The following is a 144179-nucleotide window of genomic DNA, read 5'->3' as shown; positions in this document are numbered from 1 at the left end:
AACTAATAAGCAGCTAAGCTGACCTGATAGGAAACTGAAGCATGTATGTGCCTGTGTGATTGCAGGGCTGTGATTGGTTGTCCCCCTCCTACAGTGCATCTGGCAGGGACTGTTAGGACATGCCCACCTCTCATTAGAAACACAGACAAGGACCTGTCAACATCTACAGGGAGCTCCAGTAAAGGGTCCATTTTTAAAGACAATTTTACCCAAAAGTAAAACCAGCATCATATAGTATACAACATTGCCTACATAATTCGGGGTTTTTTTATTCATCCTATGGGGCCTATTTACTTAGCTCAAGTGAAGGAATACAGGAAAAATAGTTCGAATTTCGAATGATTTTTTTGGCTACTTCGACCATCGAATGAGCTACTTCGACCTTCGACTACGACCTTCGAATCAAACGAATCGAACTAAAAATCGTTCGACTATTCGATAGTTGAAGTACTGTCTCTTTAAAAAATTCTTCGACCCCTAGTTCGCCACCTAAAACCTACCGAGGCCAATGTTAGCCTATGGGGAAGGTCCCCATAGGCTTCCTAACAATTTTCTGATTGAAGGAATATCCTTCGATCGAACGATTAAAATCCTTCGAATCGTTCGATTCAGAGGATTTAATCGCTCGATCGAACGATTATTCCTTCGATCGTTCGATCGTAGGAATAGCGGTAAATCCTTAGACTTCGATATTGGAAGTCGAAGGATTTTACTTCGACGGTCAAATATCGAGGGTTAATTAACCCTCGATATTCGACCCTAGGTAAATGTGCCCCTATATATCTCCTATAAGGCTGTGTAAAAATGATTTGCCCTCAACTCCATTTTTATGCAGCTTGTTTCATACCTGACCTCTTTTACACCATGTTGTTATGCTCTGCTACCCATCAGCATAAAATCAACTTTATAAATGTGATTTCTACACAGTGCTAAAGTGACAATATTTGGTATATTTAGAGGAGTAACTACAGGGGAAGCAGACCCTGAGATTGGGGGGGGGAGAAAGTGTAGAGAAACCACTAAGGCTACATGAGCAATTTTAACATATCTTGGTGAAAAAGGTCACCTAACAAATGTTACCAATGTTGGGGGAGCCTAAATCGAATTTAATATGAGACCTAGTCAAATCTAAGTTATACCACTGGTTATATTTAAATACTTATATTCATAAATAAGCCACTTTGGGTGAAACAGCTGGAATACACTGACCTCAGCATGTGGCAATAACTACATTATTTATTACTGTAGTTCGTCTGGATTCCACCCAAACAATTTAATACATTTTATTACCCACAACATTATTATTAACTGATCTTATCACAATGAGTTGATGTTTGTAAACCCCCCTCCAAAAACTTCAAATCATGCAATGCATTTCCAGTGTTTAAATGTTTTTTTTTTACAGAATTTATCCTACTGTTACTTGTTACTTACATCCTGTGAATAAAGCTGTATTCATGACAAATACTGGTTCAATTACATGTGTTGTGTCAGTCTCTAGAACATTCTTAGAAGGCAAAGCATACATGTTCATGTATTCAAAAATGTGAAGTCATGTGTATGTCAGAATGTGCAATAAGCTAAAAGGTCACTGGTGTGGAGGTGGGGGTAGCTCCAGGGTTCCCCTGCCTCAATAGGAGCCAGTACCTTTAAAGGCATTTTTCACGTTTGAGTTAACTTTTAGTATGATGTAGAGAGTGAAATTCTAAGACAATGTATAATTGGTTTTCAATTTTTATTATTTGTGCTAGGGTGACTTCAGAAAACAAAGCGCTCCAAGTGCCATCCCGCTGGTGATTTAGATTCTAGCCAGCGGGCAGGGCCGTTTTAAACCCTTGGTGGGCCCTGGGCAAAGAGCCAATCAGTGGGCACCATACCACTTGCTTGCACATCTCGTCAATTTTTTTGTGAAACCATGCCCATTTTTGGCCACACCCCAAGTGCCACACCCATTTAACAAAACATTATTCAGTCATGCCAGTATTAAATGGATAATCAGAATATTAAACACAGATTTGACAGTATACTACATTTACAACAAAAAATGGATAATTAGCATAAAACCCTAGCTGTTCCAGTATAATCACTGTAGAAATGGTCACTGAGCACTGCATTGATCCCAGACAAGCAAGTAAGACAACTAAAACATGGCCAATGAACAGAAAGTCTCTGCGACATTGTCTGTACTTGTGGCAGATTGGCAAGCAACTCTGAGAAAACATGAAGTTAATTAAGTACCGTAGTGAAACTGTGGAAGTGGAGCTCCCTGTTCATTAAAGGGTTGTTCACCTTTAATATAACTGTTAGTATGATGTAGAGGGAGATATTCTGAGTCAATTTGCAATTGGTTTTCATTTTTTATTATTTTTAGCTTTTAATTTTATAGCTTTTTATTCAGCAGCTCTCCAGTTTGAAATTTTAACAGCTCTCTGGTTGCTAGGGTCCAAAGATCCTACCAACCAGGTAGTGGTTTCAGTGAGAAACTGGAGTATGAATAGGAGATACCTAAATAGAAGATTAGTAATAAATACCAATAACAACAAACTTTAGTCTCTAAGAAATACAGCCCATAGCACAATAGTTTATGGGCTGCCTGGGGACTACACTGTGACCCCCATTTGAAAGCCAGGTCAGAAGAAAAAGGCAAATAAATGAAAAACTATAAAAACTGAAGGATGAACACAGTAGCAATTCCATGTATAAATACCCCCCAGAATTCACAGTAGGATGACACTGGGGCAATTCCATATATAATACCCCCAGAATTCACAATAGGATGGCGCAGGGGCAAATCCATGTATAATACCCCAGAATTCATGGGATCTTTCCATTCATTAAGTGTACTTAAAATTATATTAAACATAAAGGGCATGTAAAGTCTAAAAAAGAATAAGGCTAGAAATGCTGTATGTTGTATACTAAATATAAACATGAACTTACTGCACCACAAGCCTAATCAAACAAATAATTTATGCTTTCAAAGCTGGCCACAGGGGGTCACCATCTTGTAACTTTGTTAAACATCTTTGCAAGACTAAGACTGTGCACATGCTCAGTGTGGTTGGGCTGCTTAGGGATCGTCATAAACAAAGCTGCTTGAGTTCTGCATGGCTGGGAAGTAAGGCAGGCCCCCCCCCCTGCTGTTCATAAGTATGATTGTTTCCCTGCTCAGCAGTTAGGGACCATCTGGCAATTCCTATCCACAGCAGTAAATGAAGGGAGAATTTCACTACATACAGTCAGGTTTCTTATAAAAACAGTACACATTTTTTAATTAAAGTATATTGGAGATAGGTTTGTTTTTCATTAAAGAAAGTAAAAATGGGATTTTATTTTTTTGCCTCTAATAAGGATTAATTATATCTTAGTTCAAGTATCAAGTACAAGGTACTGTTTCTTTGTTACAGAGAAAACTTTTTAAAATTCTGATTTATTTGAATTATTTTGGGGTTCCCGGGAAAACATATCGCATACCTGTCATGATCTAATATAATAAGTAATTTAAAATTTCCTTAACATGGTTTATAGTAAAAAAAAAAAAAAAAGCTGGCGAAAAATATGAAAGAATATATGTGCCTCTATGATTTACTGTGTATTCATTTGTATCTAAAGTTTCTGTAAGTTGGCTATTTTGTTCCTAGAGTTCTACTTTATACAGAATATACAATTGGAGAATGTTCCTTAGATATTAAGACACACATAACCCTTTTTTTTTTAAAGAAAAGTAAAAACATTGTACTTAGGGAGCGAACTATTGGCTGGGACTTACTTTAATTTATTTTGATTTATTGTACAAGTCAAATAAAGAAGCTGAAATTGTGTAGTTGTCGCTGGGCCCTGGACTTTTTCCTATGCGGCTACCTCATTTGTTTCTTATAAAGGCATCAAATCACAAAGGATATAATCAGCAACTATTATTTACTTAGAACATTGATTATAGCAATACTTCAAAAAAAAAAAAAAAGAAAGAAAGAAATCTGCTCCATTGCCCCTAGGACTGTAGATCAAAATAAAATTAATAGAATTTAAAAAGTACAGAGGCTTAAGATATGTTTTAAAACTTGAAAATAAAATACTCCTCAAGCTATAAATTTAGAAGGTGGCATAATTTCAATGCAAAATAATTAATCAAAGTCTATTTACTATGTATTTCAATCCCCAGTGAGATCCCTGCAGTAGAAATTTACCAGTATGTGAAAAGCAAAAACTTTAAATATACTGTAGTTCTTGCAGTGAGTTCACTGAAAATGTATAAGTATCACGGGACTTACAAAGCATATGGACACTTAGGGGCCAATTTATATAGATGTGTTAAAGAAAGGCATTTAAATACATTTTATATAGTCATTTGAACACCAAATATTGTCACCAAGAATCCAGTATATAGACCGTCACTAACCCAAACATTTGTACTCATAGGAGTATTACTATTAAACGTAAGGTCTTTAGAGTTCTGCCTCTACTCTGCCTAAGAGGCAGTAAACCTTGTCTGAGCACCCAAGTTAATGATGGTGGGAATCTACTATTCAATATAGCCAATGTGTGGATAATAGTGACCCCTAGTGGAAAAGCATAGGTAACCATAACCCTTGTAAATCTGGAGTACCAGCTTTGCATTCCATGCAGCATTCCTAAAAAAATGTATCTTCATATGAGAAAACATGAAGCTCCTTAAATTACACACCCTTAAGCTAGTGACACACGCTAAGATTCGGGGAGATTTAGTCGCCCAGTGACAAATCGCCTTTTCTTCGGGCGACTAATCTCCTCGAAAAGCCTTTCCGCCAGCTAGAATCAGAAACGTCAACACGATGGCACTCAGAGTATTTCGTTTTCCGAAGTCACCTGAAGTTGCTTAATGAGGAAACTTCGGATGAAGAAGTGATTTGTCGAGGCGTGATTAAATTTCTCCGAATCTTAGGGGCAGATTTATCAAAGGTCGAAGTGAAGGTTCGAAGTTAAAAACGTAGAATTTCGAAGTAATTTTTGGGTACTTCGAACATTGAATAGTCCAACTTCGATTCTAAGTTGAAAAGAACTTCGAAATTCAAATATCGAAATTTATCATGTACTGTCTCTTTAAAACTTTGACTTCGACCATTCGCCACCTAAAAGCTGCCGAAGTGCTGTTTTAGCCTATGGGGGACCTCCTAGAACCTGTATGGAGGCAATTGGGGGAGTTTGGGAGATCAAAGGTAGCACTACTTCGAATTGTATGAACTTCGAACTTCAACCTTTGGTAAATCTGCCCCGTAGCGTGTGTTATTAGCCTTAGTTCATAAGTGATCAGTTTAATGCACCCCGCAATTAGTGAATGGGCATGGGCATCAGGTGCCCCATTCTGGTGCAAAAACAAGATTTTGGCATGCAGCAAAGTTTGTCTTAATAACATTTCTCAAAAAATGCTTGCTGTGATTGTGAATTCCAAGACTAAAAGAAACATGATTTAAATAATTTATATAGTGTAATTAAAGTTTATTTTGCTGGACTAATACCATAAAATTGGATTAGGAATTGATTCTTAGGGTGACAGGTCCCCTTTAACTGAAAGCATAATAGGAATGTGTTCTAACATTGGGGCTCAGTTAATAACTCTAGACAAATTTGCATCTGGGCTTACCTGTGATTAGTTGAATTTTTTTAGCCAGCAGCCAGTAAAATGATAAAAATATAAACTGATTGGTTGCCATGAATTAAAGAGATACTAACACCAGAAATTAAATCTTTTTTTTCTTCTATCATAATATTGTCTTTACATGCGATCTATAATTTTGCCATAAAAGTATTTACAGATGCTTTTACAATACACATCTGATCCCCCATGTTGCTCTATGAGGGGGCGGCCATATTTGAGGTTCAGCAGTCTGTTAGCATTAGAAACTAACCGAGATGGTTAGGGTCAGGTTTAGGAACTTACAAAAGCAGCCCTATGAGTGAAAAACGATCAACATGAGCTATAGGTAAGTTTTGATGTACATTAATATTTTGAATAATATTTGTTTAGTGTCAGTATCCCTTTAAATTTGCCCAGTGTTGATACATGAGCCCCAATTTCTTAATCTGAATAGAACACCCTTGTATGTGGCTATATGGCAGTAGTCGCTGTTTCTTATGACAAAGGGGCAATTTTCTTCTGCACAAAATGATCCAAATTTTCTTAAGAGTTTTTTAAAGTAAAAAATTGCATTTCAATTGCTTGTGTGCAAATGAGGGACAGAAATGAATGAAAAAAGTGCTGGAAGAGTAACTTCACTTTGTTTTCATTTCACCTACAGGAAAGGAATCGTTAGTAGTACTAGAGAGAAGATTATATACATTGTCATCTATAGGACAAGCTATTGCTTACTGGTGAGAATAAAAATATATATCCTAGTGGTGAAACAATGGTTTTGGAGGCAAAGCACTGGCACATTTCTGCAAAGCTAATTGCTCATGTGTCGTCACCCTCCTGTGCTCGAGTCACTAGAGGTTATTGGTAAACTGAAACCCTAGACAAAAGCTTGATTCCTCAACCTCATAATCAATCAGCCTCTAGAATAGGCAATATATTGCCCACCATTTGATCTGCAGAAAAAAGCAGAAATAATTTCAAAGCATTTTTTATTCATTATCTTTATAGAGTAGTAAAACTCAACTCTTCTCTCATTACCTCCTCACATGCTCGCATTCAAGACTTTGGAAGGGCTGCACCCCTCCTCTGGAACGCTCTCCCACGATCTGTCCGACTTTCTCTCAACCTTTCTGCTTTCAAAAAATCTCTGAAAACGCACTTCTTTCGAGAAGCCTACCCTCACTCTGCTTAACTACCAAACGCAACACCACATACAACACCACATTTCTCACCCACTTACTTCGATCTTGCCCACTCCCACACCTTGTGTATTACTCCCTTCCCTTTAGACTGTATGCCTATGCATAGGACCTTCCTCACCTCTTTGTACCTGTATTGATTGTGATGTTTGTTACTCCATATATTCTATGTATGTAATTCATGTGATGTAGTTGTATAATTACAGTTACTTTACAGTGCTACGCAATATGTTGGCGCTATATAAATACATGTTAATAATAATAATAATAATAATTAGCTTATGGGGTTATTTACTGAAACTTTTTTATGAAAACGAAGTCGACTGAACTCCCATCTACAAGTTGAACTCATTTATCAATAATAATTCACAAAAAAAGTCAGAAGGAAAAAGCATAGCAACAAAAAACTTGACTTTTTTGATTATCGTACAACCCCCACACACACACACTTTATTGGATTATTGTTGTTAAAAAACATCTTCAGGGACATCTGCCATTGACTTCTACATGGCCTCTACAAAAAATTTGAGTTTTCCCATTTAAAATCTTGACCAAATAAATACTAGGTTTAATAAATGAGCTCCTTAATGTAACATAAACAGAAAGCCCTACATATGTTGGTTTTCAGCCCTATAGATGTTAGGTTTCAGCCTCCATAGTTAGTTTAGATGCCAGAAGTCAGATACTGACGTTAAAATGTAAATAAATAAATATATACAGTTTAATTTCACAGCTGCCATCTAATTATTTGGTTTATTTAAATTAATCTGTGTCATTGGCTGGTTACAAAGAATACTTCTGGTCCAATGCTTAGTTCCATTATGAATGAGCTAAAGTTGATTTGATTTGGACGTGGCTGTTGCACTGTGTACGGATTTAGCTGCTTGTCAATAAACGTTACACAGTGACAGGAATTCACATCAGATCTCTGCAAAGCACAAAAAAGGCTTTCTTGTTGTTGGTCACTAACTAGAGCAGCTTGTCAGAATGAAAGCCCCAATGTTGGCTTGAATTATCTGTAGTCTGGGTGACACAAAAACTTACTATAGTGAAGTTATTGGAGCTCTGAATTATAGGAAGTCCATCTCCCATAGACTCCATTTTAAGCAAAAATTCCCTTTTCTCTGTATTAATAACACAGTGCATTGTACTTGATGGTAACTAAGCTGCATGGATCCATATTGGCGGCAAAGCAATGCTAATTTTAAAATCCCATGTCTGGAAAACCCCAGGACCCAAGCATTCCAGATAATAGATTCTATACCTGTATATGTGTGTTTAGCTTACACCTGTCTTCCAGCCAAAAACAATTAAATTTTTTTATACAAATTATTGTAGTTTTAACTAACTCAAGCTATTCTTACCAAACTTAAGCTGGCCATACATTAAAAAATCTGCTCGTTTGTCAAGGTCGCCAAATGAGTGGATCTTTTTCTGATATGCCTTTTTCTGATATGTTGCATTATAATTGTACTTAGCTGCCAGACTCCTGGTCTTTCTCCAGTATGGTGGGTACACCAGGTTACATGCATGGGTCTGTCAAACTACACCACCTCCCAGAGATCCTTTGTTCTTAGAGAGGAACTTACCACAAACCAATTTTTTCACCTGTTTTGGAAAATACTCTCTTTAGAGACAATATCATCTGATGTAATGATGCCGAGGTTAGAGCTCCCTGCTTGTGATTTTCAGTGCTAAGGTCCAGGGTTCAATTAATAAAAAATACAAGCAGCAGTCATGTTCCAATTGCTTTGAGGTTATTGGTCAGGGCCCCTACAAGTAAAAAAAAAAACAAAGGATTGGTGGCCAGGGCCCCAAATTTTAAAAAATACTTTGGTGGCCAGGGACCCCATAAAAGTTTTAAAAAAATTGATGGCCAGGGAACCCCCATAAAAATCTTTTTTAAAATAAACAATGGTGGCCAGGGGCCCCTCATAAAAGTTTAAAAAAAACATTGGTGGCCAGGGACCCCCATAAAAGTTAAAAAAACCCAAAGTTTAAAAAAAGAAATTGGTGGCATGGGGATTCAGTGGAACTTATGTTTCAAGTTTTTTTACCTTCTTGGCTCCCTTCAGCAGATTAGGCTCCTTTGTGGTTTTTGCTTCCTACTGCTGCAATGCAAGGGGAGTCCTGCTAATCCAGGAAGCATAGCATAGCCCCTTTAACACTGAAAAGCAACCAGGACTGGTCAGCTATGTTATTGGTGGTCAGTGAGAGTGTTCTTACTAAATGATCTTCCCACAAGCTCCATATCTCTGATCATCGCACCTTAAAGAATAAGCAGATAGAAAAATGTATGCTGTACCTTAGAGAGTGCTTCAAATCTTACATCTTGAGTGGTGTGTGGGGCTGGAGGAACAGGAGGGAGCCTGTGGGAAGATCATTAGAAATTCTCCCAAACCACCAATATTCTAAAGGCATTGGAAAACGACTGCAAAGTAACTTTCTTAAATTAGATATGGGTAACCACACATGGTCTGTGTGTTTATTGATTTTTAAGATGTTTTTTAGAAGAGCAGAATTTTTCAGGGCCTCTCTATATTTGGCCAACTTACTCTTCTTTTACTCAGTCTGAGTGCTGATTATTTCTTACAAAACTACTGATGTCTTTACCTTTTATTTCTGCTTCTTCTGCTTCTTTTTCCTAGCAGAAAAATAACTGATACAATATTTTTGTAGTTATATATCTAGTGTACTGTTGTATGGAATGGAACAAATAAGTAGTTGCACTTGCACTCGCACTTTGCAGTAAATTGGACACAATAGCACTGAAAGTTTTCCAGTCCTGCTGATGTGATTTATGGTGTTCATCAATAGAGAGGGACATGTGGCTGATTGTTTAGATACAAGGGTGTTGCTCCTTTTGATGCACCACAATGAGGAAACCCTGGAGCTACTGCTTGATCCAGAGGGGGATGTAGTTCCAGGGTTCCCCTGCGTCAGTAGGTGCAACTGCACTTGATTCGGAACAGGAGGGAGAAAGGAATAAGTAGTGCCAAGGACAACTATACAAAAGTGCAAAAAGTGCATTTAGATGCCTTTAATGAATGGGATTTTATGTGCAACTGATTGCAGGAACTGATTCATGAATCTGTGCTAGAAAAATTTATTTTGTCTCACCAGAAAAAAACAACACATTTTTAGCATGGATAAAGAACAGGAGAAAATAAGTCCATTGACTCCAACGTATTTGCAATGAGAAAACACTCAGAGAATAATTGACCATTTGCTCCAATGCATTTGCCCCAAAAAAAAAAAGGCATGAGTAAAAAAAAAACCGCCAACCACCGCATGAAAAACCGCCACCCGTCTTCAATGTGTTTTGGTGAAATGTTGTCATTTTGCAAATGTTTCCACAGATTGCAATTTTTTTGCTGAAGCCAAATGGGGCAATTTTCGAGTCATCAGTTAAATGTAGTTACTTAGTAGCATTAAGGTATGGAGATTCAAATTATGAACGGCATTCCTGAATATTTACCCTAAATATATATTAAAACAATATACAGAATTATCACCTTTGGGTTGTGACCTGTGCAAATGATACAATGTTCTGTCAAGCAACAGTGGAAAGAACAGACGTCTTTGGGAAAAAAAGGCATGTTGATGAGAGACTTTATTCCAGAAGGGCTGGTTTTTGGATATCTGAATTGCTACTGTCTGTGTCTTTGGAAAATGCCTGAGTCAGCTCCAAGCTCATATTGCATCTTTCATCTAATATGTCACTGCATCCTTGTCACTAGTATCCGGTAATGGATGTTCTTCATATAGCATCTTGCCAGGGTTGAGCTGATTGATGGATCTAAAATCATACACTGTGTATGTTACAATAAATATAATAATCTTGTGTCAGGCTTGGTAATGGGAGTTTTCTCTGTCTGCTATATTTTCTGCTGCTCTGAGGATCCTGCGGTGTTTTTGAATTTGTATTTTTCTGAATGCTGGCTTTATGAATAGCAGTAATTAAAGAACTGTGTGTCCTAGTTTGCCTGTGAAAGTATACAGAACTGCATAAATCTGATAGAGAGAGGCACTCTTGTATAGAACAACACACTTCGTAATAAAGAATGTAGAATAAATTAGTTAAGGATAAATATAAACTGCAGAAGGTGGAAGCAATCCATTTTAGTACCTGGATCTAAAGAACTAGAAGAAAAGGGCATTTATTTTAATATACATGATAAACACACATATAGCTAGATAGATCTCTTTGCCACAGTCATTGCATCGCACTTCTATATAATTGCACCCAGTGCCCATGTCTTTGTCTTGCCTCCTATTCCTAAAGAATAAGGACATCAATCCCACTCAAGCGCAGGTGCAAGTGTACAAAGTTGGATGTGTTTCCCCTCATAGATGCAATGATGCTGGAATTATGGGGAAAATGGTGCATTGTAGGTAAAAAAAAAAAAAAGAAATATGGTGATTGCATTAAAAATTGGACACTGCACTTGCGGTAAGTAAATGACCCCTTATACAGTATGCGTGCATGTGTATACAGTATGTTGTGGTTTGTGTAATACAATATGGAAAGAAAAATTTTCAAAAAGCATCAGTTATTAGTGATGCTCCAGCATAATTCTGCACTCAAATCTGTTTTTCAAAAGAGCAAACAGGTTTTTTTTTATATTTCATTTTGAAATCTGACATAGAGCTAGAAATGCTGTTGGTTTCCCAGATGCCCTCTTTCATGTGACTTGTGCTCTGATAAACTTCAGTCACTTTTAACTGCTGCATTGCAAGTTGGAGTGATGTCACCAACCTCCCTGCCCCCCCCCAGCAGCCCACCAGAAGAAACATGGGAAGGTAACAAAATAACAGCTCCTTGGTACATACAGTATGAGAATAGCAAATCACACTGCAACTCCTTCAGTTACACTGAGTAGGAGAAACAATAACTAAAGTCCATTATGAAGTGCTGGCTCTTTCTGAAAGCACAGGATTAGACAGGCAAAATGACCTGAGGTGGCTGCCTGCACACAGGGCTGGATTTCTGTCTGCACCTCCCCGAGACCGTGCAGTCCTAGCGCCCGCCTTCCATGAGCATACGCACATGCACCATAGCGCTAGGGAACTCTGTGTTCCCAATGCGGCTTGGCGGCATGCCGTCCCTAAAATTTTGCCACCCTAGGCCCTGGCCTTTGTGGCCTCACCAGAAATCCAGGCCTGCCTACACACCAATATTACAACTAAAAAAATATACTTGTTGGTTCAGGAATAAAATTATATATGGCAGAGTGAATTATTTGCAGTGAAATATAGTGCTGGGCGAATTTGCGCCGTTTCGCTTAGCCGAAAAATGTTCGAATTTTGTTTTTTGGCGAAAATGCGCCGGCGTCCATTTTTTTTTGACTCGTCCGAATTTGCGCATGCGAATAAATTCGACCCATCACTAGTGTAATATTGAAATAAGAACTACACCATAAAAATCATGACAGAATCCCAAACTCATTTTTATTAAAATCCCTTTCCCCCCTACTCTACGTAGACTCCCCTCCCTGCTCCCCCCCAACCAAGGTGTTACCTTGGGTAAATGCCCCTAACTCTTTACTTACCCCTCATTGCAGATTCAGGGCATCAGAGTTCATGGGCGCCATCTTCTCCTCTTCGGTAATCTTCGCGCAGTTGGTGCAATCTGCCAGTGCAGAACAACTATGCATGCGCCGAAAGCCACGGAAATTGCTGAATCGCTGGAAGAAGAACCGAAGATTACAGAAGAGAAGAAGATGGCGCCTGTGAACTCCGATGCCCTGTATCTGCATCGAGGGGTAAGTAAAGAGGGAGGGGCATTTACCAAGGGTAACACCTAGGCTGGGGGAGAGCAGGGGAGGGGTCTAGGTAGGGTAAGGGGGTAGGGGATTTTAATAAAAAGGAGTTGGTTCTCCTTTAAGGCGTAGTGCGAATTTGTGTGTAAATTGCATTCATTAAATGCTGTTGACAAATATACTTGCAACTTGCATTAAAACACCAGGTGCATCCAAAGTCTAATGCAGTTTCCAATGCCACATGCATTACTGCATCAGAAATGGTGCAATACACACCCACATTTACACAATCAAAAAGTGACTGCAACTTATACAGTATGTGATTTACCTATGCAGATGCAAATTTGTGTTCACTTCAGAAAAATTGTGCACAAGCTGGGGCTCAGGTTATGTTGCTGGTACCAGCTAGAACATAATGTTGCATTGTGGGTTAAAACATGATGGACTGCAAGTGAATTTTATACATTGCAATTGCTTTGTAAATAAGCTCCTATACCTGTCACCTGTCTAGTTATTTGTTAGATTTGATACCTTTGTGATTCACATGTGAAACTAGATCATTAAAATACATTTATTTTTATCTTGCAACAATATATATATATACAACATACACATGTTTAAATATGACTCTATTTTATACAACAGCTACAAAAAAAGGTACAAACTCGTGTTATCAAAACCTTGTCTTACATGTTGTAAACAACGGAGGCATTTGTAATTATGTGAGTTGAGCAGCCCTCTGGCTCTGCTGTTTGAAGCCTTTTTACTCTCTGAAGCTCAAGCAGTAGGAGGCAGGACTCCATTGAACAATTCACTAGAGGCAATAGAATGGTGCTCAAAGCCCTCCACATCTGGCAAGTTCCCACATATATCAGTGCATCATTCAAGGAGTCTAGAAAACAGAAGAATAATTTGGAAAGTAATACAATGCTTGCAGAGATGCTGTTGCAATAAAACTGCCAAACTTTACTACTTAAAACCCTCTATAGCTGATTTGAGAAGGCTGCTCCTCTACTCTCTGACAGACAATGTGTTATATGGACCCTCTGAATGCTGATTACTGATGGGCGTATTTGTTAGCTAGTCGCAAATTTGCGGCAAATTTCCACGATTCGCCTGCGGCGATTACATTCGCAAAACTGCAGTGAAAATTTGCCTGCAAGAATTAACCACATTTTTTTTAAACAATTTCCTTTTTGCGAATTTTTCTGCGATTTGTGAATTTCGCACATTTTTCAGCAAAGTGAAACGGGACAAATTGGCCCATCACTAATGCTGATACAACGTGAGGACCAGTGGTTCGGCCATGTTCTTCACACTGGAATTCACTTAGTAAACCACACATTTGGCTCCTTAATTATAAAGTAATATTAAAGTAATTCATGGGTCTAATTTGAATTCTAATGTCTGTATTAAGAGCGATAGCAACAACCATCCTACAGCTTCCAATTTTTTAATACTCATTTAATTTTTATGGTATTCTAATTGGTATATTATTAATGATATTAATTAACGGTGATGGCCCATTTTAAAATATATCCAGTTTAATAAAATGAACTATTTAAATTTTTTTTCTTTCCTTTCTAAGATATTAATGCTCATAATTCTACACTTATTTTAACAATGGGTTTTGTATAAAAACTCAGATAACTGTGGTCAGACTGCTCTGTTCCAGAGATAGCTTGTCTCTTAAACATAAAGCATGACACAGTTATTTCTTTGAAGAGAGAAAAGGAGGCTTGTTAAGGACTATCCATTACTATATAAAGGCAGAATTTTTTTTAAAGGAGGGGGGTTATGTTCAGAAGAAGGCATGAAAACTTGAATGACTTGGAAAATGGGCATAGAGTTAATTTTAACACAATCCAATGTTATGGGTGATTTTTGAATGTGTTATATTTCATTTCTCACATGTGAAGGAGTCCGAAAAATAAAATAAATGTATAAAACTAAACTAACAGCATGGAAACCACTATTACTGATTGTTAAAAATACTAAGTCCTAAATCTGCCACAAGCTTTTTTTTTAAGGGGCAGATTTATCAAGGGTCGAAGTGAATTCGAGGGAATTTTCGAAGTAAAAAAATTCGAAATTCGAAGTAATTTTTTGGATAGTTTGACCAAAGAATAGGATACTACGACTTCAAATTTGATACGAAGTAAAATAGAATAGAATATTCAACCATTCGATGATCGAAGTACTGTCTCTTTAAAAAAACTTCGAATACAATACTTTGCCAAATTAAACCTGTGCTATGTTAGCCTATGGGGACCTTCTAGAGCAGTTTTCGAAATTTTGTGATGTTGAAGAAAAATCGTTCGTTTGATCGATCGCTGAAATCCTTTGAATCGTTAGATTCGAAGGATTTAATCGTTCCATCGAACGATTTTTCTTCGACCGCAAATGGCCAAATTTGATGGAAAAAAATTTTGACTTCGATATTCGAAGTCAAAGTAATTCAATTGGATGGTCGAATTTCGAAGTATTTTCAACTTCGAAATTCGACCCTTGATAAATCTGCCCCTAAGTGTTCTTTAATGAGGCACTTGATGCAAATGTAAAAATAATAATCAGAATAAATTAAACTACTTTTAAATAGATAAAATTGAATAACATGCTAGCTTTTTTCCCAAAATTTTCGAATTTTCTTTTTTTAATTTTTAGCATTCTACTTAGGTGTTCTTTGAAAAAAAATGTCCGTAAAAATCTTACTTTTCTGTTTATTAAATTGAACAATAAGTCAGCTTTAATTTGATATGAGCATTTGCACTGTTGGAAATGTTAAAGAAGAAAATGAAGTCAATTCATACCCAGGGAGAAAACAGAACTTTCAATAATTACTTAGGCTACCCCACTCATTATAGATGTCTGCTCTAGTTTCCCAGCGGTTCAATGTCCTACAGATAATAATGAATCTTCCCACCTTCAATGACAGTTGCTTATATTTAACTGAATTTGAAATGCTAATTAAATACCGATAAATGGAGGGAGAGGAGTAAATCAAAACTACAGCATTCTGTAAGATAGTTTATCCAATGAAGGCCTAATGTATCTGGTAATACGGAACGTTCTTTTAGTAAAACTCCGTATGGAATCCGTTATCCAGAAAGCTCACAATTACTGGAAAAACATCTCCCTTAAAGTCCATTTTTATCAAATAATTACATTTTTTTTAAAATGATTTCCCTTTGATAAAAAGACAGCACCTTGAATATGACACAGAATAAGATATAATTAACACTTAGGGGCAGATTAACTAAGGAATTGAGAGTCATTTTTTGAATACTTTGACCATTGAATAGGATACTACGACTTCGAATTTACTTCAAATTCGATTCGAAGTAAAAATTGTTAGAATATTCGACCATTCGATAATCGTACTGTCTCTTAGTACTGTCTCTTAAAAAAAACTTTGACTTCAATACTTCGCCAAAGTAAACTTGCCGAGGTGCTATGTTATCCTATGGGGACCTTCTACAACCATTTCAACAAGTCTTTGTACATCGAAGGAAAATCCTTCGCTCGTATGCTAAAATCGTTAGAATCGTTAGATTTTCCTTCGATCATTCGAATGCTAAATTTGGTGAAAAATCCTTTGACTTTGATATTCGAAAAATTACCAATCAAAATAGGCTAGGAGAATAGGATCGACCCGCAAACTCGAATCAAATTTGAATCAAATTCGATCAGTTTTTTTAAAAAAAATAAATTTGATTTTCAAAAGTCCACCAAACGACTCTAAATTGATTGTAGGATGTTCCCCATAGGCTAAAACACCAATTCGGAAGGTTATAGATAGCGAATAGTCGAATTCTAATTCTTAAATGGACAGTACATTTCAAAATTCAAATTTCAATTTTCAAATCTTGAATTTTTAGAGCTTTTTTAAAACAATGAAAAATCCACACATTTTTTGAGATTCATGGAAAAAAATGTAATTTGATTGTTAGTAAATGGGCCCCTAATTGGAAGCAATCCTATTGGGTTAATTTATTTATTAATTAATTTCAGAAAGACCCCTTATTCGGAAAAACTCAAATCCCCAGTATTCTGGGTAACAGGCCCCATACCTATAATGTCTTATTTAGAAAGGAGGCAATCAGTCAGGGAGAGTGTGAGAGTTTTAGAATAAACCTGGATAGAAAGTATTAAGTACAACATTGCAAAGCAATGAAATAATTGAATACTTAGGAGCGGAGATTAATGAATTAACATAACATAATTTAACATAATGTGGTCAAATCTAACGAATGTCCCTTTAGAGCATTGCTCAAAGCCATATTAACCACTCATGCAGCACTTTCTATATAACAGAGAGAAAGTTGTATTGAGCTAGAATTCACAAATATCTAGGGCTTTAGAGAATAAAATGAGAATACTATGATTATCCTGAGGCATTTCATTATATACGTCTCTGAAAAACTGACTCCTGGGGCAGTTTTTTTGTTATATGCAGAATCATAATTTATTTTTTTCAATATGGTGGCTTAAATTTAGTTCAGATATGCAAAGTAAGGTTGAGCAAATAAATTGAAATGATTAGTAATAATAAGAAATTAATATCTAGCCCATTTACCCCTTTCTTATAATACAGTCCTCATTAGCTATTATAGGCCCAAGGGGGGGGGGGGGGTCAAAGTGTTTTCAGTTAAAAGGGAAATTTCCAGTCTTTAATGAATTCATTTTCTTAAGTTGATTTAGAAAATATTATATGAGCACAATCATCAAAATACTGGGTGTAAAAGTAGAAGGGTATTGCAGTTAGCAATACATATAATAAGAATGCAAAATGGCATTGCAGTTAAGGCATTTTAGCTCAGCAATGACATATACATTGTCCTACCTTATTTGAAAAGCTTCTTTCAACTATGCAACAGCTGTTCTTCATAGAAAAAGGCTCCCATGTTGCCAGTTTCTTCCAATCACGGCACATGGACAGCTCCATATAAGGGAGGGCTGGGAAAGGATCTCTTCCAATTGATTGATGTAAAATGCCAAAGGAGCATAATTACAATGTTGGGTTTTTTTCTGTTTTTTTTTTCTGATGCAAAAGGGTGCATTGTAAAATTCTAATGTGGATTTGCTAAAATGTTTGCAGCTGATGAAATTTATCTTTGCAAAACTGCACCAGGTGAAGCAGTTTGCTCATACCTAATCATATACTCTACTTTACTTTACTAACAGTAAATTGCCCATCACTGCATCACAGGTGACACTTATCCCCTTACTCTCCTTGTTGCCTAGAGAAAGGGCCAATGGATCCTTAGTTCTTTACTGGATGTAAAAGCTGCTATAGTGCTTCTGAACTCACAAATGCTGCATTGAGTCTATGATTAGTGATGGGTGAATAAATTTGCCAGACGCAAATTTACAGTGAAATCATCCACCTTACAAAAATTTTTGGCGTGCCTCCGAATAGTTGTGCGTCAAAATTATTCAGACGCCCATTGCATTTGGACAAAATAGGCACGCGTACAAAAATTTTGCAGGTATGGAAATTGACGCGTGTCAAAATTATTTTGACACCCAATGACTTCAATGCGTTTCACGCATTTTTTGCCGTTTCGAGAATTTTGCGGTACATTCACAAATTCGCCCATCACTATTCATGATCTTAGTCACTAAAAGGGTTAATATGTGAGTTTAATGCATTCGGACAAAATAGGCGCACATATAAAATTTGTTGCGGGCATGGAAATGGACGCGTTTCAAAATTATTTTGACGCCCTATGACTTTATCTGCGGCTGAAAATAAGCTAACCACTAATTGGTTGCTATGGATTATTGGCCACAAGCAAATGTGTCCAGTGTTACAGACCTGTATTACAATTGGACGAAAACACACAGCTGGTTGCAGGAAAGCTCTGCCAATCAGCATTTGTTTATAAACACTGATAAAAAAAAACTTGCTATAGAGCTCTTCTCTATACAGAACAGGTATGGGATCTCATAATATATCCAGCCAGTGATGTATATTTTATTTAAAAGGGAGAATTTAGAAGTAACATGGGTTGATTTGCTTACCCTGTTCCTTGTTAAAACTAAGGGGCACATTTACTTAGCTCGAGTGAAGGATTAGAATGAAAAATACTTTGAATTTCAAAGTATTTTTTTGGCTACTTCGACCATCGAATTGGCTACTTCGACCTTCGACTACGACTTTGAATCGAACGATTCGAACTTAAAATCGTTCGACTATTAGACCATTCGATAGTCGAAGTACTGTCTCTTTAAAAAAAACTTCGACTACCTACCTCGCCACCTAAAACCTACCGAGCACCAATGTTAGCCTATGGGGAAGGTCCCGTAGGCTTTCCTAGCAATTTCTGACCGAAGAAAAATCATTCGATCGATGGATTAAAATCCTTCGAATCGTTCGTTTTGAAGGATTTAATTGTTCGATCAAACGTTTTTTCCTTCGATCGTTCGATCGAACGAATTGCGGTAAATCCTTCGACCTCGATATTCGAAGTTGAAGGCTTTAACTTCGATGGTCGAATATCAAGGGTTAATTAACCCTCGATATTCAACCCATAGTAAATGTGCCCCTAAATGTTCCTCACATTTTTATGCAATCTTTTTGTTCAGCCCACTGAATCAAAGCTGAAAGTCTGCAGTTCAACTGCATCTGAGTTGTTTTATTTAAAATTCATTGTGTTAATGTACAGAACCAAAATTAGAAAAAAAGTGGTCTCTGTCCAAAGATTTATGTGCCTAACTGTATTTTTCACCATAAAAATAAAATTGCTCTACTTGAATTTATTGTTTTTGTAAAACAGAAAATGTTCGGTTTCTCTACAGAATGATTTAAAATAAATTATTATATTTACTGGTTTTATGTTCTTGTTTTTCTTTTAGCTCCCAGGGCAACCTTCCTTTACAAACCATTACATTTCACACTGTGAGAAGGCTTTCTCCGTTCTTTATTTATTATGAGCAGTTTCTATCTAGTGTAATCTAAAGATTTGGTAGGATAAGTATGAAATACATGTAGGTCATCCCTCTTGAAATATCAATCTAAATGCTACCCATAGGGACTGTGTTAAACAACTAAATAGGAGAGTGCATAAATAACATTTTAAAATATATTTCCTGCTCTTTGTCTTTCGAAATGGATCATATGAGCACAATGACCTTGTCTCGCATGGCAGGAGACAACAGATTAGCAGAAAACCCATACTGCAAGTAGACAAAACCAAGACAAGAAGATAATAAACACTAGAAGGCTTTTTACAAGCCATCAGCATTCATTGTTGGATTGTGTTGTACTCAAACTCAATCAACAGAAGATAACCAATAATAATTGTTTTTGTTTGTAATCAAAATATGCAAGAATATTGAGTTTATTTTATCACTTTTTACCTCTGAGTGATTTTTTTATGCCACAAACTACAAACAGATTTCAGGAAAAAAAAAAAAACAGATTGGAATTATTATTGGTCTTGCCATCTATTGTGTCTTGAAATTGATTTTTCATTTTGAACTCAGTAAGATGCCACTGAATCGTTTCAAACAATAACACAATATAAAGCACATTTTTACATGCAATGTTTGACCATCACATTTTATCAAGGTCAGAGAGGAGTGAAGTGGCTAAAGAATATACTTCTAGAACTACCAGTAGCGGTATTTGTGCACATTTTTCTTCAAGTTTTTTTTGCAAATTGCAACAAATGCTGCTTTGATCAATGCGATGACCTAATGCAGGGTGTTTCAGAATGAAAAAAATCCACATATGAATGCCTGGCTGCAGGATAGAGCATTATTTGTGGCTGTTCTATTGATACCCTCTGCTACTCCATCTCACTTCCCATTCCTGTGTCCACAACCTTTCTCAGAACTCCACCCAGTGCTAAGCAGATAATGCATATTAAAGTGAACGTGTAACAAATTGACAGGATTGAATGGAATGACATTACAATGACAACAAACTATAATTGTCTAAACTGATTGTGTCGACACATTTTTGGCTTGTCTGGGACGTCATTTCTAAACCAGTAGACCGAATAACATTTATTCATTTTTGAATTCAAGCTCTTTTTTTCAAATGTATTTTTAAATCAATTCCTAGCAGAATACTTCATTGCAACAAACAACATATTGTTCCATACATTTTTAGGAATTTGACTGTTTAAAAAATAAATAAAAAAAATAGCTTGAATTTTGAAAATACACCTCCCATTGTCAATCTTTACATTTTTTCAAATTTTTCATTTCAGTTTGAGGATTTTTTTAATATAGATTTTGAAGTCTTTTTTTTTTAAATTTTTTATTTTCTTGAATCATGGAAACATGATCTCAAATTTTAAATACATATATTTCCATATGATTTAAGCATTTTTTTTTTATAGATTTTGAAGTCTTTTTTTTTTCATTTTTTATTTTCTTGAATCATGGAAACATGATCTCAAATTTTAAATAAATATATTTCCATATGATTTAAAGTTTAAATTACACAGTTGTTGAATGCTCAAACTATATCTTTATTCTATTAAAGGAGAACTAAACCCTAAAAATTAATATGGCTAAAAATGCCATATTTTATACTTTAAACTTATTGCACCCGCCTAAAGTTTCAGCATCTCAATAGCAGCAATAATCCAGGATTTCAAACTTGTCACAGGGGGTCACCATCTTGGAAAGTGTCTGTGATATTCACATGCTCAGTGGGCTCTGAGCAGCTCTTGAAAAGCTAAGTTTAGGGGTTGTCACAACTTATCAAGTAGAAAATGAGGTTGTAATGTAATATAAGCTGATACTAAAGGGCTGATTATTAAATTCTGATGTTAATTGCACTGGTTTCTGTGCTGCCATTTAGTAATTATCTGTATTAATTACTAATCAGCCTTATACTGTAACATTTATATGCTATGTGTACTGTATATTGTGAGTGGGTCCCTAAGCTCAGTAAGTTACAGCAACACAGAGCATGTGCAGTGAATCAGCAGAAAAGAAGATGGGGAGCTACTGGGGCATCTTTGGAGACACAGATCTCTACTGCTAAAGGGCTGTGGTTGCCGTAGGCTGGTACAGAAGTCCAAAACATAATGTACAACATTTCTGGCCTACTTCTTTTAATTCTCCTTTAAGATATTCTGGTATTATGGTAAACATTGGAGGGGTTTGAAACCAATTTGCTAACACAATAGAAAACTTTTATTTGGTAGAAATGAATATCAAGGTATCAAAAAAAAGGAAAGATTCACAAGTAACAGTGTGCTGCATTACTCTAGTATAGGTGTAAAATGGATGTAGAGAGGCAATGTTTCAGATTTGTTGAAGACAGACATGACAGAAGGCTGTGGCAAGCTACCCCCAAAAAAAGCCTTTTTCACATGAAAGCAGATTAATTTACATTAAGAAGCTTGGAAGAGACTCCTGCTCCTCAACTCTTGCATTGTCTACTAGATTTTCAACAAACACTTGCCTGCTTCTTGCCACCAGTTTCTTCATTACTTCTTACCTGCCTTTTATCATTGTACCTGCCTATTTCTGAGTGTCACCCACAGTCCTGTTTGTATAATGCTTTGTGTTTTTTATCGTGAATAGCTAACATTTTTTACTATTTTGTCCTGATGCTAATTAAACCACAATTATTCCATTCTTCCATGCAGGTACCAGAAAGAAGGAGTGCAACATGATAAGCTCTTTCTACTGCATCTACTGCTCAGATATGATGTATCTGTGTACACATTATACAGTACAGCATGACTCTGCTTGTTGGAAGAACACTGCAATAACTTTTATACTACCCACAGGCATTCCACCCACAGGTATTGAATTGACTCCACAGAAAGAGCTTTTGGGAATTATGGGAATGGTCTTTGAAGGCAGAGCTGTTCTCCAAGAACAGTTACAGGATCACAATTTTGGCCTAAAGCAAACTTTATTTAATCCGGCCATCAGACAGCATTCAATAATAAAGCTATTTACTCTGACTGCAATATAAACAGACATAAAAGCATGCTTAAAATATGGTACCATATGCAAATTCTCACTTATAGTCTTGTTAAATGTGTTTATGTTTTCTGTTGGGAAAGAGCAGAAAGGATCATAAGGTATTTTACAGCTTTTTATCAATTTCTCTTGCCCATTAATTTTAATTTGGTGATTTTAATTGTTTTCACAAAGAAAGCATTTACCAATAACTGCATATAAATTCTAATAAATCATCTTATAAAACACATTCTGAAACACCTGGCATTTTATTTTGATGTTTTCAGGGTTGCAATGAAACAAACGAATGCCCTATTGTTTCTACCTGTAGTAGTAAAATACTCCAAAAAAATCTCACCTGCTTAAAATGAAGTGTAATAGGATATGAAGCTTTTAATCATAAAAGCCTGATATTGAAATGTGATTGAATGACCAACACTACTGCTTTTTTTAAAACTTAATTACTGCTGGTGTGGTTTTGGCCAAATGAACTCAGCAATTAGTGATGGGAGAATAAATTAGGCAGGCACGAATTTGTGGCGAAAAATCTGCAACGTCAAAAAAAAAAAAATTGTCGCGTGCATAAAATTGACATGCATCAAAATATTTTTGACCCCCCCATTGACTTCAATGTGTTTTGCAAATTTTTCACCATTTTGTGAATTTTGCGGTAAATTCGCAAACTTTTCAGCGAAGCAAAATGCCACAGATTCGCCCATCATTATCAGCAATGGAAAAACTGTATGCTAGCAACTCTTCCTTCCAAATGAAGGTCCTAATTGTACTATTTGCTCAAGAAGAAAACCCCACAATTGTTTATATAAGTAGAATCTCATCAGTACAAATGTTGGGTTTGGGGGCCAAGCCTCAAAACATTAGCAAAAGGGAGCAGAACACCATCGTAGCATACAGGCTTGCACCCAATAAAGTTTGTATGCCGAGAACTTCCCACACCAGTCAGTTGAACTGAAGAAGCTGCTCGGATGAGTAGTGAAACGTCTTCATTGATTACTCAGCAAGTCCAGTTGTTTTAAAATTTGCCTATACTAGATACACCCAATAAAGTCTACAACAATCAGGTCAAAAGTATAAAAGTCTTTATTTAAATAAAATGTAAACAGTCTTACGCGTTTCATGCCCCTCTGGCACTTAGTCATAGGCTTTACATGTTATTTAAATAAATACTTTTCTACTTTTGTCCTGTATTTTGGAGTCTTTGTTGAGTGCAAGCATATATGCTACTGTGGCATTACTAATTCTATCATATCTATCTATATATACCTTTATATAGCAATCGCTGATTCTGCCCAGAATTCTTGGCCCTAGTACTTTATAGTAGTAGTAGGTCAATCCAGCAAATCTCTGAGTAAAGCTGGCCATAGACGCAAAGATCTGATCGTACGAATCGAGGATTTGTGCGATTTTCAAACCGTGTGTGGAGAGTCCCGACATTTTTCGTCCGGCGGAGATCGGTCGTTTGGTCGATAGGACAGGTTAGAAAATTTCTGTCGGTTGCCGATAATATCTCTGCGTGTATTGCCGATCGTACAATTTTCAGTGGGAGACTGTCACCAGCTTTGGTTGGACATAGATATCGTACGATTGCTGTCAGGGGCAGAACATTGCTGATCTGTTCTTTAACTAATCTGACTGGTAAGACTTTGATCTGACTGGTAAGTGGCGGGTCGGGAGATGGGAAAGTCCGATCGTACGATGATTCGTACGATCGGATCTTTGCATCTATGGCCAGCTTAAGACTAAAGCTGGCCATAGATGTTGAGATTTTTAAGATCTGATTATCTCGGAACTAATTGTCCATCAAACTAAAAAGACCAATTTGCCAGGAAAACAAATGGGAGCTGCCTGCTTGGCCCTGCAGACATAGATAGATTACACTGGGGCTGACAAAGATTTTTTAACCTGGCCGATCAATTTCCTGACAGATGTCGGCCGAAAAATCATAAGATGTTCGATCGTTCGAATCCCACTAACCGCATGATAATTTCGAAGGATTGGTCAGACTTTGCTAAAATCGGTCGTTCGGAAAGAGAAATCTTTGCGTCTATGGGGACCTTTACAGTATGAGCTTTGTTGGATTGGCCTCTCCTATATCCTGCTATCTTCTCTTTCTGTGAGTGTCATCTGTGCCATATACCACCAAACGTTTGTAACTTCACTGTCTTAAATTTTGCTAGTTGTGAGCACTACATTGGCTATTTATAAATGTTTCCTGAAATGTCTCTTGAAATCTTCTAATACATGCGCACTGACAAGCATCACTAATCCACTAATTCATACCAGGTGATATTTCACCAGAATTTTGCCAAGTACATTGGAGTCATTGGGTGTTTTTTCTTGTGTTTTTTTTCTCTCACTGATATGCATTGATGTCATAGGGCATTTTCTTGTGTTCTTTCTAGCACCTTTAAGAAAAAAAAAATCCTTATAGTGGAGGAATACTTAAACAGGGGGTCTTAATACTGGGAATATATTATGTAAAACATACTTTATTTATTGCAAATTTTAAATATACATACGTATTAAAAAAAACTGGACATAGCATCAATGTGTTAGGTGTGGCTTCAATCCATTTGTTTCACTAAAGGTAAAGATAATAATGCATCTAATTGAGTTCTGTTAGGGATTTAAAAAATATTCCTATACAAATAATTCCCTTTGAAAAAGCTATGGGCGAAATGCACATCAGGGTGGACTCGCAGCAATGTTAAGGTGAGGACTAAAAGATTGTGCAGTGCCAGGTGGTTTCCTACATTGGCTTTATTGTAGGCTCTCAATTTTGTGAAATGATTTATTTTTGCGTATGCCGGAAGGCAATAAATTCCTGATTGAACAATACTTATCACCTACTAGCATTATTTGTATGGGAATCTTTTTTGAATCCCAAACAGTACCCGGGTACTCAATTAGATGCATTATTATCTTTACCTTTAGTGAAACAAATGGAATGATGCCACACCTAACACATTGCGGCTATGTCCAGTTTTTTTTAATATGTATGGTGTATTTTAAATTTGGAATAAATAAAGTTTGTTTTACCTAATACATTCCCAGTAATAAGATCCCCTGTTTAAGTATTCTGCTGCTATATGGATTCTTTTCTTCTTAAAAGTATTTTAACCTTACTTTGGGGGGAAGCTCCGAATGTACTTTCCCTTACAAATACTGGGTAGTAACTATATAAATGTTGCACCTCTAGCTGCAGCTTTGGGATACTTTTTTCTTATGTTCTTTCTAGCACCAAATACATTTGAGTCAGTTGACATATGTGTGTTCTTGAACCAAATGAATTGGAGCTAATGGGCATGTCAAAACAAAGTGCATGGTGAAATTCTAGTGCGGATTTGTAAAAACTTGCAAAAACGTGTATTTTGCCACAAATCTGTATCAGGTGAAAAAAATCGCTCATCCATATTATTCACTTGTCTGGCCTACAAAAGGCCACTTTTACAGTCACTAGATTATAATAACAACTTTACTGAATTACTGTTGGTCTGAGCCAGTGGTCCATTGCAGAAGTCATGAAAACATAAGGGATAATTTACAAATGCTAGTGCAATATCCCTTGCACACTTTTCCCTGCTGTGAATTGCGTGTTAAACCACATTTATTAAATTTACTTCCTACCTTCCATACCCAGTCAAGAGCTGCTTCGCCTATTGACCTGAGGGAATTCTGGAGCTACTGAGCCACGGAGCCACTGAGCTCCAGATGTTGTTTGCAGTCCTGACACCAGAAATTGTTTCCTCAATTGCATTTTTTTTGCCACAACTTTTATTTTTAAAAAAACCTAGGTGTTTTATTTGCTCAAATACCGGTAAAAAAAATCTAAATTGAATTTTATATCAGCCCCTATCTGAATCTCAGCTGAGATTCTTTTTTTATTTTTTTTTTATTTATTCTTTTTTTATATTGGGACATTTTTATGGGCTCTAAAGCTTTGTACTGTATGTAAGATTTATGGGTTCTTTCTTTCCATAAATTCATCACAGATGTTTTTTCTTTTAGAAACAATATCACATACATAGTACATCTTCATATGTCCGTGTCCCTTGTCTTTACGCTTCAGAAGTTAATGCCACACTGTGTTCCATATAACAAGGGAAAATGTAGTGCCTTGATCTTATTTTGCTGTTGTTTTTTTCACAAAATGCAACCTTTCAAATTGCATGGTTGTTTTGAATAATTAACCTTTAAATTGTATCCTGAGAAGACAGTAATTAAATTTTAAATTAGAAGAGAAAAACAATTAAATAGTTTGTTATAAAGTACAGTTGAGCAAATGTTTTCTAAATCATCTCACTTGTTCTGTACACTAAGTACATTTGGACCCAAAGATTCAATATTGTTTTATGCTCTGAAACAAATGGTAGAAAAGTACAGTACATCTTCTGTTTTAAATTACATTTCTGTAATTATTATCTCCTATTGTATTGTGTTCCTTTCTAGCTTCATATAAACGATAGACGATACATAATTGCCTATTCTTGCAGGAACATATTCAATGAGTCCCTTGGCTGGAGGCATTAAACCAGTAATGGTGTTGCCTACGGTACATATAGTCGATCATATTCGGAGAGTTTTGTACTGTTAGTTGTGCAAAGACAGGCCAGCAGGTTACATTCAAAGATGGAAGGGGGGATCTAGTTATTTGATAAAGTTAGAGCATTGCTGTGTTCACAAAGGTCTTCTTTGAAAAAGATAGACTTATGTATTCATTTATTTAGCGATATCTATTTATAAATTATTGATTTGTATAATAAAGAGCCATGCAAACCCATCTACTAATTTGGTCTCTTTCATTGATTGATTTTTTTTTTTTTTTTTTATTGCCATGGCTTTTACAGGGTTCTTGATCATTAACTTGGTTCATGTCATATTTGGTCTTTATTTGGTCTTTATGCCCTTTTTATGGCAAATTGGCTGGGGCCCCTAAAATAATTGTTTAAATGACTTTAAAGTAGTTTGTCCTAAGAATCCTAAATGCATTTAATTAGATCATAAAATCTGGTGACGGGTGCACAACAAGGGAGTTTATTGAGGATGTAGTGAAGAAACAATAACGCTTGCTTTATTTTCCTATAATAAACATATTAAAAGCCTACGGCAAAGTATAGACTTGTCCACACTGCTGTATTTTTAAGCAGTAACCTGTATATATAACCTTGGTGGGGGTGGAGCAGGGGACATGTTCTTGGGGGAACAGGACATGGTCTGGATGGAATAGGGGCGTGACCAAAATCACCCAGATTAGGGGAATGTAAAGATAGATAATTAGGTTAAAGGGCACATACAATGATTTCCCTTTGAAGGGAAGGTATTAGTGACTTTTGCCACTGTATATTAACTTGTTTGTTTATATCCTTCCTTATAACCTTCCAAAAGCCCTCCTGTTATGCTATAGTCCCATAACAACATGCCAGAAGTTGGTATGGTTTAGAAGCCCAGGGGTATGTTCTGATACCAGTTCCATCCAACTAATCAGTGCTGCAAATTGAACTCTCCACACAAAGCATAACCACAGCTATGGAGAGAAACTTGAAAGTACATTTCCACTTCAATAAATGTATTCTGCAGTCATGCAAGGTGCAATGTGCTATTTTTTATGCAATTTTCCTCCTATTCCTCAGGTTGCACCCCTAGCTGCAGGTCTTTGCACCTCTTTTGTGAATACAGCACTGACATTCAGACCCATATTCTAGGTAGTGCCAATGGGCACAAAATGCAGGATAGCCCTGTACTTTCTGCCTACTGACCTGGAGTCAGATTCAGTAAGGGGGCAAAATTGAGCCTGCACCAATATTCCATGGATGAAAGTGCTTTGAGGATGGGTCCTAAAGCTGGCCATAGACACACAGATCCTATCGTACAAATCGAGGATTCGTACGATTTTCGGATCGTGTGTGGAGATTGCCAACAGCTTTTGTCCCCCCGAAATAGCCATGCTCGTTAATGGCAAATCGAGGAAAGATCCGTGGCCAAACGAATGGATCTTTGCGTCTATGGCCACCTTAAGGGGTGACATTTTTCGCCCATCAGGGCTCCAGATTTGTTAATCAGGCATTAACATTTGTTAATTTGTTAATCAAGACCTGTTATCCAGAATGCTCGGGAACTGGGGTTTTCCTGATAAGGGGTCTTTCTCTAATTCTACCTCCATATATTAAGTCTACTAAAAAATCATTTAAACATTAAATAAAGCCAATATTATATCTTAGTTGGGATCAAGTACAAGCTACTGTTTTACTATGACCGAGAATAAGAAAAAAAAGTTAAAAAATGGGATTAATGTGATTAATTGGGAGATGGCCTTTCTGTAATTCGGAGCTTCCTGGATAATGGGTTTCCGCATAACTGATCCGATACCTGTAGTATTATTTGATGGCCATTTAGACATGAAATTAACAATAACTCTTTAGCCTGAAGGTCACATAACTTGGGCCAATAAGGAAAATAAAGAAAAAACAAAATTGATGGGCAGAATGTTCCATAAAATGCAAGCAATTCATTTGAGAAATAAAATGTCAGCAACTTTCTGTCTCTCTCGGACTTAATATAGTCACTAGTACCCTATGTTTTCAAACAAAGCAAATTGTCTGTGAAGGAGACAAGACAGTTTTCATCTAAATCTCCATACTGATTGCTCTTGTTACTGGGCACTGCCACTCTTCTCTAGGCCTATATCATTTAATAGCAAAGCAATTTTATATTTTAAACACTTGTGAAGAGATACTAATTCTGGGTTATGTATAGAAGGAAGCAAAACAATAGGCTTTTGTGCTAAAATGAAAAAGGTGTGAGTTGGAATCAGAGATGAAGGAAGTTTGGAGCACCAAACTAAAATGGAACAATTTATTTAAATCAGGGATTTCTCACTTATGGGCAAATTTACTTACCTTCAAAGTTGCACCAGCGTTAGCTTCGACGCACTTCGCCAGGCAACGTTTCGCCAGGGCGCTGCTAATTCACTAAAATCCGAAGTTGCGCTCAGGGAGGCGATAGGTAGCAAAGTTGCGCTACCGTTAATTCGTCAAGCAAAGCGAAGTTGCGCTAGCGATTTCTAATTTGCATATGGCGCCAAGTTAAAGTTGAATGGACGCATATGCAGCAGCAAATACATCACACTACACAAGTCTGGGAAAGCTTCATAAAATAAAATAGAGTTTTTATTTTACCCTATACATGTGCCCACTGTATAGTTTAGGTGTAATATGTTAGGAAATGTAGGGGAGAAGGAGGGTACCCCCAAAAAAATTTACGATTTTTTTCAGCCTATCACCCTTAAAAAAGTAAAAGACGCCAGCGTTTTTTGGGACTTGAAGCTAGTAAGTGAATTAGCGTAGTCACGTCCCTTCGCCATAGCGCAACTTCGCCTGGTGTAAGGGTGCGAAGTAGCGATAGAGTAGGTCCACTTCGCTAGCGAATTTACGCTAGCGCCCGTTAGTAAATCGGCAAAGTAACGAAATGACGACACACTGTCGAATTTTCACTAGCGTTAGCCACTTTGCCCTTTAGTAAATGTGCCCCTTAGAGTTGCCGTAACAGGTAAAGGGCATGCTGGATGCACATAGATCAGTCATTGCACAATGTGGGGTTCATATAAAAAATGGTGTAAAGTTTGCACCAGATCTAGTAACTCAAGTACTAGTTATCTAATCTCATATATTCCATTTGTAAAGAGACCCTCTGGTTCTGGAAACCCAAACCAATTCCTGTTCTACTCTAGAACCATTCCAAGAACCATGCAAAGGTGATTCCAGGAAATGTAACATTTAAATGTTTGGTTTTTTTGTCTGCAATATTACATTGTTACTTCTTTTTAAAAGGCATCAGTATTTTTCCTACGCAGTAAAACAAAGGGAGGGATGGGAGGAAATAAACAGTTTTACTATTAGTTTAGAGTAGAGCAATATCCTCCTGGATAACTGCTGGGGTATTAGAAAAGTTGGCTATAGGCAAAATTGGACCTCTATATGTTCTCTGGTTTAAGGCATAGTATAACTATGGGATAAATGATGAGAATAAAAATGACATAAAGCAGAGCACAAATCCAGAGCACTAGTTTGGATACAATGTTGTTTACACTATAACATGCCCATGCGGTTTGATATATGTTGGTAAAATGCAGAATACCCTACGGGAGAGGATGGGTCTTCTATCAAAAGTGCCTTTGAAACTGGTAAATCTGATTTACCCTTACCCCAACATTTTTTAAAAATGGGACACAATCTTCCGACATTCAGATTTATGGGCATAGATTTAGTGGCAGAACCCTCCAGGGGGGGGGGGGATTGGGATCGCATGTTGTTACAGAAGGAGGTATACTGGATTAGACTCCCCGAGGGCTCAACGAGTATTGTTCATTTACCCCATTTTTATAAATAATTTAGCACTTTATAAATATCAATTCTTGTATGGACTCTAAGGAATGTGTGTCTGTTTAAACTGCTATTGTCTTATATATATTTATTATATGTTTGATTGTTTTTTAAAGTATTTTAGGCTATTTTTAACACATCTCCACTAAAATGAGAAAAAATTATTTTTCACTGTATTTATCTACTTTTTATATATTTATACAGTATTTGATTGTTCATTTTAACATATATGGTTATAAGGCACTATGCACTTTGTTTTTCAGGCCAAACTGAAATCATTTATGTCTGCTGGATATATGGTCAACCTAGAGTTAAATTGTTCACTTGAATTGTGGGCATGATTTGGTGATGGTTCACTGGTGGGTCTATAAAGTTTTTTGCATTTGTACATTTTGTTTATCTTGATAAAGGTCCCTGTGAGGACCTAAACGTCGATCCAATAAAACGAGTTTTAATTTGATAAATTCCAGTGTGCTTCAGCATTCTTCATGTATATATAGTGAATAAAGTACCTACTCTTGTAAAATATAAGGATATTATGTTACTGAGGAGTTTCATGACCATATAAAAGCACGAGGAAGAGTGTTTTTATACAGGTCATGGAACTCCGACGTAACTTCTAATATCCTCATATTTTACAACTGGGGGTACTTTATTTATTATAATACACAAGTTTCAGTGAGTCATGTGACAGAAATGACATCAGAACTCACCGTTTATAAGGATATAATTTACAAGATTTTTATGGTTTTTTTGTATTATATACAGGGCCGCCATTAGAAATCACGGGGCCCCGTACAACAAAATTTTTGGGGCCCCCTGGGCCCCGCCCACACTGACGACCAAGCTCCGCCCCATATCCCGCCCACATCGCAGTTAAAAGACCACACAGACATCAGCGCTAAAAAATTAACCCCCCCCCCACACAAGTTGTAAAAAGCTATTGATGGTCAGGGCCCCCTTATAAAAAAAATTGGGGCCCCAAAAAAAAAAAATTAAAAATTTTTTTTTTTAAAAACATTGGTGGCAGGGGCCCCCTGTTAAAAAAAACTTGGGGCCCCAACAAAAAAAATGTAAAAAAAACTAAAAAATAAACAAACATTGGTGGCAGGGGCCCCCTTCTAAGTTAAAAACAAATTGGGGCCCCAAAAAAAAATTTGAAAAAAAATTAATTTTTTTTTGAAAAAAAAAAAAAAAACATTGGCGGCAGGGGCCCCCTTATAAGTTAAAAACAAATTGGGGCCCCAAAAAAAAATTTGAAAAAAAATAAATTTTTTTTTGAAAAAAAAAAAAAAACATTGGCGGCAGGGGCCCCCTTATAAGTTAAAAACAAATTGGGGCCCCAAAAAAAAATTTGGAGAAAAAAAATTTTTTTGAAAAAAAAAAAAAAATGGTGGCAGGGGCCCCCTTACAAGTTAAAAACAAATTGGGGCCCCAAAAAAAATTTAAAAAAAAAATTTTTTTTTGAAAAAAAAAAAAAAACTGGTGGCAGGGGCCCCCTTACAAGTTAAAAAAATTTGGGGCCACCAAAAAGAAAATTAATTTTTTTTTTTAAAAAAAAAAAAAAAAAACAATGGTGGCAAGGGGCCCCTTACGAGTTAAAAAAAAATTGGGGCCCCAAAAACAAAAGTTTTAAAAAAAAGATTGGTGGCAGGGGCCTATAGAATATTAAAATAATACATTGGTGGCCAGGGGATTAAAAAAAAAAAACACAAACTGGTGTTCAGTAGAATTGAACTCATGGCTTCAGTACTTCAACTTCGCCTCCTTTCGTGACTTCGGGTCTTTTCACCGCTTCGGCTGTTTTCGTGACTTCGGGTCTTTGCGCTGCTTCAGGACTTCGGCTTCGGCTGTTTTCGTGACTTCGGGTCTTTTCGGCGCTTCGTGACTTCGGGACTTCGGCTTTTTCCGTGACTTCGGGTCTTTTCGTCGCATCGGCTTCGGCTTTTCGGCACTTCCGCATTCGGCACTGAAGAGGCAAGACGTACGGCTCGGGCGCTCGTAAGGGGGGCCCGGATCTTCAAAAAAATGCAGCGCTGCCGGGCCCCCCTTCATGCCCGGGCCCGGTACGCTTGTCCCCCCTGTCCCCCCCTGATGGCGGCCCTGATTATATATACTGTATATACGTGATCCATACATGCTCCTTGTATGTTAATTGAAATTGTAATTTGCATCCAAAAATTGCACTTAGCAATCCATGATACTGAGACAATTTGCAGTTGGTCTTCATTTTTAATTTTTGTTTTGTGGTGTTTGAATTTAGCCTTTGTTTAGCAGCTCTCTAGTTCAAAATTTTGAAAGCTGTCTTTTAATAAATGCATATTGAAAAATTGCTTGGAATTAGTTAATCTTTCATTAGGCATATTTTTATGTTGGGGTTGACTTGCCCTTTAAATTCTTTATCAACTATACATTGTAACATGACAGTTCCAGGCATGCATTCATATACATTTTAAAAATAAATCATTGCACAATTGCACCAAAATTTTCCCATTTCATTTCCAGCACAGCAAACCCTGAAGAAATCCCATAGGGGGCGTTTATTAAAACGGATGTTTTTATGCCGCCGTTTAAACAAAGGTTTCATATTTGTCTGTAGTTGTTCATAGCGTAAGAATCACCTGAAACTTTAATGGTTTATACGCTAAATAAAAATGATTAACTCTTTGGACAGTTTATAACTTAATCCAGCACTAAGGCTTTGTGTGTAATGGAGTATGTTAAAATCAACATATTGATCATATTCTCAGTACAGTACTAAAATAAGGATTTATTATCTAGGCGCAGAGTAATTAACTAATAACGCTGTGTTTTGCTTCATTAAAAGGCAATGCATCTCCGCTGGTTATAGACGTTGAGAGCATATTGAGCATCAGTTAAATTTTCCTTATAATTGAATAGCCTGTAAAAAATAAAATTTCCTACCAATGGCTATAAAGGGGATTTCAGTGAGTTTGTTTTCAGTGTATTGACCCATCTTGATGTGTGAAATTACCAGCACAAAACACAGGGGGAAGATTTCTCAGCCATAAGATAACTCCCATTTTCTTGACATTTCTATTATCCCCACTAGCAGATTATTTATATTATTTTCCCCTGCTTAAATTTTCTGTCAGCTCTTATCTCTGGTACAATTGTCCCTGACCTTGCAAGATGCTAAGTGGTAAAAAATGAAGCAAATACAAGAGATATAGGAAGGAAGGAAAGCCAGAAAAAATGCAGATCAATAAAACTATTGGCAAAACTGGAGTGACACAGTATATAAAGGGCCAGGAAGATCAGCAGCCATCCTTCGATTCGAAGTCATAGTCGAAGGTCGAAGTAGCCCATTCGATGGTCGAAGTAGCCCAAAAAACACTTTGAAATTCAACGTTTTTTAACTTCGAATCCTTCACTCGAAGTTAGTGAATCGGCCCCTAAGATACATTTGTAACTATTTAAGATAAGCAAATATGTAATTGTAACAATTTAAGATGAGCAGGTCTCTTGGGAGAACTGAGACTTGCAGCTTAAAGAGCAAGTCACCTTTATTAACAAAATTAAAAAAACCCACAAAACACGACCCTAAAACCCCCAGAAATGTGTTCCATAACCTGCCAAATGTTGTAAAATAAACATGGTATTTAGGGGTGTGGCCACAAAATGGGCATGGTCAAAAATTTACCACAATATGCAGAACTTTTTGTCCCTCTTTCCAATTTTTAAATTGTTGGAGGTGATTCCTACTTTGTGGCAAGCCCCATTCATGTTTCAGCATTATAATGCCCCCATGCAGAAAGCTATTTCCTTAGAGAATGGATTTGCAGAGATGAAAGCAGAAGAACTTGACTCACCAGCACAGACCCCTGACCTCAATCCAAGTAAAGACCTATAGGGGTGCTCTGGGGCGGCTGATATATCCTAGGCCTTTTCATTCAACAAATGCTAATTTCGCTGAAATATAAGCAATCCCACCAACATCTGGTTTGTTTCCACTAGCGGTATCAGTAATAGGGAGGACCATCTTTATAGAAAACCCTTTTGTTTCTGAATGATACGTTGAACAGACAGGTGACAGGATACTTTTGGACATATAAAAGCTTATTTACCAACTGTTGCACAGTGGTTTTCTATAATTGGTTTCATAATGATTTCCAATATGTACATCTGCTTTGATATATGAATCAAATCTTAGGTTCAGGTATGAGCAGCAGATTTTCGGACAGCTATTGCCCAATGTTCAAGGGACAATGGGCCAGATTCAATTCAGTGAGAAAAAGGTTTATCACGTGAAAAGCCATGAACCAGATTCAATTTGAGATGCAATTCAATTCAGAAAAACTTGGATGGGTTATCACTTGAAAACTCTATTGAAGTCTATGGGGGAAAACTGGAAATTATCTGGACAACTTATTTGAGTAACAAATAAGGCCTGTTACAAAATTAATACTTTAGAAGTTTGTGTTTATGACAGCACTGGGTTGAGGGTTTTCTAAGAACAAAGGGAGACTTATTTATTTATTTTTTATAGTTTTATAGTTATTAGTCTTTTCTTCTGATTATCTGCAGCTTTCAAACGGGCGTCCCCGTCTCCTTCTAAAAAAACAAATGCTCTGTAAAGATACAAATTTATCGTTATTGCTACTTTTTATTACTGATCCTTCTATTTAGACTCTCTCCTATTCGTATTCGAGTCTCTTATTCAAATCAATGCATGGTTGCTAAGGTAATTTGGGCCCTAGTTACCAGATTGCTTAAAATGCTAATTGAAGAGCTGTTGAATAAAAAGCTAAATAATTCAAAAACCTTCAATAATAAAAAATTAAAACCAATTGCAAATTATCTCAGAATATCATTCTCTACATTATACTAAAAGTTATCTGAAAGGTGAACAACCCCTTTAAATCAGCATAGTCCAATTGGAGATTTATATTATTGTACTCCAAATTATTTGCACTTTGAATGATATCTCACAGTCACACAGCAGACCCTTATTTATTGTTTGGTTTTAAGGTTGACATTTAGGGCAGTCTACTCAGTGGTTGTGTGAAGGTTTCTGGGTGCATTTTTTCCATGTCCTTTAGTAAGTTAAGCCTACTTCTTTTTGCATTAAACTCCTTTTCAACAAAAGAAATGATGTGTGCAGTGCTATTTTAGATCCTTCAAATACAAACTTTCCAAAATAAACATATTTTAAATGCCCTGTCAAAGCTGTAATATTTCATTTTTCATTCATATCTTATCCTCCCTAGCAGACATTGTTGATGATTTTTATCACAGTACAGTTTAACATTTCCATAATTTTCTAACTTCTTTCAGCGTCAGTCTCTCCCAGAGTAATCAAACAAACAGAGTTATCGGATGTTTTGAAAAACAGACTTACAAGGTTATGCTTATGCCTACAGAAGGGGAGAACCAATGTACCGGATCTGCACAATGTTTACATATATATATATATATATATATATATATATATATATATATATATATATATATATATATATATATATATATATATATATATATATATAAAGAATCCGACCTGGTGCACTCCACAATAAAGTGGTTAAATGCCTTGGTGCTGGTAAAAATTTACATATATTAAGTGGGTGGACTTTTTTCACTAAATATATATATATATATATATATATATTTCAGCTATGAAAAATATAAACAGCTTTTATGTCTTGCTCTCGTTTCACATATAGGGCCAGATTCATGGATGAGATTCAACTTGGGGATAAAAAACTTTTCTCTAAATTCAGTTCCAGTTTTTCCCCATAGATTTCACATGATAAAAAGTGAGATACGTTTTTCTCAATTGAATTGAATCTCGTCCAGGAGTTTTCAGGTGATAAACCTTTTTCTCACTGAATTGAATCTGGCCCATTGTTATTAAGTTCATATCATGTCATAAGCCTATTCAAATGTTAAGGATATAGAAAAATATGTAAAGTAAACAACTTGTATTTAGCTAAGTTTTTTCTTGCAGGTCATTTGTCAGACTGGGTTGAATGCTGGATCTTTGGTTCTATTGTTGCTCACTATAGCTATTAAGGAGACACTTAGCATTCCAAAATTTCATTACAGCTACAAGAATCTCTCAGGTTCAGAAGGAAAGATTTCATTGGGATCCAGCAGCTGCACAATGTTGGTTCAAAATGTTCTAATATTTCTTAACATGAGCCAAAAAAAAGTTATGCGGTTGCTCTCACAGAAAATTAAGTTATCTTGAGTAAGGAATAAACTTACCCTTGAGTTATTTTCATGAAGAACTGTTAATCTCCAGAAGCTCCATATAGTCCAAAGACTTCCAAAACATCTAAATATGTGCAAGTGAAGTCAGGTTCTCCAAGGGAATCTTAGATTACCGTTGCCCACTATAGCCCATAATGAGCCACATAGTATTCCAAAATGTCATTAATAAGGAATCTCTCAGGTTCAGAAGGAACACGCTCTCCTTGGGATCTACTGAAGCAAACAAAGAAGGTTTACATTAACTGAAAGATGTTGGTTCAGAATGTTCTAATATTGCTTTGTAAGAGCCAAAGAAGTTTTGTGGTTGCTCTCACAGAAAATAAAGTTATCTTGAGTAAGGTATAAACTTACCCTTGAGATAATTTCATGAAGAACTGTCAATCTCCAGATATACCATATAATACATAGACTTCAAAAACATCTAAACAATGTGCAAGTAAACTCAGGTTCTCCAAGGGAATCTTAGATAAGCAGGATTCCTAATCAATCTGGAAGTATCAAATGATAGCAGGATCTTGAACTTTCCGATCCATACAGTGTTGTTTTGATGCATGTATTTCAGCATACCAAATGCGCAGTGCATGCCCAGAAATAATATTCAGTTCTTAAGCAGTACTCAAATTAAAACCATTGGGTTTGTAGGGACATGTTTGCTCTAGTTCAGTATCATATGTATTGTACAGGTTTGGAATCCATTTTCCTGAAACTCGTTATCCAGAAACGTGCATAAAAATATTTCGAAATGAAACAACAAACATAAAAACAGATTATAAACCTAGAAATAAGTCAATGAAAAAAAAAATCTCACAGTTAAGTAAGAAAATTTGACACATTTTTACAAAGTATAAAAATAATGTGATATTTGTTTTTTTCTGCAACTGCAACATGATTGAGAAAAGTTTAGAGTAGGGAGTAGAGTAGTTTAGAGTAGGGACAGCTTGAGCACTGTACATACAGTACACTGTCTGTGTATCTTGTATGACAGGGGGCCATGGAGGATTTGGTGAGACACACTCTGCTTGTGTGTGAGAGAGCTGCCCAGAGAGAGAGAAGCTGCATTTCTACCAGTGTTGTGTTCTAATAATCCTTTGATGGCAACCAGAGCCCAGGTCTTAAGTCTGTCACCCTGCAAGCAATTATTCTGTTTGGGTTCAAGCATTCATGTGAACATGTCTACTTGTTGCAGTGAAGGCCCTACATATGCCTTAAATCACAGTGACTGTCTGCCAGCCACAGGTGGTCACTTTACATATGGGAGGTAGGGATATAAGGGCAGAAAGAGTCAGAACAAGAACTAGGGGTGCAACTTGTTCCTTCTCCTTCATGTTTCTGCACAGAGCAATAGGAAAAAGTGGTACTAGTGGGATTGGCAACGGCAGTGGAAAAGGACCCACGAGGAAGAAAGGGTTTGTGTCTGGCAGCAGTGGGTGACATTGGGGCAGGAATTTTTTTAATGGTGGCCTTGGACCCCCAAATCTCTCCGTTGGGCTCTGAAAAGAGAAAACATTAATACACATTTATAGTTGGCATCAATTTGTATCTTTTTTAAAAAAAAAAATGTGTCTATTTCTGGTCTAAAATGTAATGGCATAAAATATGGACAAGGACAGATATTCCCCTACAAGTGTTTAAAAAATAATAACTGAATAATGAGAGTTTTTTGTTAGGTCTAAATAACATTTTCAGACTATGAGAGTAAAATCCAGAAGCACACTATTAATTCCTAAGTTATTTTCAGCAATTGCTTTACCTATTTCTGAGGGCTTTTTATGCAATGTCAATGTCAGAAATGGAATGCTTGTTTAACAAGGTAAAGTTGTCTTATACTCAATACTTTTTGCTAAACATTATTACCTGTGACAGGAATTCCTCTTCCTAAATGGAAAATAGCTGAAATGGTTATTCTCAGGGGTATTATTAAAACAATAAGTTTGAAACCTGCCAGAAAAGGAGGTCAACGGGAGGCTGTAAAATGCTCCATACTAGCTGCTAGCAGGCACATATATGTAACATTTCTGATCTACAGTAAAGCAATAAAGCTGTAGCTGGTGAGAATGATAAAAGTTCTGCGCTGCCCTTTATTTTATTCATCTTAATGTGCTGTTTCAGTGGGAATTTTGACTGTATTGGACAGAATCTCTAGGAAACAGTAGTTCTGCTTATGTAGGCACAACAGGTCCAGCAATACATGCTAAAGTGCTCCATAGTCTATCTCCAGGTTCCATAAAAGGTTCATAGTTCTCCCAAACTGATGTTAGTAGTGTGGATATGTTGTTTATCTATATTATCTAATATAAGGTCTGATTTAAGTTACAAAGAATGAATTTGGAAATCCCAATCAAATATGTTACTGTCCATATACTGTATTAATAATTTCACATGCCAAGAGTACAGTTTATGGTGCCTATAAATGTACTGGTTTAGGAGTAGAGGCAACTGGTAATGGAGAAGAGGCAACAGGTAAAAACTCTGGTGTGAGCCAGTCAATGGTTGGAACCTTTAAAGGAGAATTTAAAGGAGACGGAAAGTCTTCTTCCACTTGGGGGTGCCAAATGTTAGGCACCCCTAAGTGATTGTATTTACTTACGATCGAAGGAATAATCGTTCGATCGAATGATTAAATCCTTCGAATTGAACGATTAGAAGGATTTTAATCAACCGATCAAAGGATTTTCCTTCGATCAGAAAATGCTTAAGAAGCCTATGGGGACCTTCCCCAAAGGCTAACATTGGCCTCAGTAGATTTTAGGTGGCGAACTAGGGGGTCGAAGTATTTTTTAAAGAGACAGTACTTCGACTATCGAATGGTCGAATGGTCGAATGGTCGAATAGTCGAACGATTTTTAGTTCAAATCGTTCGATTCAAAGTCGAAGTCGTAGTCGAAGGTCGAAGCAGCCCATTCGATGGTAGAAGTAGCCATATTCGACCATTCGAAATTCGAAGTATTTTTTCTTCTATTCCTTCACTTAAGCTAAGTAAATGGGCCCCTATGAGTATAGGAACCCCTGGTGTATGGACAAATAGGTCATCTGGTAGCCATTCTGTGGCAGCATCTAAGTCTACAGTCTTAGAAACCCAGGCTGGTAAATAATGTGAACCTGTACAGGTGAAAAGAAGTCTTTATAGGAAAATACTGCTAATCAGTTCTTTGTGATTTACCATTAAATAGATTCCTTACATTCTGATCCTTTTTGACCTAGAGGAAATGATAGAATGTGACATTAAAACAGGTAGGGTTCCAAAGAGAGGAACAAGGGATAGAGAAAGGGGACAGGGATGCTTTTCCTACTCTTGCATCTTCAAGTCTGTCTGTAATACAAGAAACCAGCTTTTTTAATTGTTGCATGGCTAAAAGTATGCTCTGGATGAATTATTCATTCAGAATTTTTTCATTTGATATGAACATGCATTCAAGAATAAATAGATAGATAGATAGAAAGATAGATAGATAGATAGATAGATAGATAGATAGATAGATAGATGATAGATAGATGTAGGGAGGTATAGATGATAGATGATAGATAGATAGATAGATAGATAGATAGATAGATAGATAGATAGATAGATAGATAGATAGATAGATAATAGATAGATAGATAGATAGATAGATAGATAGATAGATAGATAGATAGATAGATAATAGATAGATAGATAGATAGATAGATAGATAGATAGATAGATAGATGATAGATAGATAGATAGATAGATAGATAGATAGATAGATAGATAGATAGATAGATGATGGATGGAGGGAGGGAGGGAGGGATAGATAGATGATAGATAGATAGATAGATAGATAGATAGATAGATAGATAGATAGATAGAGATAGATAGATAGATAGATAGATAGATAGAGATAGATGATAGATAGATAGATAGATAGATAGATAGATAGATAGATAGATAGATAGATAGATAGATAGATAGATAGATGATAGATAGATGATGGATGGAGGGAGGGAGGGATAGATGATAGATGATAGATAGATAGATGATAGATAGATAGATAGATAGATAGATAGATAGATAGATAGATAGATAATAGATAGATAGATAGATAGATAGATAGATAGATAGATAGATAGATAGATAGATAGATAGATAGATAGATGATAGATGATAGATGATAGATGATAGATGATGGAGGGAGGGAGGGAGGGAGGGAGGGAGGGAGGGATAGATGATAGATAGATAGATAGATAGATAGATAGATAGATAGAGAGAGAGATAGATGATAGATAGATAGATGATAGATAGATGATAGATAGATAGATAGATAGATAGATAGATAGATAGATAGATAGATAGATAATAGATAGATAGATAGATAGATAGATAGATAGATAGATAGATAGATAGATAATAGATAGATAGATAGATAGATAGATAATAGATAGATAGATAGATAGATAGATAGATAGATAGATAGATAGATGATAGATAGATAGATAGATAGATAGATAGATAGATATAGATAGATAGATAGATAGATAGATAGATAGATAGATAGATAGATAGATAGATAGATAGATAGATGAGATAGATAGATAGATAGATAGATAGATAGATAGATGATAGATAGATAGATAGATAGATAGATAGATAGATAGATAGATAGATAGATAGATAGATAGATAGATAGATAGATAGATAGATGAGACAGACAGACAGACAGCCTTTTTCTTCTGGCTGCAGCTTTCAAATGGGCATCACTAACTCTCTGCTAAAAAACAAATGCTGTGTAAAGCTACAAATGTATTGTTATTGTTACTTTTAAGTACTGGTCCTTCTATTCAGGCCTTTCCTATTCATATTCCAGTCTCTAATTCAAATCAATGCATGGTTGCTAGGTTAATTTGGACACTAGTTACCAGATTGGTTAAGATGCAAATTGAAGAGCTGCTGAATAAAAATCTAAATAACTCAAAAACTACAAATGAAAACCAATTGCAAATTGTCTTAGAATATCACTCTCTACATCATACTAAAAGTTATCTCAACGGTGAACAACCCCTTTAACCCCTATAAGAAAAACTTCAGTTCACCAGAATCGTTTTGCAGAATCGTCTTCGCAGATTCCGAATAATTTCCTCTGATGTATTGCATGCCCATAACCAAATCTCGTGTTGCCGGCACTACCCTTTAGGCAAATGATCCAATGAAACTGCTGAACCAAATAAAGCACATGTAAAACACTGTGTGGATGAATCCATATAAATGTCATATATATATAAATATATATATATATATATATATATATATATATATATATATATATATATATATATATATATATATATATATATCAGTCCAAAGAGGACAGGGAACTTCATGAAGTTGAATAACAATATAGCAATATATTTGGTTTGTGCAGCTCTTATTATTATTGTCTGCATGTGTATTAGAATGATATGTATTTTAATAAGTTACATAAATAAAAAAAACTATTTTATATAAATCTTTATATGGCTGAAGCATAATCCTGTGTAAAGTGACTTTTACTATTAAGGAGGACCTCTAGTGGATGAATCTCAGTATGCATGACACACACACAGGTACATGGGTCATTTCAATGGAATAATATACACCTGAAAAGAGTTTTTTGCAAGTACAAAAAATGTATCATTGTAAGGATTCCGCGCGCATGAACGCGCGCATCAAGATGGGCGCCAATGTGGACACATGTGCGTTATCACGCACCGCATGCCGAAACTGACGCGGGCGTCTAAACGTCCGCTAATATGAACGTGCACGGCGTCATGATGCAGGACGCAGGCCCCCCTCCTTAAAAGAAGCTCAGGGAAGGTTCTGTGCTTGGTGATAAACTTTGCTCCTGTATACTTGTATCCTGAATTTTTGATTGCTGTTTGACTTCTGCTTTGAATCTCTGACTACACTTGATCTCTGCCCAGTGTCGGACTGGGACACCAGGGGCCCACCAAAAACCCTTAGACCAGGGGCCCACCCAAACACCTTTAGAACCTCTATTCTCCTATTCTCTTTTCTTTCCATACTATAACATATTATTCCATGCATTTAGCCTCTTTATTCTCATAGAAATAGGGAATGGCCATGAAATAAGCCAAATGTTTAGCAGCATGAGGGCCCACTGACACCTGGGCCCACCGGGAGTTTTCCTGGTATCCCGGTGGGCCAGTCCGACACTATCTTCGCCTGCATCTAACCCCAGCCTGTTTACCCGATTACGCTTGATCTCCGCCTGCATCGACTTTAGACTGTTAAACGACTTCTCTTCTGCTTAACCCCCACTACAACTACTCCACGTGAACTGTTTGTGACTCTCCAGTTTGGCCACGTCTCCTCAAATCTTGGTTGTGAAGCCTGACAATAATGGAATAACTGTTTTAGAGGGAATTATTAGCTGATGATTAATGAGGAGCTACAGGTCATATGAGGATGTGTACCCACTTTTGGCTTAAAGGGGTTGTTCACCTTTGAGTTAACTTTTAGTATGATGTAGAGAGTGATATTGTGAGAGAATTTTCAATTTGTTTCCATTTTTTATCATCTGTAATTTTTTAGTTATTTAGCCGTCATTTAGCTTGCAGTTTCAGCAATGTGGTTGCTCGGGTCCAAATTATCCTAGCAACCATCTATTGTCGATTATCGATTTGAATAAGAGACTGAAATATGAATAGGAGAAGGCCTGAAAAGTAATAAAAATGACCAATATTAATAAATGTGTAGCCTTACAGAGCATTTGGTTTTAGATGTGGTCAGTGACCCCTATTTGAAAGCTGGAAAGAGTCAGAAGAAAAAAGACAAATAATAAAAAAAATTATTAAAAATAAATAGTGAAGACCAACTGAAATGTTGCGTAGAAGTGGTCTTTCTGTGACATACTAAAAGTTAGCTTAAAGGTGAACCACCCTTAAATAAGATAGAATGCACATTGCTCCATCATTGCGTTGTGTGTCCTACTGGAGGGTAAGGAAAAACATATAATGACCCTAAAACTGATTAATATAAGAAAATGTTTTAATTGGGACTATTTGCACATCTGCAGCTGGTCTTTATTTTATTCTTTGGAGTCTAATAATCATTTATTTTCTTTTTTGTTTTATAGCTCTGCTGTTTTCAGTTATCATACTAAACATTATTTTAAGGTGAATTATCTCTTCTGCTTATCTATCCTGTTCGTGTTTTAACATTCAGTCTGTATTCTGTATTAGCATGTCTCTGCCCATTTACATAATGCCTTGTTAGGTTGTAGATTCTGAACCTTGTCAGGTAAGTGGCTCAGAGCAGAGTTAACTGTCTGTATTTTAAATGTCCTTCCCAGCCTGGTTCTAAGAGTCAGTGAAGGTGTTTTACCTTAACAATTCAGCATGTGCCAGAGCTCCTCATTCCCCAATGCACAGAACTGTCATGGAGTCCACTGTCAGAGATGTCAGTATGGGCCAAGGAGCAACACCTTAACATTCAGAGCAAACTGCAACTCTCCCACGCACAGCAAATGACACAATTTTATTCCTGTTGGAATAAAGAGCATAAATACTTTTCCTTTCAGAAAAGTCATTGTCAGATGTCTGATGAAATTAACACGATACCCTTTGTGTCAGTATTTTGTTGCATAGCACCAATGAAGGGGCTCATTACATCTCATACAGTAAGTGATAAAAGGAAAACCAAGTAAAAGAATATTTAATTAAAGATCAGGGACTTTGAAGTTGTCGAAGGATCTCCCCATCTTGGATTTTGTAAGGAGTATCTTTCTTTTCTTTTTTTTTTTTTATTATTTTTATTGAGATTACAATAACAAAATTGACACCAACTTGACAATCATTCAAATATATCTTATGTAAATCTATGCAAATGTTGTTCAAAAATTCTCATAAGAACAATAAACAATAAATAAGAAAATGTAAAAACAATTAGACCCGTTCTTTTCTTTAAATTAAAAGCTTGTCAAAATAGGTTTAAGAATTAAATAAAAATTAGTTAACTGGTATAAGACAGCAATTATGTGAATGATTTAGCCTCTATATCATGTAACAAACTTTTCAGACAACTTTCCCGATTAGTTTATGGATGAAATTATTTTTGTTATCCTCCAGCATTGCAATATAAACAGACCATCTATGTCTAACTTTATCTCTTTGAGACAAATTATCAATTAGGAGTGTCAGTGACACTGCACATGCTCAGTGTGCTCTGAGCAGATGTTGAAAAGCTCAGCTTAGGGGTTGTCACAAATCATCAAACAGAAAATGAGGTTTGCTTGCCATAGAAGCTGATGCTACAGAGATTCTTACATTCTGATGTACATTGCACTGGTTTCTGAGCTGCCATGGAACGACAATCTAAATTATTAACCAATTAGACTTGTATTGTGACTTTTTTTATACTATATATATATATATATATATATATATATATATATATATATATATATATATATATATATATATATATATATATATATATATATATATATATATATATATTCCCAAATCCAAGGTGCACACCATTGACTATGTTATTGCCCGGGTGCCAGCATAAATGATATATAGAATATGAATCAGGATGTGGCACTCATAGGGACTTGATGCAAAAACTAAAAATCTTTATTGGACTCGAGTCCAAGAAAGATTTTTTGTTTTTGCATCAAGTCCCTGTGAGTATCACATCCTGCTTCATGTTATATATTGTAAGATATGGGTGCCTAAAATTGTGTGTATTTCACCAGCATTAAGCTGGTGAAATCAAAACTCCAGGGAAAAGTGTGGTGCTGCAGCAAGTAAAGCTGTGGAAATTCTGAACCGGCTTGGTAAAAGCTGGATTAAGGGTCCCTGGAGTGGATGGAAGAGAGCAGGGTGGGCTTCCATCCCTTGCTCCATGTAAGGGTTTTGCAGCTGCCAAGCTAAAGGCAGTTAGTTAATTAAGGTTAGTTAAAAGGAGGTGTGGAGCAACACCTCAGGGCTGCTGCTGCTTCCTAAGACCTCCTGGAGTGAAGGAGGGTGAGGGGCCACATGTGCTTGTGAGCACCAGGGAACACTAGTGATTCCCCTGAGCTGGAGAGAGGACCAGAGAAACCACTCCCAGGAGACAAGAGTGTCTCAAGTGTGCCCAGAGAGTCGGACCCTAAGCTCAGTAAGTGACAGCAGCACAGAGCACGTGCAGTGAATCAGCAGAAAAGAAGATGGGGAGCTACTGGGGCATTTTCAGAGGAACAGTATTGAGGGAGCCTAAGGCTTGTAAAAAATCACAAAACATAATATACAACATTTCAACCCTATGCCTTTGCTAATCTTTAGATCTCTTTTAAAAAATGACTAAAAAGTAGAAATAAGAAACAAATACATGTAAAATTGTTCACCCTTTTAAGCACTGAATTAAGCAATTTACATAAAGCTGTGTTTTTGCAAGTATTTAAAGTATTTGTAGTTTTTAAATGGCCAGTTTAAAGAATTTGAAGCAAGATCGCCACCTACTGGTCATCTCAATCAACTGGATACAGCCAGCTGAAAATGAATTTCCTGAGGAAAGAAACCTCTTGTAATGCCGTTGTTGATTTTACATTCATTTTTTTTGAGGGTTTTCATTTCCTTTAAGAGCTCTAATAACCAAAACATAATATATATAACCATACATATGAACGCTTAAATACCAAAAACAGGACAATTTGAAAATAATACCGCTGATCTGCCTAGGTCTCTGTCCTGTAAGCCTAACCCCTTTTTGGAGTTGTAAATGGTATCTGTCCATTGGGAGATATTCATTAGATTGCTAACTTCTCCCTTTATAAAGGATAACTGAGCTAAAATCTATTTCCTGGGCCCATTTGAGTTATCCTGTCACAAGGATACCACACATGGTAAGTAGAATGTAGATTGAAACACTTTAACTTTTTCTATTTATATTGTGGGGTGAATTGCTTGTGATAATGGAGAGCATATCTATCTAAGTGGGAAAAACTTCTAAAATGAATAGATAATGTCTTCTTTTTTTGGATGAAATGCTCCTTTGTTCATCATACAAAATACTATTAAGCACCAGGGACACACTGTTCTGAGTCACCATATACAGTAGTTTCTAATTAAGGTGGAATGGGCATAAAACCAACCTCAAAGATAAAACTAATCTCTATTCTGCAAGTCACAAATGTCACTGTTACGGAAATGTCCTCCTGAGCATTAGATGAGGCTTTTGTTCTGAAAGTTCACTTTATACATAATCATTACAGTGCTCGCTTTTAATGTCACTAATATATGGCTATTAGATACAAATGGAAAAAAATGACAATATATATTCCTACAAGTTTTTTTTTGTAAAGGAAAACTATACCCCCTGAACAATGTAGGTCTCTATAAAAAGATATTGCATAAAACAGCTCATATGTAAAACCCTGCTTTATGTAAATAAACCATTTTCATAATAATATACTTTTTTAGTATCTTTATTTGGCATTGGGTAATCATAAATAGAAATTATTAATTATTATTTTAAAAAACAAGGGCCACCCCCTGGGATCCTAGGATTCACGGTGCACACAAACAAACCATACATGTTAGGTCACATGAGCCAATTAACAGAGTTCTGTCTGTGTAATCTTCCTGTCTGTTACAGTTAGAGCTGCAGGATTTCTGGTCAGGGGATCTCTGAGGCAGTACAGAGACCATCACAAAATGAAGGTTCAAGGCAAGAGATGTAAAAGGACAATATTTACTTAAATATTTAAGCCAATTTTTAAGATTCATTAATATGCCACTTAATATGATATAAACTGTTGCTTAAATAATCATTTTGGGGGTTAGGTTTTCCTTTAAGTAAGCCTCGATCATTGCTTTCTGCTGATTGGTTGCTATGGGTTTCTAGGCAGTTTTGTTATGTTAACCTTGTGAGGATTTATCCCTAAGTGTGATGGGACATATCCGTTGCCTCATTCTGCCTTCTGCTGGTGGTTTCCTTGCATCATACATATTTTTATAACTATGACCTCGGAATTCTGCTTTCTTTCCTCGCTTTGTGGGTTTTATTGATTATTAGGAACATATTTATGGAAAATGCCACACAAAATGAAAAAAAGTCAAATCCATCTAGCACCAAAATAGCTTTATCAACATGTGTTCTCCTCTAGATACATAAGTTCCTTTGTGCCTACAAGGCAAATAAACTCCAATAAAGCTTCAGTACAGAATATAATATAAGCTGAAAACACCCAACAGTATCACCAAAAAATTAAAGTGTTTTAAAGAAATGACAATATAGTTACATAGTTACATAGTTAAATTGGGTTGAAAAAAGACAAAGTCCATCAAGTTCAACCCCTCCAAATGAAAACCCAGCATCCATACACACACCCCTCTCTACTTTTAATTAAATTCTATATACCCATATCTATACTAACTATAGAGTTTAGTATCACAATAGCCTTTGATATTATGTCTGTCCAAAAAATCATCCAAGCCATTCTTAAAGGCATTAACTGAATCAGCATCACAACATCACCCGGCAGTGCATTCCACAACCTCACTGTCCTGACTGTGAAGAACCCCCTACGTTGCTTCAAATGAAAGTTCTTTTCTTCTAGTCTAAAGAGGTGGCCTCTGGTACGGTGATCCACTTTATGGGTAAAAAGGTCCCTTGCTATATGTCTATAATGTTCTCTAATGTACTTGTAAAGTGTAATCACGTCCCCTCGCAAGCGCCTTTTTTCCAGAGAAAACAACCCCAACCTTGACAGTCTACCCTCATAATTTAAGTCCTCCATCCCCCTAACCAGTTTAGTTGCACGTCTCTTAACTCTCTCCAGCTCATTTAGATCCCTCTTAAAGGGATACTGTCATGGGAAAAAAATTTTTTTTCAAAATGAATCAGTTAATAGTGCTGCTCCAGCAGAATTCTGCACTGAAATCCATTTCTCAAAAGAGCAAACAGATTTTTTTATATTCAATTTTGAAATCTGACATGGGGCTAGACATTTTGTCAATTTCCCAGCTGCCCATAGTCATGTGACTTGTGCCTGCACTTCAGGAGAGAAATGCTTTCTGGCAGGCTGCTGTTTTTCCTTCTCAATGTAACTGAATGTGTCTCAGTGGGACATGGGTTTTTACTATTGAGTGTTGTTCTTAGATCTACCAGGCAGCTGTTATCTTGTGTTAGGGAGCTGTTATCTGGTTACTTTCCCATTGTTCTTTTGTTTGGCTGCTGCTGATGAAAGGGAGGAGGGTGATATCACTCCAACTTGCAGTACAGCAGTAAAGAGTGACTGAAGTTTATCAGAGCACAAGTCACATGACTTGGGGCAGCTGGGAAATTGACAAAATGTCTAGCCCCATGTCAGATTTCAAAATTGAATATAAAAAAATCTGTTTGCTCTTTTGAGAAATAGATTTCAGTGCAGAATTCTGCTGGAATAGCACTATTAACTGATTCATTTTGAAAAAATTTTTTTTCCCATGACAGTATCCCTTTAAGGACTGGAGTCCAAAACTGCACTGCATACTCCAGATGAGGCCTCACCAGGGACCTATAAAGAGGCATAATTATGTTTTTATCCCTTGAGTTATTGCCCTTTTTTATGCAAGACAGAACTTTATTTGCTTTAGTAGCCACAGAATGACACTGCCCAGAATTAGACAACGTGTTATCTACAAAGAAACTCCCAACACACTGCCATTTAGTGTATAACTTGCATTTATATTATTTTTGCCAAAGTGCATAACCTGCATTTATCATTTTTCAGTTTGCTGCCCAGTTTTCCAGTTTAGACAAATCCCTCTGCAAAGTAGCAGCATCCTGCATGGAACCTATAGTTCTGCACAATTTAGTATCATCTGCAAAAATAGAAACAGTACTTTCAATGCCCACCTCCAGGTCATTAATAAACAAGTTGAAAAGCAAGGGACCTAGTACAGAGCCCTGTGGTACTCCACTAACAACACTGGTCCAATTAGAAAATGTTCCATTTACCACCACTCTTTGTAGTCTATCTTTTAGCCAGTTCTCTATCCAGGTACAAATACTATGTTCCAGGCCAACATTCCTTCATTTAACCAGCATTATCCTTGTGGTAGTAGCCAAAGGTCCAAAAATGATTCAACAACACCAGAATTGCAGGTGTTTTGTTTTTTTCTTTCATTTTTCACACTCCTTTGGTTATGTAAATGACCCCCTATAGTCTCCAAAACTGTACTTGGAGAATCTCTGTTGAAACCTGTTTCAACACAATGCCTTCTTTGTGTCTTTGTTTTTATGGGCCACTTGAACCCTAATTTGGACCCTAGCAACCATCTGAAACTGCTAACTGGAGAGCTGCTGAATATAAAGTTAAATAACCCAAAAACCACAAATGATAAGAAATTAAAACCAATTGCAAGTTGTCACAGAATATCACCATCTGCATCATAAAATTTAACTCAGAGGTGAACAACCCCTTTGTGACTGTGTAATCAATGACTGATCACTGTAAGTTACTGATCACTCTAAGATAACTGCAAATCACTGTAAATTTGCCTGTTGTAAGACTGGCCTCTTTTAACTAGCAGCTCAAGGGTTAATGCTCTTTGTAGAGAAACTTGGTAAAAGGGAACATAAACAACATGTGCAGTTCTTTTTACAGCCAATCACTCTCACCCTGTCACTTCTACTTCACATTCCCATGGATTGAAGGATTTTCCCTGGATCACACTGTTTGTAGGTATCCGAGGATTCTTGATCTCCGCCTGCCTGTCAGTAGAGATTTGTGAAATGATTTTGTATGTTTAATAATGACGAACATTTTGTGCTGGTGTTTTATCAATCACTCAAATAAATAGAAACAAACTGATGCCCCTTACTCTATTGGCCATTTTCCATAATAAGATCATAGGGGTCATTTACTGCAAGTGCACGAAGGGTATAAAAGCACACTGCATATTTCTCATTTATTTCTTACAGAGCTCAGCTTGGGGCAAATGGTAAATACTGGGCTCTGTGCCATCATGTGTCCACAATGCTCCCTAACTTGTGTGAATTAGGCAATGGGTAGGAGACAAAAGGTGGGATGCCTACATGCTTTCCATCCCTTATGTATACAAACTGTCAAATGCAGGCACCCCTGTTTTCATGAGGCAAACATAGGTATCTGCCCTCCTAAACGCAGTGCCGAGACCTAGGGCAATTCTACTACAGGTATAGAAGCAGTTATCTGGAAACCTGTTATCCAGAAAGTTCCGAATTATGGAAAGGCCATCTGCCATACACTCAATTTTATCCAGATAATCCAAATTTTTTTTTTAATGATTTCCTTTTTCTCTGTAATATTAGAACCTGATCCTGTTTTTAAAAATCTAAAAGAAGCAGATAAAGAAGCAAGTAGTACGCTAGTTCCTCCCAAGTGGTGCCATTATTTAGGCAAAGTAGCTTCAAAGTTAACCACAGGAGTTTAAAGTTTTATTTCTTTTCAAGGTCTTGCCTGCATACTGAGAATGTAGATACAGGTACGGGATCCGTTATCCAGAAACCATTTAGTGTATCTATAAATCTCTCAATTACGAAAAGGATGCCTCCCAAAGACTCTATTTTATCCAAATAATTGAAAAAAAAATTGAAAAAAAAATTAGTTTTCCTCTGTAATAATAAAACAGTACCTTGTACCAAACTAAGATATAATCAATCCTTATTGGAAGCAAAACCAGCCTATCAGTTTTATTTAATGTGCAAATGATTTTCTAGTAGACTTAAGGTATGAAGATCCAAACGACGGAAGGATCCCTTATCTGGAAAACCCCAGGTCCTGAGATTTCTGGATAAAAGGTTCCATACTTGTACCTGTAGGGCAGGGTTCAAAGTGCAAAGTGGTTTAAAATTTAGTAGTGAACACAACTTTCCCTTGTTTGTTATAGTTATATAGGAGCAGTGACCAGCTCCATGTTGAAGCTCCCACCCTTCCCAGCTATAGTTGGGTGATTCCACTGGTGTCTAATAAAAGGGCAGCCAAGTTTGGGAGTTTTACTTTGAAATCAGCAAGTAAGTTGCAGGTAAAACTTAGTCCCTTTGTAAAATGTTTAATGAAGCAATAGAATTCTTAATGAATCAGATGAAAATTGAGTGTAGGACTGGCCAGATATGAGATGACTTTACGTAGTTGGCCAGCTTAAATATATTGCAATATATGGACAAACAATCCCTGTTTTGTTTAAAGAAGAGGGTGTTTAATAGTAGCTTAATGCATAAAATACATTTAATATATTGATGGTGGGTTGGGTGCAGAGGACCTCTTGTCTTTGTATGAATTTTATGGTCACAGCCTAATTGAACTCTCTCTTAATGGTCTGAAAATGTAGTGGTGAACTCAACTTTCCCTTTTTTGCTATAGGACTATGTTTGTTCTCCTAACAGTCAAGCAAGTGTATAATTTTTTTGGAGGGGGCTCTACACCTCTACATGCAGAAATTAGCCAGGGATGATATTATTTTTGATATGGTCATGCTACATATTGCTATACTCAGTGTTGTGCTTATGTTGTATATAATGTTTGTTGCGGAGCTGTGTATCGTGGCTGAGGAAGAAGAGGAACGTCGTCCATTCTTCAAGTGAGTAAATATAGAGAGAAGGCAAAAGAGTCATTGCACCATGGGGCACACACCACTAGTGTTCATGAGTCCACTAATGCTGAACATAAAGGGATGGCCAATACTAAGCAACTTTTCAATGTGTCTTCATTATTTCTTTACAGTTTTATAATTATTTCCAGCTTTCAAATGGGGGGGGGCACTGACCCCATCTAAAAAAAAATTCTCTATAAGGCTACAAATCTATGTTATTGCTACTTTTTATTACTCATCTTTTTTTTCAGGCCTTTTTCTATTCATTTTCCAGTCTCTCATTCAAATTATTTCTTATTATTTGTGTTTTTTGCGTTATTTAGCTTTTTATTCAGCAGCTCTCCAGTTTACATTTTAGCAATCTGGTTGTTAGGGTCCAAATTACCCTAGCAACCAGATTGCTAAAAATGTTAACTGGAGAGTTGCTGGATAAAAGGCTAAGTAACTCCAAAAAACACAAATAATAAAAATGAGAACTTATTGCAAATTGTCTCAGAATACCACTCACTACATCATACTAAAAAGTAATGCAAAGGTAAACAACGCCTTTAATGATAAAGTGCAGTTCACTAAAGAGAGGGCACCATTATAATGAACATGAGTTTAGCTTGCCATGCAACACTCATTATGAATTATTGCCACAAGATGTCGCCATTTACTTTCTTCCTGACTAAAAGCCTGGCGCAGCGGCTAAACTCAAGCACACGAGCGGCATTCTCAGATATTACTACATTTTCCCATAAAATCTCTTGCATGAATCCTTTATTCGTCTTGTTCTTTTTATGAAATGCATTCCCGCACCACATTCAGCACTTCACAATTATATGTGTTAAAAGACATTACAGGATGAAAGTCATTTACGTAAGGATCTTGTTATTCAGACTCTGGGAAGAAGAAATGGTTGAATTGGCCCTTTGTCTGGCTTCTGTTTCCTTCCAATCCCAAAAATGTGTGAAAATGTTACAGTTTTGCTTTGGTTTCTATAAAACCCATTTTTCCCCATGAAATAGATTGAGATTAGGGAAATTCTTTGTAGTGTATATGGTGTATCTGTAAATTAGATTTTGTTCAGATCATCAAACTGGAATTTTTTTTTTTTTTTTGCCTTGGTTTTCGTTTATTTTGAATTGTAGCATGCTGCTTTGCCATACACTTTATCCGCACTTTACTGTATTATAAAACAGATTTGGCACATATACTTTTTATATAATACATATAAGAACCATGAATATCCTGTAAATTTTATCCTTATAATAATGCACCAGGCATGGATTTGCGGCAAATTTCTACGTTTCACCACCCGCAAATAAATCTACAAAACTGCGCCAAAAAATCCGCCACGACAATATAAAATTTGGCGCAGGTCAAAATTGCTGTGAGCATAAAAATTGTCATGCGGCAAAATTATTTTGACGCCCATTGACTTTAATGCATTTGGACCCCCGTCACTACTTATAATCAGTGCTCAGTAATGTCATAAGATATATTTAGTGCCTACAGCCTTGTGCTTATATATGGCCATGGAGCTCCTCTGTGACTTCTAATATACTCATAAGGTACAGCAGAAAGTACATGATTCCATATAGGCATTCTATAGAGGTCATTTAAGACTGCAAGTGCAGTGTAGCAGACCCTGCAGCTGCACCAGGTGGGGCCAGGAGGTATAGGGGGCTTCATGAGGCCAAAACAAAGAGCAATTTCAACATATACAGGTATTAGTAAAACAGAACAAACTTTGGATATGTTGGGGGTCCTAAAATGTATTTGCTGTGGTCCCCGTAACATCTAGTTACACCACTTTCAGTAAAGTTAGTGTTCCCTGTGACTTGGAAATCCCCAGCTTAATATGTCCCTCTACTTTTCTCTATATTCCTAATTCCTGGTATCTGGGTGGGTTAGAATTCCCCACTGGCCCAGGGAGCATATGACTACTTCTTGTTATACTTTACTATAGCTAATGAAAACCAAGGTCTCTTCCTCTTTGGCCTCCATGTTCTGATCAAGGTGGATGCCTGCCTAGGACAAGAAGGCCACAGTGAAGAGTCCACTGAAGGGACCAAATCCTTAGAAAAGAATGGGAATAAAGACCCCTTGAACAGGGTCAGCAATAGGAAAGCACCTGGCATAGATGTTCTAGGAACTTTGACAGTTTAGCAAAAGCCTTGTGCTCTAAGGATTGATAGCTGGGGGGAGTTCTCCCTCTGGCATTAACGTGATGGATCAACAGTAAGAACACTGACAACCCTGAACATTTCTACTGGAGGGGATCCAGACTGCTAGCTGGTAGCTTTATAGGTGCTTCGTATATCCTACCAGACCATCTGCACAGTGGTGCCACAAATATAGAACTGTGACTATGTGCCTGTGGCGTTGCTAAATAAACATTTTTGTTTGGACCTCTGGAGTCCTCTACAATTTATTACCAACAGCTTAGAAGTTTAGCTACGCAACTCCCTTTTTACTTTATTCTCCACCAATGCGAGGGCCCAGCTGATAAAAGCAGTCCATTGCAACTGACGATCTACATCGATTTACATATTGCATTCTGGGCCAAGAAAGGGTTACATCATTAAATAGGAATTGCCTATGCTCAGTCTCCTCACTTCAACCGAGTATTGAAGCCAGATCTGCCCAAATTGGCTATCCACATGTGTGTGTGTTCAAATATCAACCAGATCATCCCTGGGACAGTGCCTTGGATCCCACTTTATCAAGCTGATTTATTAACAAAGGTGCTAAACGGCACCAGTGCCACTGCCAGTAGCAATCACATAGCAATTGGTTTGATTACTTTACTACAAAATACAATATGAAAGGATAGAACTTATTGGTTTCTATGCCATTAACACCTATTTTAATCAGCCTCCTTCTCCTATGTATGGCCTGCTATAGCATTGTACTGTAAGATGTAAGGTTAGTATATCAATGAACGGTAATCATTGCACAAATAAATGGGGAAATAAACTACTGTATGTTCCAGTGCACAGACTGTAATGTACAAAATGTCCCGAGTCTGCGACCACTCTGGCTGTGTGATCAGTCCATCTGGAGCAAGCAGAGCTGCTAGTAATGTTTGTAGACCAGACTCTGTGATGTGATCTTTTTTAAAATGTATACTTTTTTTTACACAATTTTGTTTAATATTCTAAATAAGTCTATTCTTTCTAAGACTAAGAAGCTATATTTCTAAGGAACATTATAATAGCTGTTTTGATGGCTGAGTCTATGGGATGGTTCCTTTTTATTCACATATGATAAGAAAGAGCGCTGGAAGGCTCGGAGACACAACCCTGTTACAAATTAAAGTGTGGGCGGATACCACCAAAATTTGAAATTATCTCTGAGACACTCCTTAGGTCCAAACAATGGGCCTGACCATTGTGGGGATGCTGAAGCCTTGGTATGACCTAAAGGTGGCCATACATGGGTCGATAAAAGCTGCCGACAGACCGAGTCAGCAGCTTATTGGCCCATGTATGGGGCCCCCCGACGGGCTTCCCCGATCGAGATCTGGCCGAAAGTCGGCCAGATCTCAATCGGATGGGACTAAAAATCCCGTTGGATCGCGGCCAAATCTGTTCATTGATGCAGTCCCGCGATCCGACCGCCCGTAAAGCCACCTCAAGGTGGGCATATCAGGGAGAGATCCGCTTGTTTGGCGACATCGCTCAACCCATAGTGCTGGATTGTTACTGAAAATGTCCCGACTTTCTCTTTGATCTCCTGCTCTGAACAGCCAAAAAAAGATACAAAGTTTCTAAAACTTATTTAAACAAGAGGCTGCCAAGAATATGTGGCAGCTCCATTTAGATATTACATTTACATTGTAATAATTTAAGACTTGCAGCTTAAAGGGCAATTAATTTTCATTAGCAAAACTGTAATACCACATAAAACCTGAGGTTTTTAAATGCAAATTTTGGGCCGGTGCCCCTTTTTTTACTCCAAAATAGCTTAACTTTATCCATACCACCCTGAAACCCCCAGAAATGTGTTCAAACTTTCCATAACCTGACAAATTTTGTAAAATGTTATTTAGGGGGTGTGGCCATAAAATGGGCATGGTCAAAATGTTAGTGTGCTATGCACAGCAAATCTTTTTGTCCCTCTTTCTCTATTCCAGATGTTGGGAGGTATGAAAACTTGCACAGAAGAAACATCAGATCCACTGCAGAGATGGCTGCCCTGGGACACATGGAAGAATTTGTTGTAAGTGACACTGCTTCTTGGGATATGCAGCGACACTTTCTTACTTTCTAGAAGCAAACACTATAGATAACCCTAAGCAAAGAAGGGCGGTGCTTCTGACTAGTGTTGGTCGAATTTTTTCGACCAGGCGCAAATTTGCGGCGAATTCCCGTGATTCTGCGCTGGGGAATAATTTTATGAAACCGCCACAAAAATTCGCCTGTGAATGTGCGCCGGCATTCAAAAAAAACAATGAGACGTCTGCGCCGTTTCGCAAATTTTTCGCCGTTTTGCGAATTTCGTGGGAAATTCGCTAATTTTTCGGCGAAACGCCCCAAATTCACCTATCACTACTTCTGACCCTAAAATATTTGCTGTCATTCGCTCACACACTGCCTCTCCTAAAACAAAGACTTTTTAGGAGCCATTGGCAATGTTATAGGCACATTTTTCTCCAACCCTATCTGTCATTATAGAGAGATTTCACTTCCACAAATGAACCAAAGAGCAGATGAAACAATTTCTACCTATATTGCAGAATTTAGGTGCTTAGCAGAGCACTGGCAGTTTAGAGAGTTCCTAAATGATATGCTGCGAGACAGATTAGTCTGCCATATTTAGAATGAGGCCTTGCATCGCCGGCTTCTCTCTGAGTCTAACTTAACACTTATAGCTGCACAGGAAAAGCCGTGACAGCAGAAACAGCACTTGCACACACTAAGGAAATTCATTCCACAGCAACCAGTGTTCACACCATAACCTCCAGTCAGGGAGATGACATTCATTTGCTAAACAGCAAACCAAAAGACTATTCTGCAAAAGTCAGCATAGACGCTCTGCATGCCCTTTCAGGAATGCTACCTGTCATTACATAACAGCAAGAAAGGCCACGTTATATGTGTTTGCAAAGCAAGGATTAATCAGGAAAAGCCAAGTGATTATTCTAAGTTCTAAAAAAAGTTCCCAGAAAATAATGGAGCAGCTATGGGAAGAGAAGTTAAAGGAACAGTAACACCAAAAAATAAAAGTGTCCTAAAGTAATGAAAATGTACTTTTGTGCTGCACTGGTAAAACTGCTGTTTGCTTCAGAAAGATTACTATAATTTATATAAAAAAGCTGCTGTGTAGCCATGGGGGCAGCCATTTCATGCTGAAAAGGGAGAAAAGTGTAAGGAGCGTGGTCCAGCGCACCCCTTCCCGTCGGCGTGCCGTCCAAAATGGCAGAGCCCAGGGCAGGCCACGCGGGAAGTCGGCAATGGCGCCTCGTTTTGGACGCAGCGATGTTGCGTGAGCGTCAAAACATGAAGCTTCAACTCGCAACGTCAGCGGTGACGCATGACGTCACTACGCACGTTTTGGCGCCATAAATCAGTTTAAAAGGAAGTTTGAGACCCACTGCCTTTGCCCATGAATAGGTTCTACTTTATTGTGTTCCTGGGTGCGACTTTTGTGTTTTGGATTCTTGATATCAAACTGCCTGTTTACAACTACTTGCTGCCTGAACTGATCTTCTGCCCGTCTGACTACTCTTACTCTTGATCCCATCCTGTACTACGAACTGTGTTTGGAAACCTGCAAGCTTCCTCCTTGGTCCGTTACTTCAAACTGAGCCTTCGGGCCTGACAAAAAGGCACAGTGGATAACTGATAAGCTCTGTAGTAAACAATGGTATCTTTAGAGCTTATCTGCTGTGTATCCTGTGCTTAAATGGCTACCTCCATGGCTACACAGCAGCTTGTTTATATAAACTATAATTGTTTTTCTGAAAAAAACAGGCCAGTTTTCCCAGTTCAGAGCACCACTACATTATATTGTCTTTCCTTTAAAACACTTTTATTTTTTGGTGTTACTGTTCCTTTAAACAGCTATATCATATCCAACATGTCAACAGTAAGGGACCTGAATACTCTGAAATGACTGCAAATGTTTATATACATGGACATCGGTGTGAAATGGAGATAAACTCAGGGGCTGCATTTATTATAATAAGTTCTGAATTATTTGCTAGATTGTTCCCTCATGATCCTCCAACATTATTAAAACCAGGATGCCCACTCATTGACTATAATGGGTAGTCTGTTGAACTTCTTGGAAGATGTGATGTCAGTGTTCAGTACAATACATTCAATGGGATGTTACCCCTACTAATTGCCAAAGGTACTCAAAAAAAAAAGCATCCAAGTTATCCATGTTGTCACTGGGGAATCTCCAAAGAAGGCAATTGAGGAATTTCTACACGTTTTTTCAGATGAACTGGGCACTTACAAGGATTCACCTGTGTCACTTAGATAAGACCCTGCAATTTCATCTATACACATGAAAGCCAGATCTGTGCCATGTGCTTTACATACAAAAATTGAATCTCACCTTGAATATCTCACCGCACAAGGGGTCCTTGAGCCAGTGATACACACTCAATGGGTGACCCCAATTTTGCCAGTTTTTAAGCCAAATGGTAATGTGAGAATCTTTGGAGACTATACATGCACAGTAAATAAAGCTCTTAAACAACATCCATATCATGTTTCTGCTGTTAATCAACTATTATCCACACTAGCAGTTGGCAAGGGTTTTGCAAAACTTTACCTTGTCCAAGCATGCCAACAGTTATTGGTGGATGAGCGTCTGCAGATGCCCAGACTATTATTACCAATCTGGGTGCATTCAGGGTTAATCCCTCCACTGGAAGCTACTGAGATTGCTCATATGACTGCAAAGGATCCGATCCTTTCTCGTGTTCTCCACTGGTTGTAGAGGGGATGGCCAAATGTAAAGTTGTCTGAAGAGTTCAGACTATATTAAAGATGACCAGCATGAACTGTCTGCTCATAAAGGGTGATTATTGTGGGGAAGCAGAGTAGTCATCACTCAAAGAGGACGCAAAAATGTCCTAAACATGCTACATGCATCCTATCCAGGAATTGTGTGCATGGAAGCTCTTGCAATGAGTTATGTCTGGTGGCCTAGAATTGACACAGACATAGATGAGGTAGTACATTTGTGTGTCACAGCCTCCATGCAGGACATGTGTTTAGTTGGGAGATTACTAGTCTTGGTCTAGACTTCAAATTGATTTTGCTGGACTATTCCAAGGGAAGAATGTTCTTGTAGTGGTAGACACTTTTCTCCAAATGTTTAGAGGCCATCCCAGTGTCATCTCAGACATCAGAAGTAACAATGTCAACCCTTTATCTGCTGTTTGCAACACACAGAATATTGTATCAGACAATGGAACTGCTTTTTCTTCTTGAGGAACGTAAGACCTTTACCAATAATGACTTAATGAGGGCAGTAACCACTGGCTCAGCATGTTACTCCATATCCAACCACAGGTGTTAGCCCTGCTGAACTTTTTAAGGGGCGGCACCTTAATCCAGACCCAACTGAGGATGTAGAGAGGAAACCGCAAAAGATCCTGGATTCTGCCCTGTCCTCTAAGACTGTATGTACATTTGCTCCTAATGATACAGTGCATGCTAGAAATTGCATTACACTGCTGGTCCAAAGTGGGCCCCTGCTATAATACAGTGGACTTGTGTCATGCAAGGTACATTGTGAAGATGGGCATAAATGGCAAAATAATGTTGATCAGTTGCGAAGGTGTGTTCAGCCAAATAATAGTACCTTAACCACTATGGTTCCCAGTGGCTCACTTCCAGATGAAGTGGCCGCTCATTGTAGCCAAGGAACTAATGAAACCAATATTTCACAAGAGAGTGACTCTGCTTCTATGGAGAACTGTGATAACTCCTCCCAGAAAGCCCCTTCAGGGCAGACTTCTGGTTTTGAAAAGCCACAGCACAACAGGGTGCCTCCAAGGTAGATGGACAATTACCGATAGCTGTGGGGAGGAGTGTTGTATACCACTAGAGAGAGCAGTCCACGTATGTCAGAGGTACCAAAAATTACCTCCAGGCCAGGAATTATAAAATTAAACACTGGATTTATGTCATTGGGAGCGGTGAGCCATGAGTTTCCAGAGTCACTGGTTGGTAAGATCTCATGAACATTAGGGGGGTTATTTACGAAAACTCAAATTTTTCTGGTCTGGCTTTTTTGAGCAAAAACTCAAATATTTTGTGGGAAAAAAATGTATTTCATAATTTATTATTCCCCTGATGCTACAAAAAGCCTGAATCTGAAAATCTACCATCTCAGACCTGTTGAGGTCATGTATGAGTCAATGGGAAAAGTCCTTATTCCAATTTGAAGATATTGTGGTTTATGCTGAGTTTAAAGGGATACTGTCATCAGAAAACATGTTTTTTTCAAAATGAATCAGTTAATAGAGCTGCTCCAGCAGAATTCTGCACTGAAATCCATTTCTCAAAAGAGCAAACAGATTTTTTTATATTCAATTTTGAAATCTGACATGGGGCTAGACATTTTGTCAATTTCCCAGCTGCCCCAAGTCATGTGACTTGTGCCTGCACTTTAGGAGAGAAATGCTTTCTGGCAGACTGCTGTTTTTCCTTCTCAATGTAACTGAATGTGTCTCAGTGAGACATGGGTTTTTACCATTGAGTGCTGTTGTTAGATCTACCAGGCAGCTGTTATCTTGTGTTAGGGAGCTGCTATCTGGTTACCTTCCCTTTGTTCTTTTGTTTGGCTGCTGGGGGGGGGAAGGGAGGGGGTTGATATCACTCCAACTTGCAGTACAGCAGTAAAGAGTGATTGAAGTTTATCAGAGCACAAGTCACATGACGTGGGGCAGCTGGGAAATTGACAATATGTCTAGCCCCATGTCAAATTTCAAAATTGAATATAAAAAAATCTGTTTGCTCTTTTGAGAAATGGATTTCAGTAAAGAATTCTGCTGGAGCAGCACTATTAACTTATTCATTTTGAAAAAAAAATTTTTTCCCATGACAGTATCCATTTAACCAAAGGAGAAAAACGGCATGCATTCAGGCCACAAAAATGGACAATTACATAGCCTTATGCATTTTGTTCCAATAGGCACTGAATCATAGGCTGTTCATTGTGCTGAGTTTAGCCCGATAATCTGAAAAAACGCAGGGTTTTCTGGCAAAAACCTTTAAAAAATTTAGAAAATTTCTCCCAAAGCTTCAATGATCATGGCTTATGTTCTACTGTCCAGATAACTATAATTCTATGACTGGAAGAGGAATTATATGTATTTCCTTATAAAACTAGAAAAACTGTCTATGGGGTAATTTATTGAGACCCTGGGAGTCTGGCTGCATTCTGCACCTCACACCAGATAAAAAAAAATGCCAGCACTCCCTAACTTGCATGTATGAATGAAACATAAGTTTAGGGGGGACACCTATGTGCCTTACCCCACCCTCCCATCATGAATGCAGTGCTGCTAAACGTGGGTAGAGACCTGCTGCAATTTTTTAAAGTGCAAAGTGCAGAAAACATGGCATATTGCACCTATTTTTTTGCACTTTGCAAAACACTTTATAAATAACCCTGTATATCTACTGGAAAATATGTATCTGTTTTTTTTTCAAAGCAATTCTAATTAACTAGACATTACTATTAAGTGTAAATAAATGAAAGCGTCCCTTTAAATATTTTATGAACTGTAATGCTGTACAGTCACAAACCTTCCTCTGCTTCTTGGGGAAAAAAAAAATAGATCCTAGGCAACCTCATATGGAAATCTCCCTCCAAACTGCCACTTGGTTCTGTGCCACACATGTAACCACACCAAACTTCTCCAGACAGAAAATTATATGTCCTTTGTAAAACTAATATTATCTTTCTGATGTGCTCAAAACATATACCAGTAAAAATGCGAAATTGTACTGAAGCTGCATGAATGATGCCTGTCCAGAAGAAAGAGACAATTTGCTAAATGTAATTTTCTTTATCTAATCTCACCATTCTCATATAATGTACTCTGGGTGTAATGGGATTAGAAGGGGAACCATATTCTGATCACTAATGGATTTATTTGTCTGTCGCTGTTTGGAAGGGATAAAGTAGGCAGCAGATTGAGTTTCCCGCGCATAGCAACAATGAAGGCCTCTAAATGAAATTCATTTAAATCTGAATAAGTGACCTTCAGAAGTCATGTTATTTTCCATTAATATAACATGGGAAACTAGAGACAAACAAGAAGGCAGTCATTTAATGTGACCGTTAAATTGGGTTGGTATTTTGAAACTTAAGGAAGTCACTGTGAGCAGGGCTTACAAATCAGCACAAAAGCTGTAAAAATTAAATTTACCTATATTCAATCTGAGAAGCTGCATTTTCTTTTTAAACATGTGATTGTAGTTTGATTAGAAAAACGAGGCACAAATATTTCTTGTTGATTTCAGGAAAACGTTCTGCATTCCAGCTTATTGAGAAAGACGTAATTCCTAATGTTACACTCAATTGCATCTCTGACAGTGGAAGGGATTCGCTAACACAACGCAGGGTTTCATACAAGCGCCACAATTCCATTCTTTTAATTGCTTGTCAGAACTAATTAGGAAGCACGGCTGTCCATTTCATGCTTTTTGGACAGAGGCGGCACTTTGTTTTCTTATATAAGGGCTGATTTATCAAACTGGGGAATCCTTGAGGATAACCAGTTATTTGATATTTTCTCAATTTAACGAAGCAGAAACAGGGATGTTTTTAATGAATCGCCATGTTTTAGATACCTGTGTCAGAATGTGCCATTGTGATCGACTGGGTGATAGAGGTCAGTGTTGCTCAGTAGCAGCATTCAGTTCTATCACCTGTAGGAATCCTTGACACCTGATGTGTTTTGTATGTGAATTGTTTCAATGCCAAAAAAAAAAATTATAACTAAGCTGCTGTCCTGGAGAAATTCATTTTATAAGAGAATCTAGCAAAAAGGGGAAAACACATTTTATTTTAGACAGTGGCATAACTAGAGGAGAGCAGACCCCATTGTTATTGGGAGCTAATGATACTGGGTTTATAGCATCGCTAATTCTAAGCAAGTTTTCAACTGGTCTTCATTTTTTTCATTTTTATAGTTTATGTGCCTTCTTCTTCTGACCCTTTTCAGCTATCAAATGGGGTTCAGTGACCCCATCTAAAAAACAAATGCTCTGTAAGGCTACATATTTATTGTTATTGTTACTTTTTATAACTCCTCTTTCTTTTCAGGCCTCTCCTATTCCTATTCCAGTCTCATATTCAAATTAAAGTGGACCTGTCACCCTGTATAATAAAAGTCCTTTTCAAATTAAACATGAAATGCAATTTCTTTTTTTTATTAAAGCATTCATAGCTGTTGTAAGCTCATTTAAAAATCTCAGCTGTCAATCAAATATTGTCTGCCACTCCTCTATGCCTTAGGCATAATAACAGGGCAGGCAATTACTTTCACTTTCCATTCAGCACTTCCTAGATGTCACTGCTCTCCCCACATTCCCCCAGTTCTCTTCACCGTTTAATTGTGTAGCCAGGGCATGGGGATGGACATCAGGTCCCCCATTCTGGTGCACAAACAAGATTCTGAGATGATACAAGGCTTTCCTAAATAACAGTGTGCACAAAATGGCTGCTGCCTGCTTGTTATAATTATGAATTCCCAGACTGAAGAAAACAAGATTCAAATAATTTCTATCATGTAATTATTGTTAATGTGATAAAATAGGATTTTGAATAGTTTTTTTGGGTGACGGGTCTGTTTAATGCATGGTTGCTAGGATAATTTGGACCTTAACAACTAGATTGCTGAAATAGCAAACTGGAGAGCTGATAAATAATAAAATAAGCTAAATAACTCAAAAACCACAAATAAAAAATGAAACCCAATTGCAAAATTTCTTGCAAAATCTCTCTCTCTCTCTCTCTCTCTCTCCATCATACTAACATGTCATTTAAAGGTGAACAACCCCTTTAAAAGGGATACACACTGTATGTGGTAGGAGCTGGTTCTGTGAGAAATTGACTAAATTATATGTAATATTTGTTTATGTGAGTTGACAGCTTTACAGATCCAGCTATGTAGATGGAAAACATAAGAAAGCTCATCGGAGTCAAAAGTTTAGTTAAACTGTGTAAAATTATTTCTGCCTGTAAAATGGTGTACAAAGTTCTATAAAATAAATGGCTTATTTTTCTTGTACCCCTCCGATTGTTCTATTTTACATAATTTTTTGATATCACTGACCTGACATAAGCAAAAAACAAAAACATAAGCCATGTCAAATGAAAAATTTAGGCAGCAAATAAATTTCCAAGTTAAAAAAAAAATTGTGTAATAAAAGCAGCATTTGAAAAAGGGCCCTTAGTGCCCGACATGTTGTGTGGTCACACAATAAAAGATTAATTTGCAGTTATTCTGCTTCTGTGTGTGCTTCCCAAATCTACAATATAGTAATAAAAGCAGCATTGGAAGGGTTTACAGTGTTTTCAAGAGGCCACAGATGTTTACATTGGATTGCACAAGATTGCAAGCAATATTTACGTTTATAAAGAATCAGATATGGGGGGTACAGGCTCAAACAAGCTGCTGACCACTCTATATATAGATGGTAGGACACATGCTTGTGTGCAGGCAATGACGATTAATGCAGTACATATTTATCAGGATGCCAGTAAATCATGTGCTTATTTTTTTCAGTCTGTCTTGATTTGTTAAATCAAGATTTGTTCTGGACATCAGTAAAGACTCTACTTTGTGTGACCAACAGTCACATGGCAACAAGCTGGCCTGTAACACTAAGCACTTAGAAAACTACAAAGCACAATGGGGCAAATTCACTAAGCGCCGACGAGCCTAACGCTAGCGTCAATTCGCTACCGTTGGTCATTTTCGTTACTTCGCAAATTCACTAACGAATGCTGGCGTAAATTCGCTAGTGTTACTTCGCACCCTTACGCCTGGCGAATTTGCGCAACGGACGTAACTACGCAAATTCACTAACGCACGTGTACTGAACGCTACCTTTTACGCTAGACTTCCTTCGCCACCTCAGACCAGGCGAAGCGCAATAGAGTAGATAGGGATTGCTTCAAAAAAAGTTCACATTTTTTCTAAGTCCCAAAAAACGCTGGTATATGGGTGATAGACTGAAAAAGATTGAAAATTTTTTTGGGGCTCCCCTCCTTCCCCCCTACATGTCCTAACTCATGGCAACTTAAATATACAGTGGGCACATGTGTAGGGCAAAAAAAAAATTTTATTTGATGTTTTGAAGGTTTCCCAGGCATTTGTAGTGATTGTACGTATTCCTCCATTGAAATTTGAATTTGGCGCCGTATGCAAATTAACCATCGCTACCGTAACTTCGCTTCGCTTAGCGAATCAACGCTAGCGCAACTTCGCAACCTTACGCTACCCCTGAGCGCAACTTCGGATATTAGTGAATTTGCGGAGCGCTGGCGAAAACTACGCCTGGTGAAGTGTGGCGAAGTGCGGCGAAGTGCGGTGAATTTGCCCCAATGATTCTGATCACATGAGCATATGTCTTTGTACGACATCATTTATTTAAACACATCCTCCAGCATAATCTACTCTTAATTTAGTTCTTCGTTCTACAGACAGCCAGTCCTGCTGTACAACTCGCACTCTGTCGCCAGGCAAATTTTGCTCTGGCGAATGAACATTACTCCGCAAATTCACTAAGATGAACGTTACCTGTTGTTCTAGACTTGTCTTCGCCAGCTTAGACCAGGCAAAATGCATTGGAGTGCATCCGATCTTCCCAAAAAACGCTGGCATCTTTTCCTTTTTTCAGCCTGCAAAAGTCCTTAAAATTTCTTTTGGGCAATCGGGTTCCCCCATACATTTTCTAACATATGGAACATAAACTATACAGTGGGCTCATGTGTAGGGCATGATGACAACTTTTTTTTTATCTGTTAAGGTTCCCTGGACTTGTGTAGTGTATTTGCTACAACATGGTGCATTCAACTTTATCATTTCCCGCCGTATGCAAATTAGCCAATGCTTTGATTGCTTTGATTCTCTTTGATTGCCGAAGTAACGCTAGCAAAACTTTGCCAGCATTCACCACCCTGGACGCAACTTCGCATTTCAGTAAATTAGCATTGTCTGAGCGAATTTTCACCTAGTGAAGTGTTGCGATGGCTGCGAAGCCGTCGCTGCCGAATTTTCGTCGCTTAGAAAATATATCCCACAATTTATTATATCTGAAAAGGACCTTAATGGGTACACTAAGCTTCATTTGTTTTACATTTACAGGTATCAGATCTATTATTCGGAATATTTGGGACCTGGGGTTGTCTGGATAAGGATTTGCTTTGTAACTTGGATCACCATACCTTAACCCCCCCATATGTAATAAAAAAGGCAATATTTGCCCAGGTGTGGCAACCCATAGCAACCAATAAAATGTTAGCTTTTAAATAGGTGTAAATTAGTATGAGCATTAGTCAATATTGTGAAATGTGAATGTGAATTACATAACACCATAAGTCTTATAAAAAATCCATTTAATACAGGTATAAGGGAACCTTATTTGCAAACCCATCATCCAGAAAGCTCCAAATTGCAGGAAGGCCATCTCCCATAGAGTCCAAATAAGATAATTTATTAAAATGATTTCATAAAAAAACATTACTGTGTACTTGATGGTAACTAAGCTGCATTCATCCATATTGGTGGCAAAACAATCCTATAGGTTTTTATAATGTTTTTTAGTAGACTTGAGGGCCCACTCATTTCCCGTTAGTCAGCTGTGTGAAAAATCCTATTAAAAAAATGTGGCATCAACATGCGCTCCTTGCACCTAGTGGCGTAACTAGAGTGCGCTGGGCCCCCCCTGCAAAAAAATCTTCCGAGGGGCCCGGCAAACTCCGATCCCCATCCTCCTGCCTACTTCCCATCCCTGTTCCCTGGGCCCAACTGCAACTGCGGGGTTGCCTCCAATATGAATTCATGCAGTTTAGTTAGGATCAAGTGGAAGATACAGTTTAATACAGAGAAACAAGGAACCATTACAAAAATATTAGAATTCTTTGCTTATAATTGCCTTTTTGTAAGTCAGAGCTTTCTGGATAGGTGATCACAAGCTTGTATGTAGGTATAGTATAGTAACGTGACTATTATTGTGCCAAATCATATTCAACCACTCCAACATCAAAATATTCTTAAAAAAACAATAAATGATTATTATAATAACATTTATTTTATCAGTAAGCTGTTAGCAATGGCAGTATGTAACTAGAAGCCTAGGATAATCACTGGATTACAGTTCTGCCTTGCTAATAATTGGCTTACAGAGCTGCTTAGCGAGACAGAGTGCACACAATACTATTAGGAAAGTAATCAGGTAAAGAGCTGGTGCTAATACTGTTAAGCGCTTTCCATGTCTGCTGTGACATCATTATCTCTAGGCATGTTCCTTTATGGTTGTCTCTGTGCACTAGAGACCCACCCTGCCCAAAGCTGAGCATTCAACTCACTGCGACTACTCTGGATTTCAATGAAAATATTCCTCTATTTTGGAATGAATGCAAAATGGAAATAAAGGTAAGGCTGTGCACTGTTATTAGCATTCAGGTTATCTTTCACTTGCAAATGTTTTGCTTTAAAATGGCATTTGACTTTCAAGGTTTAAACTGCACATTAAATATAAGTAATGAGGTGCTAGAAATACTTGTAACTTAGAAATATTTTTCTGTTTTATGTTGGATTATATGGTTGCTATTATATTGATCATATTGGTAATTTATAGTTAACATTGTTAACAGTAACTGAAGACTGGAGGGGAATTCTTTTTTTCTATATAAGCACCTAAAAGTTGTCACCCTATGCACAAGTCCTTAGATGCCAAAATATAAATACATCCCTGCTATCTATCCATCTTTCTATCTGGCTGTCCATCTATCTACCTATTATTGTTATTAACATGTATTTTCAAATTGGTAACAAATCCCACAGTGTTGTACAATGAATGGGTGTGTACATTAAACATACAAAAAATATACAAAACAGCAAATAACCAATATCTATCTCTCTTTCAATCTATCTATATAGCATCTTTCTCGTAAGTAATCTATCTCTCTATTTACTTTTTTTTATCTATCTATCTATCTATCTATCTATCTATCTATCTATCTATCTATCTATCTATCTATCTATCTATTGATCTGTCTGTCTGTTTATTATAAATCTATCTATCATTAACACAAATTTATAAAATGCCAACATATTCCACAGGGTTGTACAATAGATGGGTGTGTACGTTAAACATACAAGAAAACTTTTAAAATAACCAATATCTTTCTTTCTTTCTTTCTTTCTTTCTTTCTTTCTTTCTTTCTTTCTTTCTTTCTTTCTTTCTTTCTTTCTTTCTTTCTTTCTTTCTTTCTTTCTTTCTTTCTTTCTTTCTTTCTTTCTTCTATAATTTGGCTATCTATCTATCTATCATCTATCTATCATCTATCTATTATCTATCTATTATCTATCTATCTATCTATCTATCTATCTATCTATCTATCTATCTATCTATCTATCTATCATCTACTTACTATATCACTGTGTTTCTATGAATGTGGATTATAGAGTAAAGCTGAGTAAATATTGAACAAACAGGCAGCCTCCTACACACGATTTACTTAATCAGCATCACTGAGAAGGCTGCAATGTGAATTTACTCTGTGTTTCTCTTTTGTTGGACTTGTTTGCATCTAAGAATAACCAGGTAAGCAAATAAATGTTGAAACTTTTGGCAAGATTTCTGTTGACAGGAATATACATTCTGTGTGGAACAACATGAAGCTCAATAAAATGCACAACACAAATAAAAATAGGTCATGCACTGATTTATGGTCTAATGTCTGAATCTAATTGAATAAATGTGCTGTGCTGTAACTGCTTGCTGTTATTCACTTAATTAAATGTGTTGGCTCTGATTCCCCTTGTGGATTTGCCATCTTATTAGAGTCAGTATAATGCAACATATGGCTGCTTCCTTGTGGCAAAGTAATGAGTGTTTCAAATGGGCAGTGTCTGTTTCAGTAAGCAAAATAACACAATCCAAAGCTAAAGACAATACATGCTATATATTTCAGTACCCCTCCCTCATTCACACACAGAATGTTACCCTTCATAAGCATCTGCGCACCCCCTAGATACAATTGAGTGCTTAACAAGCATTTGAGAATATTTCATATAATTGCTAGAAAGAATGGTACAGGAATAGGACCTATTATCCAGAATGCTCGGAACTTGGGGTTTTCCTGATAATGAATCTTTCTGTATTTTAGTTGTATTACTTAAAGGCTACTAGAAAATCATGTAAACATTAAATAAACCCTAATAGGTTGGTTTTGCTTCCAATAAGGATTAATTATATCTTAGTTGGGATCAAATACAATGTACTGTTTTATTATTACAGAGAAATAAAAGGGAATCAGTTTTAAAAATTTGGATTATTTGGATAAAATGGCGTCTATGGGAGACAGGCATTCAGTAATTCAAATTTTTCTAGAAAACGGGTTCCCATACCTATATTTGTATTATTAAATCAGTATTTATTTTCTAAAGATCTAATGAAAAAAAGAGCTGTCATTGAACATGCTACAATAAAAACATTATCTGGGCAAACCAATGACAAAAATAATCATAGAAAAATAAACTAATGACCAAATCTGTTTTGTAAAACAGACAAAATTTGGTAAATGCATTGTAGACAATTAGCTATTATTCGTGGCAACTTTTTCAGTGAAAAATGGATGTTAATTCACAGCAACTTTTTTGTTGGCAAAGTCCATGGGGGTCTGTGGAGGTTTTATTACCATGTTGACAAAAATGTTCCCAGTGAAATTTTCCAGTAATTTCAAAAAAATATCAAAATTCACATTTTCACTGCACATCCATATCTGAAGAAAAATTGCCCTCAACCCTATATATAGATCCATGCAGGACAAACCGCACAAACTGAGAAATTTTGTCATCAAGTGCAACTGAGGTTAGGGGGCAAATTTACTAAGCTCGAGTGAAGGATTCGAAGTAAAAAAAACGTTGAATTTCGAAGGTTTTTTTTTGGGTACTTCGACCATCGAATAGGCTACTTCGACCTTCGACTACGACTTCGAATCGAACGATTCAAACTAAAAATCATTCGACTATTCGACCAATCAGTAGTCACTGTCTCTTTAAAAAAAACTTTGACTACCTACTTCGGCACTTTAAACCTACCGAGCTACAATGTTAGCCTATGGGGACCTTCCCCATAAGCTTTCTAAGCTTTTTTTTTTTTTTTTTGATCAAAGGAAAATCGTTCGATCGATGGATTAAAATCCTTCAAATGGGTCTTCCTTCGATAGTTCGATTGAAGTATTTGCGGTAAATTCTTCGACTTTGATATTCGAAGGATTTTACTTCGATGGTCGAATATCTAGGGTTACTTAACCCTCGATATTCGACCCTTAGTAAATGTGCCCCTAAATGTAGAGAAATGTAAAATTATGCTTCAATATAAAATATGCACATCATTTCTAACCTTAAAGGGCCTAAATTACCTAAAACATTGATTAAGAAAGGTTAAGGAGCAATTCTAGCTAATATACTTAACTAGAGCAAACAATGTCACTCTCCATTAAGTGAATGACCTCTAGTGAAAGGGTTATTGGCTGGTAGATTCCCTCTATAAAACTCTGCTAATGCATCCTCTTCATTATGTGATATTGTTTTGGTCTCCGGTATACACATATGACATTGATGAACTAGAGAGAGAGAACACAAAATAGGGCTGAATTTTAGTTATGAATTTAGTATTGGGGTGTGTAAGGGGTTTTATGATCGCTGTGAGTTAATATATAAGGAGACAAGGAGTAATAAACTGTCTTGATGATTGCTATTCAGTAGGCATACCTTATTAGGAGAAAGTAGGTTTTAGTCTTGAGGCTTGGAGAGGGTTTTTACAGAGAGAAGAATGTGCTATTTAGGTAAGCGAGACAATACTATAAGTCGCCACCTTCACTTGATTGTGGTAGTAACAAATATATATAGAATTTTTTTTAATGTAAACAAACCATTTGGAGTTGTATTAAGGTACAGGTATGGGAAATGTTATCCGGAAACCTGTTATCCAGAATCTCTGAATTATGGCCAACTCCCATAGACTCCATTTTACCCAAATAATCCAAATTTTTAAAACTGGTCTCCTTTCTCTCTGTAATAATAAAACAGTACGTTATCCCAACTAAGATATAATCAATCCTTATTGGAAGCAAAACTGGTCTATTGGGTTTATTTAATGTTTACTTAATTTTCTAGTAGACTTAAGATATGAAGATTCAAATTACAGAAAGATCCATTATCTGGAAAACCCCAGGGCTCAAGCTTTCTAGATAATAGCTCCCATGCCTGTTTTGGGTTCTGTCATCTACTTTATTACGAGACCAAATCCTTCCTGTTAAAAAATGTAGCTCTGATCCTCCTTGTTTTAATATGTGGTCCTGTTTCCACTTTTTCTAGTAGTATTAAATAAGTAATTGCATGTTTAAAGTTATCAAGTATTACTTTATGCATGAAAGGAAACTTCTTTACTTGGGTATTTCTTAATCTAAGAAGAATTTCACTGGCACACAGGAGTTGAGATAGCAGGACAAGCCCTTGCAATTTTATTATGCGATTGTGCAACGTTTCGGGGACACGTCCCTTTGTCGAAGTTTGAAGTTTTTTCAATTCAAAATTCGACCCTTGATAAATATGCCCCTTAATGTTTCACTCAATCCTCGTTCCGAGCTCACTTGAGCATAAATACTTTCCATTTGTTTCACTTGGAAATTAAATTAAATTAACTAGATGTGTTGATGCGGTTTTAGGCAATTTTTATAACTGGACATGGCTCTCAGAAGAAATGGCATGATTAAAGGCAAAGTTTGCATTAGAATAAATGTGTAAAGGCATATCTAGAAGGCTTCAGAATGCATAGTCTGCATGAGGAAAAACACATTTTGATATTCCTCTCTGGGTATTTTTAAACTTCGAATTTACAATTTTGTGTGTGTCTTGTTGTTGCTGTTTATTCCATAATACATTAATTTTCAGCAAATTTCCAGTGTTTTCTGCCACAGGCAACCCGTGTGCATATTCATAAATATTTTGATCTAAAAAAAAACACAGAAATGTCTCAATTTCAATTATTCCAGTTATGACCAGTAACATTCCTATTACAGTCAGTGAGCCCAGACAAATCCTCATTATTTACTATAAAACAATAATTATCCTTCAATAAATGGGCCCAAAAAGCTAATTATATTTCCAAATGAAATGCATTACATTAGAAAGAAGAAAAAATGGGGGAACTTAAAAAAATGTGGGACTTAATATGGAACACAAATAGGTGAAGCATAATTAAGATTTGGGGAAGATTCTCTGGCCCAAAAATGGCTATATATAGCCCTCTATTTCCCTAGATAGATATTGTATTTATCAATATGCAAAGAATAATTGCGGTAATCCCAGAGCTCATCCAATCATCTGTGTCTTGTCCGTTGCAGCCCCAGCGGGTAGCCGGCAACTTCCTGCCAGTCTCGATCCTCGTACAACAGATTCCCCCACAAATTAGGCGCTAGTCTGGAGAGAGATATTCGGACACAGTTGTAGTGCACTTCCTCAGAGTCGTCATTATTTATCAATATGTCTATATGCACTTGTACTTACGTTTTATTTTAAACTCTATGTACAGGGTTGGACTGGGATCGAGCTACACTGTGAAAAAACCCGATGGGCCTAGCCGACCCAGACCCACTCCCCTTCAGAGGTGCTGCACCCTAACCTTCCTCCCTGGACCTGATTGTGTCCCCAACTAAATAAATATACTGGAATGTGTGGTTGCTAGGCAGAGGTGGGTTGCGGCTGAGGCGGCGTTTCAGTGACCCTGGGCTGGGGGCGGAGCAATCCTTCCATAGGCTGAATTCTTGTTTTCATCCGTAATTATCCTTTGGAAGGATCGTGCCGCCCTCAGCCCAGCATCACTGAAATGGTTTACAAGATCATTTAGCAGTGTCGGAGGATCGGGTGAACGCAGGTTTGCGGGGGCTGGGGGCGCCTTTGTGGGAGCTTCGATGGGAACGAATACGGGTGCAGCATTTACTTGATACTGACACGTTCCTATGATTTTTATAGGAATATGTCAGCATTGCTTAAAGATAAATAGGAATTGAGAATTGAATTCTAAAGTATACAATAAAATTAAAAGATCTTAAGTACCCAGTAACATCAGCAATAGAAGCATTTTTTTGAAAAATGCAACATTTTATTAGCTCTATGATTTTTTCCCTCTACCGCTCTGTGAAGTGTAATCGGACCCCTAATTACATAAATTCTTCCTTAGGAAAATAATATAAGTAAGTGAGCATTTGAATAGGAGAAAGAATAACTTATCTGAAAGCAGTTCCATCATAAAGTGCTGGCTCTTTCTGAAAGCACATGACCAGGAAAAATGACCTGAGATGGCGCCTACACACCAATATTACAACGTATATAAATACACTTGGTTCAGGAATAACATTTTATATGGTAGACTGAACTGTAATTTTGAAATGAAAACACCATAAAAATCATAACAGAATCCTTTTGAATTACCTATTTTCTGTCTCCATGTTACTATGGCATGTATGATGAGCATCCTCATAACTGTTGTACCACATGCACTGAATGAATTACTATTGATCTTCCTGAAGCACATGAGACAAATTGCACCAGAACCAAAATAATTATCAAAGCCAATGCAAACAAAAAATTAGCAATAATAAATAATATATACTCCTTTTTACAGACACACAACGTTGGTTGACATACTTTACTTAAACTATACTAAACTGAATTTTGACCAAATATTACCATAAATATAAAACATAAAAAATGCCTAACAAGAAAGTGGGAAAAAAAAAAAAGCTCTGTGCTTCGTGTCTTTGGAAAGAATGAGTTGTTTTCTACTTATGAGTAATTCTGCAAGTTTTACCTTCCATTGGGAAAAGCCCATATCTGATGTAATGTATGAGCCAGGGAGTTGAATTGTTGGAATATATTGTCAAAGTACTGTCCAAGATGTACTAAACATATATTTAACATTTTAATGCTTGCTGCTTTCCATCAGTAATTTGAAAAGATCACATCAGCATGTTAAGCTGACTTTTATTTTTCTGGATTCTTCATCTGGCAGTTAACTTGGTGGTTTTAAAATATGGAAATGATTATAAGCTCTTTTAAGGTGAAACAAAGACAGCAAAGCATTTATAAATAACTGTAATTGAAGAATTGTGTTACCAGTTTGATGGTTCCTTTTATGTACTTTTTTTCTGTTACAATTGTCTTCATCTAAGGAAAAATGGCTGCAGACTGGACTCAAATAGTTCCAATAAATGTTGTAATAGACTCACTTAGTTTAACTCCTTAATCATGATTAAATAATGTTCTAATCTCCCTTAACAGTTTTGTATTGCCATTCAAAATACATATTAGCACACTTAAAATAATACCTAGGCTATTATCCCACTGTTACTATAGACACAATCTCTTCCCTACTATGCCTGCTATCCTACAGTCACACTCCCTTCCCAGAGGCTATTATCTCACTGCTATTATAGACACAATCTCTTCCCTACTATACCTGCTATCCCACAGTCACACTCCCTTCCCAGAGACTATTATCCCACTTACTATAGGCACCATCTCTCCCTACTATACCTGCTATCTCACAGCCACACTCCCTTCCCAGAGACTATTATCCCACTGTTACTATAGGCACCATCTCTCCCTACTATACCTGCTATCCCACAGTCACACTCCCTTCCCAGAGACTATTATCCCACTTACTATAGGCACCATCTCTCCCTACTATACCTGCTATCTCACAGTCACACTCCCTTCCCAGAGACTATTATCCCACTGTTACTATAGGCACCATCTCTCCCTACTATACCTGCTATCCCACAGTCACACTCCCTTCCCAGAGACTATTATCCCACTGTTACTTTAGGCACCATCTCTCCCTATTATACCTGCTATCCCACAGTCACATTTTCTTCCAAAAAGCTATTATCCCAAATGCTATAGGCAAAACTTCGTCCCGGTGTACATACTATTCCATAGCCACAGTTCCATTTCATGAGATTAATATCTCTATTTCCACTTGCACCACAAACTAATATGCCTACTATCCCATAATACTGTATTTGTTTGGGCATAACTCATAAAAATCTTAAATTAATGTACTCTAAGGGGGTTATTTATCAAGGTCCGAATTCATCTCAATATCGGCTGCTACAAACTCAGATCTAACCCATTCGGGTTTTTAAAGCTTATATATTATTACATTTTCCGAAAAGTTGCTTTGCAGGAAAAGCTTAGATTTTCGTGATTTTTTGTGAATTTACCCCGAAATTTTCGAGTTTTCCCCGAGTTTTCAACTGTTCCCATTGACTTTTATGCAACCTCGACAGGTTTGAGATGCCCTGTTTTTATATTTGGGCTTTTTAGCCCTCAGGGTTTAATAAATTCTGAAAAATTCATGATTTTTTTTAAAAGTCCGATTTTATAAAAAAAATCACAAATTTTTCGGATTTCGGGGAATTTCGGGTATTCGGAGCCTAGTAAATAACCCCCTAAGAATACAGGGCTCAATTACCACAATATGTATTCAGCACAGCAAACAAGGCTACACAAGTTACTTCTGGCTTTGATCCACCTGTCCAATTTATAGCTACTTTATTGCATTTGAAAGCAAAAAAAATGAATTATCACTGCCTGCATACTGAGCAACATTTATAAAATTCTACTTAATTTCAGTACTGCCTCGTGTGCATATAACAACAAAATAATGAGCAAAGTATTGTGTTGAATGGAATGACTTGATTTCAAATCATTATATTTTTAGATAAGAAGATTACTGGACATTTATTGTCCAAGCAGTCACTAGTGCATTCAGAAATTGGGCTGTGAAACAGACCTTGCCATTCTTCCCATTTAAAAGATTCATATACTGTAGTATATTTCAGACAATCACAGTAGTCACTCCAAGAATTTTAGGGAATGTGAGATGGGAAGCAAAACGCTTGACTAAGCAATATAAGCAATGTAAAGAGTAAGTCTCTGTTCAGGAATACCAGAAGAGCACTATTTGCCAATAAAAATACTACATTTAAAAGGAAAAAACTAGTATTTCATAGGTATGAATAGAATATTTATATTTCTCGAAAACAAGTGAAAGGTTTAATTCCAATCTATGAAGCTGAAAGAACTTCTAATGTACATATTTATATTCATAGGTGCATTAATCTTATAGTTTATACACTAGGCCCTTATGTACCAGAAATGAGAGATCTATTAAACTGCTTAGAAGACACTATGAATGAGCTCTGATGTTACTATTAATTGGTTGTTGTCTTATAGGAAATTCAACATTATAAGAAAAAGTGTGCCAGATTTAATTCGGGGAAAAATTTTAAAAAAATGGACCAGATTCAATTTGAGATGCAATTCAATTCAGAAATACGTATCGCACGGTTTATCACATGAAAACTCTATAGAGGTTTATGAGAAAAAAAACTAGGACTGCATTAGGAGAAAAGTTTAATCCTCTCAAATTTAATCTGTCCATAAATTTTCACGTGATAATCTATGAATGCTCGGGCCCTGGGGTTTTCTTTCCATAATTTTGATATCCATACCTTAAATCTACTAAAAAAAAATAATTTAAACATTAAATAAACCCAAGAGGCTAGTCTTGTCTCCAATAAGGATTAATTACATCTTAGTTGAGATCAAGTACAAGTTGAGGGGGGGGGGACACATAATAATCCATGGAGTCCATGTGCTAGGTAACACCATTAAACAGTTCTTTGAACAGTCAGCCGAAGTGGCAGGAAATATAAAGAGTCCGGTTAACAGGCCAAGAATCTGGAAAGGTGGAAGGCAAGGCAGAGTCCAATAAACAGGCCAGAGGCCAGAACCAGGAAATCCACAGGAACCAAGACAGTAGAACAGGAACAATACTAAATTCAGGAACAAAACAGGAATGGGATCAAAATCAAAAGCAGACTGGATAACCACTAAACAGCTTATTGGGTTATATATTAAAAGTGGGGCTCATTTGTCAACACTGGGCAAATTTGCCCATGGGCAGTAACCCATAGTACAATCGATTTTGAGTTTGTTTTCTGTAAGTGAATTGCTATGGATTTTCCTTACCTCTCCATTGCTTGCACGTTTCTTATGAGACACAAGCCAGGAACATTCCAGGGGGCACCCTTGTGCTGTTTTCGTCCCACCCATCCTTGCACTGCTGAACAGAGAGAAGACCTCCTATATGCATTCCATTTTAGCCATAAGTGAGCCCTTGGCATTGGCAAAAATATTCTGTTGGGACAAGGAAGAAAGATGAAAAACCAGGGTGCTTTGCATCAATTTTTGTTCTTTTTACCTTTGCCCAGTTTTGTATTATAGGTATTGCCTGTAAAGTTGTAATGTCCACCCTTATTTTCTCCAATATTCTATTGTTCATAGGCAGATTTTGCAATTTAGATGGTACCTCTTTGATAATAACTCTGATTATATCCCAAATTATTTGCTAATAAGTGTATATATGCTCCAGACAGCATGTGTCATTGAACTGTACAGCATGTTACAAAGATTGGTGTGTCATTTCATACATATAAAATATATATATACGCTTAAAAAAACATAGCATAATTTAACGCTCTAGCAATGCAATTAGCGTGGCGTGGTAAGGCAGCTGTACTATCAGAAAGTGTGCCAGGAAAAAAACAGTAATACTGAAAGCTAAATTTCAGATGACCTTATGAAGAAGGAATATTACCAGGGAAGCAAGGTCGGGCTGTAACAAAAGCAAACTTGTTAATCATCGTAACTAGAAGTGTTTCGCTTCATGACTGCATTCTTATTAGCCAGCAAGCCCTTCAGCTGGACGTCGAATGGAAAAATAAATGGGAATCATCAAATATTCAACGTATGAAAATGGCATTGCCTCTTTAGCTAAAGTTCTTTGATTTTACTTTTCCCTTTTTATTTGAAAATATTAAAAGCTTTAACTACAGTTGTTTCATTTAGTTGTTTCCTCCTAGGTTCTATGAAGGTGTTACCGACTGAGCTTGCAGTTTTATCCTGGTTTTAACTGCCTAAAGCTGGCCAGAGATAGAAAGGTAGTATGGTCAATTAGGGTAAGACTGGGCTGTCCGGGACTCACTGGTACTGCGACTGAAGGGCCCTTTTCCTGACACCCAGTTTCCAATCTAGACCCACCCACACACATGCATGTGTGTGTGTCTCGTACCTCCCCAATTTGCCACTACTGGGTCTGGGTGAGGGTGGCGCTGTTTTCCAGGTAAAGGAGCAGGCTGGGTCTCCGGGGCCCATAAAGGCTGAAGCCCACCAGGTTTTTTCCTGGCAGCCCAGTCCATGTCTGTTGGTTCATGTCCAAACTGAAGATTTCATGTGTCCATGCGCCATGTTATAGGGTGCATGGAAGGAAGTAAAAAAATTGAGAATAAATTGGACGCATTACCAACTGCATGGAAAATTTGATAAATATGCAAAACTCACATATAAGTATAGGAAGGCAGTCATGATAATAATAGTCCTACTTACCAAGATACCACACCTGCACAGGTATTTAGTTAATACAAAAATGCATTCTAATTATGTATATAAGATGCAGTATAATACAGTAGCTTGTCTACTTTGAAGGGGGTGGGAAATGTATAGCGTGGGTTATTCCATACTCCCCAGTTAGGTTTTCCTTAGGGTCAGCTAGATATGGGTGAAAGGAAGTGGTTCTCCATTCAGATTGGGTCACCTTAGGGTTATGGCACACAAGGCATATTCTTGGTTGGTTGAGAAACACCAGCAACTGCCACTGCCCCAATCACTTGACTGAGTATAACAGCACTGGTGCTGAACCTTCATGATCAGCATTTTCATAACATTTTCATTCAGCTGAAAGGGTGGTGACTGTGGTGTTTAAAAAAGGGAGGCTGAAGGTTCTTGTAGACATGGGTAGAGCTAGTGTAGCTTCCCTTTAGTGTAAAAGAAGAAGAGTAGACCTGCTAGATCACTTTGGAGAGGATGTCTTTGGTGCCAGAAGCCTCATAAGTAAAAGAGCAAACCTTAAATGCTAAATAATTAAAGAAAGGGCAAATTAGAGAAGGTTGAACAAAACTATCCAGATATTTATTGGCCATGGGAAGGATCGGACTACTTGGGTATCAGCGCTTGGCAGGGGAATACCAGTGGGAAAGATCTCAGGAGGTACAGTAAGTGCAGGAGGTAGGCAGTAAATGAGAGAGAAGTGAGACATTTTTGTTACTGAAGCTTTATGTGGAAGGCAAAGAAATACATCTGCACCCAACTATGTAAATCTCAGTCTGTCAGGAAGGATTGTTCTCTAAACATAAACTATGTACTCCAAATTCAATAAAAGAAGGATAGCTGCTATTATAAAAACATCTTTGCTTTTTAGGTGATGGCTCGATATGGACCCTTATATCTGAATGTATATATGAATGAAACAGACATGCTCTGTAATAGGAAGTGTGGATTTGAGGTCCCTTATGCTTTCTGCATTCATCATAAATTCATTGTGCTATCTAGTCTGTCTGCTACAAAAAAATGTAGGAAGGTTCAAACATGAACTTCTGCGTGGCACCTAATTGCTTGGAAACACCAGGAGATTCTCCTAAAATGCACACAAGTCCATTACATGCTAGTCAAGCTCCCATCTGGCTTAATTTATAAATATGTTACATCATTGGCTCTGTGATTATAGGGCTGAAATGTGTATGACTTCATCCACTGAACAATTATAGTAATCAGGTGGTTCATTCAAATAAAAGTCCATTGATTATAATACATTAAACTGAAAGATAAGTGCCTATTGTACCTATTGTTTTTTGTCTGTTTTTTTGGGTTGTGGTAGTTAGTTAGGTATGGGCAATGGGGCCCCAAGCACTAGTTATAATCCAAATTGACTGAAAACGTGTAAAGAACAAACATGATAGTTGTATGCGCTACAGTGTTCCTTTAATTTGTACAGTTTAGTAGTCCCACAAGTGCAAGCTCTGAAGATCACTTGCGTTGTTGACTGTTACTATGTGACGCTAGACTTGCTTGTCTGATATTGGGGTTCATGTCACACATGCAGCAGTTGTGCAATTGGTGAATAGACACCAGCTCATATATATCTAACATATACTGGCTATGACCCCACACTCACAGCCCATTACTTATTCATGGATCATCAGCAACAGCCCATACTAGCAGAGGGACTGTGCTATGACCTTATCCCATACTTATATAGTGACATTTAACTCAAAACAAGCCACTGAAAGAAGTACTAAAGCCTAAAAATGTATATGGCCAGCAATGCTATATTTTATTTACTGAGATGAGAGGTTAATTGGCTCTCTAACAAAATGATCAAGGCCTTAAAGCGGGGTCTCCTACCTTTTTTTCACCCGTTAGCGACATTCAGATGAAAAAAGAAGTTGGGAAGCAACACAAGCATGAAACATGTGGTGCTCTGATTGCCTACTTGGTAGCCCCCATGTGGACTGTCAGCCTACAGCAGAACATGAGGTTTCATAGAAGCTGATGTACAGGGCTAATGTTAAAGATTGATGCAGAATACTGAGCTTTTTGAGCTGCCATATAATAGGTTCATCTAAATTCATTACTAATCAGCCAGCATCAGCACTTTTATTTTAAATTATGAGATCTATCTATATATATATATATATATATATATATATATATATATATATATATATATATATATATATATATATATATATATCTACAAACGGAGAATAGTAGCGCACTCCTGGGATTTCTTCGATAAAAAATTAGTTTTATTTAATCATCATTACAGTAATCTTATTACTTATTATTATTATTATTATTATTAATAATAATAATAATAATAATAATAATAAACCAAGCCACTATATCTAACCTTTCTATCATAGAGTTAAGAGGAGCAATTCTGGCTTCAAGCCCTCACAAACACAGAATACTGGATTATATGTTAAAGATTCATTCTAAACCATAAAGTCCTTTTAAAATACTGTATGTGGATCTTTCCTAAGCAGGTTTCCATTGCTAAACAATTTAAATGCCTAAACTATGTCTCTCATCATAATAAAAATATCAGGGTAACCACGAAGTTGCCATTCATGATAAACCAGCTTTACTGAGCCTGACCATCCTAACCATTGTAATGCAACCCCCAAACAAAACAAAAAAGACCAGTTCATTAATACAGTTACCTCAGCGGGTATATATTTTAATTCTGATCCAATCATGTGAACATTGCATTGGTTTGGGCTATTTCTTTTCCTTTAAATCTGAACTTTTTAAGAAGCAGCCAGTCTGGATTTAATCAAAACCAAATGGGAAACCAGCTTCCCAGCCTAGACTGAAGCAACTGGGAGGAAGTCACTGTACGGAGGCAGAACACATTAAAAAAAAAAAAAGATAAAAGTTGACAGTTTCGCAGAATCTGCAGAAAAGGAAAATCTGTCCAGTAAATTGGGTCTATGCACTGGAAGAGCAGAATGATGCTACTTATGTGATCGACAGGAACCTTTGCACTTACTTGTATAATAATGTCCTGGAGTGATATGACTGCTGGGGATTTCAAATGAGAGGTAAAGTAGTTTATAAAGCCAGTGACTGTGCTCCATATAACAAGGAGTATTTATGTGTGTTTGCTGGTGCCAGTAACATTACTGTACATTACTGGCTGTCCTTTCATATACCAAATGCTTGTTCTCATAAGATCACAAAGTTGCTAGATGTGATATAAAATCAGCTATTGTTCTGTTCTGTACGTGTTTATCAGAACTGAGCACTGCATGGTTATTTTTAACTTATAACTATTGCTGGGAGGCTGATCATTTTCTTGTGTTGAAGCAGTTAGACATGTAGGCGTAAGACGCTGCAGTCTCCTAAATGAAAGACCAACGTTTGGAGGAAAGTTTTTTTTTTTTTCGTCTTTTTTCATACAGTCTTACCTTTGGTACATGCATATTTCTCCCAAGCAGGACATTCTTTTCAAGCAGACTGGGCCCGGTTACTGAGGGCCCCTTTAACAAAACATTTTTTCCTGACTTTGGTTAATAGAAGTTATTGGAAGGAGAAAAAAATGAACCAGGGGAGATTTTTTTTTTTTTTGCTGCATCCAGGCTTTTTCCAGATGGAAAGGGTGTTTGCTAAGAATCATGCAGAAGGAACGAAACTGCTTACAGCACTGTAGTGATCTCAACAACTTCAAGTGAGGTTGTCATAACAGGGACATTCAGATCATGACACTGCTGATGACTGGGATGCTCCTGCTCTGGAAATAGGTAAGACTTCTCTGTAACGTGTTAAAGGGGTTGCTCATCTTTGAGTTTACTTTTAGCATGATGTAGAGAGTGATACCGCAAGAAAATTTCGCAGTTGGGTTTCATTTAGTATTATTTGTGGGTTTTGAGTTATTCAGCTTTTTATGCAGTAGTTTCAAATTTCAGGAATCTGGTTGCTAGGGTTCGAATCACCTTAGCAACCATGCATTGATAGAGATTGGAATATGAATAGAAAGATGAGTCGAAAAAAAAAAAGTAGCAACACAATACATTTGTATTTGTTTTTTACATGGGGTCAGTGATTTGAAAGCTGGAAAATAGTCAGAAGAAGGCATATCATGTAAAAGACTATAAAAATAAATAACGAAGACCAATTGAAAATTTACTTAGAATTGGCCATTCTATAACATACTGAAAGTTAACTTAAAGGAGAACCAAACCCCTTATTCATAAAAACCCCTACCCACACCCTACATAGTCCCTGCCCCCCCCCAGCCTAGGTGTCCTAAGTCTTTACTAGGCTCACGGGCGGCATCTTCAGTTGCTTTGGTAATCTTCGGGTCTTCTTCATTCCCTTCGGCTATTTCTGTGACTTTCGGCACATGTGCAATTGTTCGGGACTGGAATATTGCTACAACTTACTTAGTGAACATTACCGAAGCGATGAACATGGCCCCCGTGACTTCCGCTATGCTGACTCTGCAACGAGGGTTAATTACTTGTGTTAACACCTGTGTGGGGGGCAGGGAGGGGGAAATATGGAGGGTAGGGGTTTTTATTGGCAAGGGGGTTTAGTTCTCCTTTAAATCTGAGCCAACCCATTAAGGAAATTTAAACAGCTTTCGAGAGAAATCAAGTTGATTAGTTTGAGCATTTAGCATTCTAGAACAAGATCAGCAATTATAGTGGCCCAGATCATTTGAGATGACTCAACTGAACAGTTTCATGTGTTCCTAATCTGAAACATGTGCTTAACTACCTTTGGTGTGTTTACCAAAGTGCTGGTTTTGATAGATAGATAGATAGATAGATAGATAGATAGATAGATAGATAGATAGATAGATAGATAGATAGATAGATAGATAGATAGATAGATGATAGATAGATAGATAGATAGATAGATAGATAGATAGATAGATAGATAGATAGATAGATGATAGATAGATAGATAGATAGATAGATAGACAAAACAGACAGACAGATAGACAGACAGATAGATGATAGAGCAATAGATAGAATAGACATTTTGAGGTTTGCTGGCGAAATGTTTAGAGCTGTAGTTTACCAACTGCTGGGGCACTTAGAGACCCGTCCTCTCCATCTCAAGCCCTGGTGTGTATTAAGCATTAACAGCTGTCTTTTTTTATATGTGCTCACACCTGCACACATGGTACAAAACAATCCTTGAGCTATTTCAATCTGTTGCTATTGTTTCTCAAGCTGATAGAATGTATTCCTTTTTGTACCTCTGTCCTCATTAAATAGTTATCTATGACCCCTGCCCTTATAAAAGGACTGTATAAGAAATGTAGTGAGCTAAAAGAACTATAACTAGATAAATATGCATATGCTTCCATAAAAAATAAAAAAGGTCTTTTAGACAAATAGTTAAACTATAGTTTAAACTGTAGATTTAAATTAGAACCATAGTTCTCACTTGTCAGGAATAGTGCTCCAAAGTAGAGGCATGCAATGAGCTTCCATGTGCAATCCATATGATGTAATGCAACTTGTACTCAAATAAGTGCTACTGACAATCTGGTAAGCTCTTCATGTCCTTTGAATCAGGCACAAAAATTAGCAGCTTATTGCACCCCTAGAAAATTTAAAAATACATTTTGGTTAATAAGCTTGGTGAATTGCACCAGTTTTTTGCTTATTGCACATCATAGTTCAAGAACTATAACTATAAAGTGTACAGTCCGGGAACTTATCAAGTTCTAAAGAACTATAGTGAACTCTGCTTACTCAGTAAGCCACCATAGTATCAAATCAAACATTCTAATTGTATTAGGTCAATCAAAGCTAAATTGCTAATTACTGGAGCTGAAGAAATATCATCTACATTTCTGAAGTACCTTGCTGAGCAAGTAGAGTAACAGGCAGGTTAAAACCCCTCTGAGAAATAAGTAGAAGGTTATTTTCCCAAGACATCAAAACAAAAAAGAGACACTTGTTGCTGTGATTAGAATTTTCATACCAACCTTACAGTTAAACATGTCTCATGGTAGCAAGTACTGTTTTGCAAAAATGCACAACCTGCAAAAACCCTTCCACTCAAGAGAATAAATCCCATATAGCTCTAACAACAATTCTCCTCGAGCTTCCATTATTAATGAAGGCGTGTCAACAAAAAGGTCTCCCTAGTGTAAATAGGCACTACACAATTTGACTTTATTTGTTTGTTTTGTACTGAAGAATGCAGGAGCTGGAATCCACTGATATTAGAAAATGTAAAGCATCCTATATATGAGAAATTAATTAGATCAGGATTTGTTGGACCGAGGAAAGACCCGAAGGGAGTAAAATGAATTTTCCAGTTTAAATTAAATAGAAGTTCGTATTCTGCTTATGGTTTTCTTTTGGTGACATTGGCCCATATTCAACTTGGTGAGAATATGTTTTGGGTTTGTTTGTATGTATAATCTTAATTCTGAATGATATCTGATGTGACAATAGACAAAGGTAGACTTATGTACCCAATATAATGGAAAGAAGTTATAATGTGGGTTTCTGTTACTAACTTATATTTATGAAAGGCTGAGTAGTCGGCATGCCAAGCTTCTGGGTGTTTATTTTCAAACTAACCAAAGAAGTGAAAATCATTTCTTCTCGGCCAAAGTTTACACAAACAAGGTCATTGCTATGCTACACGCCCACAAGATATGCTATGTTACAAATCTCTTACAGAAGAACAATTTATATTGAAATAGATTTAAATGCAAGGGACATGCTTTTTCCCTTCATGACCTTTAGAAGGTGTCAAAACTTTTAACATTTCTTTTGTTGAGACCATCTGAATATCTATGCTAGACAGAGCTTTTTGGAATCTAGTACAGGTTGAGCACAAGTCATACCCCAATGATGGTTAATTGTAAAATAATTTGTTTGGAAATGGTAAGTAGGATTATGGGAATAAGAAACAAAGATATGACAAATAGGGTTAGTTCATTTCTCAAGATATTTAGGTAGAATTAGAAAAGGTTGCTTAGAAACTCTTTAATGTACCTACTAAATAGCAAAAATATTTGGTCAGGGGGTTGTTCATAGTTGTATGGTTAATTTGGTTGAAAAAAGATCAAAGTCCATCAAGTTCATCTCCTCCAAATGAACTCCATCGAACATACATGCACTAGCACAGAACTATCTCTGCACTCACATATAATAAAATATATATATATATATATATATATATATATATATATATATATATATATATATATATATATATATACTAAACTATCTGTAGATGTTAAGCTCACAATAGCCTTTGATATTATGCTTGTCCAAGAAATCATCCAAGCCATTCTTAAAGGCATTAACTGAATCAGCATCACAACATCACCCGGCAGTGCATTCCACAACCTCACTGTCCTGACTGTGAAGAACCCCCTACGTTGCTTCAAATGAAAGTTATGTTCCTCTAAACAGGTGGCCTCTACTTTTTTTCTTTTCTATGTGAATAAAAGTTCCCCTGTTATCTATCTATGATTTCTTCTAATGTACTTATAAAGATGTTCTCCTGCAAGCACCTTTTCTCTAGAAAAAAAAAGTCTTTCCTTGTAGCTTAATTCTTCCATCCCTTTTGCCAGTCTAATTGCACATCTCTGCACTCTCTCCATTTATATCCATCTTAAGGACTAGAGTCCAAAACTGCACTGCATACTCCAGATGAGGCCTTACCAGGGACCTATAAAGAGGCATAATTATGTTTTCATCCCTTGAGTTAATGCCCTTTTTTATGCAAGACAGAACTTTATTTGCTTTATTAGCCCTACTCACCATGATAACACCAGTTATTATCATCATTTATTTATATAACACCCACAACTTACACAGCGATTTAAAATAATTTTATAACAGAGGTTTTATGTTTTTCTTTTCTATTTTAAGGAGGTAATGTTAATTGTAGTATTCTATACTATTAAGGCTGTATATTCTAATGTGTATTTTTGTCGGTTCATGTCGATATTTGTTACCATAGTGGCATATTCAAAGCACAGAAGTATATAACAAATAGCTGCTTGAAAAAGCAAGTAAGTATATTGCAGTTTACAGAGATTTCAGTATATAATAAGATTGGGTCTGGCCCTAAACTTCACAGCAAATGCGTTGCACATTTGGGGTCAAAAGTATCTATTGTGCTTTATTATTTATCCATATCTGTTATGTGTGCAGCAGGCAGGAAGAGGGACCCTAGAGAGAACTTCTGGTATGCACATGAGTAGGCAGAGAGAGACAATGATGGATTCAGAGGAGAATCATCTTGCTTTGCAGCTTTTTATAATAATAACATGTTATCATTTTGAAAAAAAAAAACATTCCAATTAGGGCCCTTGAGTAACTAACCATGCTCACTAGGGTAAAACCAGCAGTAAGTAAGCCTGGCTCAGTTGCGCACTATTTAATAGTAGACATATTTGCAGCACTGCTGAAACAACAACATACTGTACATTTTATAAATGAAATAGGTAACCAGAAAGAATTAGAGCAGGGATTCTTCACCTATGGTTCTAGGCCGAAAAATGCTTGACCATGTGGTTTAAAGCAAGTCTCTATGCTCTTCCTTAAATGTAAAACTGAACCTGGTTAGGGCGAGAAGGGCTGAAAGGAGCCAAAAAGCCCTTCATAAGCAATTACATGTAAAGTGAATTCATAAGGTATTTACTTATCTCATGTCATACACACAGCACTGCCTAGATACTAAAAATGAAATGTCTCCCATAAGGCATCATGGGCAGAAACATGCAAATCACTCCTTTATATCCCTTTGGCCAACTCTACATCCAGAACCGCTGGTTTATAGCACAGATACAGCGTAATGGTTCAGAGCTATATATCCAAACTTGCAGACAGCCTGCTTGGATCTCATCAGTGCAAGATGTTGGAATATGGCTTCTGAGGGGGTAGGACTTGGAGAGTAGCGTAATAGAAAACCGAACCTGGTTAGGATGAGAAAGGCTGAAAGGAGCCAAAAAGCCCTTCACAAGCAATTACATGTAAAGTGAAGCCTTCTGAAATCAGAAGGTTTTTACTTGTCTCATGCCATATACACAGCACTGCCTAGAGATAAAAAATTTCAGTTTTAATTCTCCCATACGGCATCATGAAATGCCAAATTTTCAATAAAATAAATTACATAGAGGCACATAACTGGTTGCAGGGCAGTGCCATCTATGTGCCCTGTTAAGTATGTAAAGAAACACTGAACTAAAAGCATGTCTTTTATTAGGTGAACTACTACTTGGAACATTCTGCTTAGCCTTTGGTTGCTGGCAGTAATAATTCAAGAACAGCTGGAAGGAACAGTTTTGCCTCTGTATCTCTTTAAAGAAGTTAAATAATGTAGCAAATGCAAGAGACAAGTTTTTCTTGTATATATTCATCTAATACTGTTCAGGATATTTCATGCCGCGCATATCAGCTACTTCTGTTCCCTCCGGCATGTGATTTATCAGGAGGATTTTTGGGTTTGGACGCGCAATCATTCTGTGGACTAAAATGACCTAGAACAAACTATGTAGTCCCAAACAGCAGACTCTGCATCCAGCAAGCAGATGTATGGTCCATGCCAAAAACAGAAAATATAACATAAAGATGGGAAATCAGATGTGATTCTCCATTTCTTTTGTTTGGTATTTATTATGTCAGTCTTTTGTGATTCTAACATTCTCATCCTTGGAACCAACTTGAAAGATATGTGTTGCTACTCCATCCAAGATACACATTCTGTCGAGTTGTAAGTTAGAAGTGCAATAAATAATTTATATGCAGTCTGAAGACTACAAAACATGAATCTCTACAGTTGCAGCAAGTAAAAGTGGGCTAGTTAGTGGCTGATGGAAGCATGCATTGCAAGACAATGGAACTGAACTATTTTGACGGAAATAGAGGTTTATTTATTTATGAACAACTTTGTTTTCCTGTATATAATACTATTTGTTATTACTTTGTGTACTATAATAGATGGAAAAGGATTTTGTAGAAAGAAGTGCTGCTACTGTTACATGTCCCAGAAAGAAGGTCCACTTAGGTTATTTTCTCACTTGGTGCTTTATTAGCATAAGCCTTGCTTTCATGCTATTCCAGACTGAAACCATTATGTAAATGGCGGAGATGAAGTACCTTAAAGAACTATTAACTACTGGCTATTAACCAGTGTCTGAACAGGCAAACCAGGGTATCAGGAAAACTCTCAGTGGGCCCAGGAGTCAATGGGTCCTACTGCTAACCCAACTGGTATGACTATACCATTATCATTTCCTTTGTCTGAGAACATATATTAGAAAAGGAGAGAAGTATAGTACATAAAGAAGTGCTAAATAGTTACATAGTTAAACTGGGTTGAAAAAAAAGACAAAGTCCATCAAGTTCAACCCCTCCAAATGAAAACCCAGCATCCATACACACCCCTCCCTACTTTCACATAAATGATATATACCCATACCTATACTAACTATATACTCGCTGGAATAACCCCGGGCCGGTGCAGTTTTCTGCTGATAGGAGCACCGGCCCAGGTTTCTTTCTCCTTTAAATCTTAGCAGATTGTGGGCATGAATGGGGGCTGCTAAACAATTCCTTTGCCCAGAAGAATTGATACACAGATGACGCAGTTAAGTGACTTCTTACAGAGCAGACAACCTAGTTAGCTATAACCACTTAATTTGTACAGAAAGTCATGAGGCTTTATAGAATTGAAATGCATGAAACTGGTTATGTGAAAACTTAAAAGAAAATAAAGTTCATTATGCAAAAATTGGCAGGCTGGAGCATATACGTGGTCATCCTTTCACCGAAACAACAATGGCTATGTTACTGCTTGCTGACTGTGTGTCAACATAATCAAGCATAGGCTGTACCTCTGAATCCTAATTGTAGACTACATTTGGTGTAATGATAAAATGTCTTTATTTTTTGCAGATGATGATTTCCCATGTCATTGGCTATGCTCTCCATGGCTTCTAATTATTGAAATCACATGGTCTGCTGTATAAGAAACCTTTTCAACAGCCGTTGAACGACTATGACGGCTGTTGTCATCAGGAATACATTCTGGGAAGACTATGTAAGGCAGTGGATGGGGTCAACTAATTCTTCTGGGAATTATACTATTTGTTGTCATGGGCTTCCAACAGATACTTTTGAATCAATAATGGAAAAACATGAAACTGGCATAGAGGAACATAAGGAAAATAATTTGATTATTTCACAGTGTATTGATCCTGGAGATACAAATGGGGTTTTCAAATTACAAGAAGGCACTTCAAAAAAGATTGATGAAAATGATAACCTCAGCATGGATGCCGGGAACATTTCTTCGGACCCGAGTACTGAAACAGATGTGCACAGCAGTGTTGTAAATGATGAGCAGTGTTGCAAAGGTACTGAACTTCATTCACAACAGGTGGAAGTAAATTTAAACAATGACAGCTTATCACAAAATGAAATTCAAGAAGACTGTACAGACAGAGAACATTCTGGGGCTGAAAATGCCCAAGAGGAAGAAAAAAATGATGATGCTACCAAAGGTGGTTGCTGTAGTGAAAACATCATGGACAATCTTAACATGATGGGCTTTATTTCCAAAAGCAATGCATCAGGAGAAACGTGTAATTCTACAAATATGGAGGAAATTGTTAGGCATGGCAAACAACTACTGCATTCTGCTTTAATCGCACAACAACGAAGAAAAACAGAGGGCTCAAAGGATGGACATGAAAAACCCTTGTGTGATTTGGTACTTGATTGTCCTCCTTGCGGCCCACGTGCAATGTCTGAAACAGGTACCATAGATTTACCTCTGCTTCAACATTGTCCAGATGGAGATTTAAAACAGAACAATGTGGATGGTCTTTCACACCCTCTAAACAAGGGCTTAAAAAGCACTTATTTAACAGATGTCGTCCACTGCTTCAACAACATTAAAGGCCATGGAATTGTTCATGATAAAGTAAGACTTCGGAGAAAAAAGGTATAGCAAATTACATTACTTTGTTATTAATGTATTGTACCAAGGAAACAAATGCAAATGTCCTAATGAATATAATGGTCATTGTCACTTTTTTTAATTCAATGCACCTGCTCAGAAGTCCCTCAGTTATCACTTCATAGCCCAATATGGCTTCATTCACTTCTTTTCGAGTCACTTTGCCCTGCTGACCAGCAACCCAGGAACTTAATCCACCACATTGTTGCCCAAGTTCATAACTCTAGTCTAGTACAGGTATGGGGTCCATTATCTGGAAACCAGTTATCCAGAAAGCTCCAAATTAAGGGAAGGCTGTCTCCCATAGATTAAATAATTGCCATTTTTAAAAAAACTTTTTCTTTTTTCTGTAATTATAAACCAGTACCTTGTGCTTAATCCAAACATAATGAATCCTTATTCAATGCAAAACAATTATATTGGGTTTGAATGTTTTAATGACTTTTTAGTAGGCTTAAGGTATGGAGATCTAAATTACAGAAATACCCCTTTATTCAGAAAACCCCTGGTCCCTGATAATTCTACAAAACAGGTCCCATGCCTGTACATAGTAAACCAGTTAAAGAATAAGCTTCACATTATACCACACTAGTCTAGGATACTGCTTTCTGCTGACTTTCCAATTTGCACCCACCTTCCATTCCTAGAAGGATGGCATCATGCTCCAACCCTTCCTGTTTGCATATGAAGATCCGCTATCCAGAAGTCTGTTATAAAGAAAGCTCCAAATTACGGAAAGGCCATCTCCCATAGACTCCATATTATCCAAACAATCCAAATTTTTAAAAATGATTTCCTTTTTATCTGTAATAATAAAACAGTACCTTGTACTTGATCACTACTAAGATATAATTAATCCTTATTGGAGGCAAAACCAGCCTATTGGGTTTATTTAGTGTTAACATGATTTTCTAGTAGCCTTATATCTGGTATGATTTACCCCAGTTCCCAAGCATTATGGATAACAGGTCCCATATATATATATATATATATATATATATATATATATATATATATATATATATATATATATATATATATATATATATATATATATATATATATATATATATATATATATATATATATGCACACACATATATATTTATATTTAAAATACAACTAATCCTTTTGGGCAGTGTCATTCTGTGACTACTAAAGCAAATAAAGTTCTGTCTTGCATAAAAAAGGGCATTAACTCAAGGGATGAAAACATAATTATGCCTCTTTATAGGTCCTTGGTGAGGCCTCATCTGGAGTATGCAGTTCAGTTTTGGACTCCAGTCCTTAAGAGGGATATAAATGAGCTGGAGAGAGTGCAGAGACGTGCAACTAAATTGGTTAGAGGGACGGAAGACTTAAATTATGAGGGTAGACTGTCAAGGTTGGGGTTGTTTTCTCTGGAAAAAAGGCACTTGTGAGGGGACATGATTACACTTTACAAGTACATTAGAGGACATTATAGACAAATGGCAGGGGACCTTTTTACCCATAAAGTGGATCACCGTACCAGAGGCCACCCCTTTAGACTAGAAGAAAAGAACTTTCATTTGAAGCAACGTAGAGGGTTCTTCACAGTCAGGACAGTGAGGTTGTGGAATGCACTGCCGGGTGATGTTGTGATGGCTGATTCAGTTAATGCCTTTAAGAATGGCTTGGATGATTTTTTGGACAGACATAATATCCAAGGCTATTGTGATACTAAACTCTATAGTTAGTATAGGTATGGGTATATAGAATTTTAATTAAAAGTAGGGAGGGGTGTGTGTATGGATGATGGGTTTTCATTTGGAGGGGTTGAACTTGATGGACTTTGTCTTTTTTCAACCCAATTTAACTATGTAACTATGTAACTATGTAACATTGTATTTTAAATTATATAAATTCCAGTTCATGTGTGGGACCTGGTATCCAGAATGCTTGGGACCTGGGGCTTTCTGTAATTTGGATCTTTCTACTAGAAAATCTTGTAAGCATTAAATAAACCCAATAGGCTGGTTCTGCTTACAATAAGGATTAATTATATCTTAGTTTGGATCAAGTACAAGCTACTGTTTTATTATTACAGAGAAAAGGGAAATCATTTTTAAAAATTTGGATTATTTGGATAAAATTCAGTCTAAGGGAGACAGCCTTTCTGTAATTCTGAGCTTTCTGGATAACAGGTTTCTGGATAAAAGATCCCATACCTGTACTAATTAAATATTTGAAGAGAATTACTATTAACCCCTTATTAACCAAATTCAGAAACTTGTATCTGATGTGTTGTTCATATTCATATTCTATGATTCTCCCCAGTTGCTGTAAAACTAGTAAAAAGTGATTCTTACAGCCTGTAAGTTACAGGGATACATATAGATGTTTGTTGTATGATCGTTAATCACCCATGACCATTTAGTAAAGCATATTTGTAAAAGTTTATTCTGTACTGGAAGTCTTTTGTATTGCCATGTATTTAATCATTCCAAGTGAATTATCATATTTGGTTACTCTAATGAGGAATGATAAAACATCATCTATAGATTTTAATGAAAATGTAGCCTCCACTGGCTAATCCCTTACAAAACATCTTAGCATTGGCAAGTGAACAAAGACAAAAAATACCACATGTATAATGATCTGAAAAACAATAATAGATCAGAACCATGCACTAATTCAGCTGCACAATGTATGTTCAAAACATGTCTAAATGTTGCTTTAAAGAAAGGCTTAGCAAGCATATAGGAATTTTCAGTTTGTAACCCATGATTACTGTTTGGTCTAAGTCACATTTTTTTTAAGGATTGCAAGTAACCTAAAACTATTTCAAATTTAATAAGCCATTAAAAATGGTGTTCTGGGAAAGAGTGCCAGGATATTGTAATACTGTATATTTTTAAAGCAAATTTACAATCTATATGTTTTTGGCATCATTGAGTTAGAAATTTCAGAGGCTGCCAAGATTGTCTAGACTGCATCAGGTCCTTAAATGGAGATATGTATATCAGGAATAGGCAGTGGGCTTGTATCCTCGTTGTGGGTAAGGCTGTATATAGAGCAAGCATATTACAATATGAGTCACTTAATATGCATTTATGCTTATAGTATAAAACTACTGTAGTGTATTCAGAATCATTCAGAAATGGATACTATTATTCACCAAGGTAGCATTAAATTGATCAGAATTATTGTCAATACACTGGAAATGTGATAACATTCGTTTTATTCTCCATTTGATGCCATTCCATCTTTGCAATTGTAGCTGTTAGCTTTTGAGGAAATTTGGGGGAAAAATAAGACCACACCTTCTGTAGTTCTTCCTAGAGGCTCCACTGGTTTGTAGGGCATTTTTCTGTGACCTTACCATTGTGTTCTTCCCACAAGAACTCAACAGGGTTAAGATGCGTCAGTTATGTCAACCTATCCATTAAAAACGGCACTCCATCATCCTGTTCCTTCCCCAAATAAGTTTTGCATAGCTTAGAAGTCTTTGGATTTTTGTCCTTTTGCGTGATGATATTTGCACAAATCAAGCACTGATAACAGGGAATGGCAGGATGCTTTTGAATCCAAATTCATTGGGTGATCCCCATCTTTTGAATTCTTGGGTATAAAATAAGACAAAAAACTGTTGCCTTTAGCTTTGTACTCTTTATAAATGAAGGACTTAGCAATGGTTATATATAATGTCCAGGGCAGGGTGCAAAATGTGAAAAATGGGCATTCTGCAACCTACCTGTGCTCTCCCCTGAATGAATAGATGGCTGTTTTTGGCAGTATAAGAATGTAAGAGACCCCTCCCATTCCCAAACTTGCATGTCATTCATGTGAACAAGTTAGAAAGCACCAGTGGGTACAGTCTGCAACAGGGCCCTGTACTTACTACTGATACTGTGCTCTGCACCTCATGCTGGACTGATCATATGGCATGAGATAAAGAGTCTAGCCAAGTCCTCAGACAGAAGTGCTCTTTGAATGAATACTAAGGGGCACACTATTAGCTTCATCTCACTTCCATTGTGGGTGTAAGTAAATTACCCTTAGTGACTCCTATTATCTCTGTTTAACAGCAGGTGTACCTTTCAGCTCATATTGACATCAGAGGCTCATAATCAATATATAAAGAAAATGGCAAAAATGGCCACTGTATTCGGACTTCTGCATGTCTAATACACGGAAACATTGGTCCATTCCTTCAGGTCTTTCTTTCTTTCTTTCTTTCTTTCTTTCTTTCTTTCTTTCTTTCTTTCTTTCTTTCTTTCTTTCTTTCTTTCTTTCTTTCTTTCTTTCTTTCTTTCTTCCTTGTGTCTGACCTAGTGAAATCTCTGTCACGATTGATAATCCTCAATCTACCAGAGCCACAAGGATCATAGGTCTAAATGGCACACTGATTGACTATATAAATTCACAGATGGTCAAGCAACATGGTCAAAACTGGCCAAATCTCTCAACCATATCTGGGCATATATAGCAAGCTTTACTATCTTTCATATACAGCTCTTAATCTGAGTCCTTATTTAAGGGTGGTTCACCTTTAAATTAATTTCTAGTATGTTTTTTTATTTGCCATCTGACCAGGGCCGGGACTAGGGGTGGGCAGAGTAGGCACTCACCTAGGGCGCAAAGGTGGAGGGGCGCCAGGCACATACTTCCTCCTACCCCTAGTCCAGTCCCTTCTCTGCTGACCGCCCACTTGCTCTCTTCGATTTGCGATAGAGAATCAATCCGCGCATGTGCACAATCTCCTATTCACGCATGAGCGCCTATTCTCCATTCGCACAAGCTCGTGAGCATGCGTGAACCAAGATGGCGCTGACTCTTTCCATCTTTTGAATGGCACAAAACAAAAACTGTGATACCGTGTTAGCCAGTAACAAAAATAACAAATAAAAAAACAAACAAATACAAAAAATATTGTAGAAGTGATACCTATATTGGCTAACAAAAAAAAACATACATTGCAAGCTTTCAGAGCACCAAGGCCCCTTCGTCAGGCAAAATACAAATGAAAGCTAGAAAGGCACATCATATATTCTGTTAGATAAGTGAAAGGTATTCATAGGCAATAAATTAGGACGTTATAGATAGATAGAGATCAAATGTAGAGATAATACAATGAATTAGGGTGGGTTGTAAATAGTCCAAACCAAATGCTTTGTAAGGCTGGAAATTTCTAGTTATTGCTACTTTGTATTACTTATCTTGCTATTTAGGCCCTCTCCTCTTTATATTCCAGTCTCTTATTCAAATCAATGCATAGTTGCTAGGGTAATTTGGACCCTAGCAACCAGACTGCTTAACTTGCAAACTGGTGAGCTGCTGAAAAAAAGCTAAATAACTTAAAAACTACAAATAATAAAAACATTTGCAAATTATCTCCAAATATTACTCTCTACATCATGCTAAAAGTTAACACAAAGGTTTACAACATCTTTAAAGGAGAAGGAAAGTCATTTGGCACTTGTGGCAATGTTAGACACCCCAAGTGATTGTATTTACCTACCTGACACCCAGGGCCGGTGCTCCTATCAGCAGAAAACTGCACCGGCCCGGGGTTATTCCAGCGAGCACCACAGCGATCCTCTTCCATATTCTTCTTTTTTCTCGCAAGCTGCACAAGTGCAGTAGAGTGAAAAGCCGAACTTTAATGAAAAAGCTGACTATTTTTACTGCACATGCGTTTTCCCTGGACAATTTGAAGAAAGAAGAAACAGGAAGATCACTCATTGGTGCTCGCTGGAATAATCCCCAGACCAGTGCAGTTTTCTGCTGATAGGAGCACCAGCCTGGGGTATCCGGTAGGTTATACAATCACTTGGGGATGCCTATTACTATTCTAGATAGCTTAAATAAAATATGTATAAATGCAGATTTGGTTTAGAATTTCACCTATACTGCTAAAATAGAAAATAATATATGCCTTATCATTTATTACCAGACTTCCATTCTCAAGTGGGTTTTTTAACCTCAGCCTAGACTTTTCAGAGTGACCCACTGGGAAAGAATGCTAGTAAACTCCAAACTGCCCAGCAATATTTCCTTTTGATGTGGGTATATGTTGCCTTCTCAGTTATTTCAGCTCTGTAATTGAAACAATGCATTAGTTTCTATTACAGGTGATAATTATGGCTCATTATGTGTTTCTGGGGATATTTTTAAGAAAGGAGCATATTTTTTTTAAAGCTGAAGAAGGTTTGAAAGACTGAATATGAATGAACAACACAAGAGCAGAAGCCATATTTTTGGTTGCAAGGATTTGATGCTGCAGCTGTAGGTTTGCATAGCAAAGATTTTATTAGGAATTTAGCTCCTTTTAATAGTTGTAGTATAAATGTATAGTATGAAGGTACACATTGTAAAAAAACACTAAAGGGCAGAGACACGTGGTTAGATTAGGGGAGATCTCTTCTTCGGGGCAACTAATCTTGAATTTCCTTCACTTCCGGCTAGAATGTAAATCGTCATCGGGATGGCATTCGGAGTGCTTTGTTTTATGAAGTTGCCCAGAAGTTTCCTCGTAAGGCAACTTCGGGCAACTTCGGAAAAAGAAGAAATCCGAGTGCCATCTCGCGGGCGATTTAGATTCTAGCCGGAAGGGAAGGCAAGGGAAGGCAGTTCAGGGAGATTAGTCGCCCCAAAGAAGAGGACATTTGTCGCTGGGAATCTCCCCGAATCTGACCTCGTGTCTCTGCCCTAAATGGTTAACTTAACCCTTTAATACATTAAAACAAGTGAGACAATCTAAAACTAAAGTTACTAAGTTACTAAGAACAGTAATTACTATAAAAATTAAAGGTGGGATGCAAAGTACATTGGAAAGTAGATGTTCTCACACAGATGTGGCTTCTACGTTAATTAAGCAATTAGCATTCCATTAGCAGTATGTATAATAACAATGTCTGTGTTATTTATTATGCCAAACTGTCAATTGCCAATTAATGTGACATGTTTCACATGTTAGACTATGACGTAACATTAAATGTGGCATAGCAAAAACTCCACGTGCTGAGTTTCCTATTCAGTCATCTTAATAAGTACCAGCTGAATAAACTGGATTATGTATGCTAGAATCTACATAACACAATACAGCAAAGTTTATGGGGGAGATGAAAACAGAGCCACTGAATCGACGCTAAAAGAACAGGGAAGTGAATCAACAAAACAAATGATTATGACCAGCAACAAAACTCGACTCATTCCATAAGTCTTACAGCACATGGTGTATTCCCTGCTGGCAGAGAAGTGCCTAAGGCACCGATTCACTTTAATGGGCAACACATGGCAGCACTGGCGCTGGTACTGTTATTGTCCTGAAAATGCACACTCAATCAAGATACATTTTACTTGTCTTTTAAAGTTATCTATAAATGTCACACATTGGGGGTTATTTATCAAAGGTTGAGCGTTTTATATCTCGAATGAACTCGAATGAACTCACAACTCCAATGGCTTCTTATTTAAGAAAAAACTCAAATGGAAAAAACTCGAATTGATCGAGTTTTCACCGAAAAAAAAACTCGAACATCATGAAGGCTATTAACATCTTCAAATGGTTCAAGGCACCTCTGCCATTGACTTCTACAGGTTTTAGATTGTGTATTTTCGGATTCCACATTTTCAGGGTCGGGGTATAATAAATCTCGAAAAATATTAAAGTTTTATTTTAACCTAAAAATCCGAGTTTTGACCTAAAAAAACAACTTAAAACATCGAATTTTCATGGGAAAAAAAACTAGAATCTTAATAAACCTGCCCTTTAGTGTTGCTTGTTGGCTTTTTTGTCAAATATTGACATGTTGCTATAGATACAGGTATGTGACCTGTTATCCAGGACCTGGGGTTTTCCTGATAACAAAACTTTTCTTAATTCGGATGACAGGATTTACTGGGATTCGAACACTGGACTTTGTGCACGTACCTGTTGTGCCACTGGAAGTCCTTAGTCTTCTATTGTTCTTTATTCTTGATGTTCCTGGTATACTCCTTGTGGTTTTTCTACAAATGGCCTGTGGGTGTCACTGTACACAGGACTTGTACTGTGCATACACAGGACTTTCTGTACAGCTTAAAAGTGAAAGCTTACTGTTGTGTAATGCCTGCATGACTCTGCTTCTAAAGCACTGTTATACTCTACTCATCCTCGGCTACCCAAAACATAACACTCCTGTCTTCTGCTTTATCTCTCCACCCATCTCATTATCCCCAACTGTTTCTCATGATACAATCCCAACCCTTTATAAGCCTGCCCTTGACCTTTGCCCAGTACTTGATCATTAAGCTGTTCCTGTGACCTTGCTGCTGTATGTTCTAAGTTCCAAGTTCCAAATTGCAGGTTCCTGTGACCTCTCTGTTCCTTATTCCAAGCCCTGTTTCAGTTCCTGCCTTATTCCTGTACCCTGGTGGCCTTCCTTGCTGTGCTTTTGGATTCCTCGGTCCTGACTTCTGGCCTGTAAATCAACTTAATTTGTCTGCCACCTGCCTTGACTTTTTGGCCTGATTCGAGACTGTGTCTCTGACTGCTGCTTTCTACATATCAAGTTTGTACATACATTCTGATCACCGTGAGTTGTAATCACTTTTCCAAGTTTATTAAAATATTCTTTCACCATTATCATGGCTTCTGATCTCGGTAATGTTGTGTATGGTTACACCCCGGGTTACCCAGTCTTCAGGCTTCCAACTTACATGTACTCCAAGATGTCTCCCTGGAGATAATGTACTTTCTATGTGGGAGTCTTGCAAGATTTATAAAAACAAAAGTTACTACTAGTGTCTTGGTGATGCTAGTGAAGCTCAACTTCTGTATTAGATAAGCAGGACCAGAAGTAGGAGTAGGCAGGGCCGGAACTAGGGGTAGGCAGAGTAGGCACGTGCCTAGGGCGCAAAGCTGGGGGGGCACCAGGCATGCACCTCCAGGCGACGCGTCCGCCGGCTTGCCTTGGGCGCCTGTGCGGCGCGGCCCTGGGAGTAGGCATATGATGCACATGTCTAGGGCACAATGATGGTGTGGAGGGTGTCAGGGTATCCAGCCAGCTTGGCTGGGGCCTTTAGATGACATTAAAGATGCCACACTTATTAATGAATGCATTGCTGTATAAGCAGGAGTTTCACAATCATAAAGATATTTAAATCTGGCTCCAAATAAGGCTATCCTGCCACACTACCACAATATCCTTGGATTCCTCAAGGAGACCCCGGAAGCCAAGGAGACCTTGCCTATATTTTGTCTTCTCCAGACAAACAATCTCACCTGGCAAATACATCTGTGTATACAGCAAAACATAAGGGAATACAAAAAAAAGTTTTGGACAGCCCCCCTGTGCTTAATTCTTTTCTCTGTTCTTCTTGTATTCTGAGAATGTATGTAATTACTAAAGCTAAAAGGGAGGAATTAAAAAAATAAGCCATGCAAATGCTGGCAGTGACCAAGCTTGTGAGCAGCTTTTTATTCCAGGAACTGCATCATGCTGCAGAAATGTGTTTGCCATCTGCTAAGACTCAAAAGTTTCCATTTTAACTAATATAACTGTAAAAACTACACATTTTTATGTACTCATATTTTACAGTTTTGTTAAATGTACTTTGTCAAACTAAATTTGTAGCATACACAAAATGGACCAGTACCAAGGCCATGTACATTTAGTCATACATGACCCCACTTGGAGTCATGGTCAGGACACAAATAAAACTTCCTCCACTGGGATCGAAATCATTATTTCATTATTATGAACAAGAGGAAGTGTTTTGCCATTGTTACACCGTGTGTATTTATTGTGAATAGTCTCTTAACCAGTTTAAAAAAACAGTTGACGCTTGACTTTCTTCACCCACAACACATTTGGGTGCCTTTAAGGAAAAATGACTCCAGTAACATTAAAAATGAAAATAATCTTTTGATTTATTTCTACCATATGAATCTAAAATGTTTTTAAAGGAGAAGGCAAGTCATCCTGCACTTGGGGGTGCCACGTGTTAGGCACCCCCAAGTGATTGTATTTACTTACCTGAAACCCTCAGCAGAAAACTGCACTTGCCCAGGGGTTATTCCAGCGAGCACCACGGAACGATCTTCTTCTGGCTTCTTCTTCCTTCAAATTTCCCATGACAAATGCATGCGCAGTTGAATGAAATAGCCAGCTTTTTAGTAAAAGTTCACCTTTTCATCCTACTGCGCATGCACAGCCGCGCAAAGGAAGAGGAGGACGGAAGAGGATCGCTCCGTGGTTCTGCTGGAACATTTTTCAAGCAAGTTTCAAGAAGTTTTAAGCAATTCACTTATTAAAGGGCATGTAAAGTCTAAAATAGAATAAGGCTAGAAATGCTGTATCTTGTATACTAAATATAAACATGAACTTACTGCACCACAAGCCTAATCAAACAAATAATTTATGCCTTCAAAGTTGGCTACAGGGGGTCACCATCTTGTAACTTTGTTAAACTTTTCTTTGCAAGACTAAGACTGTGCACATGCTCAGTGTGGTTGGGCTCCTTAGGGGTCATCATAAACAAAGCTGCTTGAGTTCTGCATGGCTGGGAAGTAAGGCGGGGGCTCCCCCTGCTGTTCATAAATATGATTGTTTCCCTGCTCAGCAGTTAGGGACCATCAATTCCACAGCAGTAAATGAAGAATTTCACTGCATACAGTCAGGTTTCTTATAAAAACAGTACACATTTTTTAATCAAAGTATATTGGAGATAGGTTTCTTTTTCATTAAAGAAAGTAAAAATTGGATATTATTTTTTTGACATGCCCTTTAAGGTTTGGTGGTTGTCTGTATACCGAAGGTTGAAGTGGATTGAAGTTCTTTTATAATATTATGCAAGAAATCTTGGTGGTGACTTATAAAAGACAAGAAGAGGTTTTTTTGTATGTTGGGACAAAGTGTCTGCTGAACTATAAGCAAATATTTCCTTGGATCTTCATACCTATTATAAAAACTAGCATACCCTCTTTATTTTGAAGTATATGAGAATACTAGAAGTCACTAAGTAACTCACTGACCATGAAACAGAACAAGGCCACTGCACAATTACCTTTATATAGGCCATGGGACTGCAATAATATTTTACAAATACCTTCTAATAGCTTGTACCTATGGACAATATACCCACATATATACCCATATACTGAGCACATTATCCCTAAAAGGTGTATGTGTACAGTATATAATGCTTCTGCTTAAAGTGTTAAAGGGTTCAAGAGAGATGAGGAAAATATAGTAGTCTCATTTATATGTCTAAGAAAGCCTCCATTTCAGGGACAAGACTGACATCTCTGAAGTAGTGTAATATGTTTATGTAGTTACTCAGTGGTGTAACTATAGAGGAAGCAGACCCACAGGGCCCTGGACAGTGTGGTCTACCTCTTCTATAGCAACTCTACATCAGTAAAAAAAGTTAGTGCAGTAGACTCGTGTCCAGGCAAGTGCGTGCGAATGTGAGTTGGCAGGATACAGGTGCAGGAGAGGTCTATCTGTACGCCGGGGCTCTCCATGGATTATTTTGCAGGGGCTCCAGTTATGCTTCTGTCTATACAGTAAAGTGGTGAACATAAAGATTGCTTGAATTATATTAATTCAGGTTGCCCTTCTCTATTCCCATCTCAGCATATGTATTTTTGTGTTTGTCTGTGTGTGCATTCCAAAAGAGGCCTTCCAAAGCTTGGAACATTGCTGATATAACAGAACTGTGACATTATTGCATTATTATAGGATCATGCTGGCAGAGGACAGGAGGTACAGGATGAAGGTTTAAGCATAATAAATAAATACTCCCATGGGACTGCTCATATTGCCTTAAAAAGAAAAACACACACAGATGTTACAATGGACAAATCAACAACTGCAGTGAATGGGATCACAGCTGCAGGGTTCAAGGTGAGGAAATGCTCAGTTCGTTATTCTGGAAGACACCTGGAAACAATAAACAGAGATTTAAAAGAGAGAATAACTGCACTTTGTGCTGTATTTGGCACATCACTCAAGTAATAACACATGCATTATTAAACAAACGACATGTGTTTCATTAATTCATTTGATTTAGCAACAAGCTTTAATGACATGAATCAAGTATGGATATTTCTCTCTTCCTATATTTCTTTTTCAAACCTGAATGTTTATTAAAACTACCCTTTACCTTTCTGGAACCTTATACTGAATGGAACAGTATAAGACACAACGAATAAATGGGACGAATAAATTATTAAAGCTCTTTGTACACATAGTGTATTGATTTTAAGACATATTTGCTTGAATTGTAAGAAAAAATCATTTCTCTTTCAGTCCAGTGATATGTTTTACATTTAACTTTCACATTCAGCAAAACGGGAGCACACTACTGTCACAACTACATTCAGAAGCAAGCCTAAAAGGCACTGATAGACCACATTTTTAGATAATGAATGTACAGGTATGAGACCTGTTATGAGGAATGCTCGGGACCTGGGGTTTTCCAGATAACAGATCTTTCCATAATCTGGATCTTAATACCTTATGCCTACAATTCTGTAAACATTAATTAAACCCAATAGGATTGCTTTGTCTCCAATAAGGATCAATTATATCTCAGTTTGGGCTAAGTGCAATGTACAGTCTTTTTATTCCAGGCAAAAAGGAAATATTTTTTTAAAAATGTTAATGATATGATTATAATGGATTCTATGGGAGATGGCCTCCCCAAAATTCAGATCTTTCTGGATTGTGGGTTTCCTGATGATGGATCCCATACCTGTGTTCAAGATTTTCAAAGCAACAGAGAACTTCCCCAAGGTATTAGATACCATCTGATTAATCAATCAATTAAAAAGGTTCTTTGTAAGAGTAATGTACTGTATATATTTCTTTGATTACATTTTTCCGGTCACATTGTCGTTTGCCTACTGCTTTAAATAAGTGGGGGCTGAGCCTTCATATTTCAACTAATTTCAGTTCTCTGGTGACCGATCTCTTTTGGATTTCTCTTGAAAAGAGACCAGCCATAAAATATTCTTCTTCTGTCTCTTTATTCACTGGATACATTTATAAAGCTCTGTAAATAAAACGCCTGCTTTCATATTCATTGCTGTAAAACAATCAAGGGTCTCCTCTGAGAACTAATTATCAAGCACTGAGAAGGAAATGAGGGAGTTTTTTTTAAGGAACAAAGATAATCTTTCTTCTGGATCAAATGGCTTGAAAGTTTATCAAAGACTTAAATGAAATCCCTTATTGACAAATGTTGTTAAACAAAGCTCAAGGTTAACAAAAACAGTTTTGTCTTCAGTAAATCCTTGAGACACAACCTTCCCACAGACTTGCTGTGTATATACTGTATATATATATATATATATATATATATATATATATATATATATATATTATATATATATATATATATATATATATATAGATATAGATATATATAGTCAGTATATCAACAGTAAATCTTTATATGAAGCTAAATATGTGTACAGGTACTATAAATGAATTAAGTATTAGAATGTGCGATGTTTTATATGTAGTAAGTTCATGGGTTTGAAGAGTCAGTTTTATAAATTTTTACTTATATAGACATACAATGTAATCTTCTTAAAGTTATGATGTATGTATGCATCTGGTATCCATCTTGGGTCTCAAGTGCACATACATATTGTAGAGTTTTGATCTCTAGCTTTGAGAACACAAACTAATCAAGAACTAGTGATGGGCAAATTTGTTTCTGTTTCGCTTGGCCGGAAAATTTGCGGATTTCGCGAAAAATTAGCGAAACGGCAAAAAAATTGCGAAACAGCGCCGGCATCTCGTTTTTGACGCCGACGTAAAAAATTTTTTTTTACACCAGCGAATTTTTTCGCCCGAAATTTCGCAGGTGTTTCGCAAATTCATTCGCTGGTGGCGAATTGCGCAAATTCGCCGCAAATTCGCCCATCACTATCAAGAACTGAAGGATAGCTCATTTGGAAATGCTAGTGCAAGACACAAAATCACATGCCATTTAGGACTTTTTAAAGTTATTTACAAGGTATTTGCTTGCTCCTTACAACATGCACATGTTCTGCCTGCTCTGGGTAAGAGAATGCAGAGGAAAGGGCCTAAAGGGCTTGAGATGGTTGCCACCACTTTTCCAGGAACAGAAAACAGGGGCATTTAGAGAGTCCCAAGTGGTGCCATTCGGAAGAGGTGAAGGAGGCCAAGGTGTTAAAGGGTATATAACACTTTATAATTTCTGTACGTGCTGGCTTACATAGCCCAAACTTCAAATGGGGTTAACAGCTATATTTATTGAAAACATGGCCCTGTATCAAGAGGGGGCTCTTAGTTGGGGCACAAGTATGCACATAAAGAATGAATGCCCCATTATTGTTCCCCCCCTCTGAAGTGTTCTGTCAACCTCCAGTGGGGGAACAATCTTTAAAGTGATAGATGTCCTTTATGCAGTCTCTCCTTTAACATGCTGTGGAGTTATTGCTTCAAGGGCTCTCTCACATGCAACTGACTTGCGCAAGGCACCACAACTTCACAAAAGCAGATGCTAATTTGCACTCTATTTGGTAAATCTCATGCAAGTTGTGGTGCAAGCTATTTTGCTGGAATTATGATGAAAATATAGAGTTTTGCTCCTATATTTGTGATTATATGTTAAAAAGGGGTCCTTGTATTTTTCAACTGTTATGCGTAGGGTTTTGTCCACATGCCTACAGGGATATTAAGTGGCTCCTTATGAAATTTCCCTTGGTATTTGTGTGTCTGGGCAGTGAGTTCATAATGCTTTAAATTAGCAAACTGGAGGTGTGTTAGTCTGACGTGTCAATGTCACCCCCAGAGGCATAACTATAGAGGAAGCAGACCCTGCGGTTGCAGGGGGGCCCAGGAGTGTAGGGGGCCCAGTGAGACCCTAATTAATTAGCAATTTTAATATATCTTGGTAAAATAGGCCAATTTATAAATATTTTGGGGCCCTAAATTGAATTTGCTATGGGGCCCAGTAACAACTAGTTACACCACTGGTCACCCCATGTGTAATATAGTACCAGATATGAATGGGATCCACTTATTATGGGTCAGATATCAGCCAGGACATTCTTCTGGCCAAAATAAACCTCATGTGTACACTGACAGGTGAATCCCATCCATGCCTGCTGGGTCACCAGGTTCAGTGTCAGACTGGACTACTGGGGAACTGGGAGAAATCTTGGTGAATCCTGTTGCCCTGGACTTGTTGGTGGGAGTCAGTAGAGGTGGTGGGCCCTTGAGCTCAAGTTCTCTGGTGGGACCCAGTTATCCCAGTCCAACACTGAGTCCAGTTTCAATAGAAAACATTATGGATGGTGTCAGAGATTGCTATGGCAGCTACCCACTTTCCCGAGATCTGAAGCTATGTTGGAAATTTAGGGGTGTCCATACAGTATAATTGTATAAATTGAGCAATAAAACTTGGTCAGCCCCATCTGCACATCCCCTTGAGAAACTTCAATGGCTGAATTTTACTTTGCTTAATTTAACTTTGTAGAGTTGTATTATGACAGTTATGTGCTTTAGTACAGATATATATATGGAGGAATTCAAACAAGTGTGTTAGTACAGGTATGGGATCCGTTACCCGGAAACCCATTACCCAGAAAGCTCCGAATAATGGAATGGCCATCTTCCATAGTCTCCATTATAACAAAATAATCTAAATTTTTAATAAAAGATTTCCTTTTTCTCTGTAATAATAAAACAGTACCTTGTAATTGATCCAAACAACTAAGATATAATTAATCCTTATTGGAGGCAAATCCAGTCTATTGGGTTTATTTAATGTTTACATCATTTTCTAGTAGATTTAAGGTATGAAGATCCAAATTATGGAAAGATCTGTTATCTGGAAAACCCCGAGGTCCCGAGCATTCTGGATAATAGGTCCCATATGTTCCAGGTTTTATTAAAAGTGACAAAACAATTCCCATAATCTCAATAATTGATATCCTATAGTCTTCCCCCACTGACGTTAGACCAGAGACCATTATGCCCCTGATTCCAAAATGTGTGGTATATATCATTTTAGGTAATCAAACTATTGGTTACAATAAAGTCTATAAACTTTTAAGCACTGATATGGTAAGGCAACACTCCTTAATTAATGATACACAGAGACAATACTATTTAGCATTTCATTTTTTAACAGATATTTTCCTCTTCTATTCTTTAGTGAATTTATGGCACCTCGTACTGTATTCTTTATATAGTGAATAAAGTACCCCCTCTTGTAAAATATAAGGATATTATAAGTTACCGAGGAGTTTCATGACCATATAAAAACACGAGGCCGAAGGCCGAGTGTTTTTATACAGGTCATGGAACTCCGAGGTAACTTCTAATATCCTCATATTTTGCAACAGGGGGTACTTTATTTATTATAATACACAAGTTTCAGTGAGTCATGTGACAGAAATGACATCAGACCTCACCGTTTATAACTGATGACATCAGAACTCACCGTTTATAAGGATATAATTTACAGGATATTCATGGCTTTTGTGTATTATATTGGGCTTTCTACTGTTCAGTGACATTATATAGACTTATGGTGTTAACGCTGATTACAATATTTTCCCAAGTCACCCATGGCAGACAATTCACCAACATGGGTTAATCCCGCGTTGGTGAATGCTGCCATGGAAGTGACTTGGAAATAGAAATTACGGTGAGTAGAAAAAATTTCTATATTTATCTTCAGAGTTCTACAATGTGGAGGATTCCTTGACATAACTCTACTCTGCAGAGGCAGATGCACATATATTAGTACAGCCGGGAGATGTTAGGATTAGAAACCCTTGTTATTATTTGAATATAGAATTTTTGTACTGCAGCATATTTTAATAAAAGAGAGACACAGGGCTGATAGAAAAGCAAAGCAAGTTTTAGTTACAGAGTACAGACCTATCCCAATAAAATCTCAATAGCACAGGGCTAAATGCTGCAAATCAACCTGGAAACAAGTTAACCTCACACTCATAACAATCAGAGCATTGACAAGCTAGTCTTTTGTCTTTTTGATTCTTACTAAATACAATGTCGAGGCTTAACCTTATAAACTGCAATCATTTTATTTTTATGACTGGTATTATAATGGGTTCTTGTACCTAATACTGTACAACACAAGATGCTTTGTATTAATACAGGGCCTAAGACATCATTAAGTTGTTTTTTTATATAAAATGCCTCAAATTGTGCCCTGTGGTTACAGAAGCATTTAATTTATGAAATAAAATAATTTAATATAAATACCAAGAGAAACAGCCTTTTACTTTGTACAAATATGCCATATATTATGGTATTATATATATATAAGTCTCTGTGGACTCATGAGCCTTTCCCTCTACTGTTCCAAATCTGGATACAACCAAGTATTAAATGAGCTAGTTTAAACAGAATAATTCTAATTACACATGTATTCTATTACAAATGTATTTATTCAGTTCAGCTGTAGTCAGTATGGTACAGTGTGCAATGGTCCAACAGGTGGAATGAGTTTATAGGACTGTTTCACTATTCTACTCCAATCCAAAGCTGATAACATGCAAAACTTTATTACTCCTAAGGCTCGTATGGCGTTGTAAAACATCGGTTTTAATTCATAAATCTGATAAATATCATGACGTAAGGGCCCATATATTAGGTACGTTCACCAGCCAGTCGGCCCCCGGGCTGAACACACTGGGGCCCATTTACTTAGCTCGAGTGAAGGAATAGAGGAAAAATAGTTCGAATTTCGAATGTTTTTTTTGGCTACTTCGACCATCGAATGGGCTACTTCGACCTTCGACTACGACCTTCGACTTCGAATCGAACGATTCGAAGTAAAAATCGTTCGACTATTCGACCATTTGATAGTCGAAGTACTGTCTCTTTAAAAAATTCTTCGACCCCCTAGTTCGCCACCTAAAACCTACCGAGGCCAATGTTAGCCTATGGGGAAGGTCCCCATAGGCTTCCTAACAATTTTCTGATCGAAGGAATATCCTTCGATCGATGGATTAAAATACTTCGAATAGTTTGATCGTAGGAATATCGCTAAATCCTTCAACTTAGATATTCGAAATCGAAGGATTTAACTTCGACGGTCGAATATCGAGGGTTAATTAACCCTCGATATTCGACCCTAGGTAAATGTACCCCACTATGACTAACTTCCAATGTTCCAATTGTTTGGACAAACAGCCTTGTGACTCTTCTACATTTCCTCATGTGCCCGTGTACCATACAGTAACTGACATGAAATGACTTTTATGCAAAGCACTTCGATATCTGTTGAGATCAGTCATACATGCACTATTGTATGAAACAATATGAATTATGGTGTATAACCAGCTTTAGGCTGTATTAGTAAGATGTTATATATGTATATATTTATAACATTATTTTTCTCATCCACAGAAATTAAGAGAAGACATACATAGGTCAAGAGTCGACTCAATGGTGATGCTAATCATGAAACTGGATCAGCTAGATCAAGATATAGAAAATGCTCTCCATACTCAGTCTCCGTCCGACAAACCAGATATAAGCCAGTCATTCCCTGCAAATGTGAGTTATCCTAATCTCCCGTGTGTTTTCTTCTGTATTGTGCCCCCTGTTGAGGGCTGTCTCTGATCTCTCAATTTAGAACGCTTTAACACATGGGTCCCCTACTCTTTTTAGTTCAAATGTAAAAAGAGTTGGGGAGCAACACAAGCATTAACAAAGTTACTGGGAGGTGCCAAATAAGGTCTGTAATCGGTAGGGTTGCCACCTGGCCGGTATTTTACCGGCCTGGCCAGTAAAAATGATGGTTGATCCCAATATTATTAATAGGGAAAAAAGATAAATATATGGGAAGGCCGGTATTTTTTTCCAGAAAAGGTGGGAACCCTATCGGCCATTTGGTAGCCCCGAAGATGACTGGCAGTGGCAGCCTACAGGAGGCTCTGATTGGCAGTACACCTGGTTTCTATGCAACCAAAACTTGCCTCCAAGCCTGGAATTGATCAATAAGCTATTATTTATCCTATTGGGGCCACCCGTAGGTTCATCCTTTGATCCCACTAGGTGGAAGCGCTGCCACCGAGAGAAATTCCCAGTACCCTTTAATTTAGCAAAGGGGATTCAGGACCTGTCTATGGTAAGATGGTGGTCAAAATAGAGTTGCATATTATATAAATGTAATTGTTTGCATTGGGTTACTCTCTATGGATGTTAATATTCAGTTTGGTTGTTATTTATGTAAATTTGTTAAAAAGCATCTCATGTAGTCCAGCATGTGATCTTAATCAAAGGGGGGAAGAAGCTCGGTGTTGTTGGGAGTGACCCAACAAAGTGACACTATGCCTGTCAAGAATTACTTCCTATGGGAAGTGTGCTGTATTTATAAGATAACAACACAATAGATAGATCCTATACATACAGATAGAAAAAAAAACAATGGTTATGTCATCATAAGAAATTCCTTCATGCAGAGTTACCTCTGTAATTGTCTTAAACCTATGTACTGCTAACAGCATCCACAGGAGGGAGCTACCCCAAAGGGAATATTATCCTTGATTATAGCAATGCTGTGGACTGACAATTTTTCCAAAATGATCTATATGATAATCATTCTCTGTATGCAAGAATCTATCAAAAGTTATGAATCCCTTTCATATATATATATCCCTTTTCATATATATATATATATATATATATATATATATATATATATATATATATATATATATATATATATATATATATCTAGAAAGAGAAGCAGCAGAAGGGTTTCAGCCCATGCATAGGTCAGTTCTCAATAAGTGAGGGGGAATTTAGGCTGGAATAACTCACTCTACTACTCTCACTCCTTGCTAGGGATGTAGCGAACGTCGGAAAAAAAGTTCGCGAACATATTCGCGAACTTGCGCAAAAACGCGAGCGGTTCGCGAACGGTTCGCGAACCCCATAGACTTCAATGGGAAGGCGAACTTTAACATCTAAAAAAAAATTTCTGGCCAGAAAAATGATTTTAAAGTTGTTTAAAGGGTGCAACGACCTGGACAGTGGCATGCCAGAGGGGGATCAAGGGCAAAAATGTATCTGAAAAATCTGCCTGTGTGTGCTTGGAAGAGATAGTGTAGGGGGAGAGCTGTTAGTGATTTCAGGGACAGATGATAGTAAGTTTGCTGGCTAGTAATCTGCTTGATACTGCTCTGTATTGGAGGGACAGAAGTCTGCAGGGATTTGAGGGACATTTTAGCTTAGGTAGCTTTGCTGGCTAGTAATCTACTGTTCTCTTTAAACAACTGCCATACGTTGACCTTGTAGGCATTGTTTGCCCAGTTTTTTTGGACGCAGCCACTGAAGCACAGTTGCCAGAAAAAATATGCCATATAAATGCTGAAAATAGTCATTTTTCGCCATACGTTGACCTTGTAGACATTGTTTGCCCAGTTTTTTTGGTTGCAGCCACTGAAGCACAGTTGCCAGAAAAAATATGCCATATAAATGTTGAAAATAGTCATTTTTTGCCATACGTTGACCTTGTAGGCATTGTTTGCCCAGTTTTTTTGGTCGCAGCCACTGAAGCACAGTTGCCAGAAAAAATATGCCATATAAATGCTGAAAATAGTCATTTTTTGCCATATACGTTGAGTCAACGTATGGCAAAAAATGACTATTTTCAGCATTTATATGGCATATTTTTTCTGGCCTCTGTGCTTCAGTGGCTGCGGCCAAAAAAACTGGGCAAACAATGCCTACAAGGTCAACGTATACACTACTACAGCGGTGGATACGGATTACGTAAAATATATTATGGCTGCTTGAAAAAAGTCACTCCGGTGTTTTTTCTGGAGACGGTAATATTATGGATATTTAGACAGAATGTGAACAAGGTCACACAGCTAGATGGCGGGTTGAAGAAAACAGTGTGCAAATAATGCCTACAAGGTCAACGTATACACTACTACAGCGGTGGATACGGATTACGTAAAATATATGAATGCTGCTTGAAAAAAGTCACTCCGGTGTTTTTCTGGAGACGGTAATATTATGGATATTTAGACAGAATGTGAACAAGGTCACACAGCTAGATGGCGGGTTGAAGAAAACAGTGTGCAAATAATGCCTACAGGGCAAATAATGCCTAAAAGGTCAACTTATACACTACTACAGCGGTAGTAAAATAAAAAAAAGTAAAATAAAAAAAAATGAATATTAAAAAAAAAAAATTAAAGTTGGTGCTGCTGAACTACTAGGAGCAGCAGATTAGCACACCAGTCCCACTCCCCAACACTGCTAGACTAATAGCACTGGGCTCTTATAGTAGTAGTAGTAGTAGTAGTAAAACAACAAAAAAATAAATAAAAGCAGTCCTTACAAGGACTACTGTTATTGCAGCAGTCAGCAGATGAGATCAGTAGGGATGTAGCGAACCGCCGCCGATGTGTTCGCGAACGCCGTTCGCGAACACCGGCAAAATTTGCGAACTGTTCGCGAACTGTTCGCGAACTTCGATCATCCGAAAATCGTTCGATTCGAACGATCGAAGGATTTTAATCGTTCGATCGAACGATTTTCGTTCGAATCGAACGAAAATCGTTCGATTTTAGCGATCGAATGGTCGAATGGGCGACCGATTTTGACGCGAACGCATATTGGCGAACGTCGCGCGACGTTCGCGAACTTGCGGCGGACGCGAACAGTCGAAGTTCGCGCGAACTAGTTCGCCGGCGAACAGTTCGCTACATCCCTAGAGATCAGAAGCAGGACAGCTGCCCACAGCAGCTACATACAGAGCACTGCAGTAGAAGGTAGATTACTAGCCAGCAAAGCTACCTAAGCTTAAATGTCCCTCAAACCCCTGCAGACTTCTGTCCCTCCAATAACAGAGCAGTATCAAAACGATTACTAGCCAGCAAACTTTCAACTGTCCCTGAAATCACTAACAGGCAGCAGCTCTCTCCCTACACTATCTCTTCAGCACACACAGGCAGAGTGAAAAAACGCTGCAGGGCTTTGGTTTTTATAGGGAAGGGGAGTGGTCCAGGGGAGAGCTTCCTGATTGGCTGCCATGTACCTGCTGGTCTGGGGTGAGAGGGCAAAAAAAAGCGCCAACAATGGCGAACCCAAAATGGCGAACGTCGCGCGACGTTCGCGAACTTCCGGCGAGCGCGAACACCCGATGTTCGCGCGAACAAGTTCGCCGGCGAACAGTTCGCGACATCTCTACTCCTTGCACACTCAACCAGCCATTACAAATGTATATTATTTAATCTGTAAATAGCCTACAATGTACAGAAAAGTTTCCTTTACAAATGTTGCTGCCACAAACAGAGACCCCTCTCATATTCCTGATCAAAATGGATTATATAAATGTTTTTAACTGTGTGATGTCTGCACACGGTATAACTGATATTTGTTTTGACTTATATGCAGATTGTTTAATTCTCTAAACAAAGAAATACTTTATGGGCAGCAGTGGCTCTAATACGGATAAAAAATATTTATTAACAAACATACAGCCCGAGGACTCTTATAAGAGTCTTATATAGAGTAAATGTGACTTTTAGCCACTTCAGGGGAAATACCTGTACCACTATTACTGCTCAGATGGTCTTGCTGTTGGGGTACTATCGCTACTACAGAGCCTTGTTGGCTCCTCTGCATCCTAGTCCCTATTGCATCTTATTCTTAGAATATACTCACCTCTGCTCCTGCACTAGCTCATGCTCTTTCAAAGAGCCCCTAGTCTTATTAAGGTGCTAGAGATTACCTGCCCCATTTTGTCATAACCACACCCACACACAAACCTCCTGAAACCCCACATGTGCTGCTTACATACAAACATCTGGGAGATATGACATGTTTCTTGCACGCGTCCATCTTCCGGCTCCTCGGTAAGCTGAATGAGAAATCGTAAATTTCCGTGTAATTCCGCATATGCGCAGTTGTCGCAAACCGGCAAATTGTTCCAACTGCGCATGCGCAGAAATACCGATCTCCCAGTCAGCTTACAGAGGACGTGGAATATGGAATTGTGCAACTCCGCTGGAAGAAGCTGTGGCGATGGGGTAAGTATGGAGTATGGGGCATTTCCCTGGGGGGGGTAGTTAGCCTGGGGGGAGCAGGGAGGGGGTCTTCCTGGGGTGGGGGGTACGGGTTTTTTTCCCCACAGGTTGAATTCTCCTTTAAGCGGATTGCCTGCAAAAGTCCTAACTATTAAACTTTTTTGTTTACATTTTTCCCCAGACATTTGAGGGGCATGGAACATTCATTTTAGGGTGGGCTCATGTGTAGGGCATTATAGGATAGGACATTACAAATAATGTACCCCCGTTGTAAAATATAATAATAATAATAATGACCATATAAAAGCACAGGGTTTCAGCCTCATGCTTTTTTTTTACAGTTTGTGAAACTTTGAGGTGGCTTCTAATATCCTCATATTTTACTAAAGGGGGTTATTTTTTTATTATAATACTCATATCACTAAGCACCAATTATGACTGATGACATCAATAAGCACCGTTTATATAATACACAAAAAGCCATGAATATCTTATAAATTATATCCTTATAAACGGTGAGTTCTGATGTCCTCAGTTATAAATGGTGAGTTCTGATGTCATTTCTGCGAAACTTGTGTATTATAATAAATAAAGTACCCCAGTTGCAAAATATGAGGATATTAGAAGTCACCTCGGAGTTCCGTGACCTCGTTCCTTCAGCCTCGTGTTTTTATATGGTCATGAAACTCCTCGGTAACTTATAATATCCTTATATTTTACAAGAGGGGGTACTTTATTTACTAGATCATTTACACTATTTCAGGACTTTTGTGTATTATCTATTTGTATATACAATTTTATAAAATAAATAGATAAGCTCCTTTTCACCTAATTTATTACATTGCCTTCAGAGACTTTCCAATGAAAAGAGAAGTTCTAAGTTTAACAAAAGAAATTTCTACCAAAGGAATATCTGTACAAGAATTAAATCTGCGACTGACCTACTTTGGGGGCTATTTGCATTTTAACAGCATTTCCTCTCAATGAAGTCCAATCAGTAGCAGCTTCCATGCATATAATATATTCATTTTAGTGGTATCCTTCTGTTAGTGAACCTTTCCCACAGCCATGCTAATCCTAGGATTTACAGCACTAATACACTACAGATGTTTCTAGAGCATGTAAACATTTATAAGGTTAACACAATAAAGAATAAAAAGTCAAAAAGGCAAACATTTAACACCATTAAAAGTGTATATAAAATATCTCTGTTTACCACATGTTATACTTTTATTTAAAATAAAAAAAGTTTCAACTAACAACATGTGGGATATCTAACTTAAAAACCGAAATGATTTATTTATAATCAAGTGGAGATTTTGAGCGATAATGCATTATAAGGTGTGAGAATGCAGGTTTCTTGCCTTTATATAGTGCTACAAGCCTCTTCTACTTGGTTCTATGTACAATGGAGCTGTGAGTGTAAACTGTGCTCCACTGAGATTTATTGACTTTTCAAGGGAGAAAGAGGATTCCATAGTCATTTCACTCTGATACAGGGAGGCCTGGATTGTGTTTCTGTGTCAGCTATTGTTTAAATGCTCTGCAACACTGGACAAATCATTTAATCTTCCTCCCTTAAATCGTTAAATAAATCGTTAGAGGGTAATTGATTTGCACCTCCTAAAATATTCTGCATGGTATGCTATAGGAGAATTATGGAGAAAAAAACTGTAAATACCCTAACCTGACCCTATCCCACCATTTAAATCACATAAGTGGCGGTGCCAGAGGTGAAAAGCTACAATTTGTTCTATGGTGATGCAGCTTAGTTATCTTACTGATGTCTGCACCACACACCCTAACATGCCTACGTAACAACTGTCCAATCAGGAGCTAAATTTGCTGGTGGGACAAAATTCCACCATTAAATTGGTGGTTTCACCTTCAAGATAATTTTTAGTATGTCATAGTATGGCCAATTCTTAGCAACTAATCAATTGGTCTTCATTTTTTTGCAGTTTTTGAATAATTATTAACAAGTATTTATAGCGCGCCAACATATTGCGCGGCTAAGTCACACGAATTACATATGTAGAACATATGGAGTTACATACATCACAACCAATACAGGTACAAAAGGTGAGGAAGGCCCTGTGCAAAAGGGCTTACAATCTAAAGGGAAGGGAATAAGGTGTGGGAGTGGGCAAGATCAGAATTAAGTGGGTGAGAGATATGGTACTGTAAGGGTTATTGCATTTGGTAGCTAAGCAGAGTGAGGGTAGGCTTCTCTAAATAAGTGCATTTTAAGAGATTTTTTGAAAGCAGAAAGTTTGGGAGAAAGTCAGAAAGACCGTGGGAGAGAGTTCCAGAAGAAGGGTGCAGCCCTTGCAAAGTCTTGAATGCGAGCTTGTGAGGAGCTAACTATACAATTGTTGAGGAGCAGGTCAGTAGAGGATTGTAGTATGCGGTTGGGTGAGTATATAGAGATTAATTCAGAGATGTAGGGAGGAGCAGAGTTATGAAGTGCTTTGAAGGTTAGGGTCATGTATTGTAGTGGCATGGTAGAGGAGGAGTGGTTGCTGAGGTGTATAAGCCTGGCAGCAGTGTTTATTATGGACTGGAGAGATGACAGTTTCTGGCGGGGAAGGCCAATTAATAGAGAGTTACAGTAGTTTAGACATGATATGATGAGAGAGTGAATAAGAATTTTGGCAACATCTTGGGTGATGAATGATTGTATTTTGTATATGTTCCTTAGGTGGAAGTGACATGATTTAATGAGTGACTGGATAAGAGGAGTGAAGTACAGGGCAGAATCTAGGATAACCCCAAGGCACCGGGCCTGTGGATATGGGTTGATAGTGGATTGTAAACTACAATAGATGCTTAGAATGTTATGGGTGTTAGTTGGAGGAAAGAGAACCAATTCTGTTTTAGAGAGGTTTAATTTAAGGAAGTGTTGCCAATCCAAGTAGAGATAGAGGACAGGCAGGAGAGGACCCGAGTTAGGAGTTCTGGGTTGAGATCAGGAGAGGAGAAATAGATCTGAGTATCGTCAGCATAGATGTGCTTGTGGAAACCATACAAGTGAGTTAGTTTGCCAAGGGAGGAAGTATAGAGGGAGAATAATAAGGGGCCCAGGACAGAGCCTTGAGGGACCCCAACAGAAAGAGTTAGAGGAGAAGATGCTTCACCTTCTACTTCTGACTCTTTTCAGCTTTCAAATAGGGGTCACTGATCCAGTAGCTTATTAAGTGTTGCTCTGTGAGGCTACAAGTTTACGTGTATTGTTATTTTTTTGTTACTTTTCTTTCTGTTCAGGTCCTCTTCCATTCATATACAACTTTCGCATTCAAACCACTACCTGGTTGCTAGGGTCCAAATTAGATAGCTGCTGAAATTCCATGTTGAACAGCAGCTAAACAAACAAAAATTATTTCGCTGAACAAACAGCTAAATAATTCAGAAACCAGATATAATAAAAAATGAAGAGCCATTGCCAATTATCTCAGAATATAACTCTCTACATTATTCTAAAAGTTAAAAAGGAACAACCCCTTTGAATGTATACTGTACAGGCATGGGACCTGTTATCCAGAATGCTCAGGACCTCTGATTTTCTGGATAAGGCATCTTTCTTTAATTTGTATCACCATACTTTAAAGGGGTGGTTTACCTTTATGTTACAGTAACTGCTAGTATGTTACAGAATAGCTAGTGCTAACTGACTTTTTATTTGGTCTTCATTATTCATTTTGTTTTGTTTTTGAATAATTTGCCTTTTTCTTCTTCTGACTCTTTCCAGCAATATAGGAATTATGGGTATAGAGGTTATTTACAAAACATGCTAAAACAATTTAGAAGGTATGTGTCATTTCTACATTCTGCAACGTTCCTCATGGGGGTCCCAAATTGTGCTCGGGGCCCTGGCAGAGTTCTTTCCTGTCTTAAAAATCTGTCCCAGTTTGAACCCAGAAGTCACATTATGTTTGGAGAATGCATGCCAATCACTGACAGTTGTTTTGAATATACTGACGTTTCTATAGGGGGAGATATACCTTTTGTCATTCACAATGCTTCATTTTTTCACAAACAGTCTTGTAAAACTCCCAATATTTTGGTTTGCACTGCTTCAGAAATATTCAATGAATCAAACGAATTGAACGTGAATGCAAAATTGCCCTGATCAAAAGATAATGTTTCCATGTGGAAATATTAAATTTCTCATGAAATCAAGTGATATGGATGACAAGCAGAATTTAAAAAAAATTGCCTGTCCTTTCCCTGCTTTCAAAATGTTAATGGGCCAATGATCAAGTTACTGTGTGGCTTTTAGAACTGAAATAAAATGGGATTCATTATAACTTTTCCCAATGCTTTATGCAGGATACCGTAAACGGCACAGGGAGAGAACATATGGATCCACTATGTCATCTTCCTAGGAATTTCTCCCAATTTGCCTTTTCTGAACGTGGATTCCTGGGGCAGACATCCAGCTGTGGAGCTAAACCGAAGATTGCAGTGAGTATAACAATCCTGAAACAAAAGAATACCGAACCCAACCCTCAAAAAAATGTTTCACTGCATAATAATGATAGATCTACTGCGATGTTATACATGTTGCAGAGTTTCTACTTGGTCTAGAAACTCGTATCAGTTATCAAATGTCAAAGATGCTTATGTTTTTTGTTTAATAATTGGCACCTCTTGGTTGGTGGTGCAATGTAGTGATGGGTGAATTTCGCAGAATTTCGCGGATTCGCAGAATTCTGCATTTTGCCATCTGTGGATTTTTTTTGCAAAACTGCGGTAAAATTTGCCGCAGAAAAATGTGCCCATAAGGAAAAATGCCCATTGACTTTAATGCATTTGGAGTGCCACGCACGTAAAAAATTGTTAGGCATAAAAAATATTTTGACGCCCACTGACTTCAATGCATTTTGCTAAGTTTTCAGCGAAACGGTACAGATTCGCTCATCACTAGTGCAATGTAACTATCCAATGTAACTCTGTGAGTTTCAGTTATCACCTCTCTGGATCGCTACATTGCACCATTGGATTACTGGAAGAGTTTAAATGACGAGGATTTCTTGTACCAGTCAGTTGAACTGAAGAAACTGCTCGGATGAGTAGTGAAATGTCTTCAATGATTAATCAGCAAGTCCAGTTGCTCTAGATTTACTTCTACTAGATATACCATGAGCTGGATGAATGAAAACCTTCGCTGACATAGTGCAAAGTTAACTAAATTATTTTGAGATGAACTTTAAAAAGTCAATTTTATCTTCATTGAAATAACAAATATTAATTCAGATATATATACATGGGACATGTATGATGCAGCTAAATAGCAGGTATCAGCCGAGACACTAGTTAATGGTGAAGGTGGCAACCTCTGGAGTGACTGACTGTATATCAAACACACAGGCAATGGCCAATGTCTATGTTGTCTACAACTCATTATTACAATAAAGTTATAAAAATAAGGACTGTGATATTTATTTGGATATTGGGACATTCCAGTTGTACTGTATCCTAAAACATGTGACCTGGGGTTTCCCAGATACGCAATCTTTCTGTCATTTGCATCTTCATAGCTGAAGTCTACTAGAAAATCATGTTAACATTTAATAAACACGATAGTCTGGTTTTGCTTCCAATAAGGATTAATTATCTTAGTTACAAGGCACTGTTTTATTATTCCAGAATAAAAAGGAAATCATTTTTAAAAAATTTAGATTATTTAGATAAAACTGAGTCTATGGGAGACGGCCCTCCCATATTTCAGAGCTTTCTGGATAATGGATTTCCGGATAACAAAACCCGTAAGTGTTACATGAATAAAAAAAACAATAAAATGGACTCCGGCCTTTTATTCTCCTGTTGGACAGCCCTGCTATAAATATATTTAATGTATCTGTATGTCACCCCTTTATTTCTTTATATAAAAGAACAAAGTGAAATCCAACTAAACTCACAAAACTCAGGCTGTCACTTCATTTTTTGTCTTTTACTTTTGAACCACAAATGCCTGATATTAAAGGTAAAACTGTTGTCTTCCATGTCGTGAGAAGCAGGTATATTATCATGAGGTATAATGTACACATTTTAAAAGAACCACCTTAAGCCATATCAGATATCCGTGCCTGAATGCAGATGACAACGGTGTTTTATTGCTTTTTAGCTCTTGACATCAAAGCCCAATCCATTTAAAAGGGCAAAATATTTGAACTGTAAAATATAGAAGTTTCATATAGAAACCTTCTATATTCTTAAATTACACCCAATATGAGAATAAGTCTCTAGTCCACCACATCCCTGCTTTGTTCTTGCTTTTACAAAGACACTACATTATACCATATTACGCACGACAGACATCAGCATGGAAATTCGAACCCACTTATTTTGGTTTATTCACATTTCCTGTTCATTTCAGGTCCTAAAGTAAACTGGAAACCAGCTCTCATTGTGCACTTTAATACAATAAACCATGTTTAATGGGAGCAAACACAAGGGGGTCCGATGTCTGTTGTAATCAATTTTATTAGACTAAATAAATCAATACACATGTACATTTCAGGGTTGTCTATTCCCTTCATCAAGCATGCATATACAATTTGGCCCATAAATCTTTGGACAGAGACAACTTTTTTCTAATTTTGGTTCCGTACACCACAACACATTTTTGGTAGATACTCCAAAAATTGGGTTAGAGGTCACACACTATTAATGAAACAAGTGTTTTGGATAAAATCATGTGGCGTTAAGCTTTTCTTTACACATCAAGATTGGACTAGAGTTCTGTCAGACAGTCTGCAGTTAGGTCCATAACTATTTGGACAGAGACAACTCTTTTCTAATTTTGGTTTTCTAATTTTAAATGAAACAACTCAGATGCAGTTGAACTGCAGACTTTCAGATTTAATTAGGTGGGTTGAACAAAAAGATTGCCTAAAAATGTGAGGAACTAAAGCCCTTTTTAACACAATCACTTCATTTCAGGGTCTCAAAAGTAATTGACTCACAATTGACTCAAAGGCTATTTCATGGGCAGGTGTGGGCAATTCCTTTGTTATGTTATGTCTATCAATGAAGTAGATAAAAGCCCTGAAGTTGATTTGAGGGGGGGGGGTGCTTGTATGTGGAAGATTTTGCTGTGAACAGACAACATGCAGTCAAACAAGTTCTCCATGCAGGTGAAACAAGCCATCCTAAGGGCTAGTCCACACGGGGCGATAGCGACGCGTTTGCGGTCGCGGCGACAAAGCGCCGCGACAGTCGCCGCGACCGGGGCAGGCGACAGTTTTGTATGGGCGCCTATGTAAAAACGCCTGTGCTAACCACACGAGGCGATGCGCTTTTCAACAGTCGCCTGAAAAAGCCTGGCGAGGCATTTTCAGGCGACTGTTGAAAAGCGCATCGCCTCGTGTGGTTAGCACAGGCGTTTTTACATAGGCGCCCATACAAAACTGTCGCCTGCGCCGGTCGCGGCGACTGTCGCGGCGCTTTGTCGCCGCGACCGCAAACGCGTCGCTATCTCCCCGTGTGGAATAGCCCTTAAGCTGCAAAAACAGAAAAAAAATCCGAGAAATTGCTACAATATTAGGAGTGGCAGAATCTACAGTTTGGTACAACACAAAAAGACCTGGACATCCACAGAAGACAACAGTGGGGGATGATCGCAGAATCATTTCCATGGTGAAGAGAAACCCCTTCACAACAGCCAAACAAGTGAACAACACTCTCCAGGAGGTAGGTGTATCGATATCCAAGTCTACCATAAAGAGAAGACTGCATGAAAGTAAATATAGAGGGTGCACTGCAAGGTACAAGCCACTCATTAGCATCAAGAATAGAAAGGCTACATTGGACTTTGCTAAAAAAAAACATCTAAAAGAGCCAGCACAGTTCTGGAAAAACATTCTTTGGACAGATGAAACCAAGATCAACCTCTACCAGAATGATGGCAAGAAAAAAGTATGGAGAAGGCGTGGAACAGCTCATGATCCAAAGCATACCACATCTCTATAAAACATGGCGGAGGCAGTGTGATGGCTTGGGTGTGCATGGCTGCCAGTGGCACTGGGACACTAGTGTTTATCCATGATGTGACACAGGACAGAAGCAGCCGAATGAATTGTGAGGTGTTCAGAGACACTGTCTGCTCAAATCCAGCTAAATGCAGTCAAATTGATTGGGAGGCATTTCATAATGACCCAAAACATACAGTCAAAGCAACCCAGGAGTTTATTAAAGTAAAGAAGTGGAATATTCTTGAATGGCCAAGTCAGTCACCTGATCTAAACCCAATTGAGCTGCATTTCACTTGTTGAAGACTAAACTTCGGACAGAAAGGCCCACAAACAAACAACAACTGAAAGCCGCTGCAGTTAAGGCCTGGCAGAGCATTAAAAAGGAGGAAACCCAGAATCTGGTGATGTCCATGAGTTCAAGACTTCAGACTGTCATTGCCAGAAAAGGGTTTTCAAGCAAGTTTTAGAAATGAACATTTTATTTTCAGTTTTTTTATTTGTCCAATTGCTTTTGAGCCCCTGAAATGAAAAGACTTTAATTCCTCACATTTTTATGTAATCTTTTTGTTCAACCCACTGAATTAAAGCTGAAAGTCTACAGTTCAACTGCATCTGAGTTGTTTCATATAAAATTCATTGTGGTAATGTCCAGAACCAAAATTAGAAAAAACTTGTCCAAATATTTATGGACTATAGACTGTCTCAGAACGCTCTAGTCCAATCTTGATGTGTAAGAAAAGCTTAACGTCACATGATTTTATCCAAAACTCTTGTTACAGTAATAGTGTGTGGACTCTAACCCAGTTTTTGAAGTATCTGCCAAAAATGTTCTGCCTAATGTTAATATTTGATTTTCTTTACTAGTTAATTTGAATTGAGATTTGCACACACATTTTTTCTAACTACAGAGGAAGCAGACCCTGCAGCTGCAGGGGGGGGCAGGAGGTATAGGGGCCCTGTGAGGCACTAATTCATATACAATAAATATTGGTAAAACAGGTCAACCTCTAGATATTTTGGGGGTCTGAAAAATTATTTGCTGTGGGGCCCAGTAATATCGAGTTACACCACTGGTTTTACCTGTATACTCGTAGGGTACATTTGTAACCACAAGGGCATAGTGAATTGTTTTGGATACACAGTGCACATTCCCTAGCAGCCACACTGTACCCAACCTTGATCCATCTAAATATTTGAACAAGACTGCCCAATAACACCATGCTAAAGCATCTCATAGGCAGGGATGACATTGGATCATATCTGTGCATCTCATCTGGATAAAAAAAACATTCTCAAATTGTACATAGTTGTTTCTTAGCAATTTCCAAATGTTGCAGGACAAACTTTTTATGTGTGTCATCAATTCACTCATCATTTCTCAAATCAATTGAGATAGCTTGAATAGTAAGGCATATGATTTATTATACTAGAAGACTAGAAATTCATCTAGTTTTTAATGCCCCCCCCCATAAAGGGGTGAACAAGGCTTAAAGGAACAGTTCAGTGTACAAATAAAAATTGGGTAAATATATAAGCTGTGCAAAATAAAAAATGGTTCTAATATAGTTAGTTAGCAAAAAATGTAATGTATAAATGATGGAGTGACTGGATGTCTAACATAACAGAACCCTACTTCCTGTTTTTCAGCTCTCTAACTCTGAGTTAGTCAGAGACTTGAAGGGGGGCCACATGGGACATAACTGTTAAGTGAGTTTGTAATTGACCCTCGGCATTCAGATCAGATACAAAAGCAACAGTTATGAGCCATGTGCCCCCTCCCCCTTAAAGTCTCTGATTGGTTACTGCCTGGTAGCATAGTAACATAGCAAGTTAGGTTGAAAAAAGACACACGTCTGTCAAGTCCAACCTTTTTACTTTTTTTAACCTGCCTAACTGCCAGTTGATCCAGAGGAAGGCAAAAAAAACCCATTTGACGCCTCTCCAATTTGCCTCAGAGGGGAAAAAATTCCTTCCTGACTCCAAAATGGCAATCGGACTAGTCCCTGGATCAACTTGTACTATGAGCTATCTTCCATAAACCTGTATTCCCTCACTTGCTAAAAAGCCATCCAAGCCCTTCTTAAAGCTATCTAATGTATCAGCCTGTACCACTGATTCAGGGAGACAATTCCACATCTTCACAGCTCTCACTGTAAAAAACCCCTTCCGAATATTTAGGCGGAACCTCTTTTCTTCTAATCGGAATGGGTGAATTTGTGTCAGCTGGAAAGGCCTACTGGTAAATAAAGCATTAGAGAGATTATTATATGATCCCCTTATATATTTATACATAGTTATCATATCTCCCCTTAAGTGCCTCTTACTAAACCGCTCAGATGTAAAACCCTACTTCATGTAAATAAGCCATTTTCATGATAATACTATATACTTTTTTATTAGTATGTGCTATTGGGTAATCCTAAATAAAAAATTGCCATTTTCAAAAATGGGATCCTAGGATTCACAGTGCACCCAAACAAACCATACAAGTTAGGTCACATGAGCCAATTAACAGACAGAGTTATGTCTTTTGCTTCTGCATTTCTTCCTGTTACATTTAGAGTTGTAGTATTTCTGGTCAGGTGATCTCTGAGGCAGCACCATCATAAAATGGTGGTTCAAGGCAAGAGATGTAATTTTTACTTAAATATATATACCAGTTTGGTAAAAAAAATTAATACACCACTTAAACTATCTGTTGCTTAAGTATTCATTTTGGTGGTATAGTTTTGCTTTAAGATGCAAATATGTCCTATAGATAGAAAGCAACACAGACAAGAGAAAGTATATTTAAAGCAAAGGTCGAGGAAGGCACAGTGGGAAGAATATGAGCTAGCAAGGGTACGTAACAAGAGACCATGGTGTGTAGGAAGCCTACTTATTTTTATTTCAACCCAGGACTGTGGTTAGATGAGTAATATCCTACTTCTTGCCCAAAATAGATTTTCATGAAATTGTCAGAAATGTGTTAATCAGATATCTGTCTAGACAGTAATTAGAAATACTGTAGGTGTCAGATAGTTATGCTGTTGTTGTTTAGAAAGAGACAAACCTGAAAACCTTAAATGGGATATCTTTTTAGATTTTACTGCACCAATGAAGGCAGGTCTGTGGATACGACACTCATCTGACAAAACTAATCAGACTATTTTCTAAGGAAGATCAGTCTGTATTAAGGCTACTACAGCAATTCCTTAGCTATTTGCAGCTTGAACATTGGAACCTGGAAACACGGAAGCTGGTGTGTCTGATATACAGTAGATATTATCCCATAGTTATCTGTGGTCTCAATTAAAGTAGAAGTCTTTTAATAACTGGCTTATGTGTGTTCTCCTAGAAGGCATACGCTGTATATATACATTGTTGGTGTGCTGAAACGGTCATGTCACTCGATTATGATGCAAACTGACCAAAATATTGCATTATGTCAATTTGGTCCAGTATGTTGATGACCACATTGGTTCACTTGTTTGGCAACCTTCCAACATTTTTTGCAGCATTGGCAGGGACCCTTTGAAATATACATTTTGCCTTTTTTTTTTACGTTCCATCTCCTGTAAGACATTCACAGGCTTCTTGAAGGGAGTCCTCACTGACAGATTCCAGATAAGAAGACTAAATAGCCTGTTATCTATGATAGACATGAACAGGCAGTTTGGTTATGCTCTCTGACACAAGGAGTTGTCGACTTTTCATCAAGCTAAAGTCGTCAGCTATTTATCCCTTTTCATATGGACTCAAAGTTTTGTTTCCATAGCAATAACATCTTCTAAAATGTGTCTGTGGCTGCCAAATATGAGGTCAGGCTTCTTCGGCCTACAACTCACTCTGTGTAATGACGTACTTGTAGATGAATATGTTCTAGACACATACTATTGTAATGACTCAATGTAGTGGTCTTGGTATGTTGTTAACTGTGAAAAAAAAAGTTCATGAGAATTTCCAGAAGAGCAGTGAAAATGCTATTAAAGAATACACAATGTCCTGTTCATACATTTCTATACCTCACTATCTATAAACAAATTGCAGTACAGGTATAGGTCCTGTTATTCAGAAGGCTCCACATATAGGGTTTTCCGGATGTGGGGTCTTTCCATAATTTGAATCTCCATACCTTAAGTCTTAGTAAGGATGAAGAATAAGGTCAGTGGTGTAACTAGATGTTACTGGGCCCCACAGCAAATTAATTTTAGGGCCCCCAACATATCCAGAGTTTGTGCTGTTTTTCCAATATATGTTAAAATTGCTCTTTATTTGCTCCTCATGGGGCCCACTAATCTCAGGGTCTGTTCCTCTGTAGTTACGCCCCTGTAAAAGGTACTGTTTTGTTATCACAGAGAAATAGCAAATATTATGTAGAAATTTGAATTTTTTATTTAAAATGAAGTCTATGGGGCAGAGTTACTAAAGGGCGAAGTGACTAACGCTAGCGAAAATTCGCCAGCGTGACATCATGGCAAAGTTGCGCTCTGGCGAATGGACGTAACAACGCAAATTCACTAAAATGCAGATATTATTGAACGTTACCTCTTGCGCCAGACTTGCCTTCGCCACCTCAGACCAGGCGAAGTGCAATAGAGTAGATAGGAGTTTCTCAAAAAAAATTTAGCTGTCTGGCGTCTTTTCCTTTTTCAGGGTGATAGGCTGAAAAATACATTTTTTTTGGGGTAACCGGCTTCCCCCCTACATTTCCTAACATATGGCACATAAACTATACACTGGGCTCATGTGTAGGGCAATAGAACAACTTTATTTTATTTTATTAAGGTTTCCTGGGCTTGTGTAGTGTAATGTATTGGCTGCAACATATACGTCCATTGAAATTTAACTTCCCACTTTATGCAAATTAGGCTTCACTTCGCTTGCCACAGTATCGCTAGTGCTACTTCGCCAGCCATCGGCGCCCTGGACGCAACTTTGCATTTTAGGGAATTAGCGTTGTCCTGGCGAATCTACGCCTGGCGAAGTGTTGTGATGTGATCGAAGCCGTCGCTGGTGAATTTTCGGAGGCTAGCAAATTTGCCCCTATGAGAGATAGTCATCGCATAATTTGGGGTTTTCTGGATGACAGGCTTCCAGATAATGGGCTTCCAGATAACGGATGCCATACCGGTATATGACTTACAAAAAATCTCTACAGATCATTAAGGCAGAGGTTACTCCTGTTTGATGCAGCTTGCTGTTCTGATTAGTAAAGAAGTCTTAACAACAGGTTATTTTATTATTAAGTACTATTACTAATTTACTAATTTGGGTTGAAACATTTGTTCTGTAACCTCCCATTCTGCTCAAAGCCTGTGACACAGTATAGTTCTGTTACTCTAACCAGAGCCAGACTTGAGGCCCAATCAGTTCATTTATGTGTATATTTTTTTTTGTCCCAAATATCTCTACTTTTACATTGTACAATTATCACCTTAGATATTTTCAAAGCCATAGTGAAGTCTGCTAATGTCTACAAACCAACTGTATTGGTAATACCCGGGTGCTATAATTGCACACCCCCCAGTAATCAATTAATAGATTTGCACAGGAGTGGACTGCAATTCAGTTTTAATAACATACCTAATAAGCTACCCAACACTTGGGGGCCGATTCACTAACTTCGAGTGAAGGATTCAAAGGTAAAAAACTTTGAATTTCGAAGTTTTTTTTGGGCTTCTTCGACCTTCGACTACAACTTCGAATCGAAGGATTCAAAGTAAAAATCGTTCGACTATTCGACCATTCGATAGTCGAAGTACTGTCTCTTTAAAAAAGACTTCGACCCCCTAGTTCGCCATCTAAAAGCTACCGAAGTCAATGTTAGCCTATGGGGAAGGTCCCCATAGGCTTGGCTAACTTTTTTTGATCGAAGGATATTCCTTCGATCGTTGGATTAAAATCCTTCGAATCGTTCGATTCGAAGGATTCTATCGTTCGATCGAAGGAATTATACTTCGATCGTTCGATCGAACTATCTGCGCTAAATCCTTCGACTTCGATATTCGAAGTCGAAGGATTTTAATTCCTAGTCAAATATCGAGGGTTAATTAACCCTCAATATTCGACCCTTAGTGAATCGGCCCCTAAAGGACCTCCAGCACTATATTTTCTGACTCAGATGTAAATACTTCTTATGCCATATTCATAAGATAAAAACACATTAATATTCTAAGGAATACTGTTATCCTGTTAAGTTTCTGGTAGTCTGGATGCTCTTTGATGTTCACCATGAAATAAGATTTACAGCTTTTCACTACTGAAAATAATGTATCCCTTTCTTGGCACACGCTTGCAGAACCTAGAGGGCTTACCTGCTGGCAAGCAATGAAACCTGGGCACTCAATGGGGGTGCCAATGTGTTAGGCACCCCTTACTAAATATAATCATTTATTTTACACTCTGGGCTGATGCTCCTGTTTGTTGATTAGTGCATTGCCCCACAGTAATATCCTGTGAGCGCTGTGCTGCCATCTCTGTAAATGCCCTGGATGTTCTGGACAGCCCGCGGGCACAGTAGAGTAAAATTCTGATCTTTAAAGCTAAAGCTCAGATTTTTACTCTCCTTCTTCCAAGCCAAGCCATTTGTACATGTTATGCCACATTGGTCACAAATGCGTGAGAATGGAGCAGTTGAGCCGCAGACGGAACCCTGGAATTACCTCCAGCTTGAAGGTGGCAGTAGCTCTTGCACGCAATTCAGAAGGACTGATCTTAAATGTTAAAAGCACAACTGTATCGTACTCCTTTGGATTATACGTTGCTACATTCTTTTCAAGCAATTGATATTTTTTATAGAGCTTTTTTATGGCAAGTTATATGTATGGTACATTCCTCAATATATTCTCCCAGTGAACATAGATTACTGTTGTATATGGGGCTGCAAAATATTAGTGTATGTGATCAGAGAGCTGCCACAGTAGGCAGTAAAATAGCCGTTTAATGCATATCAGATGATATCTTGTCACAACAACAGAAAGCTATTTAAACTTTTCTCATGGGAATGGTTTTGATTTAGGAGCTGTAAAACATTCCTCACATGTACAACATAAACACATGCATTCTATATCATAGCAAATAGCCAAGACAACAGTATTTTTGCAACTAAGGAGGGGTTACCTAAACTGTTTTTAAATCTTAATTTCCACTGACATTTTACGGATAGTGTTACACATTGGCCATTTGTGACATAAACTTAAATCTTGGCTCTCATGAGCAGGCGAGACTTTCCCTTGTTCACCCTGTGTCTGTTCCAGTACAGGGAATAAGCTGGTGGTGGAGCCCAATGGCCCCACTGGTAGAGTCCTTGCCAGGAACATCTGCAACCATTCCAGATGCACTTTTCCCAGTAAAGAACAATGGGAGAAACTGGCTTCTCCTGTAATTCTTCATAAGTATTCACAACCTTGAATATGTAGACAAAATATATATATATTTGAAATCACAAAAGAAAGTGGACTCCCCATTGCCATCAAAACTGTCTCCTTTTGCAATACTGTTATCTACATTTTGATTGTGATCAAATACCTCCAGTCCTCCATCTCTTTTAGTGAGGAAGGAGGTCACAGAACTCTGCAATCTAAATTCTAGAAATTCCTATTTACTGAATATTTCTAGTTATCCTAAACTAAGGGGGTTATTTATTAAAGTCTGAATGCCAAAAACTCGAAAAAATTTAGTTTTTTTTTACTATAAAATCCAAATATTTTGTGGGAAAAAAGCTCTAATTTGTCAGGATTTATTAAAGCCAAATGCTGCAAAAAGTCAAATCTGAAAATCCGGGATCTGAGACCTGCCGAGGTTTTTATATGAGTCATTGGGAGAGATCCCCATCCTATTTGGAAGTTTCTGTAGTCTGCACTGGAATTAGCCTGAAAATCTAACTATTTGGGGCTTTTTCTGGCAAAAGTCCAAAAAAGTCATACTTTTCGGGGAAAAGCCTGAAAAAAACAGCAATTTGGGGGGGAAAAATCTGAAAAAATTGTATGATGTGGATTTTTGTTTGATTTTATTGCGTTTTTTCCCGATTCAATTGTGCTTTTTTAACAATAAATAAGGTCAAATCATGGATTTGGTTGGACTTTTTTAAATAAAATACTCGAAAAAATTCAGATTTTGATAAATTAAGCCCTTAGAGTTATGTCTTACCTATATTTAGGTGAAAACCATAAATATTCTTTTCTAAATTATTTTGTTTCTACCAACCTCTGCTTCTACAGGTAAAATCATTAACCTTTCCAATCCTTCCCACTTGGTACAGGTATAGGACCTGTTATCCAGAATGCTCGGGACCTCGGGTTTTCCGGATAAGGGATCTTTCCATAATTTGAATCTCCACACCTTAAGTCTACAAAAAAAAATAATTTAAAATTTAAATGAACCCACTAGGATTGTTTGCCTTCACTAAGGATTAAGGATACATTTTTAAAATTTAAATTATTTGACTAAATGGAGTCTATGGGAGTTGGCCTTCCAGTAATTCTGAGCTTTCTAGATAACAGGTTTACGGATAACAGAACCCATTCCTGTATCTATTCCTTGCTTCTACCCTTTAATCCCTATGTATGGTCTGTACAACCATCTCATTGTAGAACCCAAACATCATGTGCCACCATCAACGATAAGAAGGGAAGAGATGTTTATCTGAGACTGTGAGCTGATCTCCTGTATGTGAATTGAAGCAATTCAAGATGTTCCCAGCATTCCAGTTGTTTTCTATTTTCCTTTTAGTTTATAGATGGCAAACAAGTAATTACTTTATAAATAATACTGGAAATGCAAAAGCACTAAAGAAAAATTTCAGGCACATTTATAGTGTCCTATAAATAAGTGTTCCACATTTCCAGGAGAGGATGCTCTCAGGTTTCTGTATGATCTGTAAGATGTATTGATCTTAAAGATTTATATACTATCATATCTGCTAGTGCTGCCCTTCACTGGCTCATATTCCTTCTTAAACTGCCAAGAGGCAAAGGGCAGTTGTGCTCACATCCATGGACTCTCAGGTAATAAATCCCCTTTTGTAGCTGGAGGATTTTATTCACTTTCCTACAAATCAAAGAGAGGTGAATGAATATTTTAAGTGTTTCTCAGACCTTTTATTATTAAAAAAAACACTCAATATTTATAGATAAAACTGCAAAATTAGTCATTAAAATAAGCTCTGTGTTCCCATTGCTTTTTATGATGTAGGACGTTGTTGCATAAACAACTGTGCAATGATAGAAAACTAACTAAAGATCATGTACAGAGGATGGTTGCCAATAGTACAATAGTAGGGTAGGGTTCTTAGTGGGGTCCCGTATGGGTGCTTTTGGGTGCTTTCAGAAAGAGCCAGCACTTTAGGATGAAATTGCTTTCTGGCAGGCTGTTGTTTCTCCAACTCAATGTAACTGAATGTGTCTCAGTTGGACCTGGATTTTTACTATTGAGTGCTGTTCTTAGATCTAGCAGGCAGCTGTTATCTTGTGTTAGGGTGCTGCTATCTGGTTACCTTCCCGTTGTTCTGTTGTTAGGCTGCTGGGGGGAAGGAACGGGGGTTGATATTATTCTAGTGAGCAGTAAAGAGTGACTGAAGTTTATCAGAGCACAAATCACATGAATGGGGGCAGATGGGAAACTGACAATATGTCTAGCCCCATGCAGGGGTGCTTCACCAATGAGGTGAGTTGAGGCTGTCGCTTCAGGTGTCAGCCCCCAACTAGGTACCAGGGGCAGCAAAAATGCTGCTCCTGGTACTTTAAGAGCGAATTTCCGGGGGAGGGGGGGCAGCAGGACCTGCTGCTGCCTCAGGCGGCGGAGGGGCTAGGATCGCCCCTGGCCCCATGTCAGATTTCAAAAATATAAAAAAAAATCTGTTTGCTCTTTTGAGAAGCGGATTTCAGTGCAGAATTCTGCTGGATCAGCACTGAACTGATTTGAAAAAAAACGTGTTTTCCCATGACAGTATCCCTTTAAGGGTGCAGTGGGCAGGATAATGATGGGTCGACACACAGTTAATACTATAGTATGCTAGGAGTCTCACCATAATGAGTCTGGTTTGAGCCAAGTGAAGTAACATAATGCTAGTAGTGATTTTATCCAAAATATACTAGAAAACATAATAAATATGAATAGAAATTAAGAAAGAGACTTCTAATACAAATGATTTTACTAGGACTTAGTTGCAGGAAGCCATCCATTTAATTTGAAATAGAAATGTCCGTTCCAACCCCTGCACGGTTGCTGAGGGATAATTTTGCTGATAAAATCTGAATTCTGAAAATAATTGTTACAGCTGTTACTTAAAGATAAACCTAACATTATTTTAGATATGTTTAGGTACAACAGAAAGTGTTAACTGGCCGTCAAATGAAATTCTTATTGAACTCCTCCAAAAAATATTCAGCCATTTGTGTGGCATAAATATATTCTCCCTCGTATGTTTCCAGAGATCCCGTGTTTACCTTCATATCTTTCTATTTTCCACTAATAGTGTGGGAGGCAGAACATCCAGATGTTAAATCCTCCAGGGCCACATATAGAAAACTATTTTGATGTGGGCGGGAGTTAACGACAGCCTTAGAAAAGCAAGATATTTTTTTTTAGACTAACCAGGAAGGTCACAAATTTTTAACCCAATGATTCACTTAATCATATAGAATTGAGGCTGGGTTTTTTTTTTTTTGGCTCACAAGAAGCTGTCATAACAATCACTAAAAATACAGTATATGTACATAATACAAAAAATAAAAATTTTAAGAAAGGGCAGCAAAGGCTTCTTTAAACTTGTTGGGCTGTTCCTAATCCAACCAATAGAGGAGCATGCAGATGTACAGAATAATCAGTCCCAACTCTGATAGACCAGTATTCTCAAAGCAAGCTGCATATGTTCTGCACATTGGCATTTAGCTCCATAGTACAGGTATGGGATCCATTATCCGGAAACCGGTTATCCAGAAAGCTCTGAATTAACGGAAGGCTGTCCACCGTAGACTCCATTTTAGCAAAATAATTGTAAATTAGATATCAGGAGTGTTTAAATTCCCATCTCAAGCGGTTAATACAACCTGGGGGTATGGGGCAATTGACAAGGACATGATATTGGATTTTAGGCCTAGAGACTCTTCTGATATTCAGCGTTATTAAAAGTGAATGTTTGACTATAAATCTTTGATGCTGTCCGTTTTGGCTGCCAGTAATGCAGGTAATGGGCAGTTACTCACAGACAGTATGTTTTTTTTGATATAGTGACTATCCAACTGATCAAGCTCCACCTGAACCTAACAATGTAGAAAAATATTAATGTATTAATCTACAAGTCTTCAGTATTCTGATGCTTCATATGTCCCCTATTTACCTTGCAGGCAATGCCAGCAATTTCTGAAAAGGAGAGAGCCGGTGAGTACCCTACTTACTATATATCTTTATCTTTATTTTACTATATATCTTTATTTTGGATTAACTAGGATGTTTAGAGTTTTTAAAACCGAATTATTTGTATTCAGTTAGTGATTCGTATTCAGTCAGATATGTGATAAAAGATGCGGCACAGGACATAGGAAGTTACACAGGATAAAGCTCCAAGTAAAATGGGATAAGAGGATATATAACCAGGATACAGGATGCAGAATTTAAAGTAATGATTTAAGCGGGGGGCATCACCAACAGCAACCATAACTCTCTGCCCCACACAGGTGAAGGTTATAATAGAGCTTGTAGACCCACATCCACTTTATTGTTAAATACCTTCACTCTTCCTGGCACAGAGTGAGCTGAAAGGCTCAAACAAATAGTAACATAGCTAGGAGGGTCCAGAGGATTATTTACTTTTGTTATCCTTTTTTTTTTCAAAACCCCCATGCAGCTAGGCAGCCTTCTTTTGCATATAAAACCAGCCAGATCAATGCTTTTTCAGTACCATGGAGCAGCAGGATGCTAAATGTCATTTATACCACTTTAATAGATGTTTGGATGAGATATTTCTGGGTTTCAGAGGGCTCTTTGTAGCCTAAAGGGCCAATGTAAAAAAATGTGCCATGTCACCCAGAACTGAATAAGGGTGAAAGGCAAAACTTGTGTGTCTGATGTGAAAATCACTGTATTTACCTGAAGTTTCTCCAGTAAAAATTTCTTAACAAATTAGAGGATTTTAATCTGATTCCATCAGGCTGTGTGTGCAGTGATCACCCAGCCAATAGGCTTGAACCGTCCAGAAGTCGAATTTCAGCAGTTGCTAGGGTCCACTTTACCCTAGCATCCATGCATTGATTTGAATAATAGACTGGAATATGAAATGGAGAGGGCCTGAAGAGAAAGATGAACAATAAAAAGTAGCAATAATGATAATAATAATAATAATAATAATAATAATAATAATAATAATAATAATAATAATAATAATAAAAATTCTGTAGCTTTACAGAACATTTGTTTTTTAGATGGGGTCAGTTATCCCCATTTGAAAACTGGAAAGAATCAGAAGACTAAGGCAAATAATTCAAAAATTATATAAAAAAACAAATGTACTGAAAGTTAACTTAAAGGTGAACTACCCCTTTAATGAGCACATCTCTGTATTTTTCCATTAATTTAACCATTACATGAGCCACAGATCTGGCTATTCAAAAGTTATTAATAAAAAAAATTTATCTGACAATGTGTGGCCAGGTGAAAGATTCCACTCTGACAAAACCAGTAACAAATTTGATTGACCATTCACCGTTTTATCAGCCTAAATGCAATAATAATTAAATTATATTGTTTCACATCCCACAAATAGCTTGTAGTTTATATAGTGCTATATTTGTATGTTGCAGATTGAGATTTGTATTGTTCTGTGAAATTCATGTATAATCGGGTTTGTGTTTTGTTTTGTACAACCCAGGTTCTATTTGTTGAGATATGAAGAACCACATGCTTTTTGCCTTAAATTTTTTTTTTTTTGAAAGAATAATTATCCCCAGTGATTATTAATGATGGGTGAATGGGAGACAGAGAGAATAAAGAGATTGGTTCATAAGAACTTCCAGCCTTTAGGAAGAGGAGGCCTTGGCCAGCAGCTGGTATTGGTTACCAGCTCAAGAGATGTAAATCAGTAGCAGTGGTAGTTCTAAAAACATCATGCCATTCTTAAGCATCTGGTACTGGTTTGCAAACATTTAGAAGAACACAAGATATAAGCGGTGCGCAGAAGTTGTGAAGAAAAAGCTTGACTATTAGAAACATCTGCAGTGGTGAGGATTTGGGGGTGTCTTCAAGAACAACATGTGGTGTTTAATCCATTTGTAAGCTTAACAATGGCTTTTGGGTAGAAGTAAAAGTATAGGGTCAAAAGAACTTTTCAGATGTTTAAATTTACTGTAACCAAGTCAGACTTCTTTGCCTCAAGACCATTTTATTCATCCAAGTCTGTTTATCCCCCTTTACTTCTTAAGGGCAGAGACACGCTGCTATTTCGGGAGATGAGTCGCCCAGCGGCAAATCACTTCTTCTTTGGGCGACTAATCTCCCTGAACTGTCTTCCCACCGGCAAAAATGTAAATCGCCGGTGGGATGGCACACATGCTTTCCGTAGTCACCCGAAGTTTCCTCGTGAGGCAACTTCGTGCGACTTCGGAAAATGAAGCGTTCTGATTGCCATCCCACCGACGATTTACATGCTTGCCAGAGGGAAGGCAGATCGGGGAGATTAGTCGCCCAAAGAAGAAGCAATTTGTTGCTGGGTGACTAATCTCCCGAAATAGCATCTTGTGTCTTTGCCCTAACAGGGTTACAGATATATGATACTGTATGTGATTGTATGTAAGTCAACATGTATTGCTTTATTTTCTCATTGCTTATTGCACTCTCATTGCTAGTGGAATGACATTAAAGAAATCCTGATACTTTTTTGTTTTTTAAAGTGGTAAGTAATTGGCAAGTCATGATCCCATTCCCCATGAAATGCCTGATTTCTGGGGGTATGGCCATCTGAACCAATTCAATAAAAAGTGTTTAAACTTGACTTCTTATTTAGTCAGGTCATAAGTTTCGGTTGGATTGACTACCAAAAATCTATTGGTAGTGATGGTAGTGACAAAAGTTGGTTTCATATTGTGAATATATAGTCAATAGTCAGTGTCGGACTGGCCCGGCCGGACACCGGGAAAAAACCTGGAGGCCCAAACCCTCATGGGCCCCCGCCAGACCCCCTCTCCTGAAGGATTTTCGCGATGCGCAGTGTATCATGGGCGCCGTATGCACACGCGCACCAAGGGGGTGGTGCACAGCGCCACACGGCACGCAAAGTAGGGGGACGGGGGCCTGTAGGGGGGCCATGGACTGCAGTCTCAGTGGGCCCCCCAGTCAGACCCTGTCAATAGTTCATTTAGGCACTCATATACTGTATGTTTAATTACAACAGGCCTGGGTAACCAGTTAAATAATAGTCCACATTAGCTGAACTTTTGGTTCCAGCAGTGCGTGTTTATATAAAAAGTAAATGCAGGTATGGGACCTTTTATCCGGAATTCTGGGGACCTGAGGTTTTCCCGATAAGGGATCTTTCTGTAATTTAGATCTCCCTGCCTTAAATCTACTAAAAAAAATAATTGAACATATATAAACCCAATAGGATTGTTTTGCCACCAATAAAGATTAATTATATCTTAGTTGGGATCAAGTACAAGGTACTGCTTTATTATTACTGAGAAAACGGAAATCATTTTTAAAATGATTTGATTAAAATGGAGTCTATGGGAGATTGTTTTCCATAATTCTGAGCTTTCTGGATGACTTGTTTCCGAATAATGAATCCCATACCTGTACTGGAACCTTAGCAAAGGCTGGGGACCCTGGAAAAACGTTAGCCTGGCGATAAAAGTTCACATTGAGTCCTGTGTGAGTGCAGGCTGTTTATATATGATTGTAGATCTATACAGGATATAGATGCTATATATTTACAGTTTAAAAACTTTTTCCGTGCTTTGAAAAAAGGTATCGATATGGTTTCATACTGAAGTACCCATATCTTCTTCCATCTCAAGCACATTGGAAAGTCCCTCCAATGTACTTGAGATGACAAATGATTTCATGTGAATGTTGTCCCTTTCTTGCATATGTTTCTCCTTCAGAGCATACAACTGTCACATTCCCATTTTATGTTATATGAATTGCTTGTTTATTGGTTTTGCATTGACACATGTATTCCTTTTGAGGTTTTGAAGCATATGCTTTTATTATTACTGTTACGTCTATAAACAATAGAGCTAAATAAGGATATTCCTACATTTATATTATCCCATAGGGGGTGAACACCCTTCATTTTCCAATCTTTCTCACACCACGCACAGGACACACCATCTCAGTAGGTGACGCATGTTTTGTTGAGCCTGCCAGTAATAAAAGTTTGCTTGAACCATACATTCTGGATAAGGAATCTCTAGGAAAACTCTACCAGATTCTGAGAATGGAGTCACATTTGTATTTGCATGATTTTATGTTTATATGAAATAAAGTTGTGGTGTTTATACAAATGGCCTGTAGGTGTCACTGTGCTCATGAGTTGTGCTGCGCATGCACAATACTTTCTATGCAGCTTGGGGTGTTAGAGTGAAGCTACTGTTGATGTGTAATGGCTACATGAACCTGCTAATAAAACACTGTTATACTCTACTCGTCCTCGGCTACCAAAACACAAAAAATAAATTGGCGACGAGATGTCTCTTCTACCTCTGCAGCAGCCTGCACCTTTTCTTCCAAACCCTGGTGAGCCTACCATATCTTTTACTGCTTGGATCCGTATGTTTGAAGATTACATTATTGCTGCTGACCAAGGGGAGATTTCTGCTGCTAGAAAGCATGCTTTACTTATTCACTGCCTGGGAGCAGAGGGACATCATATATTCTTTACATTACCATTAGCTGATGAGACTTATGAAACTGTTTTAAATAATTCAGACTGTGGGAAAAATGAGATTGGTAAGAAGTCTGCAGAAAAGATGGGGTTTAGTTCAGGGCACAGTTTTCTAAAAGCTGGAGGAGGCCATAGCAAAACCAGCTGCTTGGTTTCAGGATATCAGTAAACCTGTGTAATTGGTGAAGCTGACTGCTCCTCTATGGTATACACATTGCATGGAGGGAATGATTCGTTATCCCCTTGCAGCATCGTTTATAAGCATTTATGTGAATACTTTTTATAACCATCAGAGGCATGCAGAGCAAAATATCTTCCACCAAATATGGAGCAAACAATCAGGGGAGTGCAGAGACATTTCCATGTGTTTTAACACTTGGATATAAATATTTGTAAATGAGAAATCTAAACTAAAAGTCTTTACATAACTGAGTATCCCATGGTGCAGGCAACTCTAGACACATATAGAAACAGGTCATATTTGTGATGAATCTGGATGACTGTGTGTTCAAGTTTGGGGCTTCCAAAAGATCATCTTGATTAAATGCCCTCAAGTGCATTAACACCAGAACGGATGGCCCATAATATACATTGTAATAATTTTTTGTTGTCATATACTGTGTGTTGCTACTACTACAGATATGAGACCTGTTATCCAGAATACTCAGGATCTGTGGTTTTCCGGATAAGGGATCTGTAATTTTGATCTTCATACCTTAAGTCTACTAGAAAATCATGTAAACATTAAATAAACACAATAGGCTGGCTTTGCTTCCAATATGGACTGATTATATCTAAGTTTGGATCAAGTACAAGCTACTGTTTTATTATTAGAGAGAAAAAGGAAATAATTTTAAAAAATTTGGACAAAATGGTGGTACACGGCCTTCCCGGATACTGGGTTTTTGGATAACGGCCCCATACCTGTACTATCATTTTTTTAGATTGAACTTCAGTTATTAATGGCAACAGCTACACTTCTTAAATAGTTACTCTGTCTTACTATTTATACATATACAGTTACATTTTTATTTGGGTTATTTAAAGTTAATAATCGTCATTTTGAAATGCAGAGACATTTGCACTACTGCCCTGCACTAGTAATATGTAAGTTTTACCAGTACAACTGTCACTATAAATCAAAAATAAAAATATTGGGACTTTATATTAGTGCAACCTCGGATACATAGAAGAAACTTAAGTTGTTTTTACGTTGGGCTATATTGTTATTAAGTACTGTTCTGGTTTAAGAAAACAACATTTAAACAATGAAGTGGGAAAAGAATCCACAAAAACTGATATAGATATATTTTGCATTTTATCAATCAAAAAAGAAAAAAGTATATATTTTTGTACTTTTTTTTAAATAAACACAGCAGGTAGGAGAGTCAGTGTAGGATTTTAGTGGGCTGAATGGATTGCAACTTGGTAGGTCCCCTTTTATGCAATTGTGATAATGGAATAGCAGCAGAGAGTCGGTGGGGGTGGGGAAGAAAAATAAATTGCCATAGGTTATTAGAAACAATAGAAAGGCAAACTAAAATTAAATTTTTGGGCTTTCTCTTTCTCCCATACAAACGAGCCAGACTCTATAAAAAGGTTTCCTCTTTACAGCCAGTAAATCAGCCAGAAATGGCAGAGCTAGAACAAAAGGCTAATTACTGGCAACTTTTATAGGAGAGAAGTAAAGTGCACTGAGTCAGAAAGAAGACTGTCTCAGCCGCTATCATATCAACATTTCTCCATAAGGCCATATAAATCCGACTGAACAAGACAAAGGTTAGCTGCTACAAGTAAACTCACACTTGGCATCTAAAAAAGAACTGCTTAAAAGAATTTAGCCCAGACTTCACATAGACTTCACGATTGTAAAAGATATTTAAATACTCTGTGGAACGTCTACACTGTTTGTAATGTCATCATAGCTTCTCCTTGCAGTTTGTGACTGCATGTCTGAAACACATCATTAAATGACAAAGTACCAGGTAAAATAAAGTCTGCGAAATAATGCTGTCTCTTAATAAACGTCCATTAATATCACTCACCTTGTCCACACAATATGTTAAGGTGCTGCTCTGTTGATCTCTTTACTTTCATCCTGCATTCCAAGCCCACCCACAGTAAATACAGTGTAATAGAACTATTATATTGCAAGTTAACACAATATCACTTAACAGGAGCAAAGAGAGTCCATGAAAAGTGAAAACAGTCATTTAGGCTTGTATTGGCAAATGATTTTATGTGAGTTAAAAATGGAGATGGGTTATTCATCAGTCAGACTCCTGAGGATTACAGAGAGCACTGATAGGATCCTATTACCGATAAAAACGAGTTATATATAATTAACATTCTTACTTTCAGTGTACATTGTAGTGGCCTTCAAACTTTCTTGGCTTAATGCCTCTTTTGACATTCAGCAGGAGAACACATTCTCTCCAAATGGGTACCATTAGAAAACCAGCACTTTATTTGAGTTGAGTATTTCCTATTGTTTGCATTTGAGAGAAGGCAATCACATCTTCATTATTATTTAACTTAGGAGCTGAATTATTACAGATCAGCAGGAAAAATGTGCCATGAAGAAAGTACTATACTGTATCTATACTGTATCTTCTCTGAGGAGGACAGAGAACTATCAGGTTTCACGTACTTTATGGCTAGTGCTGTACTATTGTAGGTTTTTCTTCAAAAGTTCCTATGTGGACTGAACTACAATGACCCTATGAAATATTTTATAGGGGTGGTTTACCTTTAAGTATTTTACAGAATGACCAGTTCTAAGCAACTTTTCAATTGGTCTTCATTAGATATTTTTTTTATAGTTTTTGAATTGTTTTCCTTTTTCTTCTGACTCTTTCTGCTTGCAAATGGGGGTCAGTGACCCCATCTAGAAAACAAATGCTCTGCAAGGCTACAAATTTATTGTTGTTGCTACTTTTTATTATTCTTCTTTCTATTTAGGCCTCTCCTATTCATATTCCAGTCTCCTATTAAATGTAATGCAAGATTACTAGGGTAATTTGGACCCTAGCAACCAAATGGCTGAAACTGCACACCGCAGAACTGCTAAATATAAAGCTAAATAACACAGATAATGCAAAAATTCAAACCTACTGCATATTGTTTCAGAATATCACTCTCTACATCATACTAAAAGTTAGCGTTAAGTTAAAGTTAATATGATCAACACCTTTAATATCGCAAAAAAGTAGTGATGAATAGTCAATAGCACACCCAAAATTCAGAGGGTTATTTACTAAAATCCAAATTTTTCATAAAAATAAAAAATGTCCAGCCAAACTAGAATTCACGATTTGACCTTATTTATTATTAAAAAAGCTCGATTTAATCATTTGGGTAAAAACCAGATAAAATCGAGCGAAAAACCAAATTGTATGGTTTTCCCCGAATCACTTGATTTTTCAGGGTTTTTCACGAAAAGCCAGAATTTTTTTGCCAGAAAACCCCGAAAAGGTCGTATTTTCAGTCTAATTTTAGCACAGACCACAGAAACTTTAAAATAGGATAGGGACCTCTGCCATTGACTTATACACAACCTTGACAGGTCTGAGATGGCGGATTTTCAGATTCTGGCTTTTTGCCGCTTCTTGCTTTAATAAATCTCAGAAAAAAAATGAAAAATTTAAGTTTTGCCCCAAATAACCCCCTAAATGGTTACAATGTGTTTAACCTTTGTTGACAAATGTCTGTCAATGTAATGTGCAATTCACTAAGAACCTTTTCTAAATGCACTAGTGTGACACTAACTACATCTATGTTTAAAAACGATGCTTAATAATTAGTCCAGAACATAATTGGTCAGATGACAGATCTTTCCATAATCTGGCTCTTCATACCTTAAGGGGCACATTTATCAAGGGTCGAATATCGAGGGCTAATAAACCCTCATATTCGACCCTCAAATTTCAATGTGAAAATCGTTCGATCAAATGAACGATAAAATAAGGTTAGAAAAGTGCTGGGGAAGGTCCCCATAGGCTAACATTGTACCTCTGTAGGTTTAAACTGCCAAAGTATGCAGTCAAAGTATTTTTTAAAGAGACAGTACTTCGACTATCGAATGGTCGACTAGTCAAACAATTTTTAGTTCGAATCATTCGAATTGAAGTCGAAGGTCGTAGTAGCCTATTCGATGGTCGAAGTACCCAAAAAAATACTTCGAAATTCGACGTTTTTTTTCATTTGAATCCTTCACTCAAGCTTAGTAAATGTGCCCCTTATAAGTCTACTAGAAAATCATGTAAATATTAAACATGGTTTTGCTTCCAACAAGGATTAATTACATCTTAGGTAAGGTACTGTTTTATTATTACAGAAAAAAAAAAGAAAACCATTTTTAAAAATTTGCATTATTTAGATAAGAGTCTATGGAAAACAACCCTTCTGTTTCCATTCCGTTTCTGGATAACATGATTCCAGATAACAGATCCCATGCCTGGATTTTAAATAATATCAATGAATTGATTTTATATGCAGGATATATTTCCTTCAATCCTCAAAAAAAAAAAAAATATTCATTCATTCTACAGCTAAATATCGGGAGTCTCCTGGAATTTATTGTTTCCGTAAACAGTGAAAAGCGTGAGATGGGGTGTCTTTTGGTTTTATATTCCGCTGTTATCAAGAAGAACTTTAATGTGGGAATGATGAAAGGCCAGTCGGCTGCTGGATACCTTCCCGTGATTCCTGTGTCTGAGGAAGGGTTTGTGCTGCTCACAGGATGACTTGTTTTTCAGGACATAAATTGCCTTTCTGTTGACAATAACACAGTCAGAAGGCATCACAGCATGAAGGCTTTTAAAAGTCAGTGACATCCGCTCACTTCATAAGTCTCTTCATTCTGCCAACGGGACTTATGAAAGGACCACTACAGAAATTAATTGAAATGAATTCTCATTAATTCTTTTAAATTGGAATTCAAATTTAATCCTGCAGAGCAATACTACCTTGGGGTCTTTATGAATTCCTTATTCTCAGTAAGACATATTAGATACAAAGCTTTTAAAAAGTGCTCTCAAACCAGAATAAGAAGCTAAAGAAATGAATTGTTTATGGAATCGATTTCCACAATTTTTGTATTTTTATAAATATGTTTATAATTTATTGTTGAGATCTACTGTATTTGTGATTTCTACAAAACAAATACTGGATGAATACAACAAGCATTTTTATCTGAAAGGTGGAATAATGTATGAAGGAATACTTTTAAAACAAGAATGTCAATAAATGTTGATAAATTTGAGCAAAGAATGTCTTTAATTATTGGATGGCTACGCTTACAGCCACTAGGAGGCAATAACAACTGCTGCTTATTTAGTGCTTGGCTACTCAAAATTCAACTTTGGAAAAGTAAAGAGCTATTAATAAATTATGTATTTTATTCAGCTAAATATTCTATACTACATGTATAGAAGATCCCTTATCCAGAAAACCGGAAGTCCCAAGCATTCTAGATAATATTAGTAAAGATATTGGGCTGGAAGATGTAATATGTCAATATAGCGTATGTAATTATAATTATTATCTTTCCTGACTGATAAAGGACTAACATATTACACTGAAATTAACAGAAAGTAGAAATAGATAAATAAGGTTCACTTTACTGAATAACCTATGACAACATTTCTTCTAAATGTCTTAGTAATACGTAGTGATAATTTATTAGTCCATATTTATAATACGGTATTTAGTTTGGGACGCCATATACATATACAGGAGGACATAAACAATTATGAATTCCTTTTTATTTCCATAAACAATTGTGAATTCCTTTCATTTACAGGAACAGAAAGTAAAAATATACTCCACTCTTAAATAATGAGGCCGTATTTTTTCTTTAAGTAATTATTATACAAGTTGGGAGGTCTCCCAGAGGTACATGTAATTTAACTTCACGGAATACAGACCATTAGATGTACTGTGCAATAGCGATGAAG

The 144179-nt window shown here is 37.4% G+C and overlaps 1 protein-coding gene across 1 annotated transcript; it reads left to right on the top strand.

Annotated features, from left to right (window-relative positions):
* The first annotated feature begins 82302 nt into the window (after positions 1 to 82302).
* On the top strand, positions 82303 to 142967 carry LOC108698577 (rho GTPase-activating protein 7-like). Its single transcript, XM_018230182.2, has 7 exons — positions 82303 to 82468; positions 90311 to 91361; positions 103067 to 103231; positions 109751 to 109900; positions 118720 to 118854; positions 133694 to 133727; positions 142720 to 142967. Exons 2-7 carry the CDS (start codon positions 90414 to 90416, stop codon positions 142965 to 142967), a joined length of 1680 nt encoding a protein of 559 aa, XP_018085671.2. The 5' UTR covers positions 82303 to 82468; positions 90311 to 90413.
* Positions 142968 to 144179: the final 1212 nt, after the last annotated feature.

Source organism: Xenopus laevis, chromosome 1L (assembly GCF_017654675.1).
Source record: "Xenopus laevis strain J_2021 chromosome 1L, Xenopus_laevis_v10.1, whole genome shotgun sequence".
Taxonomy (NCBI): Eukaryota; Metazoa; Chordata; class Amphibia; order Anura; family Pipidae; genus Xenopus; species Xenopus laevis.
The sequence above is the reverse complement of the archived record's forward strand: the minus strand, read 5'-3'. Positions and strand labels throughout refer to the sequence as shown.

Coding starts and splice junctions, on each gene's coding strand:
- LOC108698577 (XM_018230182.2), top strand. CDS start 90,414: ATGACGGCTGTTGTCATCAGGAATACATTCTGGGAAGACTATGTAAGG. Junction 109,901..118,719: donor GCCAGTCATTCCCTGCAAAT/GTGAGTTATCCT, acceptor TGCTTTATGCAG/GATACCGTAAACGGCACAGG. Junction 118,855..133,693: donor GAGCTAAACCGAAGATTGCA/GTGAGTATAACA, acceptor TTTACCTTGCAG/GCAATGCCAGCAATTTCTGA.